The following is a 131,818-nucleotide window of genomic DNA, read 5'->3' on the forward strand; positions in this document are numbered from 1 at the left end:
GTGCGGTTTGCGGCATTGTGTTCTGCTAAAAATGACCTTTAACTTGATGTATATTTCGACCAATGCTCTAATTTTAGAACTTTTTTGATTCCTTGTGAGCTGTCATATTCATGAGATAAAAATCCGAGAATCGCATACAAAATTGGATTTGTATAGCTAATATTGATAGTAAGTCTCATTCCTTTACAAGAAATAGTTAAATATCATTAAACCGTTCCGGAAATTTCTTCTATAATTAATTGCAGACTATTATTGCTCGTCGGTAATACTACTAGACTCAAGTAATGACAGATGATGATCATTACACGCTAAACTGAGTGACGGAGGTCAACGTAGCGTAGGTTGCTGTGTAAGAAGGTCTACTCACGGTCCATCGCCTTGACTTGGCCCAGGCACAACCTCACCTCCACAGTCAGGGTCTGGCTGTGGTCTGTTCGGCCTGCCTCGTAACACGATCTTGTACGGTTAATTGTTTTATTCAAAGTCGTCTCCACTTCACCTCTCGTCAGTGAATTAATGTTATTTCGTGTTTAACATCACACCGAGATATATCGTGTCACTTGATAACCTATGCTTGTACAGTAAATTAGTAACAATTATTAGTCAGTGAATTAGTAACATTTACGTTTTCGCCTTCGTTATTTTTATTTCGTTATTTCGGTTATTTCGTGCTACGTGTTAAAACACTTTCGCCTAGTTTCATAGGAACAGAAACATAATCTTAGAACCGTACAGTTTATGGCCTTTTCCATCACAATTAGGCGAGTGTCAAAATGCCATAGTATATAATTTTTTAGTATGATACATAGTAGAAAATGTGAATTTTTTTAGTATTTTGTAATAATATTTTAATATGTTTACCGGTTATTTATTGATTTTATGCATTAACCATCACACGCCTATATTTGGCGAATGAACCGTAGAGAGTGTAATGTAAATCTAACAGAACATAGATCACTTTTGAGTATTTGATTTCTTTTATAAAAAAAAAATATCCTGGAGTTTTCCAGACATTTCACATACCCTGTATACGTCTATATATGAAAATTAATGTTTGTCGGTATGTCCTATATAGACTCAGAAATTATGACCGTTTATTATGAAAATTTGTATGTATATGTATTTTTCCACATAGAAGATTTATATGCCAAGCCCATTGGTGTAACTCACCACCAGGCGGCGCTGCAAAATATAAAAGTTACCAAAGCGCCTGCACATTATAAACTGCAATTACGAGACAGTTACACATAATTAATAGCCAAACACTATTTGAAGGCGCTAAGTTTTGATGTACATTTGTCTTTAAAAAAAACTTAAAGCTTGAGTGTTGGATGTAAACGTACACTTTCGACCAATTTTCTTGATCGTGCCAACAAGGTAAACTCTACATCGGCGTTGGAAATATAATTCATTTGAACCAGAAGTGCTCATACACGGGCAAAGGTTACGAAAGAGTGCGGTGCTGCGGGAAACAGCTAGTATGTTTATATATTCTAGTTTTATATAAGTGCACACTTGGTAGTTTTATCACGTCCCAGCTTTTACCGAATCGCACACGACAAGAGAGGTAATGGGGAGTAACAGGAGCGTATAATGAAAATCTATAAGCCGAGTGAAGCCCGTGCAGTATGAGGCGATATTGACAGTAGGCGTCGATCCCCTGTGCTAGCCTCGGGCCACTGAGGCGACTTGTCACGGCAAAGCAGCCCTCTGCCCTGAGGCCCTGTCATCCCTTCACTGTAGCGGCATTCCGGCCCAGGCAATATCATAGCTAAACACATTTTCCTTGTATGCTTCCAATAGAGCATCTCATTTGGTATATCAATAAAATTTCATCCACTCAGTTGCACAATAAAGCTCAAGATCTTTATACACACAGCGGAAACGTATTCATATGAGTTTCCATATATAGTCCTGAACTGCAGATTGACTAATAACACCAACTACGTACCTTCGTGAAACAATTCAAACTGTAGTCACACACTACTATAGTTTTGACTTTTAATAAGCCATATTCTGCTGTCAGTGTAAACAAATATTGAAGCGAGGATTATCCATCTGGAGTCGTCATAGTTTAAAATTCACGAACACAGTACAGACACGACGAATAGATAGTACGAGAAACACAACATTTGATAGGCCTATCACACGCGAATATTAAACATAATAGAATATCATGGCCGGCAGAATACAAGACAACTCAGTCTGATAATGTTGTTATTCATATGAGATAATCAACCGAAATGCCTTTGTCTGCCTATGAAAAGGCTACTACTTTAAGACAGTTAACCAAATTATTTGTTACCAAATATGATTATTTGGTAAGAAATAATTCATTATTATATTTGGTAATAAATATTCCAGACCACTTGAACCCCCTCGCTAGGTTACGTCCTTGATTAGTGCTAAAATAGTAAGTAATACAAATCATCAGCAATTATTTTCTTGAGTAGGCTACTAAAAAGAATATTTTTTATCACTCTCCTGAATATTAAAAACCGTTATTCCTTCGTACACCAGTATGGCGCCAGGATACTACGTATGGACTAGTGACAGAAAACCCATTTCCTTAATGATTGTACAAGGCAGAGTATCGGAGTAAGTTGTTCTCCCTATGACGCGCTAGGGCCGGAGACGCCTGGGCAGGATGCCTTGTAGTTGGACACATAAGTGGGCGGCCGGAGATGACCGCGAGATGGCCTGCATACATAATGAGCAACCACGCACACCCCCTAGCCTGCTACCAGCTAGCGGTGATAGCGATCTGGGATGACCCCTGGTAACCGGTACCAGGGGCGTATCCAGTATTTGTGTTGGGGGGGAGGGGGCAAACTGCAAACTCGACCGGAAGTTAGATTGAAACTTGACTTCTTTATATATTATTAGAGTATATATAAAAATACAAATGATTTGGAAAATATGGAACAAAAACAGGGACGTAAGACAGTTTAATGCCCAGAAATTCCACAAGTTTTTCAACTATATTGTATGCCATCTTCATATACTGAATAATATGAATGAAGCTATATTCTTTCTACTATTTTGAGTTAAAACACATTTCTGTACCTTATTACACTGTGATTTAACCTAATCCGTCCTAGAATCATGAACACGTAAATTAACTGTTTAGAACGATAAAAACGTTATGGATATATGTTAACTGTTGCCGTTCCTTTTTTCTCCTTCAGATATTTGCTATTCCTTTATTTTAAACCCCACTTCCTATTGGAATCTATTTTTAACTGCCTTCATCAAAGGCTTTCTGTTATTTTATTTTTGATTAAATAATTAATGATTACTACCAAGTAATCATTGTAATTTTCAATATTGTAGCTTCGTGGTAACTAATTATTTCAGTTGGATATTTAATAAGTAATTAATCAGTTTGTAGGCTACCATAATGTAATATTATAATCAAAACTCTGAACAAATTAAGAGCGAGACTCACCAAAATAAGCAATGTCCCCAAAACATCTTACTTACATTTTGTCTCTCTGTGTAGTTTTATGTTTTTCTCAATTTAAAATAGTTAAAAAGACCTATAGCATATCCACGATTCTGTGTTTGGTTTACTACATTCCCTAGTTTTACTTAAAAGTGTATGTTTCAGTACACTATAAGTTTTTATCATTCATTTCTATGTTAAATGCCAAAAAATGTATAGACCAATAAAAGAACATGGAAAAAGATATTTTTATGTTGTGCTCTATAAAAGGGTCGGGTGGAAAGGGATCGTAATTGAGGTAGGCTCCTAATGCATTACTGATTTGAGGGATAGAGTAGACTACAAGATAAATTACTTCAAATACTTAAAATTCGTGTTTTGTGAAGAATGAAACAGTTTTTCAAAATAAATATCGCGGTTTTCATTAGTAAGTCTTTCCACTTCTTTATTTTATCCTTCCCCATATTCTACTACCATTTTTTTCATATCTTTAATATAGGTTTTCGTTAAACTGTCAGAGTATTTGTTTCTATTACCACTACAATAATGGAAGTTGCAGGACAATTTATGGCGTCATTTGAAATTCATTTGGTATATTAGTAATAGCAACATAGAAATGTTATGCTGTTTGGTTTATTATATTTTGGTGGTTTCCTCCGTACTCTATCATACATTGTCTAGCAAGTGATGTAACTTTAGTTATGTAAACTACCGCTACTAAAGAGGAAAACAATGCAAATCACTCCACACGTAACCGTCCTGTCTTGTCATGTTCGTAACATCTCCAGCGCGTGCTTGACAGATGTGCCGTAATTGTTGCCTCTCTCTAAATGCAAATACCGGGCGAGTATTGAGTGGGCAGGCACGGAGCTGGTCATATCGGTCCATTTATCACTGCAAGCTTATCAGCCTCGCAGGAGCCTACCTGATGAGGGGTGAGTAGGGGGAGGGGAGGGTGCATTTCACAGATACCGTATCGCAGTAGTTCCGGTTCGGTCTAATCGCTGTGCGTCACGATAACTCAAACGTCCGCCAACAGCGCGTTCAACTGCGTTGTAATCGCAACACTACTTCTGCTATAATTGCGCGTTTCATTAAACTTTGTGTTGTCATTTTAATTATCTGTGAACCGCTAGTGAATCGCTGTCTTTATACAGGTGCAGAATGTTTTAAAGAAATATACCGATTAAAAGTTTCCACGCTTTTCACACATAGAAAATAGAAAGTATGTGGTTTACGTACCTGTGAACACCAAAACCAACTGTTTACCCTTCTAATTTCACAATGTTTTGGCAAGGTCACACCTCACAGTATAGAGAACTTTTATACTTCATGTAGCTTAAACACAATCAGTGCCATCAAGCTTTATAAACTTTAGGCGTACTTAATATACTGGAGGTCACGGCTACAAAGTGCAATGTTAACGAAATACCGTATATTGACAATATTGATCTAAGAGGCAACTATGAACAATACTAGTAAAAACCCAAAATAAAAACTGATTTTCACATATCATCTTGCTTGCAGTTTTTCTATTTGTACGTATGTTTATTTTAGCTAAAACTGTGGATTATAACTAGATGTTAGGCTAAAAATCGTGTATTGTCATTGACAATTTTATTTTCAACGTTGTTGAGAGACTGTGTAAATTGCGCCATATTCGTCACCATGGTTACCAGTGTCCTACCCAATTCGATCGCGGTACTGTATGAACTGCAATGTGTTGTTTCAACATGATCACTGTTTGATCAAAACCAATGTGTTAGGTAGAAAATTGCACACTGGATGAAGAGTCTAAGAAAATACAAAAGCGTAATAGCTATTTACTAGTATGAGCTCATATAAGTAAATTAAACACACTAAAGTTGGGTAAGCAAAATACAGTACAAATGCATTTTCCAGTCGTTTTTAACTTATATTAATCAAATAACTCATTTTTCGTTTGTTGAGTTAGTAAATTATAAATCTAACAACTTTTTATAACGTTTTGAAAATTTTACAATGTTTCCAATATTTAAAAACTTATTGAATATATTTAGGGTATGGCCAAAGAACTTTCTATCTTCACTTTTTGGATACACATACACATATAGTTAGGTCTGTCTAGAAGTTTTGAACATCTTGTAATAACCTATATTCTAATTGAAAAAAAAAAATTAATCGATAAGTACTACTTATTATTAGTCTCATAAATATTGGTAAAAAGTTTCGTGGTGAAAACTTACAACGTGTATTACAATATTTTTTAGTACGATGAAGTAATCGTCATGAACGCTTCTTTTTTACGTGACTGAGTTTAACACTCACTTCCGGTATGAGTGTGGCAATATCCGTTAAACTAAATTGGCATGCCCCAGCAACGGTCCAATTCCCGAGAGCTGTGTCCGTAAGTATTAATTTTGCGTTATATAGTCTACTTGTCATCAAGCCGAGAACTTCTTGTAAATATTTAATGTATTTTACAGTAAGTGTTAAATTAATTGAGTTCTTACATTTTTGTTTTCGATGATTAAAGCCAGTAATGAAATGTCTAACCCCTGGTGTAGCAGATTATTTTTATGTTTCGGTTTAAAGCTAATTAGTTTGTGCTTGTTTTAGGCCCGTTCGTGGTCTAGAATTTCGTGGTTAAGGCGTTCAAGGCAGCCTTTTTCGTGGTCAACATTAATTTTTAATTAATCATCCTTATTTCGTGGAGCCGAGATTCATGGTCGTCTATTTGAAGGGATCTATTTTTACCAAGAACATTACTTAGGAACTTTATGACGTCTTGAAGGGTGTTTAGAGCTTAGGACTATACTTTTAAAAGGTCATGAAAGTACGTAAATACAATGAGCTATATTCATCCTAGACAAAATGTCACACATCACAGAGTGTTAAAATAAATTAGTAATATTGGCACTGAAGGCTAAGATTTATTTGTATTTTTTGTACAACCCCCTGTATTTCGGTATAAACTACTATTTTGATGTTTAAAATACATTTTCAAAATCTCAAATCAGGAAAACTTTTACTTTATACTATTTTTAAATCTCGTTGAAAGGTTGTCTCGTAACTATTTTTAGGCTTAAGTTAAAGCCTGAACGCCGAGCTGAAATGCCAATGCTGAGATGGCTGCACCTGATGGTCGGAGTTCAGTCAATGTCCATTTCACGACCCAAAGGCAGGATGTCGCGACAAAGACGCTATTCCTGGGCCAATCTGTTACGGAATGTCGCCAATCAAGGGCTGGATGTTGCAGAGGGCGCAGGGTGCAGGGTGCCCTTTGAACCCTACAATAGGGTCCCCAAATGGAGACTTTTGATCTGTTCCCGAGCACCGGCTTTGATGCCCTCCGCCCTTTGCGAGAGTTGCCACTATTTGTTGCGGTTTCACTATGTTGATATTGGTATAAGCTGTGGCCATTTATTGTCTAATTTAAGGCCTGCAGGAGATACCGAGACCTTAGTTAGAACGGAGAGAAAGTTCAAGTTTCATCTTATAATTCATATTAAGCATTCAAAAATTCTAAAAGATGTGTTGAACAATTTGTAAAACAATTTAAACATACTTGCCAGGAGTTTACAAAATTGTTGGGATGAAATTGGAGAATCATAAACGAAAAAGTAAAATACAATATTATAAAAAAGATATATGTAGGAATTTTTGTGTTTATAAGCAAGCAACATTCTTTACAGCGGAGAAGATGTTCAAGAGATAAAATAAGAAAACTCTGAAGGAGCGAATTCTATGCGACGTCGTCGTAGGATTTTAGTAATGATAATAATACATTCTGTATTGCCACAAATACAATGAACAATGTACATTGTATAACAAACGTCTGAAACAATACAAATTACTTTATACATGAGTTAGTAACAAAAGTTTACGATACAATGGCATTTGTAAAAACGTAATTAGTACACATATAAAAATAATGAGCCAGGGGCAAGTCTCGTGCAGTTAATCACGTGACTGGTGATCCATGAACTCGTCCACGGAGTAAAACCACTCCCGGATAATGAAGTTTCTAAGGTGAACCTTGAAATGTTTTTCATTATTTTCGTTTTTAATACTTCCAGAGTTTAGAAACTTGTTTAGAAACTTGACACCCGTTTTCTAAGGCAAGTTTTCTACCACCCTGGTCCTACCATGTGTTGCCTTGTGCAAATTGCTTCTCCAGGTGTTGTAGCCATGCACATTACTGGCTTGTGTGGATGATCATTTAAATCTACAGAAAATGATTGTTTTCTAGAATGGTAAGCTGGCCAGAGTCAGCAAGTTTAACTCCCTGAAAGTATTTTTACAAGTCTGCTCACGATCCTAACAGTTTTTTTTTTCTAAAAAGTCTCACGAAATAATTTTTTGTACAAGAGCCCCACAGTATGATTCCATAAGTTACTTTCATCTTCAACATGCATCCAGAGATTCTTGGACCCAGGGTCGAATCAGACGCTCATTTTCGACCTCCTTCTTCACTGTTACGGTCCTCAGTTTGGTATCTTAGAGGTAATGCTCTGCTACTATACCAGAGCCGTCTCGCAGTCTCTAATACACGCTGAACCCACTGTGTACACTTCTGTACGAGTTCAACACACTGTACACAGACCTCAGACTCACCCCACCTACACCACATATGTCAGACTCACAACGGAACTGTTTACGCCTGCCAATATATTAGTCATTGTTCAACAATCGGGTAATTGCTTCCGGCATCTGTCAGCTGTGATGTGGTAGTTGTGAGAGGGGAGAGTGGTGGGGGGGAACAAATAACCACCTCTTTCAACATCAGAATAAACACAATCACGCAACGTAGCACTGTAGCTTCTGCAATTGTTCCCAGCTGTTTTATTAAATGATCGCACAAAGATTGGTACGAGTATTTTTTAGTTTCTCTTTGCGTTTTACATAGTATGGTCTGGCTTTGCACACCCGTGTCTGGAAATGCTCTTTTGCAACTGAGAGAAATTACACTCTCGTCATACTGTCCCGCCACATTATCGTTTAAAATAATCTTGATTACGGGTTTTGAATGCAGTGGAATTTTCGGTGCAACATCCAATGCACTTATGTAGTTTCATAGAAGTTTCAAAAATGCTTTAGTTGGTGTATAGAGGGTATCCTTTGAAACCGTTATAAATTGCTAATCTTTCCAGAAATTCTTTGACTTTTCGTCTACACTAAGACAAATGTTAATTTCATATTTGAACTTTTATATACTCCAGAAGTGGGAACATTAGTTGCAAACTATGAATGCTTCGATTGAAAGCCTTTTATAATTATAAAATTAACATTACTGTTCGGTTTTATTATTTAAGATTTTTGCCAAAAATATATATTTTATTCTATCAACTATAAGGGCAGTAATATTTATACTCCTTATGAATGAATGTCGGCATTATAACATTATATTCATTACTCATACACACTGTATTCGTTATTTTAGCAATTACAGGTTTAATAAATAACTTCAGGACGATTTGTTTGAAGACGGTAATAAAGAATTAAAACTTGTCAGTAGAAATTTTCAAAATACACGAGCTAGCGATATTGGTCTGTAGTTGCCATGTGTAGCTGTGTGCATTACCCTGTTGTTAGGAGCGTATCGTAATAGAGTTACAATGCGTGTGGTTAGATCATTATTTCTAACCAAACACTGTGTACAAAAGTATTTTCAGTGGATTCAAGACAAATTTTTTCGACAATTGAGCCGAAGAGACTGTGTAATTTGTGCTTCCAGAAACAAATTGCAATTTGATTTTTCAATATGTCTGGATCTAACGACCAACGAGGGGCCTAATCGGGAGTAGTACGACGATATGTCATCGCAGATGAAACTCTAAAGCAATGCGAGACAATGAGACAACACGAGATGATAACTCGGCGACATGTCTCAACGTGACAAACGGTGTTGTCTGTGCGGGGCAACACGACAATTTCACGGCTTGCACACAGACAAACAGACGGACGGTTGGACTCGGCTTCTCAAATGAGACGCAAAATGAAGAAGGGAAATCCCGTAGTGATTGGGCTGGCTGGCTGGGTGTGCTGGACCATTACCCTTCTACCATACCTCTAGATTGCGTCGTTTGGGAGTTGTATTCAACGATATTTATTTTTTTATGAATTGCATTAGAGTCGAGATTTGAAATAAAAAGTTCCTTTGTCTTCAAGGGTGGACACCTAATTATTCCATAATAGATTCCACACTTAAATATATATTTTAGGTATTGCTCCCTATTGCTTGTTGTTATAAATGTTAATTTTATTGGTGTTCGTCATCAGTCCATTAATGTAAAGATTTTGATAAAATAATGTTGTTAAGAAATCTATAATCTCCAATTTCTATTTTAGTTTTATTTTGATAGGCTATGTAGATAATGATGTTTATCTCGGTTAGATTTTATGGAAAATTAGATGTCTACTGATTTCTTGTAAGATCTTGAGTGCTGTATATTCATGCGTAAACAGTACACAGGGATCCTACTTGAATGTGAACGGAAGAACTCAATGTTGTATTCGAGTGCGTGAATAGGATCACGTGAATAGGATCGCCCACCGTGAAAGATAAGTGGCCGAGCGACCGCGCCTACCATTGAAAACTCGAGAAGTGCGGCCACGTACTGACGTACAGGATGTTGTACAAGACAACTGACAACACAGACAATCTATAACTTAAGTATTCTTATCGTACACTGGGTTGTCATTTTTGAAACTTTATCATTATTGAAACTATTTCACCACTGTTATCGTTATATTCATTTCAATATCGTTGTATTAGTGTCCTGGTATTCATAAAGTTCATTCAATTATAAACAAAAATTTATAAACAATTATAAACAAAATTATTTCAAAATATACAAAATGTATATCTTACATATATTAAATTCTCTAAGCTTGTTTTAAACATTAAACTAAAAAAAAATATGGAGTTTGGAAAATGTTAAATAAATTATTATTTAGAGTAGAGTAAAATTATAAATAAATTGTGTACTGTATTTAATAGTGCTTATTTATATATTAAACTACTCAAAATATATACTCTTTACATATAAAACATTTGTTAGCATAATAATCACATATTCCAAATAACACATCTCCTAAAGTTTTTTGATTAAACAAAGGTTTTACAAGTGTTTGAGGTTTAATATGGGGTAAAACTCAAAGTCTTTTCACTACAGCCACAAACAAAAAAGGGAAAGAAAATTTTACTTACCTATGGAAATGAACAATTAAATATCACAGTCTCAATGACTCCAATTGAAATTTCTAGACGTTTGCTACACATGTTACCATGTTTTTGCAATAAACAATTTGACTTGACTTTGACTTGGACCTGAAGTAGCTGAGAGTCGAGAATATATATTTCAAACATCATCTGTGTATAAAGTGAATATGCTGTAATTCGCACTTGAGTTCACATTTGTACTATGATCTTAGTGTTATACTCAAGAGGGGTTTAAGAATTCTAAGCAAAATAGATTGGATTAAAAGATGTCGTTCTGTTGTTTGGAAGAAAAATACTTTCGGTTCCTTAAGTACTTTCCATGTCTGTGTTAAATCAAGCTTAAAGTAATACAAAGTCTGATAAAGCTTGTAGCCCTTTAAAAGCATTATATTAAGTAACATATATCTCACCAGATTGTTAGTTTTATCTCTGAAAGTTATTATTTGCTGGAGTCTGAAGCTAAACAGTCTCCATGGGGAGGACCCTCTCCCATTCCTCTCCCCCTTCCCCACTTGGATTGATCCCCTGCTGGTGAACTGGAAGTTTTCTGACACTTTGACATTAAATAAATGCTCAACAAAAAATTTGTTCTCTTTGAGATCAGAAATATAGCCTACATTAATTTCTTTAAGAAGATGAGCATTTGTTGTTTTAAATCTTAGACTACTTCAATAAATACTGAACAAATAATGGGGATGCTGTAATTAATATTTTGTTATAGGATATATCCATTGTAGATATATACTAAGTATATATTTTATAGTCTACAATAATGCAGAAATACTTGAATTTTATGATTGATATGAAATGGAATCAACTTATAATAATAATATTTTAATTAAATTACGATTTAAAAAATAATAATCGTTTAGGTCGTTTTTTAAACTTGTATCTGAAATTAGTTGACATTGTTAGTAATTTTCTTAGTTTTAACACTTAGTGCAACCATGATTGCTACATATATAGCAATCTATATCTATGTTAACACAGTTATACACTATGCAATGTTCATACGATTTCTCTGAGTACACTTACATCTTTCTCTCCTTTTGCGTACTGGTGGAGGGAAAGAATCACTTTCTTGTTGGGTTCCATCCCTAGGTTGCGAGTCAGACATGGAAAGGACTTATGCTTAAGAAACTTTCCATGATGTACAGTTTTTCTTAAATTTTTTACGAGAATTGGAAGGGATAGTAAAATGTGCTTTTAGTTCCATTCTAGTAATATCTAATAATTGTAAGAGTTATGACTTAATGTTATTGCTTAGTATCCCATAGTTGGGAAAATTAAATGGGGGTCAGATAACAATAAGAACACAGAGCACTATATCCACAATAAATAGAATGGAAGAGGACTCTGAGGTGCATTTTGTTCTTATGCAATCGCATTGTTCCATGATTTTTCTGTTTTTCATGTTGGATTTTAGGTGAAGGTTATTAAACATAACATTTTTGTTGTGTGTTCAACACTTTGACAGTTTCTTGTCAACTTTAATGATGTGTGCTAACTTTAAGTTTTGGGGATATGTATACTTGAAAAGAAACAGGGCTATATTCATCTTTGTTGGGACCCCAGAAAAGATATTTGACCGGGCATTGTCATATGTCCCACTACTGCGCCTTACGTCGACATGGTCCCTTCAAAAAGACGTGGTTAAGGCCCAGCTCAGGCCCTGGTAAAATTGTCCGAAAAACCCAGTTTGAGAATGGATCTGAAGAACTTTCTGAACACTAGAACTCTTAACATTTTATTTCAATTATTTTCTGACACTTAACAGTTGCAAATATTCAAACCTGTGGTACTTTCAGAGTATCCATGGCCAACCAAGATCTTTGCCATTTCAGTTAGTTCACTCCAACAAGGGTCGGAGACAGAGTCACTGTCCACCACAGTCATCAAGCAGCACACAGAGACCAGGCTCTAAACAGAGTATAGTTTGTTGTTATTAGTACAGCAGAGGAGATGCGTTTCTGGAGCCGTACATGCAGGGGCTGGGGACAGAGCTGAGTCACAGTCACCATCAGTCACTGTCCACCACAGTCATCAAGCAGCACACAGAGACCAGGCTCTAAACAGAGTATAATGTTTGTTGTTATGGTTGCAGAGGAGATGCGTTTCTGGAGCCGTACATGCAGGGGCTGGGGACAGAGCTGAGTCACAGTCACCATCAGTCACTGTCCACCACAGTCATCAAGCAGCACACAGAGACCACGGAGCAGACGGACAATGACAACCAGAGGATTGCAGACAACCTGTCAGCACAGTTCCGCATCATCGACATTGCTACCAGTCGCGCCAGTCTCACACAGGTCAGTGGAACCTAGTCACCTACTTTGGAACTGATAGGCTAAGGCGGCTTACAAGATATTTGCAGAGTTATCAGCAATGTGTAATATTTACAAATATTAATATCATTCCTTGATTTAACACCTTTACCATAGCTCCATGGCACCGACTCGTGTCTATCTGATTCTGTGCTGTGGGACGTGCTAACGTTTTAATTTTAAGTTCACATTTTTGTTTATTGTTTATGTAATATATTTATCTTACGTGTTCCAACAGTTAAATTTTATTTTCATGAAAAAGAGCTTGAAACAGCCTTATTTGCAGTAGGTTAGAAACAGAAATTAACATTTTGCACTTAGTTTTTCTCTAGGTTCATAAATACCAGAGTGGTGAATTTTTCAAAAGTTTAAATGGAGCCATACTGAAAGGAAATGGCATACCAAGTTAGCCAAGAAACTTAGCTGAATCATTATTGTAAGATCAATTTTTGTACCAAGTTACAACCTGTTTGGGCTTTTTTGTGAAAGCTGTTGTTTCTACGAGCCGTATTTTATACACTTTGTCATTTAATGTTTATTGAAATTTAATTAGGCTATTGCCATTTATACAAATTTAAATGAAAGGAGGGTGGTTTTGGATCTGGAGTTCATGTTCATTGAAGTTATGTCAATATTTTCATAATTACTAACATGAGAGCAGTTGCAATGCACTGATTTTGTATATAAAATCCACCTAAAATTTATTATTTTAATTTACGAATAGGAAAGACTCCAATTTTTTAAAGAACACGCTTTACTTTATTTTACAAAGATAGATGTACATAAAGGAGATTTTAACTAGAGGGCATGATTTATAAAGTCATAGTACTCTTCATTAGGAACTTTGTTAAATTTACATTAGTTAATAATGAATATCTGCTGAGAGTAAAATTGCCCCTCCCGTAATTGTTATAAGTCTCTTGAAGGAGCGCCTCGTAATGCTCTTATGTTCTGTTAATTGAAGCTCTTGCTCGAGCGAAACTTTGCTCTCAAGTCCCGCTCGGTGCCCCTGTGCCTTGCACTTATCGGTGTATTGTATTGACATTAGTGACGGTGGGTGGTTCTTAAAGGTGCGGCACTTTGTCTGCCCGATACTTTGACTTCACGCGATAATTGCTTCCGAAACACAGCAATGTCTAAAAGTTGTTAAAAAGTTTTAAACTTCTTATCGCCCTGCTGCTGTGAAGAAATTTCAATCATATTCAGTAAACTTTTACTTGTTAAAACTTTCCTGAAAAGCATTTCTTTATGATTTTTAGTAATCTTTACGATGAGGTGTTGAAGTATTTGTCGAAAAATGCTTTGCAACAATATATGATTGTGTTATTTTTGTATTAAATTCAAGATGTTTGTTTTCCCCTGAAATAAATAAACTTGCATTTAATATTTTACATAATTTTAATATTATTAAATTGATCTTCATGTACCAACTGTAATTTCCAAAGTCTTGGCAGCAGCCGATATATAACGCAGTCGCTAATTGGTCATCATTTCTAGTTTTTTGCTGATTAATAGTGTTTTGATATAATCATCTTAACACAGCTCAGCTCATTAAACAGTTTTTATGTGAATTTTAATAAAGTTATTTCTATTAAACATAATGTATTCAACAATAAAGGAATATAATTTTATGGCCAGATGCAAATTGTTTATAGAAGATTTACTAAAAAATTCCAAAATTAGTACGAGGGGTATTAGAAAAATAAGGTTCCCTATGCCGCCGAGACAGAATGCGATATGTTGGGAGAAAATCTGGAAACACTGTCTTACTCATTAGCTGTCCCTCTCTCTATCCATACCACTCGCGCCTCGCTAAGTCCAACAGTGCCGGCCTAGCCGCCTTCGAAGATGGAGCTCCCTTTCGTTGTTACCGCCAGATGCGAAATTCGTGCTGTGATACGTTTTTTAAATGCAAAACAGATTTTACCTATTGAAATTCATCGTTAGTTAATCGAAGTTTATGGGGAAACATTAAGAAAACTGAGACGCGCGATCCAGAACCGCCGGTGAGGAAGATTGTCCAGTGGTATGAGGCTTCTCCATGACAACGCTTGACCTCATGTCTCACGTCAAACTCAAGAGCTGCTGACAAATTTTCGGCTGGACTATTGTGCTCCATCCCCCCTATAGCATAGAACTCCAGACCTAGCCCCAAGTGATTATCACTTATTCCCAAAATTAAAGGAATACTTGTGTGGCCTTCAGTACCGATGATGAAGTCAAGGAAGATGTTACTCGATTCCTCAAAGGATTGGCGGCAGAATTCTACAATATGGGGATAGAAAAGTTGGACCATCGTCTACAAAAGTGTTTGGACAGAAACGGTGATTATGTGGAAAAAATAGCTTAACTTTTAAGTTTTAAATTGATGTATAACACTAAGTAGAAATATAGAGCTGTCTATTTGAAAAAATCATGGGAACCTTATTTTTCTAATACCCCTCGTATTATAGATTGACACTCTTGCCATATTATATAAAGAAAATTTGATTATTTTCAGGTTGAACTTGTAAAAATGTCTAGCACGTAAAGAGTTAAAATTGTCATTTCATTCAGTAAACTGACGGTTTTAGAAATAAAATCATTCAGTAGGTTTTTATTATTTCAAAATGGTTATACAGGTTTAAAATGAATTTCAATGAAGGTTTTAATGAAGAGTATGAGGATTTTAACAGTTGACGTTACTAACCTATGTCAATAAAACAAATGGTTGCAGAGAACTATGAGTAATTATTTGTAAACTTGTAAACTTAAATCTAAAATATGTTAAACAGTAAATTATATAAATAAAGTAATAATATAAACTTATCTTTGGTAACTTATCAAACCAGCTTCCAATTATCTATTCAGACTAAGATTCATCAGTAAACTCCCATGAATGGTTATGGTCAGGATAGGAAGGGTGGGGTAGAGGGTTGTCTGGCAAAGAGAAAGCAACTTGGCTCCACTCCAAGTTATTGACCCCTTCACCCTCTTTGCCATTTCATGTACAGCTTGTCTCTAGATGAGAGTTTTTTCAATTTGGGCCAGCTGTTCAGTAGACTCCTACTTCGATTATAAGTTTAGATTCGACTATAAGTTTAGATTCATTAAAGATTTTGCATACATACATACATATATACATATTCAATAATAGCATTTGGAGTTTACCATCTATGGATCGAATAGTAATAAAAATCCTTAAAATACCTGTAGTAAAAAAAAAAGAGCTCAATTTGAAGTGGAGAGAGACAGTAAAACCATATGATTAAAACTTTTGAATAATGCCTGTGATTATGCTATCACAATTATACTACGATGTTTACCCTGTGTTAAAATTAGTGGAAATACTATCAAAGTATTAGGATAGAATCATATGTGTAATATTAATTTAGAAATAAAGTTGCCATATATTTACAGCATTTAGAAATTTTTAAATGAAAACCAGTTACATAGTTACTAAATTTTTACAACCATTTCTGTTAAAAATATATAAAAAGTTGCTGAATCAAAAACTTTTAGACAAAAATTAAAACAAATCTTTGCTGATTAGACAATGGTGTAATTGTGATGAACCTGACCAAGTACATGAGAAATATTATCATCTCATTTTATGCTATGTTGTAATGAGGTTATGCAACTTAGGCAGATGTATAAATCATATTAGTATTTTGACCATTATTGTAACTTGCTAAATACAAGAAGACATATCACTGCAAGTATAGCTGTTTTGTTTTATTATATCTTAATAATGTAAAGAGATCTTAACCCAGGCTTGTGATGACATGTCCCACACTATAGATGAGTAAAAATGATTGAAGTGAAATAAGAATCAAAGAATCTGGACCAATATCTTTCATAGGTGCTAAGGTTAACCATTATCAGATAAAAATAAAATTGCAGATCCAGTAGCATAATTTTTATTTTTCACCTGTAACAGAGTCTGTTTTGAATAAGAAAACACTGAATGGCCACAACACAATACAATAGACCAGTTGATCATTTAGTTTTACAGAATTAATTGAACAAAATGATGTAGGTACTCTTTCTTCAGATATGTTCGTGAACAACCACCATATGAAAATTTAAATATTAAAGCTTTGAGAACAGAAGAGGCTTTCACCAGTGATAATTACCTTTATATAAACGTAGCATATTATACCAAATATTTTAGAATTTCCAACAGGGATCCCCACAATGTTAGACTAAACTGCAGGATCTCACAGCTATGGCCTAGCAATAAACATGGACCATTAACAAATTAGTGGAAAGTATCCATGTAGACCCATAAAATCTATTTTACAGGATGATTAGCCTCACGTGATGTTTTGTGAAGGTAAATACAAGGTATCCTAGCTGTGATGGTCATGGGTTAGTGATGCCTCTTAGCTAATGAGGAAGTAATAGCATATAATATAAATAAATTTAAGAACCACCAAGTAATTATACAAATATTTCATTGAATACACCAAGGATATGAGTTTATGTGTTTTGTAAAACAAACTTATCTGTTCCAAGTTAAATCCATTTCTTCAATACACAGACTCAATCAATTGTTCCACTGATGTTACAGAATAAAGCTATTCTTGTTTTTGTCAGTAATTGTTTTCATGATTTTGCTTTTATTTTGGTGAAAAACCTTTAAAATCACAGACTGTGTCTGATAACTAGGTTCCTTCAGTCAGGAACGAAGGAGAACTTAATGGGACAGAAATTCAAGTTTGTACTTTAGACTAAGCCGGAGTGGAAAGTTTGACTTCTTGCGAGAGTTTTAATCAGATGGAACGCAAAATAACACAAGACTGTCAGGATTCAGAAAGTCTTGTAACATTCTGCGAAACTGATTCCAAAGTTTAACATAGTTGAAATGTTACACACAAGTTTTTGTTTTGAAGAGTAAATTCAATGGACATTAGTCTTAGACATTATCTGTGGTTGAACATTTCTCTTTCACATTCACACAATTATAGTGTAATTGTTTTTCCAAACAACAAACAGTTAATTAAAAACTTTTGAAAATGAGGTATCTTGTCAGACTAACAACAAAATTAAATAATTTCTTACTTTTGGCAGTAATTCTAACTTTTATCCCTAATCTGTTTGTAATGTGCCAGTTATTAGTTTAATTCAAATCATTTCGTAAATAATAATAAGCAATTTATTGAAGTTGTAGCCGCCAACAAACATGTAAAGCCTATTGCCTAAATAACATTAATTTTAATAAATACAATTTTTCTTAAACGAAACTTCCCATATTATATTCTTATACAAAGTGTGATAGACCTATAATATTAGATTGCAAGATTCCTTACCGTTTGTATGTATCCAATACATAGAATGAAATTTTTTGAGAGTTATAAGTATTTTTTCAAGTACAACTGATTAAATCTTTAATTAAATTCCTTTAATATTAAGAAATATATGTATATATGCATAGAAGGAGAACCATTTAATAAATATAAAGACTCCAAATGTAAATTAAAAACAGAATGCTTTACTGATCCTCATATTTTTATGTTCTTAAGATGTAAAGCCAAGCTCCAACCGTCAAGACGTAATATTAAAACTTTTCTCAGAAAATTATTTAAAGTTTCCACATTTACGTCATACGTTATGAATATACCCTCTAGACTGGTGGGGAGGAGGGCTTAGTGAAAAGTACAATAATTTAAAAAGTGTGCGGGAGGATTATGTAAAACTGACACAGAGCGGTGAGAAAATGTGGGGGAAGCATAAATCTGGGTGTAATAAGGAAGATGATCTCGGAACGCTTGGAACGCCTGACATCGGGCTGTAATATTTGGACACAAGCTGCCACTGCCATATTGTGACAGAAGGGGAGCCATGTGATACACTGTATTATGTGACACACAAACCTTCACAGTTCCTTTTATACAATATCACTTAATATCACCTAAATAAAGTACGTAGCATGAAGTATTTAAATACTACTACGTTACTAGTCATTAAGTTGGTCTTTTTACATAAATAGGATAGGATCCATATATTTGTATTAATGTTGCACTCATATTATTGATTAATGAGAAGATAGTCATGAATATCAAAAATCAATATAATTAAAAAAACATAAACAGTAAAGTTATGAGCCCTCTGGTCAGTAGCGTACACAATTAAAAATTATTTAGGAATTAATTCCATGAGTAGCATGTTTTAGTTAAAACTGCTTTGGATTTCCAAATATCATTTACTTTATTATTGTGAGAAAGTGGTGATTCTTTTGGTATTCTTGTTTTTTTATTTTTGTTGTAAAGCTAAATTGCATACAAAATGGTAGCCTGACCCAGTCTGTAGCTATTTCTTTGTTACATCTGTGAACGCCACTGCGTTGTTTATGTATAGGAGCTGAAAGATTGTTCTGATGCAGTATAGAACGGATTAGTAATGATTGTGATACATATAAGTAAATTTTGATTACATTTCATCCTATTTTAAATACAAATTATCTCTAGATTAACAGAATTGAACATTTTTCCCAAAAATTTATTCTATGAGAAATAATAGGTGTTTTTTGTAAGTGTTTTGAACAATAATTATGAAAGTTTTTATCAAACATAAATTGGTAAAGAAACTTATAAAAACATTTGATCCAAGTGAATATTTTCAGTTGAACCTCTCGCAAGTTATATATTCCAAGGGGTTATATTATTAGCTGTGGCTATTTCTTTTAACAATAAAATAGATGTGTTATGTCTTTTGTTGAACATGCTCTTTACTGAAAAATATAAAATTAGATGTAAATAATCAGTCAATAATGATTTTCTTGTATTAGTATATGTTAGGCCTATATTATTTACTTTTTGTACCATCTGCTGTTTCACTTTAAATCTGAATTTGTAACACTATTTGTCTTTTATTGTCTTGAAATTAAATGGACAATCTCAATGGCCTGCCTTATTATGCAAACAAAAGAAAACATATACATATTAAATATTCGCTTTAGCTAAATGTGGAATTTTTTATTTAATTTTTAATCCTACACTTGTAGACTTTATTTGCATCAGTTAAATTAAACCAAAATCAGAACCTAGTTCTAGAATTTGTTGTGTAACATTTGAAGTAGTAACATCGATAAGAACATCAGTAGTCAACGATAAGGACCTCATCTTTCTGTTGTCCGATCTTCCTCTGTTTTAGATAATTTGTGGAGGTGTTTGCTGATTTTTTATTGCTAAAAATGTGTTTAACCATAGAAAGAAAGAATTAGTTTTCTAAATTAGTATGAAGTGTGTACCTACAAGTATGTGATTGTTCCAGGAATCCTGTGGTGAATCCAGTGGGGAGTCTAGTGGCGGTAGCGGAGAAGATGCTCCCTGTGACATCGGGTTGCTGGAGAGACTCATCCGCAGCCATCCTGTGTGGTTCCTGCCAGGCATCCAGCGAGCAGGAGCCTTCCATCTGCTGCAAGGCAAGGAGGATGGGGTCAGTACACTCTGAGCTGAGTCATCTCAATTTCTTTTTATAAAAAGGAGAAGCCGATCCCTTTTGTGGCTTATTCTGCTCGTCCTCATGGGCCACTGGTATGTGCGAGGATCTTATAAAACAGAATAAGGAGGAGGAAAGTTTATACAGTAACGATGGTACTGGTAAAAAGTTCTAGGGTCACAGACAAGATTCAAACCTGCACTATCTCTAACTCAGACTCAAAGTTCAACGTTTTAGACCGCTCGAGCGGGACTCCCAAAGGTCAAAGTAGTGATGAAGGGAGATGTTTAGAAAGGAGATTTTAAAGGTGGATAATATTTAAAAAATATTCACACTGTATTGCTGTACTGTGTTTGATCGTTAAAGATGGCAGAAATTCTTGAGAATTTGATAGAGAGGTTGTCTGGTACCTTGATAATTAATACAATTATTGGCAGGTGATTAATTGGGAAATTGATTTTAAAGTCAGTCCAATCCTTGCTTGAATAATTCTAACCATGATGAACTTTAAAAAATGTGGCTTTAATGTCGGAACAAAGGGTGAAAATTAGGAGTAGAACGGATGTGATATATGAAAAGAGCAATGTTCTAGCTATTCTGTTACTTTTGGACTGAGTTTCTGAATGTGAAACAGTTGGGTTTACATCTAATTTCATTTTGTACTCACAACTCTGGTAAGTAGCTGCTTGTTTAAAATTAATTAAGAACTTTGTTTAGTTTGTTTTTGGCATTGGAAGGAATGTGAAGGAAACACAATTTTTTCAGACATTTGCCATCGTTCTGTAATACACCTGCAAGAACCTATTACTATTTTGAGACAAAAAAATGTGTCATGATTTGCAAAATACCAATGTTGCTCCAACTGTAGCCTTGATCTTGTTGAGCTATTTATAACTTTTCTATGAACTTTGTATTAAAATAGAACCAACTCCTTGCTGGGATACTACATTCTATCATGCCATTACTTAAGTTCGTAATAATCTCTCGATAAAGAATAAATAATTAATAAAGTAGTCAATAACACTGATACTTTTTCTCAAGAACGTTATTACCTGTTGCTGTTAGTATTTTACAGTGTTTTTCCTCTTTCACGTGCTCTTGTGTAACCATGTACTACAGATTGGTGCAATTGCTTGTGTAATTGTACTTGCGCTACCGTATCTGTAATTGGTTTCCAATTCTAATCTCACAGTTATTGATTCTCTGCAGTGTAATAATGGGTGGTGTCGACCTCTGGGATTCAAACTTTATTATCTTGTACTTATGGAGTGAGTTGTGTGAGGTGAAGTGAAAGGCAGGAGTTATCTTCCTAACACACAAGGTTAGGAAAACTACACTGGTTTACAAAGAGTAGCTCAGGTATATATATATAGTAGGCAACAGTTAAAGATTTTAATACGTTTGTTGTTTACTGTAAATCTTTGATGGGTTTTTCCTTAATATTTATTTCAAAGGCATTTTGCTATGTATTTGGTACTCTAAGAGATTACTTGAACCATTTTGAACAGCCTCCATTATTTACAGCCATTATTAATTAATTGTTATATAGAATGAATGTAAATCATAAACATCTCTGCAGTTCTCTATGTAATTTTGAAATTATTGGTAACTTATTATTGATGATTGGAGATCACAATTTGAAATATTGCAGAATTAATGATTGAACAATAAAACTTTCGCTCATCGCTTGTTTATAAATCCACAGATGACAACTAAGTGAAAGTATAAGTATGATCAAAATGATGAATATCTAAACACAACAAAACTAATCTTAGTGTAACAGGTTGATTGTGTATAGGTCTTACAAGGGTGGCAAATAATGTTTAGTTCACTCAGAGTTTTCTACAGAAAAGGAGATTAAATATGCAAACTCTTAGAAAAATTTGAAAATCTAGATCAGAATATAATAATTGTTGTGGTTTATAAGAATGCTGCCAAAAAAAATAAAAACACTCTTCTTGCATTATGTTTTAGGCACTACTACAGATACAGAAGAATATGGTGGAGTCCATAATTCCCTAAGTTATCAGTGCTATGCAAGTGTGATATGCAAACAAATGTAATAATTAACTGTAATGACATTTTGGTTCACTTTTACATACTTGGTTTAGAGCCTACTTGTTTTCTTTACACATAACGTAGCTATGGTAAGAAAGGTTGATTCAATTGAATTTTGAGTTTAGCTCTAGTTCACCTTCCTTTTATTGCAGTGTCTGGTATTTTAGTTTACCTTTGGAGTCCGCTCAATTGTGTACTTGATTCGACAATGAGACTAACAATTCATCTATTTATAAGTGTCTGTGATGTCGAAACGATGTAAATGTTTTGTTTTGAGCTTTTTCGTCGTCGACTTTCTTTGGATCTCTTCAGACGAACATGACTCCAGATTCCAGAAGTCTAGTCTGAGACAGCGTCAGATACCAGAGGCTGCAATAAAAGGAGGGTAAACTCAAGCTAAACTCAAAATTCAACTTGTTTTTTTTCATAGTGCAGTTAAATATTGTTGTTCTCCGAGTCATAAACGTTTATACTTTTTTTTAACTTTTTCATGTAGTGCAATTAAATATTGTTGTTCTTGGAGTGATCAATTTTATACTTGTTTCTTTAGCTTTTTCATGTATTGCAGTTAAATATTGTTGTTCTTTGAGTGATGAACGCTTTATATACAAAAATAATTTGCGTTTGGATTAATTAGCAGATTACCATATTTAGATTTTCCAACTTAAGCTATTTTATAAGGTGCGTACTGACAAGTTCAGTGTGACTTGATTTTAAGTGTTGTATTCAGTAACAAGCCGGACTGTACTTCTCTGTTATTGGTGTCTGATTAAGTGGCGATTGTTGCAGAACTTTGTGGTGCGCCAGTCGAGCCAGACCTGCACCATGGCCATCTCCGTGCGGCTGCCGGCCGGTAAGGGCCCGTACATCGAGCACTACCTCATACAGGCGGCAGACGACGGCCAGCTCAGTCTCGAGAGCAGCGACAACAAGTTTGAGAGCATCCCGGCGCTGATAGCGCACTACGCGCAGTGCTGGTCAGTACCTCTCATCGTTTGACACTTCTTGATTGTGTAAAAAGGAAGGTTGATTTATTGATAACTCTCCCACAAGAGTAAGTCAGACTTGATTAGATTTTTGTTTTCATTGTAGGTGTACTGATCGAAGCAGTCTCAGTGATTATTTGTTGAGAGGATGGACATAGTTTTGTACTAACTACATGTACTACTCACTGGACATAGTTTTGTACTAACTACATGTGCTACTCTCTGGACATAGTTTTGTACTAACCTACATGTACTACTCACTGGACATAGTTTTGTACTAACCACATGTACTACTCACTGGACATAGTTTTGTACTAACTACATGTACTACTCACTGGACATAGTTTTGTACTAACCACATGTGCTACTCTCTGGACATAGTTTTTGTACTAACTACATGTACTACTCACTGGACATAGTTTTGTACTAACTACATGTGCTACTGGACATAGTTTTGTACTAACTACATGTACTACTCACTGGACATAGTTTTGTACTAACCACATGTACTACTCACCTGGACATAGTTTTGTACTACTACATGTACTACTCACTGGACATAGTTTTTTACTAACTACATGTACTACTCACTGGACTTTACGACTACGTACTAACACTGGTTATAGTTTTGACTACATGTACTACTCACTGATATAGTAGTTTTGTACTTACATATACTACTCACTGGACATAGTTTTTAAACTAACTACATGTACTACTCACTAGTAAACTGCCTTCACTGAGCCAGAGATTACCCATGTAGTAACTGTGTAGTAGCACAGTGTTTTAAATATTTTACAAACCAAACCCATTGATGTCCTAACAGACTGACTAGACTGTTACTCAGATCTGCAATTGAGCTAATTTTGTAGATCGGGGACAAAATGCAAATCCAGAAAGTAGAGACCCAATATCAAGTTTAACTAATTCCAATCAGTGGCGGATCCAGTAAAAAGGGGAGACTTTGAAAAAGGACATTTCTACGAGAATAAAACTCTATTTCTCTTGTAATGTAACCGTAAACAATAAAATTACCCCACTTTATGAACTAAACATTGAGTAGGTAATTTTTTCCAAATATTTTAATTTTTTGTTGTATTTAATTGTAAAATTACCTGTTATATCATATCAATGATAATGGTAAACTAAAACTCAGGTGGTCCCACCAAAAATGAGGACTAGATCCACCCTTTGTTCCAATAGGTGTAATACTCTTTAGTTTCCTACATAACTTGGCATTGACAATTGATGCTGGTGAAATAGACTTTAGCGAATAATAATGGGTTCCATAATCGTAAAGCACCTGGTTTCTGAAAATATGGTGTGGAATATTCTTAATTTGTATGCTAAGAGGTAACAGGCAAGGAGAAATTTATAAAGGCACAACTCAATATATATCAAAAGAAGAGAATTTAAACCTTTTTATTGAACAGTAATTTCCAAACAAATATTTTTATTCTGTAGGTTCCATCCTCCAAAATAATGAAAATGGTTTCAATTAGTTGTAAATTTTGTATTTCTTAAAAGAGCCTGACTTTGATACGCTATGATTGTAGGGTAACCTCTGTTTCGTGGTAAAATGCTAAATAAAATGTGTCATGAAGATAGGACTGTATCTATCCTTCTCCACTTTCTTCACCTACAAAATTTATCTGTGACTGTGGAATACACACTCATACTGCGTAGCTGAAAATTCACTTTTAAATATAACTGATCTCCATACGAAATCGTAAATTGATATTGATAAAGTTGGAACTTGAAGTACTGTACTTAATCCGTTTAAATTTATAGAAAGTAAAGAAAACTATATAGAATTCAATTGCAATTAAGAATGTTTAGTCAAATTAGGCCAATTACATCATTTGTGTAACTAAATCATTATGGTTTTCCACAAACATTTTCAGGTTGTTTGGATTTGGTACATATTATCTTAATGAATATTTTCAATGTTTGAGTCACTAAAATCAGCACCACATTCTGTATTTGAGTACTGAAAGTCAGTTCAAGTCAAAGCATGTGCAGTTTACTTTTGATTTTGTATAGTTATCTTTATGTTATTTGTAGTAATGGCTTTATATTGTGTGAACTTCACAATAATATATAACTTAATAAGTTATTTAATATAAAATTCTATTATGATTGTGTATGGAATTGATAACGAAACTTAATTTTGTGATTAAGCCATCACAGAACTATTTTTTGGTAATGTACAATTTTATTATGTTTTGTTGCGTTGAGGATTGTTTAAAGTTACTAGCCTGCATAAACAAGACTGCAAAGTTATGCTTACAAAAAAGGTAGATTTTAATTTTGCTTCAACTAATATGTTTTGAACAGTGGTGACAATTTATTTAACTATGTTTCTCTTTTAATTAGCAAACAATTTTGTTAAATACAATTTCCACCTCCAACCAATTGAGCAGAAATTAATGAATTAGCAAAGTGTTTTTCCACGTTCAAACATATAACAGTTTATTACTTTAAATGAATAGCATTAATTAAAACCATTTTACAGTACAAAAGCTCCACACGGCCTCATTAAGCACACATGGTACACAATTGTTGTCAATATGCGACACCTGGTACAAATGGGGACATCATCTGTGAGCACACTGTGCGTGTATTGCGTATTGTACACGTACGGGAATGTTGGTGTTGTTTGTGCATATATTGTGTTGGTAAACGCCAGCTGCAAGTATCCATTGCAATTGCACATTAGTTAACGCTTCTGTATATACACCTCTGTGTGTGTTGATTTTACAATTCACTGGTCTTTCAATATTAGGAGAGATAATTAATTTTGTATGAAATGATATAAAAAACGTATTAGTTCAAATTAGATTGTGTTTTCTTGAATAGTTCTGGATGATTTACATTGGCAATGAATTGAGGAATGTACTTTAACTTTTTTGAAGGATTTTCAGCATTTGTACTTGGGCTCAGCTCACAGAAAAGTGGTAAATTTGATTTTGATAGTTTATCAAATAATACAATTAAAAATAAAGTAATAATTATTAATGCTTTTTATTGTTTGTTACATATCTCAGGTCTCAAGCATTAAAAATTTGTGTAAATTTAAAATCTACAAACTGTAAACACTGTAATTCTGAAGTTTATGTTTTCTTTTTATTAATACAATGTTATTGAAAGCTCACTTTTACCTTATCTGTCATTCAATAAAATTTTCCTCCAAAATTCAGGAATATTTTACAAATTTTACGAATCTGTGTTAGTACTATACATATACATTCTCGGACTCAAGGTATGAGTGCTATACCTACACGCACTATATAAAACGGTAAAGGTAAAAAATGTCTTATTTCACCAAGCGAAGTTATGGCCAAAAAGCCCTCTCTGACACTCAACCTGGATACTATCCAACATTCTACATATACTTTACACTATAACTGTAATCCAACGGATGTCTGGGATATACTTTCATAAGATCTAACCCAACAGAGTGTCTCGAAGTCAAAGACTACCACCAATTTAATTTAATAACGGAATGCAATGCAATTCCATAGGAGTGGCAATATTGTTTACGTTTGTCATAATTACATGCAATTAATTAATTACATGAGTTTGTTGTGTCCTCATCGTACTAAGCTATCCACAAGGATACATGCTTAATTTTGATAACTGTAAAATAAAATGCATCATGCATATCAAGGACGGTCAACGGAATTGCTGTTGTCACTCTCTATTTATTGATACCTCCATAACATTCAGAGAGGGAGAGTGGGATGTGTCCATAGGTGTATCTAGGTCAGATAGTGGCAGATTGTAAACATGAGATAAGTCAGCTGTGCTCAGTGTGTTCCTGTGTGTTCCAGTGACGAGTTGCCAGTCCAGCTGACGTTGCCCAGGGCTATCCGAGAGGCTAGGAACAGGCAGCAGCTCTCATCCCTCGCTCTTCTTGGTCAAGGTATACTTTTAGCTAGTACATAATCTACTTTTTGCTAGTACATAATCTAACTTTAGCTAGTACATAATCTACCTTTAGCTAGTACATAATCTACTTTTTGCTAGTACATAATCTAACTTTAGCTAGTACATAATCTAACTTTAGCTAGTACATAATCTAACTTTAGCTAGTACATAATCTACCTTTAGCTAGTACATAATCTACCTTTAGCTAGTACACTACCCTTAGCCAGTACATATATACACTTAGCTAGTACACAATCAACCTTTAACTAGTAGTACATAATCTATATGTACATAATCTACCTTTATCTAGTACATAATCAGAAATACCAGTGTGAAAACATGGATCATTGATAAATGGTTCTACTCCTCGTGGATTTGCAATGTTTTAGCAGTAGAACAATTATTATTATTTCCAATGAACTATTCTAATTGGTCATATAAAGATTGACCCATTGACACATTTTTATTGTTGCGTTTTCTTCTGCAAATCCACGCTGAATATGCCTCAGGTTCACGAAACAACTTTAGATATTTCAAAGGCGCTTGAGAGTGTGAGTACATTTATCACAGTTACTGTTTTGGCAGAGTAATTACTTAATAGACTTCATACAATACTGTTATTCCATTAAAATAAATTCAACCGAACTTGTTCATTTAACAACAACAACACTCTCCTAGAAATTAAGTAATATATTTCATCATGATGGTCTTACTGAAGTTGCACAGCAAACTCCTTGTCACTCTTAAACAGGGGGAAATTGATATAATGACCACTTAGGGTCCAGTGACAATGCAATCCCTCCGACCCTAAGCGGGGCTCATCGGCTACGAACAACCAAAGTGGAAGAAGATTGGCTATCAAGCCCAATAAGTGGGAGTGGAGCAGATGAAATGAGTCGTGAAATGCGGAAATGAGTCATGAAATGCACTCTGCTGGACTCGTTTAATGATGGCCACTGAAGACTGACTATAAAGGGGAAGACCAGTGTCAGTGTGTAAGCATCAGTACCCTCTCTGCTCCACTTGTGTCTACTAAGTGATTGCATTTTTATGAAGTGTAATAAAATCGATGAACCGATTTCTGCAATAAAAATATATGGCTGTAATTTATTAATTGTAATTATACTTTATAGATTATGCTTATCAACACATTCACTGCAACTCTGTAATGAGTGAGACCAAGTACTCTTAATCTGGTTCTGCGCTCTAAGGTGTCTGCCACAGTCAACATCCTAAAGCAAAAATGATTATTACATTATTTTTAGCAATGGATTCCTTATGTATTTACAATAACACATTGACTTCCAGAGCTTACACATGCTGACTTCTTATATCTTATAGAAATTACCTCATTTATATGTATTACATTTAAAATGTTGAGTATTTTTTATTATTGTCAGAGTTTACTCAGTTTTACTTATGTAGTTTTCAATAGTATATTTATAATTCCTGTTTCTTTTGTTTGCCGCCCGATAGAGTCACAACGTTCCGTGTTAACAGCATTGGATGCATTATCTTGTCATAGGCTGATACATAATCAAATCTTTTGTGTTAAACACCTTTCCTATAGGGAGCCAAAGTGTTAAAATATATTTCCCTATTAATACAAGAAATTAAAATGTTGTTGGCCACAAATTAACAGTAAAATATTGGTATTGTAGTGTACTTACTATTGTTGTAGTAGCCGTAACCATCCAAAATTAAGATTTTTTAAATTTAATTGATATTTTAATGAATTGGAATTGCACTAAAATTTTCAATCAAAGCATTTCATGTCCAATATTAACCTCAATTACTTTTAAGCCTTTATTTTTGGTTGCAAAATTATGGAAGATGTCTTATTTCAAAGATATAATATGCTATCAAACATTTTTTTTGGCTTTTCTCGTTAAAGTGTATATTTTTTTTGATTATTCAACAAATAAAGTTGGAAAACTTTTTCTGAATTACCAATAAAAATATTAAAAAATCTAAACAGCGCTTGTCCCAACTCTTAACACCAAGAATAAGGGTGTAAAAGTGTGAGGTTTAACACGTTTTTTATGGCGTCAGGTTGCTACTCTTAGGTTCAGCTGACTCTTTAGTTTCATTGGGAATTACAATCACAAAAATTGTGTTATTGAAATTTGACTATGTAATATTATTAATGCAAGTTTTATGTCCAAATTTAAGTGCTTTGTGCCTTGAAATAATTAATTTTTTGCAATATGTCATAACTGTTTTAAGTAAAAATAACCATTTAAAACGTTACGTGAATGAAATATGTTTCAATAGGCGAGTTCTCAAATCTTTTTCACAAGGCAAGCCCTCGAAGAAATCTCTTAAAAAAATCAAAAGGACAATAATCTCATATTTTAATTTTGTATAGCCTACTAAATTATATCGTAACAGTACAGTATCTTATCTTGTGTGCAGAGTTCTGGAGGTACCCAATGGCTAATCCCCGTGCCGGTACGGAGCCTGCCCCTGAGCCACAGCCTCCTCCTGGCCCTGGGGAGGGTCTACAAAGCTCTCTACCTAGCAGTGCTACCAATAGCCAGGCCAGCAGCCTCAGCAGCTTCGGCAGCGGTCAGTAATAATGCTCTTTCCTTTAGTATAAACATGTCTGTGGTGTTGTGTGGTGTTGAGTGTCTAGACTCGTCAAATAAGATATAAATAATGAGTATAAGTACTGTAGGTAATATATGTTATATGAAGATTGATTCTTAGAAAGGTTAATTAGTGAACTAAAAAATATGTAGTATAATGTGGACTGTCAAATATTATGTATTGTTCTGATTGTATGGAATCGTGGCACAGGGTCAAATGACATTCTTGAGTTGACAAGTGTATCCAACTTCTCTGAAAACTGTACTTTGAAAAAACCAAAATCAGGATACACATTGTCAAACGCTCTGCAACCTCCAAATGGTAGCAAATTAGCTAAAATGCAGCTGAATACCAACGGATCTGGTTGTTATATGACTGTGTTGTGTTTTAAAAACTGAAAATTGTACATTAACGTGCATTATATTTAACAAATTTCTACTGTTTAGTTTCAAACCTTTGAAACATGAGTTAACCCATTGGCCTTGTATCACGGAACAGTTCCGTGACAGTTAGTCTGGGCTCAAAATTTTTTATCACGGAACCGTTCCGTGACCAGTACAGCGTCATCTAAATAATTTTTTTTAAACTCCTTTTTCAACCAAATGTTAGTATAAATTAGACTAATATTGTTGTAACACATAAGAAAAACTGCAATACTACAATTAATTGAAATTTAAATGAATAATAAGTTACTATAAGAATATTAGTGTATTACAAGAGAAAAAATCAATATTCTTGGAATTTTCAGTATTTAGAAAAAAACATTTATTCTGACAAACTATGCATATATATATATATATATATATATATATATATATATATATATATATATATACATACATACACATATTCTAGTATTGCTAGGTAGAGAAATACATCTCAAATAAAATAAAAGCAACAATGGGGTATTTTAATTTTATATTATTTGAGTAAAAGAAAAAAATTTTTAATTTAAAAATTTCCAAAACTTTTTTAGTTTGCACAGCATTATTATTTTTAAATTATGACCAAATATATCACTATCTATTTATTATTAAAGCCCATTTCATGTTAATCCAAAAAGATATAAAATATAACCAAATAACTTGAAAAATAAATTTATTTGAAATATTTTATTTGAAAAAATAAATTTTATAAACATATAACAAAACTCTTACGTTTTTAGCATTTTTAATAGGATAACTCCAGTTGAGCTTATAGTAAAAATATGTATAAGCCAATGGGTTAAGATCCACCAAGAAAGAATGTTTGAAAAATAGTATATTTTGTACAATTCACATATTTTTTATTTCAAATTATTTGACTACAGTTAAACTTATTGTAAGTTTATTCCACTTTCCTCTTGTAATGGAATAGTTCTGATGAATGTTTGTCCAAGTGACTACTGACTGCTTTTTATCGTAAAATTTAGTTTACTTACCAAATTAATTACTTTGGAATTACTAATAAGTTACTACGCATTATTTGTGTTATTTGTTGTTGCATTGGAATAAATACATTAAATGTGATATTCTGTCATAGTAATCTACATTAAACATAATATTGTTATGAATTCCGGAATTAGTAATGTTATGTCAATAAAAACTATGTTTCACAAATACAATTTTTCAAAAATGTTGTCTGAGGCAATAGTAATAATTGTACTGATAAATAAATAATATATATTTTTATCAGTACATCATTCTGGTTCTTGTGTGTATGTGTATTTTAAAATATCTACTTCAACCTCTATGATATGACATGCCAATATACAAATTTGTTTTATTTTTAATAAACCCCTTACCAGCCTGTAAAAGTTACTAAAATCAACTATACTGTTATATTATTACTTTTTGATGTTTTGTGAAAACAGTATGAATTAAAATATAGTATTGACTATTAAATACTATAATATATACTATATAAATAGTAAAAGGATATATCCTTTTACTATTTATTAGTGAGTAATTATTGGTGCGTATTTAACAATAGTAACCAAACATATGCCAGTACTGAGAAAGTGACCACCATTTCAGATTGAAAACAGTATTGAAACATTTTGTACTAAACGAAATGGTGATTGTGAAGAATTAATGTGGTGTTCCTGGCCAGTTTTGTTGAATCTTAGGTTAACTGATGTTAAGGGAAGTTTCTTATTTGTCTAGTGACAAACAACTAAGCAATCAATATTTTTATGTGGAATATAAAATTATTTATGACAATTACAATGTGAAAAAGTATGTAAGATTTGCCATTTCAAAAAAATATTCCCCAACGATTAAGTATATGCCATGCAATAAGTTATACCTGTTTTATAAAATGTGTTTTTACGAAAATAATAACACACAAGATGGGATCACAAGATACCTGGGTGTTTCTATAAGCACAAGTTGTTATTTCAAGAATTACAAACAACAAAAAACGTACTCATAAAACAATCATAAGTAAATGTCAAAAACGTGTAGCAAAGCAAAGCTACACTTTAAGAAACTTGAATTATATATAAGTTGTGCTTTGTCATCGCCAGGCAGAACAGTAAGTGGAAGGTAATTGGGCTTTGTCTCCTTGTCTTGGTCTTTGGTCTTGGACTCAGTTTCGTTGATCATAAATTTGCAAATAGAATTGTATAAAAAGTAATGACATTAATATAAAAGTATACTAACATATAAAAGGCAGTAGTAAAATAAACGTTTTTGAATTTAAATTGGTGCCTGAAATTTGAGTTCTTATACAATTTTCCAGCAAAGCATTTTATATTTTTAAAATTGTTAAATCTTTGTCAGTAAATTTTCCCAACTATTCTTTTCAGCACAATTTCTTCATACATCTTGAGTTATAAATTGATTTCATAATTAGACATAATCAATTCACTCATTATTCCCTCCCGAAAATTGCTTGGTAGTTTATTGGAATTAATTTCAATCAGAAATTGTATTAGTTTGTAACTCTTCTAATACTTGCAAATGAAGACAGTTCGTTCTGAAATAATTTTCCGTCCCCAGTAAAGCTCCAATTAGCAAACTGTGAAGATGCAAATCACATTCACAACAAAGTTAACTCCATTTTTGTTTAGCTAAACAACTTCTTTGCCAGTCAAATGTACTTAATCCAATTTTAAGTCTTAATTAAGTCCTCCGGTCCGCCACTTCCCCACCCAGTGTCCCAATGTAATTCCGTCTGAAACGTTTGCAGAACGCTTTCTGAGAGTTTTTGCTGTTAACAATTACAGTTTTCCCTCTCAGTTTTCTTAGTTAGATTAAACCTTTTTTTTAAATAATACTTTAATACTATTAATAAGAAATAGATTTCTTATAAATAGATTTTTAAATCTAAAATCAAACATTACTGTAGTATTTCAAGAAAATGTTATTTTTGTAGTTGCAATTAAGGATATTAAGTCATATAACATCATCATTGCCTTTAAATGAAACAATTTCTATGCAACAAGATTTTTTTTAAGAGTGTAAAATTAAGTTTCCTAGGTTTGAAGAACATAATACTACCAAATTAATCTGGATACAGCAATTTAAGCTCATATTTTTACACTTTGAAACTACAGGTTGTTGAATTATCACTAGTTTTTCCAGTGGGAATTTAAAAAATCAACAAAATAGTTGCTTTAACTTCTTTATAATATGTAGATAAAAATTGCTAGAACTACGTGATAAAAGTATTACATAAATACAGTGAAACAATCGGATTTATTAATGTGGAAACATTTTATTAAAATCTACCATCATATGTAAACCTTTTCGTTTAAATCTCATCATTGAATATTTGAAAATATAAAATATTTTGGTTTTTTATCATTGTTATAAATACATACATAACGATGCCGATGTTAAAAGTCCTGCTATGTGCAACTCGCTCTGAGGAGCGAGCACATCACATCTTAGGTGAGTCTCATTTAGCAGGACAAGGGAAGGCATCCAGGTGGACAGTATTTTTTGTAAATTGGTTGAGGAGCTTGAGCAATCTGGGGCCAAAATGGGATTAGTTGAGAGGGGAGCGTAATCAGAGGAGGGCAACTTTTGGCGCAGCTACTTGATTAGAACTCTGTGCCTCATCAGATGTACTTACAGAGTGTGCACCTCATTGTCGACATTTTCCCGATCAGTAATTTTACTATTTTATAATACTCAGTATAAAATTAAATTGTACTTCCATATAATTTTGAGTCGAATTTATTGCTGGTTCTTAACATACTATTGTTCAGTCTTGTTGTTCAGACATTTATTTATTTATTTATAATTTTATGGCCTACTTTGGACCACTTTAGTCACTTTATATTTTCTAGTCTTTCTTCTTTTATCCACCCAATATTTCTTCATCCTTTCCGAGCGTAATTTCCTTTCCTCCTCCGGAACCACTCTTCCTATTCGTTGTTTGTTTCTTTTCAGCTGTAGTGTAGAGTGTTTGTCATTCAATATCTTCAATGTGTTTGTCTTGTGTTTTAAATCCTCTACTGTAATTTGTAACTGTCCATATCTTCTTTTAATTCTGTGATCCAATTTAATGTCACTTTTACTATAAAACAGTTTTTCTACTATTTTCCTGCTAATTCTATTTTCAGGTGTTCTTTACAAATGCCCCAGGAATGATATTTCTGAGCTAATTATACTTGTAAATGATTCTATATTTTTGTAGACTGTTTTTGGAAGCTAGTCTCCTGAACTCCGTCTACTTGATTAAGCAAGTTAGGTTTTTTTTAGCAAGATTAAGCAAGATTAAGGTTTTTGTTTAAGCAAGTTCTGACTATTCTTCTCTCCATCTTAAGAACCTTATCTATTGCAATAGTATTTGTTGTTTTAAATATTGTTTCCCACTTGCGTATGTAATTTGTGGCAGAGCAAACTGTTTTGTAGTGTCTTAATTTTGTATTTATTGAAAGACATCTTTTATTATACGTATTCTTAGTAGCATGTTTAATCTTAGTTAGTTTGTCTATTTTACTTTGCCAAGATGGTTTTCATTCAGGTTATAAGTGATTACTTCTCCTAAGTATTTAAATTTCTGCACAATTTTTATATTGTGGTTGTCCAACCTTATTTTATTTGCAAGTGGAGGCTGCGTTAATAAAACTTCTGTTTTTTCAAACGATATCTTTAAACCAATTTTCTGAGCTATATCTTGTAAAGATTTAATTTGCTGTTTTGTTTCCTGAATGTCATTGGCCAAAAGAGCTAAGTCATCAGCAAACCCCAGACAGTTCAGATTAATGTTGTCCCTTTGATATCCAATCTTTATGTTTTTTTGGTTATTTCTTTCCCATTCCCTCATGACGTACTCTAATGCACAGTTAAAAAGAAGCGGTGATAATCCATCACCTTGTCTTAAGCCAGTCTTTATCTGAAATGGTTCTGAAAGTTCTCCTCTAAACTTTATTTTAGACTTTGTATTAGTTAATGTTAGTTCTATTAATTTAATTAATTTGGGATGAAGTCCAAAATGTCTCAGTATTTTTAATAGTGATATTCTATGAATGGACTATGAATCAGACATTTATTCTTGTTTTCTATATTTTATTTAAAAAAAAGATTTATATTTATACCTAGATCTAGTCACTGAAAAGCAAAATATTTCAACCATAATGTGTTTAAAAATTAAAATTCAGATACAAATTTTCCTTTGTGAGCATTCAAGAAAATTTAAGATTTTATGGTGTGTATGACAGAAGAGAAAATGTAATAGTCCCAATATTTTTGAATGGAATCGAGGAACAATTCAAATTACACTTATTATGATTAAGTTTTTACTTTCCAAAAATATATTAAAAATTATCACATAAAATAGCTAAAATTTAAGGATGAAACACAATTTTTTTATCATTTAGAAATGTATATTGAATATTTTAATTGTAGAACTCCAAAATGCAGACTATGAGCAAAACATGAATAATGGCAAAAATGTAATGTACTAAAAATCCAACACAAATCTAATTAATCTCAATACTGCTACAAACCATGCAAACAGTAATAGGTATTAAAAATTAATAAATTAATAGATAAAAATTGAGGTTTTCTTTATCGTAACAACATCCAAAACACGTTTTAAATTTTGACAATATCCAGTACATGATATTAAAAGCAGACAAATTTTAGAAATTTTAATTCAGTCATGTACCTTAGGTAATAAATTTGGCTATTGTTGTACTTCTGTCTAGATTGAAAACTTTGAGTTTTGGTACGTTAACTCCAGTTATTATACAATTAATACCTTCTAAAATGTTGCAATTTATTAATTAAAATAAACTAATAAGCAAACTTATCTTTTACCAGCCAAACTCCTAATTCTTATAAATAAAGTTGGATGTCCACATAACAATAACTTATAAGATAACATTTTTTATTTGGAAGGAAACAGATGTAACTTTAACTGTTGGAGTTGCCAATGGTGGTAGAGAAAGATGAGTGGTCAGGTCCAGGTGGCGATGCTTCCTGCGGATTAGTGGAACTGATTGGGTGATCGGGGCCAGAATAAGATTAGTGTGGGTCGGGAGCTTAATCAGAGGCAACTTTTGGCACAACTTGAGCACTTGGAACGAGTCCAGACAAGACTTTGTTCCACCAGACTTCTTTTCAATTCAACCTATTTTGTCTGCGGACATTGTAATCTCAACTTGTACGATTACGGGAGGGGGGAAGTGGACAGGAGTGGGGTGGGGAGGGTTGAGATGAGTTTGTAATACACTTAAAACTCCTTAAACAAACAAAATTAAAGGGGACAATCTCCGGACGGGTTTCTCGGAAGAGATTCAATTTAGGCTACTACCGAACCAAGGGGGACCCTCTCGGGTTCAATTTTACATTTTTACAAGCTATTCCCAACCCTCATTCTGTGTAATAGAATGGAGTCGTAACCAAATTTTTGTAGGGGTGTTACATTTTATAACATCATCATACATGTTTTGATATAAATCTACAAAATACCCTTATACTCATGTCAGTTTTGTTATAAAAATAATCTATGTTTATTAAACTATTTTATAAATAGTTTTTTTCAAGTTTAACTTTATTTATTTTTCAAATCTATACTATCATAAAAAATCCTTTTGCCATTCATTTTTCAATATGTTCATTCCAAATACAAGCTTAATTAGTTATGTGTGTCTTAAATAATTAAATATTTCAGAACTACAAATGATAATGAAAATTCTTTGGTGATGATAAGCATTACTGAAAATAAATAGGGTATCAAAATATTTTCCAAGTTAAGTACAAAATTATTTTGGGAATATATTTGTGTCTGTACTACTATCTGTAATTATATCATAATAGTTAATATGTTTCTCTGTAAGTAGAAACCAAAGTCTACATAAGAAAGTAACCCTGGAAAACATAATGAAATTCATTTAACAGATTTTGGGATAATGCTAACTTAATAAATACATTATAAATTTTAAGTGTTCCAAAATCCATTTGATATTACTTTTTTCTATCCTTAATTTAAATAATTACATTGAAAAGTTTTTGTTTAAACACACTGTGGTAGACATACGAGCTGAGCATATTCTAGCAGTTTAAAACTAAATGTCGATGAACGAAATTGCTATTAGTAACGCAGATGTTCACTTAGTTCTTTAGGAATGTAACAAATCATGCTTGAGTGTTCTCTGGCAGGTATTTGAGAGCTAAAACAAACAGCTGAAATTTGTCTTACATATTGGCTAACATGCTTTTAGCCATTTTAATTGTTTGTCTGCCCATGATGTTTGTTTACGTTTATGTGTTGCTTCCAAGTGACCTCGTTTTGTGAGAGGTTTATGTTGTAACAGAGCGAGAAAACTTTTGGTTACTGAAGTGGAACTGTAACTAAATGCCATTCACCTTTTAGCTTATACAAATCATGCTCAACTACTGACACAGTACATTTCTCAAATTCTATATTGTAGTATTAGTTCGATTAATGTATGTGATACAAACATTTTTGCAACCCCCTCAACATACATTTTCAAGAACCACATTAACAAAAAATAGAACAGATGGAAAAAATATAACCAAGGTAAATTTTGTTAAATATTATTTATATTGTTATAAAAACTAATTTTTTAGGATTTAAATTAATGAATAAGAATAAGATTTCATCCAAACGCTTGCATATTTAACGATTTTTGATAGTTGACACTGGGCATTTTTGAGGCTAAAATAACTGCTTCCTCAATAGATTAAAGATATGTTTATGTAGTTGTTAATTTGGAAACCTTACATTTTTATGGTTAACTTGCAAATCTAGGTATGAAATAATACAGCCAACTTTAAACCCCTTGTTTAATTTATGAAAAAACACTCCAATAATTAAGAAATGTTGTTTTTGTATTTTTTATTTCATTTTTTATTATTACAAAAATAAAATTTGTTAATTATTGGAGTGTTTGTTCATAAATTAAGCATTTGATTCCAATAAGAAAAAGCTGGTAGAATGTATTTAATCTCCTTATCTTTAAAGTTTATTACCGTTCAAAATAAATGCTATCTACCAAACATTAAGTGTGTTATGATCGTTGCAATGCCATAGGCGTGGAACATAGGCATATTAAGAGGGGGACGCAGGGATCTCAAGCCTCCCAAAATTTTGAAAGATAGCCATTAAAATTGCACTCAGTAGTTTTTTTTAGGCTAGAACACTTGTATAACGTCTAAAGCACTACAATTTTTCGGAGAAAAATTCCTGAGCCTCTATTTTTGGAGAGTATTTTATACCTCCTTAAACACCCAGCATATCAGTCCCCCCCACCTTCCCCCTCCCATGAAATAATTATATATATATATACTCCACTAGCGTGTGGAAACAAACAAACATAGCAAGTCAGACATTATATTATTAATATTGTAAAAAATCTATTGCTACTTTATTAAAAACATGTATCTAAATGCAAAGTGATTGTGCGGATGGATGCAGAGGCAGAAGTGTTTAGAGGAACAAATGACATGTGGTAACCTGAAGTGCCGTATTCTTGGAGGGAGGGAGGGTTTTGTGGTGGAGGAGTTGTTTCAAATTGAATCACTGAGCACACAATGGCAGCAGTGAACTGCTACTACCGCTCCCTCCTCACTTTCTTCTGTGATTCATGCAAATTGGCTTCACATCCAAATAAAGCTTCCTTTAGCCTTTGTTGTCGTTGTAAATATAATAAGCCTGATTCCTGTCCCTTTATTGCCGATCGTTGTCCAAGGAATTGTTAATTGTCTTATTATATTTTCCTTTCGTATATGTATTGACGTAATGTTTTAATAATACTCGTAGAACAGTTTATTCACTGTATTTGCTATAGATTGACTGCTTCTTGGAAGCAAACTTATAAAACTATTGACTATTGAAAAGAGATTTTTAATTCCAAACTCAAATGTATAATATATTCAATATTTTTATATTTATAGGTGTAGGTCATCTACGAGGTAAGTGTGTGACTTTCAGCTAATCTGGTAAAATCCCTCTTTTCAAATATAAATTAATATCAGTCTTAAGTGTGTTTCAGCAATACTGTTTATTGCTGGTTTTAAATATTATTGGCCACCTAAAATACGATTAAATTGTCTCAATAACTCAGCTTCTAAACAAACCTAAGACTTGTTCACTGTAAAGTTATTGATTTAAATTCAAAATTGCCTATGGCCACCAAGCTTTGTATCAACATCTCGTAAGGGATAGGAATTTTGTGCTGTATGTCAACCAAAGTAATTATGCAAAAAGTAATTAGCATCCTGTGAAAAATTACAAATTTTTACTGCCATTTTATTATTATTTTTACCAATATCCTGAGGGACCAAGTACTAAACATAGTAGATTTTGGTTACAACAAAAAGGGCTACATTCATATCACTAAAAGCGAAGTCGTTCAAGCTTTTGTCACAAATCATGGGGCACTGCGGACTGCAGCTGAAGTAGGCAACGTAATGTTTTCTGGTCTCAGGCTGCATTCAATATATTATGATCTCTGTATCTTTAGCAGTTGTACATACAAAAAACTGAGTTGCAAGTTATTTTGTAAGACCGAGTTTGATTGTACATCTAATGTGATAATATTTACACATTAATTGTACAATCAAGTGTATGTGAATTTTTAAAGGATAAATATATTGATGATGAAATTTAACGCATGTTTTATAGCTAGTGAAGTCTTATATAATCCTTTCAGTATCGTAAATGTTAAAAATGTAACCCTAGAATCGATTTTACTCTTCTGGTTATAGCTTTAGAATTTTTTAAGTTGTCTCATTTCAGAAATTGCACCTGTTTATATTTATTTTCAGTTGTTTGTATTTCATGAAAAATCCAAATGAAAATTGCATTTTCATGGAAAATATTTTGAGATGTTTTTGTTGAATAACCAATAGTGGACAAACACTGGAGCTTTAAAAATTGGAAGATACTTGGGTGTGTATGAATTATATCTTTAAAGTAAGACTGTGACAAAAATTAGGAAGTTAGTAGTGTAAGATGAATTGTCAAAAATAGATATCAATACAGCTGGCACTTGAATCAAAAATCGTAAGCAATGCAACTGGCTTTACCTGTGACTCAGACCAAGGGTGATTCCAATAGAACCTGTTCTGTTACGCAATGATGTGGGGTGTTGCAGGCAACAACAACTGCCCTGCAGGAAGTCCAACTCTAGAACCTGAGTTGCGTAATGATTCCATCGTGCTCAATCTGGCACCCCTGTATCCTGAGCATAGCCAGCCTCCCAGTCTCATGAGCACCTTCAAGGGCAACCCCTCCCCCGCCTCCAGTGAACACATCGGTGAGTACCCTGACCTACATACAGACCTGCCTTCAATTGTAATAAAATCTTGTTCGTTCCTAAGGTTAATTACGTACTCTACATTTAATCAATTTTGTCATACAGATAGGCTTAAACGTACACAAAACACAAATATACAAATATATTTTGAACTCGAGTTATCTCAATATTATATAGCTTTTGTAGCAAGATTACCACGAAACAATTAAAATATTGTTAGCAAATGTCAAAAGTATTTAGTCTAATAATTGTTCTACTATCCGAATCACAATGCAAAGAACTCTTATTGAAGTTGATGCTGACCGAAATGGTCCTTATCCTTTATCTGACGAATCACTGTAAACCTCTCATGGGTTAATACTGTAATAATTAAGAAATTCCAGATTGAAAAGATAAGAGATTAATATGTTTGAATTAGTAGGGCTAAAAGTCAAGGATTATTACTAATGGAAAGGAGAATCAGGTTTACCTTGAAAACTTCCTTATAGTCTCCATTGATTTGAAATAAACACACAAAACACACATCTATAAATTTTATATTGGACTGTAACCTTTCTTAACCAGTAGAGAGCTTGCCAGTTGTCTGTTCAAACTGGAGTTTTCAAGGTAAGCGTGTTGCTTCTCTTTTACATTAGTAATAATTATTGAATATTATGTTTATATTGAAAATCAAATTGGCCAGGGCGATTATATTGAACATTGAGTACAATTTATATAACATGTCTTCAATGTATTATCATATTTCATTAAGTAAAAGAAGAAAATCCAAATCTATTTTTGTCTCTAAGTTGGGTACAGAAGTGCCAGTTACAATTGAGGCATTATCAGACAAATGCGGAAGCTGTGGTCAGGTTGTGGTCTCTGCAGAGGAAATCATTTGTATGAATTTTATTTATCCTGAGTCTAGTTCACCATTGCAAAGCTGATGAATGAAACTGGGTTTAGAATGTGGGTTTTGTTATATACCATTTTACTAAATTCTGCTTACGATTTGTGTGGAAACTGTTTGTGAAACTTACTGTTTATAACTGGTAAGTGTAAGTTTACATGGTGTGAACTGAAACTAACTATAATTTCTAACTGTGATTTGTATAGTGTGTAGTGAGTTATTCACTCTGAATGTATGTAATGTAAATAGTAGAACTCGCCAAATAGTTTAATTAGTTGGTAATGCATATTACTCTACAAGGTAATATGTATTATTTACAGCTATTTAAACCTAATAGATATTCCTTTTAATCTATTAGGCTTATTAACAACAACATTGCTATGACACACAGTAAAAAAGCTAAACAATGTTGTTCTTATAGATAAAAACACACCTTACTTTTAAATGGCACCTTATAATAATAAAAATTAGTATTGTAGTGTACAATGTAAAACATTATTTCCATGTATTCGATTTTGTAATTTATCAAGAATTGGTACATATTTCCTACTTAGGAGTAATGGTTCTTTTTGTAAAAATAAAACACTGGTACAATGAAGACATATGGTATGCATTGTACTAGTATTTTATTTTAATTTTAAAATTATATAATTAAAAATTATAATTTTTTTTAAAACAAAGTTTATGATTAAAGACTTACTTGAGAACTAATAAGTCATTTGAAGTTTGAAGAACAACATCAAATATTAAAAACGTTCATATACAAGGGTCGTTTGGAAATTATGTTGCTTTAATAAATAAAATGTTAAGCTAACTTTTAAACCCTTTCCAGTTAAACTATTTTTCAACATAGTCACCATTGTGACATATAAGCTCTTATCATATCCTAGGACATGTTCTCATTAATTGTTGAATGAAATTCTGCCGCCTGTGCACATAACCAAATGATGAAAATGGTGATTTTTACAGAGCGAATTGCGACCCACTCCATTGATTGTCTTTTTTATCAAAATCGACAGAAGAAACCCATGTTACGTTACCAATGACTGAAATTCGTCACCATCTTCATGGTACTCTTTGTTTTGAGTTAATCAGTCAAGAGTTTAGGTACCCATCAGGCTTAAAATATACAATGTCCAAGTTTTTCAGTCACAGTTTTATACATTAGAGTTCTTGATTACTGGAAAATGCTGTAAAAAATTGTGAACCTTTGTGTTATTCCTAACCTTATGATGGATTTGTTTGACAAGATCATCGATAACCACTGAAAAATGGCAGTTTCCCTTTTCATCGTAAACATTAGTTCACCTGTCAGAAAATAATTTAAACTGCAATATACCTCTTTATGTTTTTTCCATACACAGAACACAAACACAGTAAATTACTGCCGGTTGCATTTTACTTACACTTTTGGGATTGTCGATTGTGGTGGCCATTTTGAATACTAATGTAGAGTGCTCAGAATGACGTAGTGACCTTCGTAATAACCAGAAGCGCAATAATCATAGCTACACAACGCCCCTCAGATTGCTCCGCTACCCCTACCTATTCGGCAAGAAGATGCCTCAGTAGCTTACTTGCCAAAAAAACCATCGCATTTTGCTTGTTTTATCTTAAAAGTAGCAGCAGTCAGTTCACTGCTAATTATTGACAGCCTGTTTTAAGTTGTATGATAAAATCTTAAGAAAAAATAAGTAACTGCAATTATAATGGTGTACATGTTACTTTATCAGAAACAATAAAGAATAGTACCTAATCTGATCAAATTATTTGGCTGCATTATAATAGTTGTAATAAAAAACCATCATGTACACATAAATTACTGAAATATTGTTTACATATATTGAGCGGAATTAAACTTTGAAAATCTTCCTCTTTTCAGAATTTCACAACAGTTATACTAATAATATTGAATGGAATAAAAAGTATAAACTGTGTTACATCAAAGATGTCTAATGTGTATTAAGACTTAAGTTTTTAAACAGTTGGTGAATACGAATTATTTCATTTATGGCTCACACATAGTGCAAAATTACTACTAAAAATATGCTTCTGCATAAGGCTCATGCTTCCTTATAAGTACTTTAACACGTTCTCATCGACAATCGAAATTTTATATGGTTTTTTTTAAAACAATATGTATTTTGCACTAAATATGTCAAAAAACTGTAAAAAGCATAAAAAACCATTCCAAAATGCCATATGATATATTTGATAGGTTTAATTGGAAATATGGCTGGGTTAAACTCAGCATAAAAAGCATACGAAACATGGGGTTCTAGAGCCCCATGTGGGGCTGAGGTAGTGATAAGGCATAGGTCTCTAGATCCCCATGCCGGGTTTTAAGAAAGAGTGAGTAGATTCCCGCATTGGCTTGAGCGTGTTACAGAAACACTAATTCCAAACAAGAAAATTAAGCTGAAAGTCAATGGTTGGCAAAACTTTGTATTTGAAACTAGAACTTTTCCTTGTTATAATTGTCTACTTAACTCCCTAAAAGCCCTTCTACTAATATTAAATCAATGTGATATCTACCATAACTGAAAAAAAATGGTTTACTTCTCCATTGTTATGTGTTAATATGTACAGTAGTAAATATGTTAAATATAACTGTTTACCTGGATTACTTCAGTTTTTATTTCACATCCAGTTTTAAGCGGCCATGAAAAAACGCAGACCTTGATGGGTCTAGCAAATTCAACATTGCTAATCTTCCGATGGAAAATTGTGGTGTTTTGAAATATCTACAATGGCGTAGAGAAACTGAAGTAGAGATGTATTTTCAGGTAGTCCTACCTCCCCCACGTGTAGTTCCCCCACCACTAACAGCGTCAGTTACCTCTCACGGGCCACACGGCCTACTCCTCCCAACACTCTCAACCTCATCTGTTCCAACATCACAGGTAACACACACTCACCCTGCATGGATACTGTACTAACCCTCTCTGTGCCTGTTCTGCTTCTGCTCCTGGTTGACTCGTTTTGTCGATGTTGCATGGTCTTGTTAACCCTAAACAATTTCTTATCCAAATTAATTATCATTTTAATTAAATGCCAAATTAGTTGCTCAAATTTTGAATTACAGGTTACTTTTGAGCTTCAATTACAACTGTGAATATTCTATTTTACAAGCTCCATATTTTTTTATAAATGTCTTATTCTTGTTAAAAACATTCAAAAATCTAATTTTGATCTTTTCTGAATCAAACACCAAATTTTAATTATACACATTTATGACATTTTGAAAGCTGTGTACCAAAACACACTTAATTAAATAAATTTAAATTAATAAATTAATTATTAATTAATTATAAATAAATATATATATAAATAAATAAATATTATAAATAAATAATTAATTAAATAAATAAAAATAAATAAAAAAAATTAATATAAATTTCCTTCTATAGTAATCATAATTAGTTGAATTCAAATGAACAACCAATACCTCACTTGCAGGTCTAGACATGAATCTGGTTTCACTTGGTACTGACTGTATAAACTTCGGCAGTACACTGAGTTTCGTGGTCTTATTCTCAGAAACACGATTCTCTCTTGTCACAAATGCCTTGATAATACAAGTTGATCCCCTTCAGGCTCTGCACTACACAAATTTTAGTATTTTTGAAGCAGGACTTTTGTAGCCAAGACTTATTTTCTCCTTGTAGATCTACCGATAATGTGTTTCTACTCGGAATTGTGTTTTCCATTTTCAATGTATTTAATTTTAAATTTCTTGCTCGAATATTGAAAAAAGGAAAGTGCTGACCTTAATTTTACGTCTAATTGAATGTGCATGCTTGCTGTTTATATTAATTTATTCTGAATTTTCCTTCTTGTTTTGTAACTGAATTGTTTTTATTTTGCTCAGTTTTTATTTCATCATAATTATGTGATGTACTTCTTCTGATGTTATGCCCTAAAATGAATATTCCTTTTACCATTTTATGATGTGTTCAGAATGTTTTTTATTTTGTTTCTCATGTTCTATAAGGACTTCAAATAGGCTTTTGCCAGAAACCTCCTCTCACTGTTGTATTTTAGTTTTGTGACTAGATTTAAATAGATTGTTTCGAAGTTTTAAAACTTGAATGAGAATGATTTCTGTACAATTAAGTTGTGAAGGCCGTATGACTCACGTGAGCCAGACAGTGTTGCTGCTAGAGGAAAGTTTGGTGGGGAACTGTGGTAATTGGAAAGTGCTAATTAGACTATTGTTTTGGAAATGTTCTCTCACTATTTTCCTCTCGAGTAACTCTTCCCTGCTGGAGTTAGCAAGCATTACCTCCCAGTCAGACTTAACTGCATGTTTTGTTTTTAATCGTGGACAATTTCAAGGTAGGTTAACTCTCTCAAAGCACTGTACATTTTAATTTGTTAAGTCTTCACAATGTCTCCATATATACTTTCTATCCTAGTTGTGTTGTCAGTGTGGTTCTAATTATTTTTGGAGTTAAATAAAAGAAAATTTTGAGTTATGTCTAATACTAGTAATTACAATTTATGCACTAGTTATTTTTTGAATGCATTGAAATCCATATTTAAAACCTCAGAGTAGAATTCACCTATCTGAGCAATCTGAACAGCATTGACCGACTTCGATGTGAACTTTACCCGTTTTTATATGTGGTATAGTATGTGATACAATACGGGCACCTCGATTCATATACCAATTAAATCAGATAGAGAGAGTATTTTTTTTTATTTTTTTAATCAATCAAAAGCTTTTTATTAATTAAAAGTACATATACAATATAATGGCACCAACAGTTTTAAAATTACGCTAAATAGCCCAGAAAAGCATATTCAAAATTATATACATCAAACAGGTAATTAAACTAAATAAATTGGTAACAGATATGTAAAAAATGTTATGATCAGTTGAAAATTACTCAGCCATCTTTATCACAATTAGGTGTTTTGTTTCAATCGTAGAATTAATTATTTTACAAAAGATATTTCTCTACTTTACAGTGGCTTTATTTTATGTATTATATTACGTTACAGTGTTTTAATAATAAGTTTATATGATTTATGAAGAAAAATCTATGTGTTTAGTAAGCGTATCTTGTTAATGCTATAGTGCAGTGTTGTAATTAGTTTAACTCATTCTAGATAATGATAATAAACATACTTTTAATAGTGCATACCATAATATTTTCTACACAAGTTTATATTGTGTATTGCATATAACAAACAAAACACATTAAATTCTTTGTAACTACATAATTTTGGTTAACTTATATTTTGGCCATTTTTATTACATAATAGTTTTTTATGGACAATAATGATTTACAAGTTCTTGTGAGAAAATAGTGTATAATAAATGGGGCTTATAGTGGATATGTATTTTTTAAATATATGTACAAAATACCAAAAGAAATTACCTACTATTTAAGGAACTTTCAACTGCCAAAACAGTGTTTAAAGCGTATAATTTCTACCAAAAAAAGAAATGTAAGTGAAAATAATGAACCAGTTTATTTTAAGAAAAAGGGTTTGCTATAAATACTGGATCATAAAATTTGGAATGATTTCAAATTTTTTTAAATAAATTTTAAATAATTAGGAATGAATTATTGTAATATACCCCAATCAAATCACATTTTTATTGCCGGAACATTTTATAACAAATGGCAAAAGTCAAATTTTTACTCACTAAAATTGTTTGGTCATACACAAACCACAAGAAATCTCATTCAAACATACTATTTACATGAAGTACACTGTACCATTAATATAATAGTCCAGTGATTTCATTTGTCAAGTTCTGTAATAATATTATATGCTACTATTATAATTTTATGAGAGTAATACAAATGCCTCTTAATGGCTTATTAAACTCAATATTATTTCTCACTCAGTATTAGATAGCACTTTTGAAGTTTGTTAACACAAGTGTAAACAACTAGGTGTCGCTTTAGGTTCGCTATCAGATTTAAAAATAGAAGGAAAGAATGCAGATCTAATTGTTTTACAAGCTTGGTGACTTGCTAGCTTGTTTATCAGTACCGTATATCAGTTATCAGCAACATGTTTACTCTGATATTGCTGATGTTATTGCTAGTTCCCAGGCAGTTATATAAAGTAACCTGATGGATGTACACGTTGCAGCATGCTAGTTCTTGAGATTTACAGTGGATTTTATTATGTTTGGCTGTTTGTTGGAGTATAAATGGTCCTGTTATGATAATTTTGATATTTTAAGGTAATTATAAAACATAGAGATAAAATTTGACTTGAGTTTTGTGAAATGTTAATTGTTAATTTGACTAATAAGGAGTTATGGTATGTTACACAGGTCATACGGAGAGGCGGTCAAGCAGCAACTCACCATTACAACAGTTGGTAGCTCTGTCCAGCAAGACTCCACCCCCTCCCCCACCACGGTGGGCCAAGCCCTCTTCACATCAACAGAATTTCACGGTGACGACCACTGTCACTTTCTCAATGAGCCAAGAAACAACGCCTCCACCTCACGTTGAAGTGTCGTGCGTTCAGGTGAGTCAGAGTTCTCAATCTCCATTAGCACCCGAAAACTGAATCTTTGAAATTCAGTAGAAAAGTATTATTAAATTGTTACAATCTGTTTTGCTTCTAATAATTCATTAGTGCATGCAAACAGTTAAATGATTTTTCATACACATTTTCTGCTTAGGTTACGCCAAAGATAATGAGCTTGGAGCCAGAGAGTTTTCCGTCACTAAGTAGCTGCTCTACGCTCGAGGCTCCAGAGCCTGCGCCTAGGTCACAGTTGACCTCCCCTCCCGTGTTGTCCCCGCCATCATCAGTGACTTCCCCTACTCAGTCCGAGCCCGCCACACACTCCCGCCCACCCCACCGCCGCAGCAAGCGACACAAGGAGTCCAGGCATTACCAGGAATCTGATATCCTCGAGTCACCCACCGTCTACTACAGGAGTTCTGTCGCAGATAAGGTAACAATAACAACTGCTCTGAAAGGTTCATACAATCACTGAATTTACTGGCAACACTCACCTATTGTCTTCCATAACAGAATAAAGAAATTATTAGAATTATTAAATGAAAGATAGTGTAGTTCATGAAATACACATTAAGTTTTTACTTTGTATGTTTAGTGGCAATCGGAAGTATTTTGTATTCTCAAGGGAGTGTACGAGTTAGATGTTGGTAGCCATATGTTGACGCACTTGACTAGACACTCAAGTGGACTGTGTGAATGTCATTAAAAAAGTATTTCTTTATTTTTATTTAAATTTTTGTAATTGGAGTTGAACTGTGTGTAATTGTATAAAATCATGCACGTAAATACACACATTTAGTCAATGAATTTCAGAAAGTTTGTTCACTGAGTCATATCGAAGTGGTCTGGGTATGAAGCACTTTTATAAACAAATTTATGAACTTAATATCAGTATCAAAATAATGTACTATTTATAAATACAATAGATATGCGAGTATCCAAACCCGATGAGATCAGGTCTATTTCAGATAAGGCAGACTGCCATTAAACACTAATCTGCAGTAAGGGTTGGCATAATAAATGTAATAAATTTCAAATGGAAATAAGGCAAGTACATTAGTATGAACCACAAACTCAACTTTGTTTTGTTAAAAGTCTTATAACACACATTTATTTTGTTAAAATGTAGTAGTATTGCTCAGATACATCGCTTTGGCCAACATAGAATATAGCCTCTAAAAGCTGAGCACTCATTCACAAAAGACATTTTCTATTGATATTTAGTACTATATTAATGTACATAAAAGTTCATATAAAGTTCTAGTTGAGTTATCTTTCTGTTTTAAAACGGATTCATACCATAAATAACTGAATTATGACCAAATTTAATTCTTATAATGTACTTTGGATAATCCGAAACTTTGTATAGACACATTCCAGATAATCGCCTTAATTGATTCTATGTAAAGTGGACAATGTTACCAATTAAAAAAGTACATACAGACCTTACTACTTATAAATTCAGTCTGTTGCAAATTCTACATGGTACAAGTTGTTAAGTTTTAGGACCATATACCAGAATGAATGTAATTTAAAAGCTTTGTTATACTAATGAACTACTTTCACTGTCACAAGGTGAGTGACTACGAGGACATCTGGGGACCCGAGTCAATGAGCACGTTCAAACCTGTCCGATCTCCGTTCTCTTCCCCGGACGAGAGTAGAGCCCCGGTCCCTGACATATTGGAGCGAGTACCCACCACTACCCCTGCCAGCACTCCTGCCACCACCCCTGCCCCTACTCCTACACCAGCCACTGCCTCCACCCCCTCCACTGCACCCCTTCCTCGTAACCGACTGGGTCTCAGTGTCAATACCGCATCCCCCATCTCCCCAACAGTCACATCTTCCAACGAACTGAAGACACCTGTGGACTCACAGCCTTCTGTAAGTTTTGTTCATTATACTGGCTCTAATATTGATTGTAAATATTTATGATACATTTAGTCTGAGAATTTGTAACGGAATAACAGGAATTAAGAGGCTGTTTTAGATATTGCTTTGGAATTTCATTCTTGAGAAGATTCATTAACAAACCTCAGATCTTTGTGAGTCAAAATCGACGATACAAGAAGTAAAGTATAGGCATTGGTCTGGTAAAAGAATTTTGACTTGTTTTTCCACAACCCAAGTCGTTTTCTTTTTTTTTTTTTTTTTTTTCATTTACAAAGCGCAGATAAGATTTAAATATCCAACGGTCTTTTTCTTCCTTGCTTCTTACAGAACCGCTTAAAGTATTCAAACACTTAATTACGAGTCAAACAGTCATTACCATTCTTTTTTTTAATATGGTGGATTTTCCAAGTTTCACGTTAAATTCATTACTTTTTGAAAATACTAAGCATTTTTCTGATGGGAAACTGATAACGCAAACAGAGTCCATTGCCCAACCTATGATCAGCTGGTAGTAATGAAGAGGAGAAATGTCACGTGATTGCAGTGTAGTGTTTGCCCTTGAGGCCTACACTATTATTTAGTTATTAGGAAAATCAGTCTAAATATTTTATTAACCAGACCTTATACCACTGTACACTTAATGGGATCTCTACTAAAATGTTCAATGGTGAACAAATTTTATGTCTTGAACTATGTGTTGAGAAGTTCAAAAATCTGTAAGCTAGTACATGACCTAAAAAATCTTGAAAAGGCATATCAGTAAGAAAATAGTGAGGATTTTCTAGTATTATTTGATTATCTTTCTATAATTATTTTATAATAACATTATATTTTTACAGTAATTGTAATTGTTGTAGATAGTTTATAATGAATATTTGTATTTTTCAGAGCAATGGAAAGCAAGGGAGTCCGTTTTACGCAGAGCCGGCTGATGCTATCAGACAGGCGGCACTACTCAAGGTGCAGCGACGCCAGGGCAGGGTCCACACTGCCAAGACCCACCGCCACTCAGACCCTGCAACCTTGATACAGTGGCCCACCCCTACCCCCACCTCGGGCCTCCAGAGGATAGACTCTAAGGTGGGTGAACCTATCAGTGTGTTATAATGTTAGACTTTATTATTTGATTACAATGTGTCGTAAAAAGGAGTAGATTTCTGGCCAATTAATTAAATTTACAAGTCTAAATTAAAATCATTCTAATGTTGCAATAAACACAACAAATTTCCTCTGTACAATGTTTCTTAATATTACCGCAAAATGTTAGAGATTAACTGTAGCTATTTAGTTGCGTTTTATCCTCTACAGGGCAGTTAACATCGAGTACTTAATTAAACTATGAAAAAATTTTCTAAGGTATTACATTTTTATTGTTTGTAATTAAAAACTTAATATTACATTTATGAAATAAAAAATGTTTGCTTCTTTGCTTAGTGCTAAAAATTGTATTGATCATTATAGTAAATTTTGATAAAATCCTTTATTTTATCTCATTCTGATGGCAGTGTGATAATTCCCAGTTACGTGTAGCCACATTGAAATAATAAGGTGTCATATAGATAGTTTTGCTGCTTAAAAATTAAGTAGTGGATTTAAACATTTTGAATAATAAGTTAAAAACCTGAAGATTATGGTACAATTGTCTCTTAGAAGAAAATTTCTATACTGATATTTTATATATATATATATACAGGGTGTAAATAAGTTCTGATACACCTGGATATATTCAAAACAGATTGATATATTGATGTAAAATCTTCACCTTAGTTATTAAAAGACCTTTTTTAACAAAAAGTGTCAAAAAGTGTGTCCCCACTCCCCTTTTGAAGTATCTTTAAGTTTTCAAATTGCAGCCCCTATCTTGTGACATGTCGTTTTAAAGGTATATTCAATAAAAACACAATGACATGAATAAAGCATCTCTACAGCGTTTCTAGCAAAAGTTATGGGCAAATAACCTACAATAAGCCTACAGTAAGCATAAGCCTAGGAATTATGTGCTTTGTAGTCTGTAGGTTTATTGTATTTTTACAGACAAAGGTACACCTTTGACACTGTCAATACATTGTATATGTGGGATGACAATAAACATCTTGATTCTTGAAATAGTCTATACGTAATCTCATACATTTTTTGATAATTTTAATATGTTTTGACAAATTCCTACATCGTCTGACTGCCATGTTGTAGGAGGAGCTGTGCACCAGTGGCAACGGTCTGTCCTCGTCAGTGGACAACCTAGCTCACCTCCGCCACTCCCGACACAAGGGCAGAGCCAAGCCCGTGCAGCCGCCTAGGGTGGGCTTCCGAGCAGCAGGCAAGTCTTTCCATGACACTTCCTGGACTGTGGATTCCAGCTGGGAGTTCATTGGTAGGTCGTCCCTCAACATTGTGTATTTCATACTGAATATCGCTTTCAATTTTTTTTATCACTTTGACTAAGACACTGTACTGAAACAACCTCGATATTTGCTCCATAAAAATCAAAGTTCTATGACCAAAAATAAAGGAGTAGTCTATAATTTAACATTGGTTCTAATTGGAAAACTCAAGGTTGCACCAATACAGTTAGCTCTTTAATTCTTTGTTTGAAGTTTGTTATTGACAATGGAAGGTTTGACAGCATAATAGGATTTCAGACATTTGCCATTGTTATGTGTATAGCACAAGGTTTCGAGAATTGAAATCTATCCTCTTCATCAGGTGAGAAAATAATTAGTACAGCATAAGTCACGAGCACAAGAATTCAAGAGCACCATCACATGTCACACAAGTGCAGGTGAAAGTGAAATTTGTGCTTGTAACCTGCATCCTGTAACACTGAGGTTCATTTGACTCCCGTTTTGACTCCAAGTAGGTTTCGGGTACGTTTGACCCACTTTCATTGTCTTCTTTTTCTTTCTTTTTTAAACGTAATTATTTTCTCACTTGATGAAGAGATTAATTTCAAGAGCTATTAGCACTTTAAGTTGAATTTTGTGCTCTAACAAAAATAAGCTGATTTTAAGACTAAATATTTTAAAGCTTTTAATACATTCATTATAATTGAAAGCTCTATTTTAAATTTTCCTGAAAACTATTGTACATACTAACACAACAAAATGAACGTTGCTTGTTAAGTTCTGACTCTTATTTCTGAAACACCATTAAATTTGTATTATTGTATGCACCAATTCAGTCAAATTATGGAGACGTACAGTGACACACTATGGAGAAGGCATAGTTTATGTATAAAATATTGTATATTCACTATGGTACTAAAAGGATGGTTACTACCTTAATTACGATGAATGTAAGTGTGGTATTTAAGGTTCTCCATGTTGTGTTGCAGGAAATGAAGACGAGGCAGGATCTGATCAGGAAAGTGTTGAGGAAGGGTTTATCATGGAGAGGAGGTTTCCCTCTCTTGAACAACAGGCTGAGGACTCCGAGTCCAACAGTCCTGGCTACCGAGGCATCACGATCCAGGAGATCATTTCCCAGAGGTAAGCTGATGAGTTGGTGCGATCTTTGTGTCTTTTAATACTTAAGAGGGGGGTCAACAATTTAGTCAATCTTAAACAAGGTATTAGACCAACTGACAACCACAAGTCTTCTGGTGTGTCAAATTTTAAGTCGACTGATTTTTCTAGAAATTCCTTTGGAGTCCTAAACCTCGAAGTATCTGATAAGCAGATAGATAGCCTGTATCATTAAGGAGAAGTAGAACCTTTGATTGTATTGGTTACACAAGAGGTAAATCATTCATACAGACGAAGTGTGCTGAGGTCCAACACTAGTTCAGTTATTTCTGAGGTTTAACGATAGGACTAACTGTAGTTTGATTAGAAATAGTAAATAATGATTTCATTATTGCTTTTAATGTGTGATCATTACACGAAAGTTCCTGCTGGATGTGGCACAGACTAATTCAGTTCTGGTTGAAATAATCAGTTAATATGTCAAATACATTCATTTTTTTCTAAATACACTGAATACATTTTGGCATTTAAATTAATAGGCATGGGGAATCAGAAAAGAGTGTCAGTCAAATGGACAGCCTGTTTGTTGCAAATTCTAAACAAATGACTTTGTTACTATTTGCTGTTTTTGCATTTAAATCAATTAGTATTCATCACTATTGGTATACCTAAGAAGATTTCAGTGTAAGTCCATGTGTGCCTTAAATCTTCTAAACTCATTGTTCCTTTTGTCCTGATTAGTAGTTTAGCTGGTGCCATTTCTTTAAAAAATAATTAATTACCTAATTTTAAATTAGCTGTCGTAAGTAATCAGTCTATAGTGTCAAAAAACTGGAAATGTAGTAGGTGTAACTCAAATTAAGTTTATCTGATGTTAACAGGTTTCCAGAATTGCGACTGTCACCTAACCTTTCTCACAGTCACAAAGGAGGCGACCCAAACAGTAGCTCTGACTCCAACAACGGCTCCAGGGTTTCAGCTTATGACAATGTTGTCAACAACAACAACCACAAGCCCGTGAGCATCTGTCTGAACGGATCGGGCAACTCTGACAACGATGATGCACTGGTGAGTTTAACTACTACTACTACTGTAAATAGTTTTTGTTCAAAGAGTTATCGTTGAAAGGCATAACTAGGAATATTTTTATTATTTTTAATAGATAATTAATAAAAAAAAGTTAAATAAAATATGATTTCTTTGGGTTTGGTTTAAAAATTTAGTTGACAGATTTGAGTGGTCTCACCTGTTTCTAATACAATAGAAAACATTTGTATCAAATTACCATCTATTTTAAGTTTTGTTTGTGAATTTTATAGTTAGGTAAACATTTACCAACTAGCCAATGAATTCTTTGTTCATTAACAATTTTACTCAATGCTCTCTTAATTTGGCAAACTGTTTGGTACCATGTTTTAGTTTAATTGATATTTTTTTAGTGTTGATTGTTTTATTAATATTACATTTATTAACGCTCAACACTTTGCCTGTAAGTGGTTTAGTGTTTGATATTAGGAGTATCACATCCCTTCACTAATATTAAAACATGTAAATATGTTCAATTTCAAGACACTTCAGTGTATTATTTTTTAATCTAGCAGAGATGATTTTGGCATTATGCTTACAGTTAGCATGATTTTAATTTGCTTGTAGTGCGGGACACAGTTAAATTAAACAAAATCAAACATTTTCAAACCCTGATTATTTTCTTAAGTATAGTATAACCTTGTATTATTAATTTAACCAATGAATCAAACAACATTGAAATATGTTTTAATAAAATACATTAGTAGTGGAGAGATAAGAAAATATTTAAACAGAATTTAGCATATTATTGTAGTGCGTAACAGTACAAAATATGTGTGTGTGTTAAATGTTGTTATCAAAATTATAGTGGACTAAACATTCTGAGTCATTACCACGTCCTACACATTGTACAACACATAGAGGATATTTACAATAAAAGAACTAATCTACTATTGGTTTTATGATTAGTGAAGTTCAAGCCCGTGGGAAAAGCCTCTCCCATACAAATAACTTCTTTGTAGTTGATAACATGTGTTGGCTTTTTACACTGGTTGGATATGGTTATTTTTAGATATAGTTGTAACATCAATTCCTTGAGATCAGTACCAGATTTACCATTAGGCCGACTGGGCTCAGCCTAGGGCTGCAGTCTGAGAGTGGCCGCACGAGGTGTGGTGTTTATTTATACAAGGTGTTTGAAAAGTTTGGGTACGGCTTAATATTTTACAAACCATAGCAGATAACATCTATAAACTTTGCACAGTGTCATATGGCCTTGTAAACTATTTTTCCTTGCTATTACCATGACATGCCAACCATGGGGGGACGGCCCACAGAGGAAAACATGGAAATCTTAAATTAAAGCATGGGTCGAGTGATACCTCATTTTAAAGAGCTCTTTTAGTAGAGTTGAATGCCGCAAACCGCATCTCAAAAGGTTTATCCAATCAGAAATGGCGGGTTGTTTTAGGTACACATTGTGAAGTACATTATGCGCTGCCATTTCTGACTGGATCGTCGTATTCTGATGCGGTTGGCGGCGTTTCACTCTACTAACCGATGTGTTTTCACTGACTTTTTTTTAATTAGCAAATTATGTCATAAATTTATAACACAATAAACAAAACTAAAATAAGTTTGTCGTATTTATGTTTATGAATTAACTTAGTTACACACTAGCAATGCATTTTATTCACTAAGTGATAATACATTAGAAAGTGACATCATCCATGAATGGAAACTTTTACAATAGTAAACATCCAAGTTCCTCTTAACCCTCCGACTGATGACCGACGGCACAGCCGTCTATTTATACCGCTTGTGAACTGATAAAGACGGCACAGCCGTCGGTCAACTTTCCAAAGGTTATACAAAAGTAATTTACACCAGTTGATTTTCTATGCTCATATTTAACAATTCATTTTATATAGTTTACGTTCGTATTATTACTCGTTGTCAGCTGTTTTCAAACCATAGGCCGCTTGGCACGCGGCGGCTGACCGGCAACGCAACTGGTGACTCATCGCGGGCGTGGCGCACTGTTCGGCATTTCGGTATTTGATTCATATATATTATACCACAGAAATACTGATTCTCCTATGTCTAGAGAAGACTTTGTAGACAGCATAATATCAAATTTAACTAGCCAGGAAGATGCAACACTCAATCCAAATGAAATGGGGGATGGAAGCCATTTACTTGCGCATTTACCTGGTAAAAATGAAAGAATTTGTGTTGTTTGCGCTGATGATCCCGGTGTAAAAAGGAAGAAGAAAAGTGTTTTCTGGAGTCCCAGTTGTAACTGTGGTATTCACCCTACGTGTTACCATAAGTTGGAGCACTTCACTAGGCCTACACATTCAGGGAGGAGGAAGAGGACCTACTCTAGTGAAGATGACTAAAAAAAGCAGTTGTGCATTTTTTTCAGTTTTTGAAAGAAAACATGTTTTGTGTTGTAAATATGTGTATATATGTCATAAAGATTTTCATTATAATATGGTGTATAATTCTTACATTTGGAGTGTCTTGATATATTTATAAGTAACAAAGCTACAAAGCTTGAAACTTTGAAAAAATATTTCTTTTAATTAACATTTTTAGTTTTATGTGTAAATAAAAAAAAATATGCTAAAGTAAGTGAATACTTTTATTACTGTAGATTATTCTATGGTTAATAACAAAAAAATGATATATAACACTTATACCTTTTAATTTATTAAATATTTTTAGTAAATTTCTTAAAAATATGCTACACAAGGGCTAATTCTAGCTTATCGTTCTGGGAGTTTCTTATTATCAGCCGGAGGGTTGAATAAATTAGTTTAACATTTAAAAATGTTAAAGAGGATAATATCAATACTTAAGTTCTACCATTGTTCTTTGTTGGTGAAATAGTTAACTTACCACTTAATTTGAATAACATTTTTTTTGTTATTTTTTATAAATACTAATCAGTGAAACCATAGGTTAGTAGAGTGAAACGCCGCCTACAGCATCAGAATACAACGATCCAGTCAGAAATGGCAGCGCATAATGTACTTCACAATGTGTACCTAAAACAACCCGCCATTTCTGATTGCATAAACCATTTAAGATGCAGTTTGCGGCATTCAACTCTACTAAGTGATCTCTTTAAAATGAGGTATCACTCGACCCATGCTTTAATTTAAGATTTCCATGTTTTCCTCTGTGGGCCGTCCCCCCATGGTTGGCATGTCATGGTAATAGCAAGGAAAAATACTGTACAAGGCCATATGACACTGTGCAAAGTTTATAGATGTTATCTGCTATGGTTTATAAAATATTAAGCCGTACCCAGACTTTTCAATCACCTTGTATATGGAATTAAAATATCATTGCCTACCAAGTGGCGATAAAGTAGTTCTTTCACCTCTGTTTTCATGTAATATGGCTTTATAATCCCTAACGAGAAATATTAGACAGTGAAAATTCAATGGTCTGTAGTTCAAGTATAACAGGATTCCACCAGAAATTGAGAGATGTGGACTCAAACCTCATCAAGCACCAAATTTTTTCATCTTTAGATAAATTTCTGTAACTTATTTTTGCTTAAATTCTCAAATAAAAGAATATCAAAAGATGTTTATCTATATAAATGTCAATCATTGTTAAATAACGGTCTCGAATCACCCAAGGAATTAGAATATCATTGACTTACTACACAGCGACAGTGCTTTTTCCCTGCCAACACCTCCATGGCAATTCTGGTTGTATGCGTGTTCAAACAAGTAGATGACAACTACAGGAAATTAACAAAACCTGATCAGTTAAATCTGTAAAATTAAATGTTTTAAATAGTGGTTTACAAAATACATGGCTGAAATATTGGCTTTTAGAGCTCGTAACCTGATCAATGCAAAATTATTTTTGTAAAGTAAATTTTTTATTCTATGCCGCCCGGTTAAGAACAAAAATTAAGATGATAATGTAATAACAAATTTTTTAATATCATTTGAAAATTCTAAAATGGCATACTCACAAACAGTACACTTGTGTCTATCTTTTATTAAAATATTGCCTTAGTGGCATAGCAAGTTTTCAAATTGTAAATTTTGAAAATTGCAGCTAAAAACCAAACCTTTTTACCTATTTTTGACATAAATATTGGAAGTTAGTGCCTGTAAATTATTTGTCTTATTATATCAAAACGTAGAAATAAACAAGCTAAATTTTAATGTAACTCTTGTTTCTGTAGCTCTACTGGTTAGTTTGTGGTTAACTTCCAAACTCATGTATCTAAACTTTTTGATACAAGAGTAGTTATTCAATTACATTAAAATATGTATAAATATACATATATCAATATACATCAATATACATATATATTTCCAAGAATAATATGTTTTTTGTGGATTTGACTTAAGAGTGGTATAATGTAGTAAAAGAATTTTAGCTTGGTCATATCATCACTCCATTCAAAGGATACACTGACAATTTGTTGGTTTTACATGCCAAGTTAAACAAGGTTTTGAGTTATAAGGGTGTAAGCAACACATATACATATAAAAAAGACATTAAAACTCTATCATTCTCAAAAAATGAATTATAGTGTAGTGTTTTTTTTTAACTCAAAAGGTTCTACATGGGATTCTTTGTTATATTTATTGTTATAGAATGATTAATGTTTAATTTATGACTACTGTTTAATAAATAGGTAGTTCTATCTAAGTATTTAATAAAGTTAAAACATTACTCAGAACTAATGTATAAAATTTCAAACTTTAAAATCCAAATATCAAAAAAACTTCAAAAAAGGCACATACAACCAATTTTCAGCTAGCAATATAATCTCTATAAATATATAGGAGCTATATATTTATATTTTAGGTTGAAATTATGTTTCAAAGAGCTTTAACAAAATTGTGTTTTTATTATATAAGTCATTTTAAGGTAATCTAATAACCTGTCATCAGAAGTAAATTATATATTTTGATAATTATAATTTTAAATTCACATATCACAAAGGGGAGATGGGTTGCACAAAAATCTTGGCCTATGCCTCAAGATCTGTAAATGCAACACTGTTTGAGATACTCATCTTCATACACTTAGCCTCTAGAAGGGATTGTTTGTGTTCCAGACGGTGTTCTCGGAGCCGTGGGACAGCTCACGGTGGGAGCACCTGTTGAGGGGCAGAGATCGGGAGAGTGAAGTAGAGCACAAGTCCACCACCCCCGCCCCCGCTCCAGCTCCTGCCCAGACACCCACAGTTACCCGCACCAAGAGTTTCAAAGAACGACTCGACCCACTACTCTGTAAGTGCTCTTATTATTATGTTTTGGTAGGGTTTAATTTTACTTTACTTTACTTACTTAAAAAGATAACAGTAATAATGTTATTAGTAGTGCCAGTCGCAGTTCTGTAGCTAATCTATAAGTATCACTGTGCTTACTTAACATGTTTAAGATTATTGAATGTGCCACTGCCTGTGAAATTCAGTCAGTAACATGGTGCCTTTTCATTTGTTGGCGGAGCTTGCTTATAAAGGCATTGACTGTTGTTTCTTCTGGCATGAACTCCACCAGCAAAACACCATGCCTATCCAAAAAAAATTGGCATGATCCTTTGCGGTGACAGCGTTTGTTTTGGGCTTGACTTTCACAGGAGAGGAAGTGTGTTGCTAATCCATGGATAAGAATAAATTGGAAATTCTATGAAAAGATTGATTATTGTGAATTACACGTTCTCATGAATTTTCGTGCCGTCACCAATTCTCTTCTGAGAACGTGGATGGTCAATCTGAACATTCTTCAATTACGCCAACTACAAGACTATAAAGAGAAACTGCCTTTCCTTTAAAAACGTCCCTTGTATTATATCCCAAAAATATCTGAAAGGCAACAATACGGTAATACTAATTAATACACTAATTTATAAAACGGATTTTAAAGCTGTTTAAAGTAAACAAATATTTTGTAATATTTTGGTTCTTATATATATCAATATCAATGAGGACTATTATCTTTTGATTAGACAATTGTTTAGTTTTGTATCTAAAACAAACAATCAGTGGTTTCGTTTCGTCCTGTGACCGCAAATGGTTACATGTGTTGTATATAGCCAAGCTAGTCAGTTACCTGGACTTGGTGAGGAATTAACGTAAGCATTTTCCAAACCTTGTAAATGACATAGCTTAAACAGTTTGGAGTAGGTTAATGTACCATTTTGCCGAATTTATTAAGACAATGACATACTAGCCTTTGTATATTTCGCAGCAAAGGATTATTAGTTTCCTAAAGCAGACACGATTTCAAATTAGATTTACATATTAAAAAAGATATAGGTTAACCACATGTGGTAAACAAATAACTGTTTTAAGTCAACCACATGGCGACCACGAGGATGAGCAGGAACTTGGGTTTGACCCACAAAGTCCTTGGTAGCCAACAATACTAACCAAAAGAAAACATGGAAATCTATGGTGGGGGCTTCAGGCCCTAGGCGGTGCCATCCGGAGTATATAAGCTCCGAAGAGCCCAAAAACTCCCTATCTCTCAGCTGTCTCACCATCTCTCTCTCTCTCTCCCTCTCCAGAATTTTGTAGAGTACTTAGCGTATATCTGTTTTTATCCCTCAATGTGTTAACTTACATAACAGTTTCGGACTTAGAGACAATAATTGGTCTCAATTTCCCCATAATGTTAGGCATCACTGTACTGTACTGGACGGTAAGTCATATCTGCTGACTAACATAAAATTCACTGTCTCACTTTACCTTATAAAAGTAATGCAAAATTGTAAAGTAAATTAAAGTACAATAAAAGATGTTTGATATATGTTTGTAATTTTATAACGGAGTAAGTAATGTCCACAAAGAAGTTTGCTCACCAATTAATAATTTTTGTTTTTATTTTGGTTTTTATTATGCATTAATCGTAATGGCTAAAGCGGACGAAGTCACTGATAAACCAATCAATCAATTTCTTTATTAGTCATGTCATAGAGAAATACAAAGGGGTCAAACAGTTTACAGAATGTAAAATTACAATGCTGTTAACTTCAGAAAGTTACATGGTATAATAAAATAGGTTATCTTGATATACATTGAAATCAGTTTTCATTGTAGAACTCAGCTAGGCTGTTGTAGGGTCCTTCTGTCAATCATTTGCTGAGCTCTCTTAAGTTCTTGTCCTCTAATTCTTCTCAGTTGTTGTAGGAGATGATTATGTAGTCTGCAGCCAATGAGCCAGAGTGAGTGAGGCGTTGTTGAGGTGTAGCATAGGATGAAGCATGTCTGGTGTGATAGTTGTGAATGTTGTTGTGTGGTGGATTTTTATTGTCAGCATAAGTGATTACCTCTTGAATGTAGAGGTTGACCACTGTTATGATTCCTAGTTCCTTAAAAGATGCACAGCAAGTCTCTAGAGGTTTTAAATATGCAAGTACCCTTATAACTCGTTCCATGTTTGCTAAGTGAAGTTCCACCCCAAATAATAAGGCCATATCTAATATGTAATTCACACAGTCCAAAATATGCTGTTTTTGCAGTTTTAATGTCAGCTATTTGTTTAAGTCTTTTCATAGCATATAGACCAGAGGAAACTATTTTGCACAAGTTATCGATGTGAGGTGTCCAAGTGTAACGATCAAGGTGTGGTGAGGATGAGTCATACATGCTTGGGGATCATTTTAGGGCGCTAGAATCTGGTAGGTTTATAGACATGGGGCCAGCTAATTTAATTTTTAACCCTTTTCAGTGCCAAAGTCCGGGTAACAGGACATTTTAAAAACAAGCTTAAATTGCCGCCAGTTTTAACCAGACTTTTTTAGGAAATATGTTCGAAATATAATACCTTATATTTTTACACATTTCAATTCGTATGAAAAATAAACATACTTTCTGTTAAGCATGTTATATGATGCACAAACACAGCTGATGAATCAGTAACAATGACGAAAGTTTACGATCAAGTTGTTGGCCCGTCGTCAATGATGTCGTAGCCAAGACGCTTGGTTTTCATAGTTGTCAGTCCAATGTTTCGGTGTTAGGAATGTTGTGGTTATGTTTATAATAATAATATAGCCAAATAATGTGTGTGTAATTTAGGCGTGTAGTGACGTATTATGAATGTTTCAAGGTCCCCATTGAATGAAAATACTCTTAGATGAGTAGTGGAGAGAGAGTACCTAAATCTCAACTTTGTAACTGATATTTCTTTTGTCATGCAAATATTTAAATATTTGTAAATAACCAAAATCATGTTAGGCCTATTCTTTTTTGTTCTATCCTACAGTGTTATATAATTATTATTTTAACTATCACTCATAAGAAAAGTAGTAAAATCAGTAAAGGAAATGGACATTTGCTAATCAAGATATGTATTTTAGTTGCTCATAAAAAAAGTGAGCAGCATTTAAAAAATGTTATAATATTTTTATTTTGGGTGATCGTTTTATAAAAATTAGTGGATATGTTTAAAAATAAAGTGATCTTTTGGTGTGATTGACTCTATTGCGTGTGAGAATTGTTTTGGATGATTATTGAGTGTCAAAGTAAAAATTAAAAAAGATTTTTTAGATTTTATTGTTGTCATTTCTTGTGTTTCTGGTAGTATAAGTAGTTTCTGGGTATATTTAGTGTTAATATACACATTCTTTTACAAAAAAAAAACAAAATTATAAAAATTTGCAAATAAATAACAAAATTATGACATTTTATAGTAACCATATCCAAATTGCTAAAAAGAGCATGGAACTTTTGGATAACACCTGCAAAAATACCTTTGGCATTATTGACTGACATTCCAAAAAATATGTCTGGCACTGAAAGGGTTAAAGGGGATAGTACTTGCCCTACAGTGAGGTAATTTTTCGTGCAAATTGATCAAGCAGCTTTGTTGGGTTGCTGGAGTGCAAAAGACAAAGCAGCTGTACTTAAGTTGAAAGTCGAGGGCCAGTGAAAGTGTTGTTCACATTATTTGCCATCTTAACATCAGAAAGAGGAGTTAAAATAAGTTAAGTTTCCAGGCTTTTCAGCCACCCACCCCCCTAATATATAAACATATGTATCCTTGATCTTCTTTTTGTGTTCATATAAATGCTTCTTTTAAAATAAAGAATGTGAATTTTAGAAGCAGATGTGCAGTTTGACTATAGTATAAATAAACATAATTCAACTTGTGCGTCATTTTCAGTTATTCCATTTACATGGTTCTTGGCAATTACCCATGTTCTTAGCATTCTCTGCATACTAAATTACTACTACACTAGGCATTTAAAACAATATCCAAGAAACAACACTAATGAGTTGTGTGAATTCAAATACTTTATTTTGTGCATTTATTTCAGTAACACATGGTTTTTTGACAATCCTTGGAAAAATGATTCAGTCTCAAAATTTTATTACTAAACAAAGGGTAATATTTACTCAGGTTATTTATATCTATCCATTTAACTATGCTGATAACAGCAATAGTCAAAATGCTATCAGAAATATTATGAATTATGTGTGTATGTATATATATATATATATATATATATATATATATATATATATATATATAAATTTATAACACACACATAAATTAATACATTTATTTTGTATATATGTTATATTATATTTATCAGAATATTATAAATGTGCTTTAAATATGTAACTCTGAATAAATCATGCTCCCTATGATAGATTCTTTGTGTTAATTATCGTTGGTTAGTGTTTGATTTAAAGCAAAAGAAAGCAATACAATAAATTCTACTTATTAATCAATTATAAGTGGTGAATGGATACATAACAGTTTAGTTACAAGAACATCTATGAGAAGTGTTTTACAACATTAAAAATATGTGACACATTAAAGTTCATGAACATTGTTCTAAATTCACTGATCCACAACAAATTTTTCATTACATTTCCTGCAACATAAATAAGAAAAATATAAGGAAAAAGGATAGGACTGATTGTGAGAGTGGTGACTCCAATATCAGGTCATTCGTCTGTGAGACTCTACATGGATTCTGTGGCTTGTGTACTCAAGAAGTGTAGAATATAATCTGTTGAACACTAGTGAGCATGTGAGATCTAAGTCTCTTAGTAAAAAATAAAGAATGCAAGTACGAGTGGTCACATGGGAACAAAGTCCAGTGCTGTGTAGATGGGGGCAGAGGCATGCTATGGTCATATCACTGAATGACAGGCAATATCACAGCCCTCTATCCATTGTGTGTGCTTCAAGGCTCTTTTGGCTCATACGCATTATTTTTTCCTGTAACACGTATACATCAAGGAAAAGTAGACGTAAAAGCTGTAAACTTTGTACTTTTTCTATTTTCTTACTTAAATTGATAGTTAATTAGGATTACAATGGTATTTTATGGTTACTAAGGGCACCTGTGTTGTGCTACAGTCTCTTAATCAGCTTGTTGGTATCTGTTAATATGAGCACCTCTGATGTGTAGCTGTCTCTGAATCAGCTTGTTGGTATCTGTTAATATAAGCACCTCTATTGTGCTGCTGTCTCTGAATCAGCTTGTTGGTATCTGTTAATATAAGCACCTCTATTGTGCTGCAGTCTCTTAATCAGTGTGTTGGCATCTGTTAATACGAGCACCTCTGCTGTGCTGCAGTCTCTTAATCAGCTTGTTGGTATCTTTTAATACGAGCACCTGTATTGTGCTGCAGTCTCTTAATCAGTGTGTTGGCATCTGTTAATACGAGCACCTCTGTTGTGCTGCAGTCTCTTAATCAGTGTGTTGGCATCTGTTAATATGAGCACCTCTGCTGTGCTGCAGTCTCTTAATCAGTGTGTTGGCATCTGTTAATATGAGCACCTCTGCTGTGCTGCAGTCTCTTAATCAGTGTGTTGGCATCTGTTAATATGAGCACCTCTGCTTTGCTACAGTCTCTTAATCAGTGTGTTGGTATATGTTAATATGAGCACCTCTGTTGTGCTGCAGTCTCTTAATCAGTGTGTTGGCATCTTTTAATATGAGCACCTCTGTTGTGCTGCAGTCTCTTAATCAGTGTGTTGGCATCTGTTAATATGAGCACCTCTGCTGTGCTGCAGTCTCTTAATCAGCTTGTTGGTATCTTTTAATACGAGCACCTGTATTGTGCTGCAGTCTCTTAATCAGTGTGTTGGCATCTGTTAATACGAGCACCTCTGTTGTGCTGCAGTCTCTTAATCAGTGTGTTGGCATCTGTTAATATGAGCAACTCTGTTGTGCTGCAGTCTCTTAATCAGTGTGTTGGCATCTGTTAATATGAGCACCTCTGCTGTGCTGCAGTCTCTTAATCAGTGTGTTGGCATCTGTTAATATGAGCACCTCTGTTGTGCTGCAGTCTCTTAATCAGTGTGTTGGTATATGTTAATATGAGCACCTCTGCTGTGCTGCAGTCTCTTAATCAGTGTGTTGGTATATGTTAATATGAGCACCTCTGCTGTGCTGCAGTCTCTTAATCAGTGTGTTGGCATCTGTTAATATGAGCACCTCTGCTGTGCTGCAGTCTCTTAATCAGTGTGTTGGCATCTGTTAATATGAGCACCTCTGCTGTGCTGCAGTCTCTTAATCAGTGTGTTGGCATCTGTTAATATGAGCACCTGTGTAGTCCTGCAGTCTTTACAACAGCTTGTTGGGCATGCTGAATATGCAGATAACTGTTGTCTTGAGAAATATTTTAATTTTGTTATAATCATTAAAATAAAATTACATGAGTTTATTCCATTTATAACAGAACAAAACACCAAATACATAAAGTCCATTAATACTAATTAGACATGCAGGGGTTATGCAAAATAATGCTATGCTAGGCTACAACAAAATAATGCTATGCTAGGCTACAACAAAATAATGCTATGCTAGGCTACAACAAAAAGATATGACATTCCTGTACGTCCTTGTCATTTCAGAGAAAATGTTCAGTTATAAATGCCCTACACGCTACATACATTGTACTTTAGGACCAAGCAATCCTTCCCAAGTTTGGAGCACTTGCTTGGCTGGAAACTCACCCAGTATTATAGTCCTTGTCCAGAGTAAGAGCAAAGAGTATGTTATTAGTATATTTCATACTAGATATTCTTTGTTTACTAAAATACGCGATCTGTCCAAAGATATTCAATTTCTTATGTTCATTTACTTGCTTGTCATGGAGATTTCAGCATTACGAATTTTTTTTTAATACTTATTGAATTTAAATTAATTTATTATTCTTTTAGAGGAGAAGGGAACAAATTTATTCCTCAACAGTCGTTTATTGTGCTTTTTCAAATTCTAGTGACAATTTTATATTGGTACAATATTCTATAAATAATTTTTAAATGTACAGCTTCGGTCAAACTTCTTTTGTAAGCCACAAATTGTAAAGAACTGGGAGTGGAGAGAAGAGAAACAGAAGGATCTGGACGTTTTCAGAATGGGTTAATATTACGAAGAGCTTAAGCTTTAAGGATGTTCTACAGTATAGTTATGTATACTGTACACTATACACTTTATCTCATTGTAAGAACATCCACTACATTCAGCAATAAACCGTCATGGTATACTGTACTGTAACAATCCAATTAAATTAATTTTGCGTTAAATCTCTATAAATTGGTACTGACGAGGCTATAATATTTAGCTATAACTGTTCTCCTAGTCATCCATATAAATTTTATTATCTTTTACTGATACACTCTCAGTTATTCTAATATATGACTATCACGATTGGTCAGATATGTGGTTTGTATTAGATTGACGTCATATACTGCGTAACATTTACGTACGCAAAATGTTACTTATCACTGTTATCTCATTCTCGAGGCTTAGTTAGATATATGATCACACCACTCAATCAAATATTTAATAAATTAATACAAATAACTTAAATGACATCATACACGTGGTTTCATTAATTAATTAATACTAAATTAGTACCTGTTATAGCTGGTTCAGATCAGATGTTTACATGTTTTATCAGATTACTAATCCTACTTCTTGTAGTGTTCACCCAATTTAATTAATTTCATAGATTCACTTTTACTATTGATGACTAATTGTATAAACAGACGTGTGCATTGTGCCATTCATTATTCTTGTTTCAGTCTTAAAGTTAAATGTACTACTTAAAAACATACTAAATATCAAATTTGTTTGAATGTATTTGTGAAATTTTATTTAGGAGCAAGTCTGTAGTATGTTAGTGTGAGTGATTAAGAAATAAACATCCCAAAAGATTGTTATATTTTGTAGAGTCATTTTTAATACTGAGACTCACATAAATTAAAATTAATTAAAATTTAACTCTAGGTATTCAAATAAATACTATTTGTGTAAAACTGAATCATAATTTTCAAAGGTCTATTGGCAGTGGTAATAAATTAATAAAGGTTTTTAAAATGGAACCTGATAAACTCTTTAAGGCTAAATCAAAATTGCTTATCTCTATAAAACACTAAGGTAATATTATAGAGTCTTTTGTAAAGATATACTGGTAGTTAAATTTAGTGTTAACAGGATAAAAATATGCCTCCATCTAAAAATATCGAATGTGCCAAAGTTTTGGAATGGTTTATAATTGCTTTGAGTCGCAATGGCAGTGTGGGAATGTGCTAAAGTGAGGCATTTGTGACAAATGCTTCCTTCTTAAAAAAAAAAAAAAAAAAACAAGTTATTGGAATTTCTATTGTGTTTATGCAAAATATACACATCTGTGTGAAAAATAAAAGAAATGAACAATTTTGTAGTTAGTTTTTAAAAAAGAAAGACAGTATGATAATTGTATATTTATTTGAAGTCCAAGCAAAACTTACAGTAATAATTTTTTCAATTCCATTTTATTTTTTATTTTGAAATAGCCTACAGAAAAGGCAATTGTCTTATTAGAACAGCTTTATTTAACTTGTTTTTGTGTAAAGGACAGAATTGAGACAAGAGAGGCCAGACAAGGTACTTTTTATTTCCTTAAACAACATATAAAATGTGGCAATGGAATCATAAAAAATAAACTGCTACTAATATATTAGTGTTGTCAGGATTCTATGTTAAAATAAACTAAACAAAGAAATAAGTTTTAAATTATGCCCAGTAATACATTTTCCCCTACAATAGAAATACGAAGAAAAGAGTTTCTATTGTAATACATAATGTCAAATGTCCAAAATCCAGTAATCTTTTCAAATCATTCTTTGTTGTTTTTTGGTAAATATTTAATTATTTTTGGGTAAATATTAACATGAACAAGTATTTTATATTTAATGCAAATTGTATTGAATTGAAGAGAAACATGTTTGGTTTCTTGTATGGTACTTACTTATAGGCTATATGTCACAAGTAAATTTAAAAAGTTGTTTTCTCCAAAATCACTAACTTTAATAAATTGAATAGTTTTGAAGTCATTATTATTGTAAAAATACAATTTTTCAACACTTCAAAAATTTGTAGAAAATTAGCATAAACCTCGTCAATATTAAAAACAATTTCCGGGGAAGAATATTCAATCCATGTATAAGCCGATCGGCAAGGAAAACTAGGAGGAAGTGACAGTGTGTTATTCGCACACTAAGCCAGCTCTATCTCGTCTGATTGATGAGGGACGTGATGAATGGGATAAATTTGTTTCAGACGAGTTTAGCAGCAACATTAATTTTTCCTTGTGTTCTTGAATAATTAATTTTATGCGTTATCTGTTTTTTCGAATTTGACGTGATAAATTAGAAAAAAGAATCCGCGAAAATACAGTTATCTGTTTTATAAACTCTGAAGACTTGTGATAATTTTAAATAATTTTATTCGGTGCCGAATATAATTATAATTGATTCTAATAGAAAATTCCCCCAATCGATGGAATCCAAAATGTCATACTTTTCCTTACATTGAACGGATGCCACACTTGTTAATGTTTTTCGTGAGCTTTGAACCAATTGACCCTCTCAACCTAAACTGCGACGGAGTAACATACCGTGTGACCGTGACCTTGAACTTTGTGCCTACTACGTAGTGGTGACACATACAGTAGTTGTATACATACATACACTCCCACAACTCTGGCACGGTGACAACATTGACACAGGCTATCGGCGACCTCCCCTCGCTCGACCCATGTGCTAGGGAAGGAACACGCCCTGGGGGCAGCAACGTGCGGTGGAAAAGTTCCGGCGCATCGCGGCCCGTGACCTGCCGCAGGAACGCGTGGAATGCCTCTCCCACTGCTGATAACAACCGCGCGTCTATTTACAGACACCGGAACGGTACATGACTGATAACTGTTCCATGATTCACCTAATAAAATGACTTCAGCGTCATCTATCATTGTATATATATATATATATATATATTTATATTATTTTTTCATTTTAATTTAACTCTGAGTACCATAATGGTTATTTAAATAGTACTTACCAATTTATATTCGCCACTTCCCAAAAGTTCTATTGAAACAAATTTTGAGTAAAGAACACAGAAATTGATTCACTACGAAAGAAATTTCTTTACAAGATCGTTTAGTTAATTCAATTAAACACACTCCTACTTCCACCAAATTATTTGTCGGGATTTCCATTTTTGGCACATAATTATTTGCCAAAATGCTTTATTTGAGTCCGTTTCGTCGTATAAACGCGATGTATGAAATTATAACATCTATTTCATACTATTCAATGTTCAGAATGTTTAATCTAATTTTATCAGGATTGCCCCCCCCCCCAATATGGAGCGGCCCTGTAAGGAATTAAAGAATTTCCGTCGAGTAAGGTAATTGAGAAGTAGCGTATTTTATCTGAATTTCGTTTTCAAAGTAATTAAAATTTGCATATCTAAACATTTTTCTAAACAGCTCCAGTACTTTCAGAATGTCGTTGTTCGTCATAATTTTCGCATAAAGACTAATATACTGTATATTATAAATATTTTTACGTGTATAAGTGTTAAACTTTAAACCGTGATTGTGTTATTTCTGAAGTAGCCAATACCTGAATTTAATTTACTGGAGATTCAATAAGAGTACTGAATGAGTGACGTGTTAAATGGGTATGGACAATCTCCAACGTGGGTTCATAAGACATTTTCATTGAAAAGATATTTACAAACCCATTTTATCATAGCCCACATAGCCTACGAGAACCAACGTCTGCTTTGCAGAAGTCGGGAGACTATAACGTACGAGGTTCATTGGAACATCCTGTGTCTCGCTAAGGTGTTTACATTTTTGACCAGCCACTTGTTGAGTACGCTACAGCCAGTTTAAAAAGCAATTTTGTATAAACTTTGGAACCATATTCAATAGCTCACATTAAAATTGTTACACTGATATCTCCAGTAGATACAAAATGGCGGTTGCAAAAACCAATTGCTATTTGAAAGGCAGCAATATAATGACGTTTCATTCTGTTGAGATTTAAATAATCATTGTTTCTGTTCGATAGTGTTCCATAACACGAAAATAACAATAACTGTTAAATCTTTTGTGTTATTTTAGTTGGTTTTTACTGCCGTTGAAACCCATGCATTGTTTTAGCCGCTATTTTTACTATTGCAGATAACAACATCCAAATTTTGAAGTACGGTAAATTTTTGTATACATTTCCAAAGTTGATGGAATCATTTGGCTGACGTATAAGCAATACTCATCCGATGGCAGTTGGAAATGTCAACACCTTGTGGGACTCCTAATTCAAACGATCTTTACTCAATGACGTTGAAGGCAATAACAATGGTGTGTGAAACATACCGTAATGATGAATGTTAATTATTCATAGATTGAAATCAGCTCATCAATCAGTTAAAATGGTTTGTTAGCTTGACCTAACCTAATTACAATGTACCACAACCTCACATGCAAACTTGAGTAATTCACATTTGACTTGAAGTTCGGGTAGTAAAATTATGTATCCTTGATCTAAACCCATACACTAAACCAGTGGAACTAGAAATCTATTGTAGGATACAAGTTCTAAAATCATTGCTCTAGATTACATATTACAGTAGCATTGACAACTGTTTGCCAACTCCACGTGTAATTAGCATCGTAATACCGGTCTATGCGTTATGAAACTCTGCCGGGTGCCATGTCCAAGACAGTCGTCACTGTATCTTATTAAGGTAGGATGTAGGACTCGGTATGTTTCATTCCCCAGATATCTGCCTATGGGAAATGTCGTTACCTCGGTGTGAACGTCAAGGTCGAGTTGGGATCGAGATAGGTATGTAAAGTCATTCGCTTGTATCGTAATCCTTTCAGAGCACAGCAGCGCTTTAAAACTTTCGCCTATTCTCATGTAACGGGTGTGTTCTCGGTAATGCGGGTAATGCGAGTTTGGAAATCGAGTGGTCTCTGCCAAAACCATGTCTAGTCCTGCCCTAGACAATGTACAGAACAGTTATACACAGTCAGGCCCGGCCTTGTAGTGGTGACTGCAGGTACTCCGGACAAGTACTCCGGACGTTCCTTAATGTCCGTAACAGTGTGAGGCAAGTTATACACAGTCAGCCCCGGCTCTTTATTGATGACCGCAGGTACTCCGGACAAGTACTCCTGAGGATCCTTAATGTCCGTAACAGTGTGAGACAAGTTATAAACAGTCAGGCCCGGCCCTTTATTGGTAACCACAGGTACTCCGGACAAGTACTCCTGAGGTTCCTTAATGTACGTAACAGTGTGAGACAAGTTATACACAGTCAGGCCCGGCCCTTTATTGATGACCGCAGGTACTCCGGACAAGTACTCCTGAGGTTCCTTAATGTCCGTAACAGTGTGAGACAAGTTATACACAGTCAGGCCCGGCCCTTTATTGGTGACCGCAGGTACTCCGGACAAGTACTCCTGAGGTTCCTTAATGTCCGTAACAGTGTGAGACAAGTTATAAACAGTCAGGCCCGGCCCTTTATTGGTAACCACAGGTACTCCGGACAAGTACTCCTGAGGTTCCTTAATGTCCGTAACAGTGTGAGACAAGTTATACACAGTCAGGCCCGGCCCTTTATTGGTGACCGCAGGTACTCCGGACAAGTACTCCTGAGGTTCCTTTATGTCCGTAACAGTGTGAGACAAATTATACACAGTCGGGCCCGGCCCTTTATTGGTAACCACAGGTACTCCGGACAAGTACTCCTGAGGTTCCTTAATGTCCGTAACAGTGTGAGGCAAGTTATACACGGTCAGGCCCGGTCCATTATTGGTGACCGCAGGTCACGACCTTTCCTCTAATTATTACTGCTTCCATTATACGCCAATTAATGGGTTATCTCGGGGCCAAACACTTAGACGTGCCCGGTTATCTCGTTGACAAAATTCTTTGTACACATTGTTTTCAATTTAGATCAGGCCATTCGAGGGAATAAAAAAAAATAGTTAATTGTTCTCATTAACTGGTTCTCATCAATGGTGTCTTACACAACGGTTTTGTAAAAAAATAAAGATAAAGAATCTCCTTTTTTACATTTATTATTTATTTACACTAGTAGTTCAGTACCGTTATATCGATTACGAAGTATTTATTCTCATATACTTTGTATATAAGATAAATGGCTTTTTTAAATCGTTCCGCACAGTGAATTCATTTCATTGTTTCAATTTAATTTTCATTAAAATCCAAATTAAATATTTTATGATTACTTTTTAAACTACAATTCTGCAAATGCAGTAAGTACCTGGTTGATAAACGACTTTTGTTGGCATTTTGTAGAATATAAAATTTGAATGTTTGTAAAGTAAAACCTATTGATTAGCTAAAATAGCATCTAATAAAAGTGAAACAAGTTAGTTAGAGAAATTATGTTTTTAAACATGAATAGGCATGTATCAAATTTGGTCAAATTTCAAAGATTCGTAACACAGTTGACAGGTAAATGAATCAGATGAATAAGTTAAATATAAATTTCGTTGTATATCTGTTTTTGACATTTTGTCGTTAAGATGACGCAGTATACTCCTCGACGATTGTGAGATCAGTCCCATATATACAATGTTAATTTCGCCCGGTCTTTTCTGACGTACCTGAAAAACATAATTTGACGAAACAAAACGGATTTTGAAGCTTATGTACATAAAAGGGGAATTTTGTGATTAAAATGTAGATGTTAAAATTACATAATTGTGAATTTCATTGCGTTTAATAAACTTCGTGTTTTTTTTTAAGTAATCATATTCTTTGTTTAAAGTTTGTTTTGACGATGGAAGGATTATGAAGGAAACAGGATTTTTCCGGACATTTACCATCGTTCAGTGATATAAAAAAAATCAGTAGCACTAGATGGTAAAAGTCCGGGAAAAAATCCTGTTTCCTTCAAGTTATCATATATTCACATGATAGCGAGTGATGTAAGGGGCGTCCGGGGTCCATTTTGGGCCAAAATTTCAATTTTTATTTTTTGACATTTTTGTATTCTTTGGAATCTTACGAGTAATTTGACATATCATACATACAATTTGGACGAGTGCAACCTTATGTAATTAATTTATTTGTAATGGTCTGCACTGTGTTTTTCGCTGGCAGGGGCGTCAGGGCGAGGGACGTATGTTTATACATACTACAGTTGTAATAATATAAGCTACACATACTTGTTGTGTTGGTAACACTGTTTGTTCTTTACTGTCATATGGTTCTTTCTAATTTGTTGTCATCTGTTATAAAAAAGTTTCTGTGTTATTTGCTTTGTGATTTGTGTTGTTTTCACTTCCTGATGATAAAACTATTGGGGGGAAAGGTAGTTTGACTCTTGAGGCTATAAATGAAATTTAATTATACTATGGGCTGGCCATTAGAAGAAATTTTGACAGTCTGGAAAATATGAAGAGGGCTGTTTGGGCGGAGTATTTCCATCTCATTTCAACAAATAAAGAACCAGCGCTTAGTTTGTGTCCGAAAACTGTTGATACGTGGTGCAAATACCAACATGCTATCCAAAAGAAAGCAGCCTATATGACCACAATGGACACTTCCACATTGCCCCTGTAGTAATGGTACAGGTTAAACAAATTTTCAAGGACTTAGCTAACTCCACGCTGCTGGCGAAATGTCTTCATGGACAGACCCAAATTCCGGGCGAGTCGCTAAACAGTGTGGTGTGGTCGCGTATTCCAAAATCGACTTTAGTTATGAAAAAGACCCTTGAGTTTGGTGTTTATGAAGCCATTGCCTGTTTCAACAAAGGAAACATTGATACATGTGAAGTACTCAAGAAAGTAGGTATAATGCCAGGCAAAAACTGTGTTGATGTTATGAAGCGATTTGACAGGATGCGCATAAGTAAGGCGCAAAAGGCGGTGGAAGAGATTGAAAAGAAGTGTCGCCAGAAGCGGGAGGCAGCTAAAAGACGTCTGTAGGATATATATGAGCAGCAGGAGGATCCATATAACCCAGCCTATGCAGCAGGAATGCACTGAGATACATAAGTCACTATTGTTTAGGTTATTGCCTAGAAAAAATGAAATTCCCGAAAAACTTGTTTTTTTACACTTCGGTACCCATATCTTCCAAACTACTCGAGATATAAGTATAGTTTTTGTTTTGTTTTGTTAAAAATTTCATGGTTTTTATTTACAGCACAGGAAATTTCGTTTTAAAACCTAAAACCAATTCTACATGGTTGCAAAGTCACAATTTTCAAATAAAAAAAGTAAATTTTAGAAAAATTTGTTAAAATACCTGAATAAAGTTATTTCAGAAATTCCTGTGCCATAAATACTCTAAAAGACATACATAACAAAGTAAAAAAAATTATAGTAGGTTACGTCGTAAGGTTTTAGAGATATGTGTACCTTAAAATGGCTAATTTAACATGCGCAGCATATGGCCCCCGGACGCCCCTAAGTAGTAAAAATGTATAAAAATCGTACGTACTCGAAGATCAGGACGACATTTTTAAATTAACATTGGATATATTGGACTGAACTCACGGTAGTCGAGGCTTAATGTCTACGTTTGTGAGTGGTGTACGCTGTTCAATGGTAGACACCCTAGACACCCGTTCGTACAACTCTCGTCGGACTTTAGTCGTAACTGTGTACGACGTAGGTCCAGGTGATTCATTCATTCAGTGTTTGGATTGTGATGAAGTGTCGTAAGGCAGTGTCCCAATGCCAGTGTTTGCCCGACACAAACACGGTTGCGCCGATCTTTGTCCCGACTCGGCGGCCACGCAGCGGTCACTTGGACGTTTGTTTGTAAACAGTACCCGTGGTGCCGGTGTCGCCGTGGTGGGGCACTGCACATCTAAATCAGCTGAGATGGGAGCGACGATATCAGATCGTCTTCAGCTCTCTGCCAGAGTGCTTGTGTTGTAGTTGACACGCCTGTGTCTGCATTCAACGTCGTCAATGATTGAAGGCTTCTATCCAGTGACAAACAGTACTTTTGGATTTTTGACGCCGCTTACTATTGTTACGGATATTTGGGACATGGTGACAACCCCGACTCGGTAAAGCCAAGTTGAACCGTGAACGCTGCACTGTCTGAGCGCGGTGTTGACTAGTTAACGAACGCGACCCTGGCCGCAAAGGCGACGCTGTCAAGTCCGTGTACGGGTGTACAACCCCCGGTCACATTCTACCGACATCATGGGACCAAGGGCTGTCCATGTTACCCGCAGGATCGCCAGATGGGTGGTCAACGCATCCAGCAAGGTCGTCCGCCTGTTCACCTGTTGCTTCCGACGTAAGTGGTATTCTGTTCTTTTGTGAAGGTGGAGTGCCATGTGAAGTTGGAGTGCCATGTAAAGGTGGAGTTTCATGCTAAGGAGTCCGAGCACTCAGTTTTCAGTTTAAGACTTTGTTGTTTCCATTGTGCATTGAATTAGTTAAGAGACTTATTGAAACTTGTCAAGATCCACTAATGATTCTTGAGGACATCTGTCCGAATGCCATGTTCTATGTCAATGTTATCAACAAGAGTACGAACTAAACAATTGGTCTAATGTTTTATCCAACAATTTTAACATTTGAAACTAAATTGTTTGTTTTTAGAAGACTCTTGGAGCAATTGGAGCATTTTTAAAATAGTACTAAATGTTTTTTTTGAATTTGCATATTTACAATATACGGTATTTTAATATTAATTGGAGTACAAATAATGTAAATATTTGTTTTTGGAGTCGCCTGATGCTGAAACCCTTGGTTTCGAAACGCCTCGTTAAAAAACCATTTAGAAAAGTGTTGTTTTATTAACATTTAGTACTATTGTTTCTTTCTAGTTTCTTAATGTTAACAATGTTATTCAAACTCTTATTTTTAAGATGACTATTAGTATGTAAACATTTTATAAATATAAAATAACTAAATCTATACATGACGTAATTCCAACATTGAATTATAACAATTCGTACTAACGTAACGCGCTAAAATGTTTTTGAGTTACTAGAATTAATTGTTTTTTAAGATGTGGTGACCTCATTGAGGGATTAATACTGGGGGATTTTAGGTAGCGTTATCCTCATGTTTGGCTCAAGGGTGTGCTGATATGGTAATGAATGATAAAAGTACTTTATGCAGCGTGTGACGTATCCACAAACTATTACAACACAATTTACACCTTAGCTGTGGAAATAGGTCAATATTGTAATAGACTTTTACACAGTGTTAGTGTTTTTGTGGATATTTTTACTGTCCAATGTAGATATTTTCTCTTACAATTGTTGTCCACTGCTTGTATTGAATTTAATGAGTAAAGTCACGAGTTCATATTTGTAGTAACGTATTTCTTACGTTATTACGTATAAAAGTAATATCATTACTAGGGCCTTGCTAATGATGGAATAATTAACGTAATTAAAACGTACTTATTTCCTGTTACAAACACGTTTTCCCACACGTTTATGAGCTGATAAAAGAGCAATATCCAAGGCCACTTCACTAAATCGCTCGTTTCATCTGTAGTAACACACCCAAATAATCAGTCACGTTTAAACCCCAGTATCGTAAAGATATGCTGATCACCTTGAACTTTGTTACCTGAACCGTTTTAAATGCAACACGTCTAGATGACGTTAAAAGCTCACTTATAAAAAGTATTATTTTCACGGTGTAATTATCTTACAATTGTATTTTTATTTTATGGATACGTAATTAATTTATTGCTATTAAAATACATTTCATAATCGACTACCCTGTTAAAATTAAATTTAATATACTGTAAATTTAATCTTGAAGAAAAATAGTCTATGAAAGCATTCACAGACTATTTATTTATTGCATTGTCAGTGTGTATTAAAATATACAAAATATATTTCAAAAAATATGTTCAATGCAATTTATTTGTTTTTAGCCAGTTATTAGCATACATTTTTACATTTGCATAATGTTAAACTGTATCATATTCACCAAATGTAGTTTCTTGAATTTGAATCGTTTTAAAACGTAGACTGTGTAATAAACATATCAAACAAATAACAATGTTTCGACATTGTATTCAACTTATCGAACCTGAATGCTGCTTTTCAGAAGCTTATTCACACAGAAAGAAGCATACATTATCGATCATATTCGATCTTTTTAATAATAACTACCGTACTATGAAGGTGTATAAAAATTCAGGATATTTGAAATTAAGATTGGAAAATGCTTTTTTAGTTACGTCAGGAACGTGAGTGCATGAGATAAGAGCTGTGTGTTGACTCCCGTGAACCGCGCGTGATCGGACACGTCGGTTGGAAGGAGAAGCACACGTGAGCTGATATGTGTAAGAATGGACAATGTGTTGACCGTGTTGTCTGTTGCAGCACCGCCTCGCCTGCAAGCCCTGCAGAGGACTCGCGAAGCCGGCGGGAGTGGAGCCTCGATACGCGCGTACGCTCTGCACCTGGCAGCGGACAAGAGCACCACGTTCGCGCAGAACATCGACAACTTCATCGCCTGCACCAAGGAGTCCCGCGAGGTGCGGCCCCAGGTGGTGATGCGCAACATGCGCCAGTTCATGAGCGGCATGAAGAACTACCTGGTCAAGCACGGTGAGCGCGAGTTCGAGAAGGAAGTGGAACGGGAGCGTGGCAAGGTCAGTTATACCTCCAAACATATCAATTATTTGTATAGATTATGTGATTCTGTTTGTACCTCTAGATAATAAAAGTGCTCTTAACATTGTTTGTTACATACAAAAACGTTGTTTAATTTCGCAATCTTGATATACAGTATTTGTTTAATACAATTCAAAATTAAAGCATCAATTCATAAACAATTTTTGTCTTTAGATTTAAGATTATATTTTTAATTTAGTTACAAAATTGTACCTATAAATAGATTTTTAAAGTATTTTTATTAGAAGAGATGTTTAACAATAACAAAACAAGATATTTTGATACACCCATTCTTCTTAAAAATACATTTTTGAACAGTGTAAAACTATTTTGTAAACCTTTAATTATTGTTATGAAGTCAAATCAAATCAAATCCTTTTTATTGCAGTGACAAATATGTACATTGTGGGGCAAACTTCATGGGTTTTTTTAAATTTCTGACATTCATACAACAATACACACTCACACATACAATTTTACAATTACGCCTCTTTCATTCATCGCCAATGCAACCCACTTAGTACAGCGGAGTCAGTCTTCTAATTGGGCGGTCTGCCAGTCCGAATGCTAAAAACTCACCTCATTATAAGAATGCTTATGACACCAAGAAGCATTTTAGGCGAGTCTTTAACGCCTCAGGTGTGGAGCATCTTTAATTGAATGAGGCAGTTATGTTGTTATAGTAATTATTGTTATTGTTATGAGCGTGGTTACTGATTTTGACCCAATGTTCCAGTTGAAAGCAAACGAGTTTCTGAATCTGGATGCAATCCTCGAGGGTGTGATGCACAAGCTGGTGGTGCGACCACTACGAGAACACCTGTACTACCTGTTCGTGGAGGAGTATAGCAACAACGGTGCGATATCACTGCTGGTGGACAACATCATTCTGGCCAGGACCAAACCTCTGCACGAGCTGGGCATTAGGGTGAGTTGGTCACCCCAAGAATTCACAACAGAACCCCAAATCCTTATTTACTGAAAGAAAGAGAGATAAATACAGAAGTATACTCGTATTAAACCTGGGGTTATGATGGTGCAAGTGAAATTCCATTAACACAAAACCCTATACTAAGACTGTTATTTTGTATTTGAGAACAGTTAATATTGTACTGTCCTATTTAATTGTACTGTCTGAAATTTAATTGATTAGAGAAAACAATTTTGAAATAAGACTTGTCCTTTGTATTTTTAAATAAAAACGTTCATGTTCATTAATTAAATAGGAAACAAATAATTCAGACTTTGGTTAAAAGTAGAGTTTTAATTAATAATATTTAATTTGTTTTATAAGTTTGAGTTTTAGTAAATTTTAGCTTTTTGAGAGATCCAAAACGATATAGATTTATTTCTCAACTGATCGAAAATCTAATAAAACCATAATATTATTGTAACTGGGACAAATACATGAATGTGTAGTTCAAACAAAATATTTAAAATACGAAACTTTCAGAAAATAGTTGATTTATTTTAAATTGTAAATATTCTTACAGAAAAACATAATACCACCGTCGGAAGAGTCCCTGGCCACTATTTGCCACTACCTGCACCGACTACAAGAGGTGGACTCTCCACTTGAGAAACTGGAAAATCTGCTGACTGCGATCTCTGCCATTTTCAATTCCGTGAGTATTCTGTGTGGGAGTAAACACCTCCATTAAACTCATTCATTGGTGTCTTTTTCATCATGGATGGGATTAAGTTTTTCATGTGGGTAGGAGAGTAGGATCTCTTCTATAGAATCTGAGGACAAGGAATACCCTTCAGCCTTGTGCTGAACTAGTGTCAATTCTTGTATAAGTTTTGAGTATGTGGAGTATCTGTACACGTGATCAATAGTCATGATCTCGTTTCTCTAGAATAATAATATACACTCTCAAAAGTAATACTGGTGAGAATAGAATCAAATAAATTTATATGCTTAAATTTTCTTCAAAGTAAATTCGGAAATATAAACAGTAGTTTTCAAGTAATGGTTTAATTTTATTCCAACATTTTGTGTCCTCTTCTGTTCCCAAAATATTTGAAGGCAACTTCCTACTCCTGCACTCCTAAACATCACCCTCACATATGTCCTTAATTAATACATAATTGCTGTTATGAAAACCTCTTAAATTGAAATATATTTAGGATTCACAACTAGTGGAATATTATGTTAGTACTTAATAAAATGGTTATCTGTTAAGACTCTTAAAAATGTATTACTGAGTAATTAATGATTATTGAATTGTTCTAATGTCCTTTATTTTGTTGGCTCGTGCAGGTGAAGGTGACCAACAGTTCGGGAAGCAAAGGGATGATGCTGGGCGCAGACGACTTCCTACCGTTGTTTGTGTGGGTCCTGGTGCAGAGTGGCATGATCGCAGCGGAGATAGAGGCAGAGTACATGTGGGGACTGTTGCATCCCTCGCTGCTGTCGGGCGAGGGCGGCTACTACCTCACCACGCTGTCCTCAGCAGTCCATGTCCTCAAGAACTTCCGGGCATGCACCAATTCGGAGCCGAACCTTGATGTAAGTCCCGTACCACATCCGCTTGACTTTTACAGTGATCTCAGTGATGCCGACACTTCACACGATAATCTACCTCTGGAGGACATCGACAGCGACGATGCTACACTTTGCGAGAATGAGATCATGGTAGATAGCGGACCCAAAACACCCAGCGTTGCTAGACGACGACGTGAAGATCGTAATAGTCAAGATACTGGGAGTTGTAGTCGTTATGATCAGCTAGTTTGTATCCATCAGGAGGACCAAGATAGTAGTGAGAAGGATGATTAAATATGAAGACATTGAGCACTTGTTATCGTACAAGTAAATTTTTTCAAAACAATATTACTAATTAAAAGTATTAATTTATTTCTAATGATTGATCTGGGAAAATTATTAACGTGTTTTCTTTAGGTGACAAAGACTGTGTAAATGATGTACATATTCTACTCATTTCGTTGTAGGGTATTTAAATTATTTATAACTTTGTAAATAGTTTGTATATTTTGTAATTTTTTTAATTTCATATTATTTATTATTTAGGTCTACACAATTCCTAGGTATTTAGGTTCATCACCTTTCCCATTCCTCTTCATTAAAATAATTTACTTTTAGCATAGACTACATTTTTGTCAGTAATGCTAGTAACAATAATTTTTCCTTATTATTAATTAATTCTTTTTAATGTTTCATCTATCTACCCCTAACACTTTTGAATAGTAAAAATATTAGTTTCTATTTGCCTAAACGAGAGAAAAGTTTCAGAAAACTTACATATAATGATATTTTAATGTTCAAAGTTTTTTTGTATTTGTTTTAGTATGTTCCTTGCTTTGATAACCTTACTTTTGAGTTCCTCTTCTTCATGTAAGTGGAAGCGAACTCACATTGGCCTTTCTGTCCTCGCTACTGGAAACAGTGGTTTTTTGAGTGACTCCTTGCAATATTTTTAACAGTTGTTGGATTTGGTTTTTCTCCCAAGTTTTTCTGATTTTCTCTTAGTTCACAGACAATTATTTGTTGCTGAAATCTCTTATAATACCAAACACCTCTAGTCAGCAATGTTGCCAACTGAGATTATATAAAGATTTTTACAAATAAAAGAGGGAGTTTGAAGTTGCTTACCCTAACTTCTCAGTATTGTGTAGCTATGTAGTTAGTGATCAGTGTGGCTGTGAACTAATTTTTTGTTCCTTTTAACTTAATTTATTGATTTTGTGTTGTTTTATTTAACGGCATAACTAATCTTTTTGTTTATATTTATTATTTAGTTTAGTATTTTATTTAGTAATAGATACTGTAGATACATAAAAGTTTTTATAGTTTCAAACCATTTGTAATTAATTACAAAGCTTATTTTAGATCAAATTTAATTTATAGATTCATACGAATATGTGATCAATCAATAAAGAATGCCGACATAATAAAAAATATGTATATTTTTTATTTGTTTATTAAACCCTTATGCATGTTTTATCAGTTTATAGCAATTAAAAGTTCTTGTTTAATTTATTAAGGAGAAAAAGAAATGTATGACTTTTACACTATAACATTCTAATTTTAAGAAACAAAATGAAGTTCTATATGGAAGGTGTTAAGAAGAATGAACAAAATTGGTAAACTAGTTCATATTGTATGTTGTGAATTTGTATTCAATTGCTCAAAACAATGTTATGATACTTTAAGTAGTTTGTTTAACATTTGCATATTTAGTAGTCACTTAGTGTAAGTAAACGTCACATACATGAATATATCTGTAAAAACTCTGTTAGACTATCTATACATGGAATAGAGACAGAAAAATTGGTATTTCCCTATTTAAGACTGAATTTGCCATAACTCATAACCTGTTTAGAAATTTCCTTATAAGTAGGAGTCAAAGTGTTTGAAATGAACTCTAAATATTTTTTATAATCATGAGAAAATGAACAATTCTTGGTGTCTAGTCCAGGATGTATAGTGACTGCTGGCAAATATCCCATTCTGGCCAAGTGTTGTCATGGAAAAACACAACACCGATGAACTACAGCTACTGTGTGGGTCAATATAACAACTGATTGGCTTTTCTCACTTTCCTCAAGGTGCACAAAAATTGAACTTATTTTCCAGACAATTTTCATACACCAATAAAAACACAACACTGGTGGACTGCAGCTAGTGTGGGTCAATATAACAACCCATCGACTCTTGCCACTATTTCTCAAACTACACAAAACTGGAACTTATTTTCCAGAGAATTCCCATAAACACCAATAAAAACAGCACTGAAGGATTGCAGCTACTGTGAGGGTCAATAAAACGACCGATCGACTCTTACAGTACATAACACTGGAACTTATTTTCCAGAGAATTCCCATAAACACAATAAAAACAACACTGATGGATTGCAGCAACTGTGAAGGTCATTATAACGACCGATCGATTCTTGCCACTATTCCTCAAACTACACAACACTGGAACTTATTTTTCAGAGAATTCCCATAAACACAATAAAAACAACAATGATGGACTGCAAGCAACTGTGATGGTCATTATAACGACCGATCGACTCTTGCCACTATTCTTCAAACTACACAACACTGGAACTTATTTTCCAGAGAATTCCCATAAACACAATAAAAACAACACTGATGGACTGCAGCTACTGTGAGGGTCAATATAACGACCGATCGACTCTTGCCACTATTCCTCAAACTACACAACAATGGAACTTATTTTCCAGAGAATTCCCATAAACACAATATAAACAACACTGATGAACTGCAGCAACTGTGAAGGTCTTTATAACGACCGACCGATCGACTCTTGCCACTATTCCTCAAACTACACAACACTGGAACTTATTTTCCAGAGAATTCCCATAAACACAATAAAAACAACACTGATGGATTGCAGCAACTGTGAAGGTCTTTATAACGACCGATCGACTCTTGCCACTATTCCTCAAACTACACAACACTGGAACTTATTTTCCAGAGAATTCCCATAAACACAATAAAAACAACACTGATGGACTGCAGCTACTGTGAGGGTCAATATAACGACCGATCAACTCTTGCCACCTTATCCTCAAGTTACACAAAACCGATTGACCTTTCCTCTATTCCTGAAGCAACACAAAACTGGAATTATTCATATTCGTACAGTAAAAAGTAATACTTTCTATTAAATTTACTCCAGATTGATTAAAGAATTTACTCCAATCAACAAAAGTAATTGTTGTGGGGGGACTCTAGAATCTATGAATAAGAATGGATAAAGAGCCTTTATATTTTTAACTTAAGGCGTACATTACTGCAATAAAATTTTAGTAATTAATCAATTAATATAAAAGTAAGTATTCATATCCAATAACTATTTTGTGAATCAATCATAAAATTTAAGAAACTTTCATGGGCATTTACCGTACTAATAAAACTAAAAAAATTAAAGTGCCATTTAAGTCATAAAGTAAAGGAGGCATAGATAATGAATATTGAGAAAGTAACATTAACTGTGCACTTTTTTCACTGAATTTTAAATAAATTCACCATTGGAAAGCTGGAAGTCAATCCAAATTTATCCAAGTTCCCAACTCAGATTTTGACTTGAGTTTCTAATTTGTATATTTTATATATATATATATATATATATATTAATTAAATTTGTATAAAGGGCAATAGCCGAATTTAATTTATTTCAATAAACATTGAATCGCAAAAAGTACTTGCTTTTTGCGATTCAATGTTTATTGAAATATATATATATATATATATATATATATATATATATATATATATATATATATATTGATATGTATATCAATTATATTATTATACATATTATATTAAACATTACTAACATTAGTGCTACCTTGTCTAATATCTATACTGTGATTAATTTGTTCAAAACAAAACATCATGATTACCTATCTCTGAATAATATACTAAAAAGAGTCAAAAAAACTTTTACCACACCTCCAATTTGAATGTTGATTTTATAATTATAGCTTAAAACTCTTGCCAGTGATAATCAGAGCATATTGGAAGATTTTCTTTTTTTAAATTTCAAAATCAAAGTTAAATAAATTTTTATTTCCTCTGAGCAAGAATGTGATCTTCAACAATTTAATTTAATAACAATAATCGGATGGTTTGTGTTGTTTGTATGCCAGCATACTAAAACATATTAAATATCAAATTTTGTTCTGTTTAGTTAGGCTAATACTAATCTCTACACTTGTTTGACTATCCCACTGAATTATGTCTCCCTACAAGTAGAACTCTCATAAATCAAAGTGTTTAAAACAATCCTGATGCTTAAGCAAGCTTCGCTTGAGAAAACTTACAGGGCTTTACTAAAAATATCTAATTATTTAATCTCTTTACAATGTGATTAAATCCAGTTATTGGGTTTCATATTCTAAAATAAGGAAAATAAAACAAGTCTCTCACACTGAAGGCACATCTGAAATTCTTTCTCGTGATTGATATTTATCTCTTTAGAAGAGCAAGTATACTCATAGTATGATGAGCTGAAAGAACAAGAAGTCTTTTACACATCTACTCCGTCTCAGAAACTTCAAGAGAATCCACAAAACAAGATTCGTCTGTACAGTCTTCATTACATCATCTGCTTAATCTTCTTTCTTGTTCCGTGTAATGCTGGCGTATTCTGTACGGCTTCAGACCTAGCATTTGAAAACATCAAAATGAAATATTTGTTTTTGAAAAGTCAGACAAGCAACATAACAAGACACAAGTCCACCTATACAGAATACCACTGCTTAAGTTTCAAATAAAATCAGTTTGGAAACTCTGTAAACTCCATGTTTTGTGTCACTGCAAAAAAATTGAAGAAATAGTTTTACAAGTAAAGAAAAACCTCCACCATTTTTCTTAGCTAATCTTACACCAGAATCAATCGCTGCTTGCTAAGCTAAGTGATTTACCATTTCAAAGATCGCTAGAGAGATCTCAATGCAATCAGCATAAAAATGGACATTACAGTTCAGGATAGATGTTGTCATCAGTATGAAGCTGGACATTACGTTTCTGGATATATGTTGTCATTAGCATAAAGCAGGATATTATATTTCAGGATAAATGTTGTCATCAGCATGAAGCTTGGACATCACAGTTCAGGATAGATGTTGCCATCAGTATGAAGCTGGACATCACAGTTCAGGATAAATGTTGTCACAGCATGAAGCTTGGACATCACAGTTCAGGATAGATGTTGCCATCAGTATGAAGCTGGACATCACAGTTCAGGATAGATGTTGCCATCAGTATGAAGCTGGACATCACAGTTCAGGATAAATGTTGTCACAGCATGAAGCTTGGACATCACAGTTCAGGATAGATGTTGCCATCAGTATGAAGCTGGACATCACAGTTGAGGATATACTGTATGTTGTCATTAGCATAAAGCAGGACATTACATTTCTGGGTATATGTTGTCATCAGCATAAAACAGGATATTATATTTCTGGGATATATGTTGTCATCAGCATGAAGCTTGGACATTACAGTTCAAGATAGATTATATGTCATCAGCAAGGAAGACAAGAAAGTCAAAGAACGCAAACTGGAGACATGAGTGTCACCTGAATGGGCAACATAACTGTTAGAATACACTATGTTTTTTTTTTTTTTTTTTCAAAAGATATGATTATTCATATCTAATATAAATATAGAATGAGAATACAATAAAAACCAAAAGTTGGAAGCTCTCCAAATAGGTATGAGTTGCTGTCTTTTACAAGTTAAATAGAAAAAAATCAAATGACCCCTCAAGGAGCCATGCTGTTGTGGAACGATATAACAAAATCGCTCATAAAAAATTTTCATGTGTACAAATTATCAATCTCACAACTACAGTAGAAATAGGTCTGATTTACAACTGCAGTAGAGAATTTGAAGAGTTTGGGTGTTCGATTTTTAGATTCAGCATGACTAATATAGTTAGTTATTCATAGTCATTCAATTAATTAAATTTGTAATTTATTTGAATTTATATATGCATCCTTTTAGTAACAGATAATTCTTTCTCTATATAAATTTAATATATAGTTTTTTTTTATTTTTTTGGATATTGTACATCTCTCAGCTTTAATTCATCAGTCAGTATGATAATTAGGTATTCTACATAACTGTTGAGCAGAATTGACTTTTTGGGAAGATCTTTACACACCAAAATTAAGTGGCTTAATAAGATTAACCTTGGTTGTGTAATTTGTATAAGATTTCATATAAGATTTGCATTACTGAGTAGGTCCTTGGCTATTATTTATTGTATAGAAAATTAAATAATTAATAAATAGCTTACAGATACTTAAGCTCAAAAGACATGTAAATCTTTTCTTTTGATTATTATATGAGATATAAAATGTGTGGTAAATTTTCTTATACATATTTAATATGTACTGATTGATGCCAATTATTTGTTACACATTTTTGTAATGCTTATATAGTATTCTCAAATCGCTCAATCAGCAAAATTAACTCGTACTCTGAACATTTGCTAACATTCAATTTCACATTACGTTAAATATCTGAAGATTGTCAATGTATTAGGTGTTTTGAAATGGTGTGAATTTGAAAACCTATAAAATAATTGTAACACTGCATACATAAGCTTAAGAACCAAGATTATTGTTCTAGAACTAACAAAATTCAAAACTAGCCAAAAATAAATTAAAAACTAATTTACTGATCCCAATTATGAATTAACTTTCAAATAACCTAAGTTCAGCCATGTTGATTGATTTCAGGAGTGTACAGTGATTTAGTATTAAGGTTTCGGTTACATTCAGAGAGCCAGCAAGTTAGTGCTGATTCTAAGATTAGCGTATTAATATGTTGTTCGGGTGATGTTCAATAACCAAACGTATTTGTTGCAGTGGGGGAGTGGACCTATGTCAGAGTTCCGCTCTGTGTTGAAGATCGTTGTTCCGGATGAAATGAACGGTTCAATAATAACCAAGACGCTACCAGTGCGACCCAACATGACCACTAGGGATGTCTGCAAGATCATCGCACACAAGGTGCGGATCACCAACCCCCAGGACTATGGCCTCTACAAGCTGGTCGACGGAGAAGGTTAGCAATCTGTTTTATCTTTATTAGTGGAATTGAAATAGACCGTTCAAAGGTCTTTGACAGTTTTGATCACCAGTTTCTTGTAAAGTATTAAAAGATATTGGGGTCACAGAGAGTGTATTGGATTCATGTCTTACTGAAAGATAATTTTTTGAAATTACTTGCTAATAACACTTTTTATCAAATGTAAATGTAAAAGAGAACAAAATAAATTTATTTCAATTCAATTCAAATTCTCTTTATTCATGAATATATAGTATATACAATTGAATGGCGTCATAGTTACATGATAGACTTCTTCTTTATGTACATTATTTGAGGAATATGGAAAGCAATAGACCGTGGAAGGTTCAAAAATCAAAAATATATAAAAAATCAATGTTGGTTGTAAAATAATTATATGAGAGCCATGTTAACTAATATCAGGAATGTATAGTGCCAGTGATTAAGTTGTTCAACATTTCAGAATCACATGATTTAAAAAAAAATTTCTTTTACTTATGACGAACTGTGATAAATGTTATTTTGGAAGGGGCAGGAAAGAAAGTGAAGATAGCACAAAAATAAGAATTACATTAAACTCTGTTGGTGTTTTCTTGCAGAGCTATGCACAGTGGATAGATTCTTATGTTAGAGCTGTCTCTAAAATCTAAACCTATAGAGAATCAATACACTGATTAATTGATCAAATATGAGTGTTTCTCTATCTTTGTCAAACAACTCTATATCATCAATAATTAAGATGAACAAAGAAATCCAAAGGAGTGAATAAGAAGCATATTGTAATTACTCATGAAAATAATTATGTGTATTCTTAAGTGTACAGGTTTTTAAAATTGTTAAACATCATTTCCCTTTTTAAAACTCATGTTTTTGCAGGTATGCATTTCTTTGTTTGTATTGTTGAATAATAATGGACTAATAATGTGCGTTTTGTTTGCAGAAACTCTCTTAGCAGAAACAGATTGCCCACAAGATATTAAAGGGACTGTCTCCACTATAGGCAAGCATTGTATGTTTGCGTACAAACGTATCGATGCCAAGATTGCGTGGCCGCGCACAACATCTCCCGAATAACTCCAGCATGCGCAACTGATCCTGTCTTCCACCATCTCAACACAGATTTCCCACATAGTCTTTGTTATGTTGGCATTACATATCGTGCTACCGTTGTTTAGTTTCTAGACGTCCTATTTTTGAAGAAACACTAAGATTTGCAGATATTCAAATCGATATTGTACAAAATACGAGTACCTATAGCAGTTAGCTGTTGTATAAATCCAGCTAAAGTCGATGCTTTTCATTCATTTTAAGAGTAAATCTAACAAAATCTATAAAAATAAAGCATAAATAATAAAAACAAGAACTAAAAAGCAATATTTGTGGTATATATATTTTTTATTAAGAGTCTTTATTTAATTTAGTTCCACTTTCAAAGTTGTTATTTTGTATTGTAATTTGTTTTTCGTAAAAAAAATAAAATTTGCTACAGCATTAAAAAGTAGTCCATAATGTGTTATCCAAAATAGAAACAAAATCCTTTACTAATAGATGTAGAACAATAAATGATCGATCAAAATCTAGAACAGACAAGATGGATTTCCAACTTTCAAGAAGAGGCCTTAAGAGTAGGGTAGTGTAGAATCGTAGAAATTTAGTTTCCCTTTCCAAAACAAACCAAGTGACTGAACCTAAAGTATATTTTCATACCTCGATCGCGACCACGCATTTCTGATGGAGGTGTATATTTTCTATTTTCTACTAACACTAATGCTAGTCAACATTTCCCAATTGGGCCTTGTAATTTTGTTCTCAATAATTTTAAGGTTTACAGTAAGGCATTACCGCTCAAGTGTAACGTAGTCGAGTATTACTTAATGTCTGTAATGTAACGTCATAATATTACGCCTTTGTCACAATATGAACAAGCTGGAAGTCTCGATGTGTCCGTTATTAATTACATAAACTTATTGTAGAAATTTAGTTATTAGCGAAGTTAAATCCAGTTCTTTAACCCCAAATTCGTAACTAAACCATTTAGATGACTTCCTTTTTCATTAGAAATTTATTGTATATATTAAGTTAATGTATTTTAACACATTTTTGTATATAGTGTAAATTAGAAGATATTTTAATTGTAAACTTACCCCGTTCATATTGTGGCCTGGAGGCCTTTTTGTAATGATATAATAAATGTTTATATTAGTTTAATATTTATCTTTTTCTATTATTTGTAAAAATGAAATCGTTTCCTGTACCACTGATGCCAAGTCAAAACCTGACATCACAATGTTCCGGTACCAGTCAATAACTGTGGCATTTCTTTCTTTAATAAACAAATTTTGAAAGCATGGATTGTTAATTTTTTCCCTATCACTTCACTTTAAGTGCTTCTCGTACAAGTACAATAACAAAATACCACTAGCAAACCATTGATTATGAATCACAAGAAATTGTCTTGCGATTTCATTTGTGATTTAATGGAGAAGTGGTTTAGTTTGAACATATTGAGAGAATGTCTGTGGTTAACGTAATAGAAGAGAAGGCTATAGTGCAAAAACCTTATAACAATTCATTATTCTGTGTTTTTGAAATAAGTAAGTAGACATCTTGGTTGCACAACTGAACATGGTGAAATTGCTCTCAATGGTTTGCAGAAAAGTGTTTGGTGACTATGTAGGTTTTTATTTTTTGTCTAAATTTCTTTATTTTAACTTTCAAATAATCAAAATCATTGAAAATATTTAAAAGAATTCAAATAACTCTTGTGGGTTCTAGACATGCAAGTGGTGACTTCTACACACTTTTACATAGCTGGTGCAAAGAAAGTTTCTGTTATTTAAACTAATATTATTAAATGTTTTCAAAAAACTACACACAATTAAAAGATACTTTTTTAGTTCATTACACAACAATTTTCTACTTCGTGATGAAAACTAGGTTTTCCGGCTCACTCATAAGAAGTAGGTAGATTATGTGACATCTGAAATATTAGTTTAATCTCATGTGATGTACATGTATTCAATATCTCAAAAACTATTTGAAATTTGTTCATTATAAAATGTTTTGGAAATGTCAAGAGCATTCCAGAACACTTTTTGGTTTTCCTTTAGGTTCATAAATAATAAAGTTGTGAATGTTTTTAAAGTTTGAATGGTCACCATATTGAAACAAGTCTGGTGAGTCAATAGTGAATTAAAGAAAATACCATGATTTTTAAGAATTTTAGATTATGTTTAACGTATTATAAAATGACTTATTGTACATTAATACATTTTTCAACATACGAGAATGTGGTTGCAATTAACATATGGGACAATAAACAAAAGCATGACTCTTAGCTTGAACAAAGCCAGAAAAACATTTTGGGGGTCAAGACAACTAATATTTTTCCCATAATGGATAGAAAGTAAGACCCCATTTTGTTCCTGAAAAAGTTTTTGACCTGTTTCTATGTTGAGAACGATCTTTCAGCAATACTGAATTATTTAAATAATAATAATCGTTTACTAAAAAAGTAATTGAAATATTAAAAAATTGGGGAGTCTGGACCCCTTGGGCGCCCTTGCTGGCTACGATGTTGGCTCTTAGTTAAGGAACATACAGGCTGAATAAAAATAGGAGGGCAATGGTTTCATGGTAACACTGTAAAATTACACCTAAGTTTAAATATTTTCACATGTTAACAATTTCATCTTGATATTTTAACAAACGTCACAAAGATACAAGTTGCTATATTTTTTTATAGTGTGAAATGCAGGTACACATGTTCATGGTACACACTCCTACAGTATTTATGGTAATAATAACTTGCATTTCAATTAAGAACACTAAAAACTTGTTTAGTTTTAAAAATAAATTTTGAAAATCGTGCAAAATTAAAAAATTCTAGAAATTATTACCATGTTGTTACATGCCTCTGCAGTAAAGCTGGACTGATTCTAGTTAATATTTTCTTTTTTCGGGGATTAAGCAGAGGTCTCTGATTTTGAGGAAAACCCGTCTGCGGCTATCATTGGTCTGGTGCCGATCATTAAACATCTTGATAATGGGCATGTAATGGTGGACTTTGGTTGTTTTTTACTGATGTGAGAAATTTGGTAACTATTAGTAATTAGTTTGCGTGTTATAGTGGCAGAAGAATAAATGAGCAGCAAATTGCTAACACTGCGTGTTGTCTCAGTATAGCACGAAACATTTACATTTGCAATGTTGAACGATATGCATTTATTTTTTAAGTAAGAAAAATTATTTATATGTAAAAACCCATATGTGTTAAAGACAGTGAACTAACAGAGAAGCTTGTTCACATATTGGGAAATTTACTTAATTTTTATCGTTTGTATAATTTGTGAGTAGATTGCTGCAGCATGTGTACTCATGCACAAACAGTGAGCCATGTAGTGATGTGTTAAAAAATTTAATATATTACGTAGTGACCAAACTCTATTAAAAAGAAAAGTGACTGCAGTCAGAGGCTGTTACTTATGGATAAGCTTCGGAATGGGTTACTGCAGAAAATCAAGAAATGAAGTAAAAATAATTTATTTCAAACAAGAAAAATCATGTGTTTTAACCAGGAAACCCAGTTTTCAGGAGGACTGATCCCTTGCATATAAATGGATGGTTGTTGATTTTATAAACAATGTGTCTATGTAATACACACATGTACATCATTTTTATTAAGTAAATCAATCTTCATTTTAAGTCTTCATTGTTTCAGCTGATTTGTTTTGATATGTTTTTGATGGATTGCATAAAATCAGTTATTAATTTTAGTACGGTAGGCCTATTTTATTTGAACTACTGGGAACATGTAATAATGTCAAGATTGGTTAACATAAAAATTTATTTTAAAAATCTTACTTTATAGTGTTGAAATGAAATAGTGCCTAAAAGTTTAAATTTCTAAAGTGTATTTCATAAACAGTTTATTACAAAGTTGAAATTTATTATAACTACACATTTACACAAACCTGTCACAGGGGATTGATTTAAGTTTTTCAAAGAATTTTCAATGCCTCCAGTGTGCATAATTTGAACTCTGTAAAATACTTTAAATAGTTGAAACCAAATTGTACCTCAGATAGGAGTAATGCCTTGTGACTGATGTATATAAATTAATCACAACCGGCCAAATGTATACATCAACAACACAAAACTTTTGACGATTTTCACATTTCTCGTGTTGAAAATTTAATTAAAAAACAGTAGGAATAATATAGACCCCGTTGAGTTTGGTTTGGGACTGGCACTTCCAGTCTTTGAGCAGAACACACACAACCGGATTGTCTTTTTACTTCAGTAAAATGCTTATTTAAAGCAATTTAATAATTACATTTTTCAGCCTTTTCCTATGTTCTCTTGATGTGTTCAAAATTTCACACCTATATACAACCCAAGATGGGTTTTCCAATATAACTTTAAAGATTTTCTCATCATAAACAATTTTTTTTTAATAAAAAGGATAAATTATCAGACCTAACCTCTATATTTACTGGAGCTCAATATTTATTGTTAACTATTTATTAAATAAATACTATAACAGAGTAGGTCTAATCATCTCAAGAAGTATATGAATTTATTACTAAAATCTTGTTCACTGCAATAATCTTAAGTATAAGGCATTTCTTCATGCAAACCTTCCAATTCCATAGCATAACTCCACACGATCAGTGCAAAGTAACTTAAGAGTACAAAAGTAAAAACAGAGAGAGGAATTGTTGGAGCATGCATTATTTGAACAGACCTGAACACACCTGTAAGTAGAGCAGTGACTGCTAGCAGTATTAATATGAAAGCTGAACATTTGAACAATTTTGGGATTTGAGTACAATATCCAGTTACAACCATAACACCCACGATTATTTGCAGCAAACAACTCCCCATACTGTTGTACATCCAGATCTTCTCTTTCATCTCAATTCTTGATCCTTGTCTTACTAATTGTTCTAATAGTTTAACATTGTCCTGTAACCGCATCATAGCTTCTAGTACTAAAAAAACTCCAATAATAATGCAGCCATGTTGGAGCGGAATACAAAAACAACAAACCCTAACACCATAACAAGGCATTTTGCTATCACTACAAAATGATTTGGAAGTTCTAAACGATATTGTACTGCTAAAACTAGTTCCTTGAATTTATGAATACACAGCCTTCATACATTGATATTTACATTTAGTCAGCTGTATTTTTTATATTGTACCACCTGATAAAAGAATAATAAAAGATTAGTTAAAAGTGTAATTAATCTTCTCCTGCATTAAGGTGGTATGAAAGAAGTTCATTGAGCTTTTAGGCAAATGGCAGAGAAGCACTTGGAAGCTATACCAAACAGTTGGTGAATATTGTCAAAATATATATTGTTAATAATCTAGCCTCATATTATTCATACATACATTCAATAAGTATGAACAATGACAATGCCTTATAGATTAAAAGACCTGAATGCTCAACTTTTCCCTTAGCTAATTATACTGAAAGTGACATTCTGGTCATGTTTTTTTTTTTATTTTAGGGTGATGTAATCAAATTTGTAATTAGAATATATTTTTTAAGTTAAATTTATTGCTATTCAAGATAATTAAGTATTGCTATAGGACAGTTAGTCAATTTTTTAAACAGGCCCAAATAAAAACGACTGAAGATAAATGTGAAAGATTTACAGTATTTAGATGAGTTGTAGCTTTAGGGAGAGACAATTTTTTATTTATTTATTATTTAATGAAATTATACTTTTAATTCAGTACTGTTTCAAACACGTTTTAAAATATTTTTAATGACGAAATTAAGATTTTTATAAATAAAACATAAGTTAATCCCTGAAGCTATAACTTATCTACATGCTGACGAATTTGTTATTAGGCCCAAATAAAAGCAAATGCAGATAAAATCTTTAAACTTTCACAGTATATACATGCCTTATAGATATAAGGAGGAACATGTTTTTTTTTTAATTTTATTAAGAAAAACATTAAACGATATAATGTATACAAAATATATCAGTCCCTGAAACATAATTCATGTACATAATGTAAAAACATCTCTATACTTGATGGTTTTTATTTTTGCCTGATATCAAAATTTCCTGAAATAATTATAATACAGAGTAGTCAAAGAATTTGTTCCACTTGATCTATATTCAAGAAAATAATCTTAGAGCCACAAATTTAATAAAACAAGAAAATATTTTCCAATAATTGCACATCAAGACCTTGTATCCATGTAATAATGATTATGTGGGCGGCAGACATTTCATGTGGTTTAAGTTGGTTCTTTTTCCCGATTTGCAGATAACATTACAATGCTAAACCTTTTGTTTAGACCTTTAATACATTATAATCTTCTATTAATGGTAAAGCTTTTATCAATAAAATTTTAATGGTTTAATATATTTAATTGTTATCAGAATTTACTCAATACATATTTAATACGTTTAACTTATCTTCGTACACCATCACTATTATTTTCTTTTGCCACCAGATAGCACGGATGTAACCACAACGTTTAAACGGCAACAGACTGTTTTTAGGATTTGATGCAATATCTTATGGACTGATACATAATCAATGTCAATCCGTGTTTGGTGATTTTGAAGTTACCGATATTGGTAAATTTCAGATCTACATTTATGCTACTAAACGTGCTATAATAACATAATGATTTTTTTACTTAAGATAAGTTAAAAGATAATAAAACAAATTTTCTAGTAACAAAGATTTCACAACTCATTTAAAATACACATCGATTAAATCGTTAATAGTATTCTTAAATAGTAGCTTGATAATAAAAAGTTTAATATTAAATGTATCTTCTGTCACCCCGGTTTCAAAAATATTTTTAAATACGTCTGATATTGTTTTCGGTAGACAGAATATACAAAGTATTTATTACTGTATTTGTGGTTTACATATGAGAACGAATGGTCGTCCAAATATGGAAAGAATTAGCGTCCAAGTACGGGAAGAACAGTCCTTGTAATGTTTATGTTTGAAATTACAACTCCCAGTGTCCTAATCAATCATTTGTACTTTGATGGGTTTTTATTTTCTATCCTGAGTCATGTTTTTCGCAGCAAAATATTATTGAATTTAGTGCATGGTTTTAAACATTGAAAGAATAATGTCCCCCATATTTGAATAATTATTCTTCCCAAATTTACCAAACGAAAACTATAATTCCAAACTGAACAACACGGTTCTTAAAATTGTCAACAATTCGATTAAAATGAAATATTTTTATAATTACGAGTGATTTAATTCGGTAGAGATGTGCATCAATGACGATGAAACTACTACTACTATTGCTACCATGCACTAAATTCAATAATATTTTGCTGCGAAAAACATGACTCAGGATAGAAAATAAAAACACCTCAAAGTACAAATGATTGATTAGGACACTGGGAGTTGTAATTTCAAACATAAACATTACAAGGACTGTTCTTCCCGTACATATAATTGAAAACAGTTTCTACGCATTCTACATACACAGTGAACACATTTTTAATACTTCTATACAGAAAGCGCTTTTAAAATAAATATTTTGTGGGGTGTTAAACATGTATTCACTAATAAAACCTTACCAATTGCATCAAGAATACAACGCAAAAAAGGAATTATATTTCAAGCATTTTGTTTAGTGTGCCTGATAAAAATAATATTACCGTTGGGTATGCAAGATATACTTTTAGGAACATAAGTTTAATAACTTTAAACACCTCACTAATTGAACATTTAATGACAATAAAGCAACCGTTAATAGGCAAAACGTCTAAAAGACTTCATGTAATATGAGTATGACTTTGTAACCGTACAAGCAAACTCAAAATCATCTGGTTCTCTAAAAATCGTAGTTTTATATTAAAACATATTTTCGATTATATGTATTTAATTTTCTTATTCGATTCCTACTATCAGCTTGCAACATCTATCCATGAATATCTCATGGCGCAAAAATGAATTACATACTTAAATTGAATCACTTTGAGTTGAAATTTTGCATACAAACTCAAACTCCTTGACTTGTTATTTAAAAACATTTAGAACGATTACATTACCCGTCCTCCCCCCTACTGACCTCTGGAGTCAATGAAATGTATTGATGGATAAATACGAGTAGTAAACTTTGCATTGCTACAATGGTTGTATTAATTCTCTGTTGTTATGCTGGTTATGAACAAACACTAATTTAAACATTGTGTATATTATTGTTTATTGATTATATGGTTCTCTTTAAAATATATAGAACATGAGGAGAGTTTGAAAATGAAACAGAAGAGAAGTGTTTCCGCTTAAATATGTTAGTGATACATAACAACACAGTCACAAGAAACTCTACTTTAACAAAGTTGAAATTGATACAAACAAAATTCATACTATCTGTTTTTTAACCCACACCTTGGTCTATCTTTAAAAATCCCTCTAACTTCCAACTAGGAATAAATGCAAGATATTTTTCTACTTATTTTGAAGATCAAGTTTTACATTTTATGTTACTGTATTACAACGTTGTTTATATTATTCTTATGTCAACAATAAAAATAAAAATATCTTAATCTCTTTAAGTACAATAGTGAATGATGTAAAATGACCAGTTTTATTTCAACACCTAATCCAGAATAATCGTATTTGTCATGAACAAGAATCTCTCAGAAGTTAAGTTTTTCACCCTTTTAAGACCTAACCTGAGTTCAACATTTTAACTTCATAGTCCATTGTGTATTATGCAGGGTGTAAAAAAGTCCCGTACTGGCTTGATAACTCTCGAACGATTACAGGTAAAGCAAGAAAACTTGGTACATCATTACAGTACCTATAAATCTACTTTTTAAAGTAACTACCATTTTTTGTCATGTGAAGGTGACGGCACGCAATGAATCAGAAGAAAATCTTAAATGAGAACTTAGGTCGAGTAGTAGGTACTCGTACATCAAATTAAAAGCCTTTATTAGTAGAATACAATGCCGTAAATCCAACCTCAAAAGGTTCACTCTTTACGCTGGTTTAAAGTTTGAAACATTGACAACTGTCTTGGCTCAAGTTGTGAAAGTTAAACTTTGTAAATGAATACTTGACTTAAGAAATAGTTTTTAAGGTAGTAGACATCCAATGGAGAATGATCTAGAATGAGTTTTTTACCGTAAGCTTATCTCAAGATGTACATCATTATAAAGGGGAGATGAATGCTAAAGGGAAAAACCTGGTTTTCAGTTATTACAATAGAAAATTCTTATTTTTCAGGTTGGACATTAGACTTTACTAGATGTACATCTTACATTACACTTTAAAACCATGTACATCTTGACTATGATTACGTTTAGTTTTTTTGCTGAACTCCTTGTAGACCAGCCTCCATTGGATCTGAAGAGTCACTAATGTACGGTTCTGTAACTAAAAATTGTGCAACCTTTCTTTTACTTGAGCTCATGACTCCAACTAAAACAAGCCAATGGCATAACCACTAGGCTTATGGTTTAGAATATTAACTGTTAAAAAAAATATTAATTAAGTAAAATATTAATGTGATAATTTAGCGTTATTTACACGGACAAAGAAGTTTTACAAGTACTAGTACTAGAAATGTAACACTGTTTTTGTTGCCTATGTAATAATTGCAGGTATATTTTGCAAAATCGCTCAGGCATTTTCGAAGTGGAAAATGATGAAAGAAAAAGCAAAAAAAAAAAAAAAAAAAAAAAAAAAAATGATTTTGATTTTGATGATTTTTTGGTGTGGAAATGATTTTGAAGTGATGGTCAGAAAGATATAAAACTCTGACTCAATAACAATTCATGATTAATTTTGGTTAATTTACTACAATGTACCTGTATTCCCCCGCCTACAACGCAATTCGTTGGTGCCTCCATTTATAGCGGTCAAATTCATAGTATTAGCTTGTATTACAATCTTGCTATAAACATAGAAACCCTTATCCCGGCTGATGAAAATGTGTGTTTCAATGCTACAATGAAACTGGAAAATGAAGTTGGCGGTGGGCCTATGTGCCATTCACGGTTGTAAATGAGGCTAGACAATAGAGTTAGCGGCAAAGATGGTGTGTTTCACGATTACAAGTAAAGCTGAAAAAAGGATTCATGGAAGAAGTCAGTGTTTTAAATGGAATCTAGAAGGGTTGGTAGTGCAATCCGTACAAAACCCAAGTATAGAAGTTGCTGAGCTTTCAAGGTTACAGTGAAGCTGGAAAATGTAATTGATAGCGAGTAAATTTTTTAAAATTTAGCAATGAAACTGGAAAAGAGAATATACGGGAATTTGATGTTTTTAAGTTATTAATGAAGCTGGAAACTAGATTTGGCAGCAAAGGCGATGTTTTTAAAGTCTCAATGAAACTGGAAAATAAATTTGTCGGCTAGTCGGTGCCAAATTCACGACGACGTGTACCCCTTGGGGTGGTGCGCGCGATTTTTAACAACTGCCGTCTTGTACCCGGTACACACCGTGCTTTCGTTAAGCACGTCGTGTGCCCGATCGGGTACACGTTGCTATTCGTTTCCTTAATGCATTTTTTATTGTTTGCCTGTCTTGGTGGTTTGTTAAATTTGGCCCCACGCTTAAATAAATTCCTCAGACTATCGTGTACCCCGTTGGGCGCACGATCGCTTAATTTATAAGATAAATTAATGTGTTTGGTACTCCTTGGGGTACACTGAGAAATATTGAACAAAACATATTGAAATACTTTTATTGTGCAAAATTACGAAGCCTGCATACTGTTCTTGTCATATTTAGACGTTTAACGTTAAAAAAAACGATTACAGTTTTTTTGCCATTATTCGATGACAAATGAAACAGTCTGGAAATAAGTCGTCGTCGTAAACGTGTTTTAAATGAATCTGGGGATAGAGTTTACGATGAGTTGGGGTTTTTTAAGGTTACAATGAAGCCAAAAAGTATGTTTGTTTTAATTTAAACTAACACCTTTGTATAGTTTATATCAAAGAAAGGAATGTTTTTTTAGAATCAGTTACAGTCCAAGTAAAAATTATTATCTGATCATTTACTGTTAATTTATCTGTTAATATAGTCTGATCTTGTGATATTGCTTGTTTAAGCTATGTTCCATAAATTTAATTGTTATTTGTTCATTTAACTTGTATCAGTTTTATTTTCTATGTTTAGGTACGTGTGAGTGATGCGAGTTAACTTATCTACTTACTATAAACGATACAGATGGGTGGTCTCGACCACAAGTGATACTGATCGATTCGTTTCCATCACCGCTTTCGGCAGCATTTCATGGGAAAATCTGTAACGATTCGTGGACAATGTACAGACACAGCTCTCGCTCTCGCTGTCGATCGCTTATAGTTATTGTGTCACACTCTCAGCGGAAGTCGTCACAACACTTCCGATTTCCCATCGGAGGATGCATTTTATCCCTGCAGGAACTGAATCTGTTCTGGGGTTTAAAGAAAGTAAGCCGGGAGGGGGCACTGAGGCGTGCCTCCTTCTTGAATTAAAATATGGCGGAACATTTTCCTAACAAATACCATTCTAATGCTTCACATTACTATTACTATATGCCCATGATAAAATCGACACAGATCAAATCTTCATAGTCTGACGTGCATTATATTAAGCGTAGGTTAACCACATAATTTGAGTGCCGCGTAACTTTTATAGTACACATTATTTAGGCAATTCCTTAGTAAGAGTCAAGACATTAAATCAGCTTTCAGTTTTGTTATAGCAGTGCAAATAATACTAATAATTAAGGACTTCTTTTTTGACAAATCTTAAATCAGGGCCCTGGAAATCTATTGATATTGTTTATGAATTATGCCAATTATTAAATTAATAAAGAACTAAACAACACAGATACAAGTTTCATAGTCTGACGTGCATTATATTATGCGTAGGTTACCACCAAATTTGATTGCCGATTAACCTTTAAAGTACGCAATATTTCGATAATTCCTTAGTAAGTAACAATAGATTAAATCAAAATTCATTATTTGTCGTGGTAGTGCAGATAATACAATAATTAAGGACTTTAAAAAAAATCTAAATTAAGGGTCCTGGAAATCTATTGATATCCTTTATGAATTATGACAATTATTAAATTTATAAAGAACTACACATGTTTACCATAAATGACAGAGTTTTAAAATTGAATTGTTAAAGCGAGATTTAATTGGAATATTTGTCTTTCTTTTAAGATTCTTTTAGTATCATAAATTGGTATTAAAAATAGACAACTTATTATTGCATCGCCTGTTTACGTATCATCATTCTCTGAAGGGACTAAATATAAATGATCTATGGTGAAAGTTCAGTTGGTTTATAGCAGTAATATTCTGGAATTGGAGAGTAAGTATTTAGACTACAATACAGAAAATACTAAATATTCAGAACTAACAAAATATTAAATAGAATGGAATTGATTTAGGATCCTTGTAATCAAAAGTTGATAATTTAAAATTTTTGCTCTTGATTCGTCAGTTATGTACATTACATGAAGAACTCATAACACATTAAATTCTAGGTAGAGGTCTAGTACACAGTCTGTCTCCTTTTATTAATCGTAAACTGTGTAAAGATCGTTCTAAACAGATTCTCAGCACAAATATTCCTTAATTAAATACGAATTTTAAGTTTAGCTCCATTTTAACTTACACTTAGCGCAGCGTCTGAAGTTTAACACTGACATATTTAACTCCTGGAATCTGGAGTCAACATCCGTCTGAAGAGGTCCAAAACAGTCGGCGTTGAAGAAGCTCAAAACAAACTCTCTACATACATCAGAGACACCTAGACTACAATCATATGTAATCTATGTAATCTAGATGAAGTGGTGTCCTCATTGTCACATCGCAATTGAGGTGCGCATTCATCAAGGTTACATTTGTTTGTAGTTAGGTGTCTCTGATGTCGAAACGATGTATAGAGTTCGTTTTGAGCTTCTTCTGTTTTGGATCTCTTTGGATGGATGTTGATTCTAGTTTCCAGAAGTTAAATCTGTCACACAGTGTTCCAAGTAGACTTTAGACACTGCACTAAGTAGAAGATGAAATTGAGCTAACTTAACATTCGTATTAAATCAACCCTTCCCACCATTGCTGTACGTTATGTGCAGAAAATCTCTTAACTGTCTCCAAGAGATAATTGATATAAAAAAATCGAGTAGGCCAAAATGAGAAGGAAATTAGAATTTTCAGACTGGACGAGTGATAGCTACGGTCCCATTCTACCGTACAGTATCGCTTTGGGCTATTCCCTCAGTTTATTTGTTTACTTTATAATTCTTCAACAGGGCAACAGTTGAAAAATTAAACAGTACAAATAAATTAACACATTCAAAATCATTTGGTAATTGTCGAACAGTTACCTTATTGTAAAGAAGCTTGAGATTGGATATACAAGGTCGGTTTAAACGTGCAATAAATCAGTTATTTGTTATCTGGTTTAAAGTGTCATTGAATTTGTTGATGCATTTTCTACAAAATCTAATTTTGTCACTTTCTTGTAAAATTAGTAGTTTTTAAAGATAATTTGGATTAAATATTAGAAACGTCCACCATTTTGAAATTTAATATTTAATATCAATTTAAAATATTTATTAACGTTTGTTTGAAGTTAGTTGATTAGTTTATCAAATTCTTTTAAATAACTAAGACATACAGACAGACGGTAAACGAAAAGAGTTAGTATTTGTTACAATTTGTTGTATTTGATCGTTCGCTTTATTTCACCCTAGGAACAATTTCATAATATTGTGTAGAGTGTTTTTGCACCTTGTATACTGTAGTAATATTCATATAGTCGTGTCTGTATCAAAATAAAATGTTAGTTTCTTATATTCAGGGCCAAGCGGCCAAGTATCTTTCCACAGAGTAAATGGTTAAATAGTTAATAAATTACATATTCATTGGATTTAAATAGTTAAAAGTAAAGTAAAAAATACAATAATTGTTTTAAACAGTATGAGCAAATAAATTTACTTCCAACTTTTTTCGGGGTGTATCCTGAGACCATTATGCGAATCCTCTTAGGTATTCCACTTTCCATACCTCCAGTATGGGATAGTATAGACAACTACCTACTAGACTTTACGAATCGTTCTTGGCATTATTTTGACGTATCGTTATCAAACTCTTTTTAAGGGGGTTTTGAATGCGTCGAACAATAAAATATTAACAAGTAACATAAACAAACTTCATAATTATTCACTCCCTAAATAAGATACTAAATTGGGTTTTGAGGTAAAGAGAAATTCATTCCAAGCATTATATTGGATCCTAGACAACATGAATTTACAGCAACAATAAGGGGTACAGATAAGATCCTTGTAGGACGCCCACCTCCTGAGAGTACAGCATGGTGGGCAAATGTAGTGAATACTGTTCACATTATTATTGCTGCCTACCCAGGACGAGTGGTAGCAGGATTATAAACTGTTAGCTTTACGTCCCAGTGACCGCAAGGACCAGCCGGGGTCAAGGGGCAAGTACTGGGGACTGACTACGCTTTCTCGACGTGGTGCAATTAGTACATTTCCCTTTCTCCGGTGACAGAAGATTCACAAAAGAGACAGACGCTGCGCTATCTGGTCATGAACAATGTGTGGACATTTTGCGACATGTTATAAGTACATGCCCACTACCGGGTATGTGACTTAGTCGTCTTCGGCATGGCACTGGCGTTGGTGAGTGACGTTTGTTTGTTTGGTTATAATTTCATGTTGTAATCGAGATGAATCTCTTTTGAACAGGAGGTCTATGCATGTTTTAAATGCAATCTGTTAAAAAGCATACCCATGCAATTGTGGAGCATTTGTAGATAAAAAAAATAAGGTTTGGAAAGTTTCTAAGTCAACGATATTCACTTCTTGATGTACGAGTATTAACATTTTGGAGCATCCTTCCAAAAGTTATGTTTAAAATTGTGCTCACAATTATGCGTAATAGTTATGTATTTTTTTTTTTTTTTTTTTTAAATAAAGTTTTATGTGGAATATCTAGAAAAGCAATATAGATCAAATATCTCCATTTATTGGTTGATGCGGCCACTTTTCCTTTTTATAACTATTTGCTTAGAAAAGTTTGATTTGGGGCTGTCACATCTCTTTTCGCCAGACATCCTTTCAAATTGCTGAATACCCAATAAGTAAATTTCGTTAACTTAGAAAAATTTTAAAAACTTTCCTTTTATACTTGGTTATCCACTGCATGTACCAAACGTAACTATCACGGAAAGGGAGTTTACTCTTAGGTCACTTGAGATTAACTTAGAACAGAACAGAAACATATAAATAAATAATTAATTTACCTGAGTATAATCCACTTATTCTTAGTTTGGAACTAAATATTATTATAAACTAATATTTATTTTTTATTCAGATATTGTAAACAATGTTAAAAAACTGCAATGTAAAGCACTAGCTTTGGAAAACGTCCAAATTTAGTTAAGTTTTTTATGATGTATGTATGTATGTATTAGTTATTTAATTGAAGTCGACCAAAGTAAAAAAATCATAAATTGAACAAAAATTTAAAAAACTATTGATGAAGTTCAACTTACTAATTGGCTGCCAGCAGAAAAATGGGCTGGTAGCCCTCCATTCGAATCTGCTAATAGTCTAGACGTATCAGTTCCTGACGGTATTACTTTTGAGTAATAAATCTTGCTAAATGACAATAATAAAGCTTTATAGAAACCTTGAAGATATAAAATTGTTGAAGAATTTCTACGTGTTTTATGATTTTCCTTTCAGACAATCATTCTTAAACTACAAAGCCGTAAAATAGGTTTTATTTTTTACTTGATACTTCAACAAATTTTGTACTTGCCTTGTGTGCAAGATCATCTTAATATATATAGATACACCGTGATCAAAATATTTTTCTTCCACGTATTTTGATCACAGTTTACGTGTATGTATTAAGATGGATCTTGCACAAAACGTGAGCACAACATTTGTTTGTAGCTGTTGTAAATTATTTTTTATAACATTTGTTTATTTAATAAGTGTTAAGTGTTATATATTAATGAAAATAAAACTATCTGAAAAATTAAAAAATAATAAAAATGTACTGTCTTTAAATAGTTTAACTTAGTAACAAATAAATAAGTTGGTGTTAGCATAATCATTACAATCCAAACAAACAATCTCGGTCAAACCTTACTCACAAATTGGGATTTAATTCTCTTACAAATATAATATAATTTATTTTAATTTAATGAATGTTAGATTCGTGTATCTCAAATGAGGCTATATTAAATTTCAAAATAACTCAAGTTGGGTGAGGTTGCCACAATTAACTACCTATTATAGTGAATAGTTTCTTAACTACAGTTATTCAAGAAATCAGAAATTTTAATTTTAAAAACTAGTGCAATCATTTAAATATGTCTATGAGTGATATTCTCTTTTAACCAAATAACAGTGTTTATTTTGCATTAAACACGATTAATCATAATTTTACGAAAACGGATAGTACAGTGAGGGATACAATTAAATACGGTTATCTTTTATTATAACTAAAAGTATTATTAGTTTATATACTTGCAATATACTAAATTAAAAAATAAAAATAAAAATCATTAAATCACCTACCTGTACTCAGTTGCCCTGTTCAGTGAAGGTGGTAATTATTCAGGTGACAGGATGCAGCCTGATGGTCAGTATCGTCATTGTCTCTGCGGGACTCGATGTTCAATCAAGGAACATCACCGGAGCCAACACCACCCTTGAGGATAACCGTCAAGAGGCAGCCCCACCTGCTCATTCCATGCATCGGCTTAATCCTTCTGTCCTGGATAATTCCTTTCCTCCAGGCAACTCCTCTTCATTCTCCCCCGGCAACATCACAGACACCGCCCCCTTCCTCCCTTCAGTCATTGAACCGCCACACAGAAGCTCTCACCAACTCGTGGAACATTCCAATCTGTCAAAAACTCACCGCGATCGCGATTTCACCCCGAGTTATTTTATAGGCGAAGTAATCCCCGAGCCATATGTTCCTGAGAGGTTTCAAAACTCAAAAACGAACCAAGTGAACCGAAATTCCTCCAATACGAGTAGGTCTTATCAAAGTATCGAGCCATCCCAAACGATCATGGCCGCCAAGAAGGTTCTCCCTTTTATCGAGAAAATGAAGTTGGCTGCAGCGCTTCACTCTTCCATGCAGAATTTTGCGAGTGGTCACGGTTATTTTCCAGAATACGTTCCTCCAGTCCACGAGCCTTCGGTGGAAGACGGAGATTGCACCACTCCCAAGTACGAGACGCAATACATAGATGACGATCAACACTCGGACAGACCCAACCATTTACCGTATCAGTATTACAGAGGACAACAAAACGCCCTGCCGACCAAACCTATTACCTTTGATGATAACGCAGATGAGCACGATCCTCACTCTCATACCCAAGACTACGCTCATCACCACCAGTTCGGAAGCGGTGCGGGAGATCACTACGGCCAAAGCGAGTCTTATGGTGGACTGAGGAATCACTACGATGATCAATCGAACCCGTACAAAGGCTATCAGTTCCACGGTGGTTTGCCGGATAATTCTGAAAACAATGCACACCAAATTTATAATTCACACCAAAGTCCTCATCACGAAACTGACTTAGTCCTCCCTTCTCCCTTCTACCCTCCAGAGCCTGCACACCCCGTGAGTCATCACAAGGGGGTCGTATATAAAGTATACCAACAGTAAGTAAAGTTTCAATTTTTTTAAGTGGTGTATAGTTTTATGTGTCTAGTAATAAACGATAGCGTACTACAGTGTTAATCGATAAACATCTCTTTCGAATTAAACTGAATCCTGTCATTTCAATAGGTTATAATTTGTCTGGCTGCAAGTTGAGTGAAGAAACGGAAGATGTACGTGAGAAGGGAGATATCTGTGCTTGAGAGAGGTGTTCTCTTGCTGAACTCTCCAAGAACAATAATTAACGTTTAACTAAATATTAAGTTAGAAAGGAATGTTCGAATGCCGTACTTGTAGCAGTTAATAGCTTTTCTTTACTTCAAATTGTAACGATTCTGACATTGTGGAATGTAACTTTCACCAAGAGCTTTAGTATCTACTGCGGATCCACTATCATCTAAAAGGGAATGTTTTAGAGAGGTTTTTATAGGTTATACTAACAAATGGGTATTCCCCCCAGGAGGGTTCACTTCTAGCTGGTTTATACGTTTATACCTTCCAGTTAAACCCACAGTGGGTACAACAAAAACTGATGTGTCACTTAAATCACTAACCGCAAATATCGAGATTCTGGGGTGCAAGGGTAATTCAATAGTTCTAGTCTACTGCGTGAGATGACTGTTGGAGTTGGTGGGTTTGTTCATTAAGAGCCAAAGGTTCTTGCCAGCTTAGACATAAGGGTCTGCCTGCCACCCCCTGCCTGCGTTGACTGGAGAGGCTAGTTCAAATCTGGTTTCGATTTCTTCCGAGGGAACACGACTTGAGATTAGTGCCCTAAACGTTTCCTCATGAATCTCGACAGGAGACGGCCCCTACTCCCAATCTTACCCATCCTGAATATCCTGTCACTCCGGAATCAGCGCAAAGGTCCTTATAGGACTAGGTGCAATTTTGTTAGCTTCCTGTACTAAGAGAACAACAAAATATAAGGATTGAGGAACTAGATGTTTTCGGCAGCTATGAACACCGGCTCTTTTATACTTCTCCATAAGTTTTTTTTACACACCTCATGTTCAGTATGATTAGTATTTGATTAATGTAGTACTCATATGCAATGGATTTATAAATTTAATATTTAAATAATTACCACAATTCAGTATGTAACATTAAACTACGAGGGTCAGTCAATAAATAATAAATAAAAATGCCTTTTATTACTATACCCAACGTCCAGGTTGTAGCAGGTAGCCATGTTGCAGTAGTGATAGGGGGCAGCCAGGGGGAGGGGGAAAGCTGCAACAATGCGTGCTACTTTCTAGTGCCTAAGAGTAAATACAAGAAGTCTGAACACGAGGTTGTACCTGCAGTTGCGCAACGAATTATTTTTAACTTTTCTTGACAAACGAAGGTGTTAAACCAAGTGAAATTTTTGTTAGACTGTACAACTCAGTTTGGGGATAAGACTTTATCACGTTCTTCAAGTGTACGATTGGGTTAAAAAGTTCAAAGGCGGACGTGCTGCGCATGAAACCTCGTCACAATAGGCGTCCAAGAATCAGTTTGACTAATGTATAATTTGTGCTGTTCGTGAACTTCTTGAAAATACAGCACGCTTAATCCTGCATACGGTCGCCATTGGGGCAAATTGCCAGTGCGGTAAGCTGTCACATGGTCATATTTTTTCCTCGTCACAGAGCATCTGGGTTTTCGGAAAATTTGTGCTACCGCAGTCTTGGAGATACTATTTCCGTATGCAGGATCAAAAACAAACCCAGAGAGACATTTGCCAAAGGCTTTTGAATGGCGGCTTGAGAGAGAGAGGAATGGTTGAATTGTAAATCCCCTAATCTGTCCAGTGCTCGTTGACAAGTAAATGTGACATGGTCAAAATGGTCAGATTGCGAAGGAAGTAGTTATCTTGAAACTCGCTCCTCATCTGAAAGCCAAACCCACACGGTTGTACAACTGCTGGGAAAGTGTATGTGCCACCATCTTTTTTGACTGCAAAGGCGTTTTTTATTGACTTTTTACACGAACGTCGTACTGTGTTAACGCTGCTTATTCCTGTCAACTTCTTGAGCAAGCAGCTGACAGTCAGCGTATAGATGGACTTTACAGTGTTGAAGATAATTGGGGAGGTCAGCTGTATAAAAATTGCTAGGCCTCACACAGTTGCCTTGACCCAAGAGATCCGAATTACGCCAAATTCATTGTGACATGCTTTCTTCCTGTGAAACATTGACTTCATCCTCCCTACAGCCCAGATTTGTCTCCATGTGACTTTCACCTCTTTGGTCCTCTCAAAGAAGCACAATTGGTGGAAACCGTTTTGAAAGTGATGAGGAAGTGCAGTGCATGTGCTATAGTTTTGTGCAATTGGTTCAAGACACAACCTCAAATCTTGCTTATGAAGAAGGTATCCATAAGCTAGTTTTGACGCTGGGAAAAGTGTGTGAGAGTTGAGGGAGACTACTTTTAGAAAAGTAACATGTAATCATTGTATTGTTTAGCTTTAATAAAAGTATAAGTTAGCATAAAGTCTTGTATATCATTATTTGACTGACCTTCGTAGTACACTGCAATATTTACAATATTGTAATTTTATACAATATCCTAACTTGTGATAATTATTATACAAGTTTTACGACTGATAGTTTTATTATTGTTAAGGTGCCGCTAGTAATGCTGTAATACAGCCATTTAGAGGGAGGAATTTGGAGGATTCGAGTCAACGGGTTTCGATTACAACATTCTCTCGATGTCCATGCGATGTCCTCGATCACGATCGACACTAAAAGAGGAATCTCGTATTTTCAGGTTGACGGTTCAAGTGGCGGAGATTGGATCTCGGTTAAAGTGAGAATTGAGTGTCGGTTTTGTCAGCCAGTCAATACTTATATGGTTCGGAATCCTGGAGGAGTGCTTTTTACCACCCACAACACATTCATTTCACCAAAGAAAGTCGAATTCAAATTGAAAAATTAGTTTGTTTACATTCGACTGTTATGATAAGAACGAAACGTAATAACGTTTCATAATTCAAATTAAACTGGCAGTAAAAAGAAGTTGACAGCTATAATTCGACAAACTTTCACCCCAAAACAAACTGTGTGTTGGTAGTAGTGTCATCTGTTTACATTGCTACTGAAAATAAAAAGATAATGGCGGGCGACTTATTATGCCAAAACACCGGGAGTGAATTTAAAAGACCAGAACAGACCCATATTGACCGCAGCAACTTTTTAGTTGTACGATACACTTTCGTCATTGGGATAAAAAGGCTAACTCTTATTGTTACTGAAGCCATCAAAGAACTTCAATAAATTATCATGGAATGTGGGAGGGAAATACTAATCTTATAAAAACTGTTTCAATTTACGACTTCAGGATCCCAAACCTCTGTTCTTTAAACTTAAATCTAAATTGGATCAGGAGATTGGAATAGCTTTGAGTGACTATCGATTATCTCTAGACTGTTTATTATGTCATAGAAAAAGAATACATAGATATATTGTCCAGTTTTTCAACAGAAAATTGCGTGCGAAGCCGCGGGTAACTGCTAGTTTAAGATAATTTCCTGAAGATATGATTAATAAAAGTTGTTTGATGATTCCGCAAGGAATTTTAGGTATATAAAGTAGTAATTCGAATCATCTTGAAATCAGGCTGGCGGAAAAAACGATTAACAATCATTATGATTATTTGTAGAATGAATGTGAAATTTGACATAACGATATCATTTCCTTTCAGTAATTAAAATCACTCAGTAAAAATCGTTCAGTAATTTTTTTTCAGTTTTTAAATCCCTTAAATTATAATTCAAATACAAGTTTTCACTGTTGAACATTCACATCCTTACCTTCTGCAGTTGTTTTATTGAACTTGGTTAAGAAACTACCCAAAATTACTATAATTCTTCGTATAGTGATTCAATATTTCATATTTCTCGTATTAGTTCTTAATGTGGAAATTTATCTTAAGAGGCTTATGAAGTTAAAAGGAATATAAAGATTCGACGGAACTACCTACATGTTTGACTAAAAAAATGGTCTTTGATATAAAACACAATCATTCAACGTTAACAATTAAAGAACAAGTGTGCATTCCAAATATTTATTTTATTTTATTTTGATCTACTGAACTGAAATTTGTTAAAATAAAAAAAAGTGAAATGATCATGAAGAAACTCACATCTTCCTGGTCTACACCAAGGCCAAGAGAGTAGTAAGTTTAGACCGCTTGAGAGCATGATTGACATCATCAATGCGCGCATGCTAGACAGACGTTCCATTAGTGGAGCGCGGAAATAATGGCTCCATCCCATTGAACGTTATGATTCTTTGTAATGGATACTAACGGCTCTAATCGATGAGCGCGTGGGTTTAATAGAATCCGGCGGTTGTAATTTCCATATACTTTTGCCAATTTTAATGAGATTTGTTGAATAATTTAATTCACAATGAAATGAATATGTTCTCTTTCAGTATGGTACTGCTCAAAATTCAAATTGTTGAGTAAATAATAAATGAAAGAATACAGTTTTTATTCTATCAAGAGAAATTAATGAATAACAGAATTCACCATTCACTTAAGCATTAATATCTCTTTCAAAAAGCCAAGCATAATAACAAAAATTGAAGGCCTAAAAGTAACTGAGATTTTGAATACTATGGCGAACATAATATTATAATATACATAACATATATACATATATTATATAACAAAACATAATATACATAGGAAAATAATGTTCTATTACTTCTCGTATTAGACTTCTCATTGTGCAGTGTTTTCAGCATTTACTAACTACCTTATTTTAATTTTAGAGTAGAGGCTGCAAATTATACATGATGATGGTTTATTACTGCTGATTGCTTATCGCGATACATCATATTTTTAATTATTGTTATGCTACATATAATACAGAAAGGGCATGTTGCAGTAAACCCAAGAGCCCTCTGAAGGGACTGCTACACCTGGCTGCTACACTAATCCCTTTAGGACTCTTTGTGGCCGCCCTGCAGCCCAGCATCATCCACGTCAACACTACGCAGTAAGTGGACATCACCTCTAAATGTTTTTCCTGCTTGTCAAAAAGTTCTCAAACAAGTGTAATATTGTTATGCAGTTTGGTCGTCAATCACTCCAATGATTCTTGTGTAGTATGTGGAGTTCCGACTTATATTTGTAGTTTTCAAAATCATCTTAGATGTGAGGTCCAAAAAATCCTACAGTTTAGGACTTCCAGAAGACACGCCTTCAGATGATCATGAATAATAATTCTCCAAATATAATGTTATTCTATATTGTTAGCAAATTTTAAAATGTGTAATTTGTTTTATTTGTTAATTTCTGAAAACTATATTAAATTACGCTTATTAAATATAAGTATTAGAAATGATTCTCACAGACGCTATTGAGAGTTAGGTTTCCCAGCCAGAATATTTCAATTTTCTCCAGAGTGGTAGCAATTTTTACAAATTTTTATTATGGACACACAGACACACACACATGCGCGCGCATTAAGTGTTAAGAAAATTCTGTTATATTTTCGGGATTTGTTCTTCAGACCAAGGTAAACAAAAATTGTATATATACACTGGTCAGAAATGCTTAGTTTATCGTCTGTCTGTATGTATTTTTAGATCTTCTTCTTTCAGAAACAAGTAAAGATGAAAAATTAAATTTGGCGAGATTATTTTTCTTGTAGTCTAAAATTAAGAGAAAGTTACATTAGCTTATCATGTTACGTTTCAATATGGCGGACGGTTGAATGTTTAAAGCTTGATAACGTAAAACCCAATAAGACTATGGGAATTTATAAAGAGAAATAAAAGTTTCTAAATTTACAAATTTACAAACACGTTCACGCCTAGATCATAAAAAGAGTAAATAATCTAATGTACGCTTGTTAGTGCACGCCATCATTTACGTGGTAAAAGTTGTGGGACTTTCAGCATAAATATAATTTATTCTTAGAATTATTGAGATTACTAGCAAGAGATGAGACAAACTATAAAACTGTGAATGCCAGGTGTGTACGTGTTATATGTCCGAAGTTTTTTTGTGAGGTCTCTGGTCAGAAATACAGGAGTACGAAACCCCTCAGAATGACCAGCAGAATCTAAAATTGGATGAAATTTTAAAATAGCTCGGTGTTTAATGCCGTAAGACGGCTCTGATGAAAGAATAAGAAAATTGAATGGGGTCCGACTCGGTCAACCGGTTCGACCCTTAAGTTGTAGGAATGCAGTTCATGTACAGTTCGTGTGCGGTTCATGTTACAGCAAATGTTATTCATGTTGGATTCTCCTTTCCTTCAAAATATTTTTACAAACGTACCATCAAATTGAATCACAAATATGATTATAAACGAATACCAAAACGAAAAAGAACAATAGGAATGATTCAATGGGTTATGGGTGCATAGAGAGTGTATCTAACAATACCACAGTCACTCTCAGGATACTCAGGACACTACCGTCAGAGAGACCGCACAAGGATGAGAGGAGAGGGGCGGTAACCTTGGCCTACTCGGTTGATTTATCCAGAGTCCAGCTGTAAAACGAAAGCCTGGAGATGCTTTCTCGGTGCGGTGGATCAGGTGGTCCTCAGTGAAACCGACAGCGCAGCGCCAGCACCGGCTACACGACCATCTTCTACCACAGCTGGGCAGTACTGTGGGCAATGACAGTGTAGTCATCACCTCTCTGTAGGTTCCTGCTTACTGTTTCAATGTAAAATTGTTTAGACTTCTATACCATCCAATTGTGTTGATAAAAAAATTCAATATGGATTTGTAGGTATTTAATACAAGGTATGAGTGCTTTATACCACTGCTTCACTGAGGTTGCAAAATTTCAAATCTACAGCTCATTTCATTCTTGAGATGTCCGAAGTCTACAGCGCATTTCATTCTTGAGATGTCCGAAGTCTACAGCTTATTTCATTCTTGAGATGTCCGAAGTCTACAGAGCTTATTTCATTCTTGAGATGTCCGAAGTCTACAGCGCATTTCATTCTTGAGATGTCCGAAGTCTACAGCGCATTTCATTCTTGAGATGTCCGAAGTCTACAGCTTATTTCATTCTTGAGATGTCCGAAGTCTACAGCTTATTTCATTCTTGAGATGTCCGAAGTCTACAGCGCATTTCATTCTTGAGATGTCCGAAGTCTACAGCACATTTCATTCTTGAGATGTCCGAAGTCTACAGCTTATTTCATTCTTGAGATGTCCGAAATCTACAGCGCATTTCATTCTTGAGATGTCCGAAGTCTACAGCTTATTTCATTCTTGAGATGTCCTGTGGTACACAGAGAATCATATAGAAAAATTTTACAACCTCAATAGACAAAAGATAAATTGTACCAGACTATTGAGTGATTGGCTTCACTGTCTCATTCCAAAGTTCATTGTTGCGGAATCCTTGTGCACCATCATGAAAACATTCTTGTCTGTGTATAAATAGTTTCATGGCAAATTTACAAATGAGATCTTTCTCGAAGCATCTCTACAGATGTTAAAATGTCATGTGATTGTATTCAGTTTGTTTTAAAATGTATTCAGCAATTTTCTCGTTGCCACCGTCATTACTTATAAATCCAATGTAAAAATGCTAATTAAAGCTCAGCAAAATCCCATGGAGTGACATGCATATCATGTAACTCGATGTTGCCTATATAGAAATGATGCTTCGTGCCAAATTTACAATCTTTAGGTCGGTTTTAGTACTCGAGATATAGAGATATTGTGAAGAGACACAGACATGAAAATTCTCAAACGCTTCGCTAACGCTCAACCAATTGCTACAGTGATAATTGAATCATACGAAGCTCAAGGGGTTTAATTCAAAATTCGAATTATCTAAGATTTCGAATTATGCTGAATTTTTTGTTATTGTATAGAAGCACCAAAGGACCGAGAGAAAAATATAAATCATACCAAATTTCTAATTAAAATGTATTTTATCAAGTTTGATTATACATGAAATTGTTGGATCAGTTATGCTGAAATATAGATCAATTCAATTATCAGAATAAGGAAGTTCAAGTATATAGAAAGGATATGACCTGGGATACTTAACATCAAAGTGTCATAACAGATGAACCAAATTTGTATTGCTATATGTACTCAACATAATTTCTACCATGTATAAAGTACAGTGACGGCCCTCTAGATGCCAAATTATTTTAAACAATGTTCTTTCTTACACTATCAATGACTTTGGCAGATCGATGCCCGGGAAGCAGAGGTCGCTGGAGGGAAACTCTCCCGCACTGCCCGGGTTGGCAGCTCTGGAGCGACTGGGGCTGGAGCGTCTGGAGAGGACCGACTGTGAGAAGAGAGCCTTCTGTGAGTTGGTCGTCCTAGGAAGTCAGCCTCGGGCTAGCGGGGCGCAGCAGGGACTGTGGAAGTTAGCCAATAGGTAATATCTGACTTGTGGTAATATCTAACTGTATTGTTATAACGGTTATTTAAAACCCAAGGAAGTGAAATTCAAGTATGTATATCGCTTTGGAATAAAACGTGGCATCCGCAACAATGATACATTTAATGTCTTGGGAATCGCCAAAACCTTATTCAAGTGGCCTAAAGAACACTCAAGGATAAGGTGCTCTACCACCTTAAAGTTTTCACACATTACGTTTTAACTATAACAGTATAATCTATTTATTATAACATCTATTATTTGATAAACAAACAATCCGTCTTACAATTTGAAATCTGAAAGTAGCTTGTCGACAACATCTATCTAAAAAATCATAACATTTGTATTGAGGAATCAAGATTCTGAAACAATACCTTCAGTGTTTGTGGATGATGTTCCTCTTCAGGACACCCATCTATACCTTCTAGTTGAACTTACCTCTGGATGCAGCAAAAACCGATGTGTCACTTAAATCTGGGCATCCTTATGGGTGTCCAGGAGCGGCACATCACTAACCGCAAATGTCGAGATTCTGGGGCGAAAGGGTAATTCGATAGGTCTATTCTACTGCAGGAGATGACTATTGGTGTTGGTGGAGTTCGTTACCTAAGTGTCAGAGTTTCTTGCTAGCCTCAACAAGAGTGCGCCACACCCTGCCTGCTTTAACTGGAGAGGCTGGTTCAGAGCTGGCCTCCCCTTCTTCCGAGGATGCATGCATTTGAGATTAGTGCCCTATTCTTCCTCATGGATCTCGATAGGAGGCGGCCCCTACCGCCTAACCTTTTCCATCCTGAATATCCTGTCACTCCGGAAGCAGCGCTAAGGTTCATATAGGACTAAGTGCAATTTATAAGCTTCTTGTCCTAAGAGAACAAAGAAAGTTCAAGTCGACACATGTCAATTAAGTGAATATTATGTTAAGTTTTACAACAACATACAACTTTATATTGGACTAAATAGTTACTTAACTTAAAATTTATGTAACATTCACTCGGAAAAAATAAGTCGCATCTTGTGTCTTTCTTTCAAATGTTGTTGGAATTAATTAACACACTTTCTCTAATTGTAAAAGAATAATAACCCAAACTAGCGCGATATTCCTTAACAATCTACCGGATCTAAACGATCAGAGCGCATTCAGCAACGTTACTACTTTCACCACAATTTATATTTCTCGGTGCACCGCCGAGCGAGTGACATGTGGTGGAGTAAAAATTAATTCCTGAAGTAATAACAGTAATAGAAACAACGGGAAATTAAATTTCACAATAATTAGACCTTTCCGAGATGTCAGCCAGAAGCCGATCGGTGCGGCTTTGTTACACGAACCATTTACAGCGGAGTCGCACCGTAGATCAAACTAGCCGAGGACAATTCAGTAAGCATTTCTCGATCATACAGAGTAATTAATATAGTGAAACCGGAGTGTAGCAGTAGGCCATACATCTCTAGCGGGTATGTGGTAGTATGTGGGGCTGTCACGTGACCGGGTCAGCAGGGTGCAGCGTGTCGACTGCTTGTCTTCTCCTGTCGGCAAGATGCAGAATAATTGGCTTCAGCAGCAGACCGACGACCGTTCCTGGCACATCGAGTATTCTGCCTCACCGCAGAGAATGTTCTCAGAGCATTCGGTATCATACGAGCTGACGATCATACATCCGGCTCCGATCGGGACCAATTTCTCGAGTGAGATCTCGTAACGGATGTCACAAAAGCAAGATAAATCAATGTTTGCTCCTACAGTTTACCATACTCAATGTTATTCATGGATTCATCCTATTTCCAATCCAATCGAAAACGGTGATCCGCCTCTCCGCCTTGTGTCAGTTCGTTCTGTTTGTAGTCCAATCCTGCTTCCTCATTGCATCTTTAGTCGTCTTTAATGGTGGCAAGATGTTGGAAATTTTTGTTGAACATTAGAATACCTTCTTGCTGCGCAAAAAGTGTACAAACTACAATTCCATATTGTTTGATGGTAAGTATTCCACCAATTTAACACTAGCTGCTCGTTTCTACATTTTCTGAAGCTGCATTTGGACACAAAGTGAATAGCTGTTGTAGACGTAATTTTCTCTTGGGTTTCTGACTTCCATGAAAATTCTTTCTATTGTTTGGAGTTAAGAATATTTTATTTTTAAAAGTTCCGTTTCTATTCAGTCAGCCGACACTCTACCTGGTTGGGCACGCCCTTAATATCAGCATCTTCAGAAAGCGAAAGCACTCGATTTGCTGCAGCGTTATTTTGACGGTATATGTGCTGAAAATGGCTTTGCTTAAGTGTTGTTTTGTCAGATGCGATACAATATTACGTCAACGTTACGTTACAGCATTAGACGCTGCAAAAGCATTTGCTATTGTGGCCTTTGCCATCCTTAAGGATAGGATCTCTGTGGCAGAATTAAAGGTGCTGGATGGACTTCTAGTGTACGTGAGACATCTCTAATATTTTGGTTGTTTTTGACAAAAAAAAGAAGACGAAGGTAAATACACCTTTCACATTGATCTTAGGGTAATGTGAGTTTATTTCCCGATGTTTGATTTTATGAAATTACTTTACGTCAGTATCGACTTTAAGATCGAGAGGAACCAAAGAACATAAGTGGGAAAAGTTATTTGTATCTTGACCGGATAACTGGGGCTCTTTGAAGTCTTGGAAGAACTTGAAAATATTGTGATCCTTCTTCGTCTTTATGACAGAATTGTGCTTGGCGGAGCCAGGCTGGAAAGATTGAGATCATTCTGTTTGAGCTTCTGCTTGGCGATGGCGGCGACTATCCAAACATGTGGCTCAGAAGCCACCAGATTCAGTGATCTTTACCACGCTGGTTTGCGTGACAGCGACTGGGTGTCTCTACTTTTGCTTTCACCATGAATGGATTAATGGCTTGGCAGCTTGCAAAGCTTTCGCGAGTATTTATTCAGCTGTTTCTTTTTCGAATGGATTGATAAGTGAATCGTTTGGGGTCGAAATACTCGGGACGCTGGAGAACAACAGTTGAAGGACGTTTTAAAACCCTTAGCTTTCCTAGAAAGAATAACGTCACTTACTCCACAGCCTAGGTGTTCTCTTCTTTTCCTATAATCGCGGGTTTGGACTGTGTCCGGTTTGTCCACATTCAACTGACTACATCAAGAATGTGAACTACAATGGAAAAACATCATTTATATGCCCAAGGCCGTGTCGGTTGCTGTGTACCGGAGATACTGCTCACTTATACACAAAGTTGGTACATAACGTATGGTTATAGCATCGAGCGACATGAATCTGTATGCGACACGGCGACAGCGACTTCCAGTGTCGGCTGGACTGTGCCTCAACAGCACTAGTTTAAAACTGATGAGGTAGTCGGGAACCCGATATGGTTTACAAAAGAAGCGACGACACATTGTTATTGACATTTTACGTGGAGAGTGTTTGTGCGCTGAGTGATTTGCACCATGATGGCGAAGTATTGGTAATACCAGTCGTTGACGCTCGTTCTGTCTGGAAAGTTGGCCTACAACATGATCACTTGACGTGTTGTTAGGGCCCTTTAAGTGCAGAATGTTTTATATGTTTAGGTCCACGTCGCTTAAGGAACTCACCACTAGGGAGACAACTATACCATTTTTCTAGATACAATAAGATGGATTATTCCTTCCCCAGTTTTCCTTTTTTTCGCTTATGTTGATGGTAACGTAGAAGTACCATCAAAGCAGTCAACAGGTTCACGAGTTTTAATGCTAGCTTGCATATCTCTCTAAACTGTAGACCTCTAGAAACTTTCAGTTCAGCCATTGAAAAAAACTGTTTTAAAGATAATTTTAAGCTGCAACAGTTTCAATACAGCATATTTTAACAAAGGGGGTTCTCCACAGCGACCCCAAAATGTCTCAAGATTTTAAAGGTATTACAAATTTTTTCTACGCGGTATACCTTAGAGATGATGATAGTCATGACACTGACCGCGTAAACCCAAGAATTTTATTGCGGCAACAAACTTTCTATTAGTATATGCAGTAACCTAATATGCAGTAACTGTGACAAATTATCCATGACCTTCTTGTCTTAGTTAGTCTTCCATTCGCTGTCTTCAAAATGTGATAATCTTATTAGGACATAACTTCCAACTGAGCAATGACTCTAAATGGTGTAGAGAAGTGAACAAGACGATTGAAAATGTTTTATAAAGTACTGTATAAATATCACTACAAGTGATATTTGATAATCATAATCACGTTCCACTGTTCCAGTATCCCAGACCAGTACGCCGCCTCACTGGGACTGACGGAAATGCTGAAAGCTGTCAAATCAAGTTCATGTTCTGCTCTCAAGTGCGGAAGTTCTAACCAGACCGAAGATGCAACTCCTTCCAAGGCATGACATCTTTTTACCTAGTCTTCAAATTTCCTAATATTAGGGTTACTGTTATTGTTACTAATTATTGATATAGAAAATAACTGATTGTTTATATAAAATTGTTACAGGATTTGTCTTAGTTTTTTATTTCCACAGTCCTATCTATCAGGTACTAAATTTATCCTACGATGTGCCAAAATACCTGCGAATGACATATACTATTAACTATTGTTGTAAAAATACAATTCATATTGATGTACCTTTTCAGACAGTAACCTAGAAGAGAGTTTAAAGTCATTGTTTATGTTGTATGTATATATATAAAATTATCTGAAAAATAACATGATTTAATAATAATAAGTTTAGAACTGCAAATAACTTTTTCTAACAGAATGTTTGTTTCTAAATAAATAATTGATAGTAGAATCCTAACAGTATTATAAATTCGAAATTGCCTTTGTTAGTTTATTTTGCTTTCACGCATAAACTATTCAACCGATTGCACTGAAGTTTTACATGAGTATAGGTCCATTCTTATTTCGAAAATCCCTCCAGTCTACCTTCTCCCCGGTCTTTAAAGCAGCGAAAATCCCATCTTGGTCTATAAAGTTGTGTAATATTAATTGAGAGCCTGTAAAATGTAATAAACTGTTCTGTGTAAACATTCTTTACGTCAGCACAACTAAATTATTGATTAATTTTACTACTATTTGAAATTTGTTTACATTTATAGTGTGTAAATTCTAAATACTAAGGATACTAGAAAAAATACTTAACATCAGAGTAACTTACATTGTATAAGCCATAAATACACACTTTTAAAACCATTTCTTTTATTGTGCCAATAAGGTAAACTCAACATTGGCCTCAAAAATATAATTCACTCGCATTAAAAGTGCTCATACGTGTGCAAAACCTACAAATTTACGTTCGAAGCCGCGGGTAACTGCTGGTTGATGAAAATTACCTCATTTCACATAAAATAGTAAATACACAATAAACAAACTTCCAGAACAATTGGAATCGATAAAAAGTATTGATGACGTAGAGCCGAACAATAAATAGTGACTAAACCATTCATAATCCCAGATCGATGCCGCTTTTCAATTGATAATCCTCCCAGTATATTACGCCTCATCAGTAGCATTGTAATTGAAGGATGAATATTGATCGACTCATATTCTAAGAAGCCCATAAACGTAAGTACCACTAATTTAAGACAATGACTAGACAAAACCACCTGCGTTCATCGTTCAAGACACTTCATCTTTTCTCTGTGCATGTAAGTTATGAATACAGCAAATTACGTCAATTTCCTATTTGGTACAGAAATTGTTCCGTCACTCGCGGAAGTCACGTAGGATTGGCTCGTTGCGTCCGGTCCTGCGCAGTTCTGACCAATTACAGGACCAGGTGCGCACTGCAGTGAGGTGACGAGCTCCTCCCGTTTGTGTTCAACGGGGTGATCGTGACAGGCGGAGAGAAAGAGTGGGGGCAGAGCCGAGCAGTACTGATAAATCCCCGAACATTCCTGACAAACCCTGTACATGCGGCTGATAGCGACCTCAGTTCGGAACGGTTCTGATTTCTATTATCTTACGAATTAATGAGTCGTTTTATATCCGAATTAATGAGTCGTTTTATATCCGAACATATCTGCAAAAACAATAGAAATTATATCGAATTAATTATATTAATATTGAACTTTCTTTATAACTCCAAAGATACTTTACAAAATGTGAGATGGTGCACAACGAAATAAAATGTCATAATCAAGAAATAGAATAGAAAATTATTTATTTTCTTTGAAAAATATGTACAATAGTAAAATTATATAAACATCATTTATACCTTAAGCACAAACACAAACATTGCTCCTTAGTTGTAGACACAATTGACATGAGAATAAAAATAAAACAATGTTACTTTTTATTAAAGAAATATGAACATGTCTTTTTTTATTTTAATACAGCTAGGGTACATCAATAAACAAAATTCAAGAAAACATAATAGGAACCTCAAAAGGCAAGGAACTGCCTGTGTAGAGGCTCCAACTTTCTTAGAAAAACAAAAGAAAACAACACTCAAGCAAATGAAATTAACAAATAAATTCAAATACGATAAATCTACCCATTTAAACTAAGCTTTAATAAAACAAATTTGAATAAAAAAACACATTATATAATTTTCAAAGTCTAAAGCTAATTCAGTATACATAAAATGCCCATAAATATAAATTATAACCATATCCAGTTATCTTTTTGTGATATTGGAATATATTCAAATTAATAGGACAAAAGCAACATATTATAATGTGGAGTCCTTAATTTGTAGTAAATAAATTAATAATTACTTAACCAAAAACATAATTATAGAAATATGACAAAATCAATGACAACTACCTGACTTAAATACCTAACATAGCACGTGACATAATTAATAAATACAAAATTATCCTAATTATATTATATTAGACCTACTGTACAGATTTATGATACAATTATACAAATTTATACAATTTATTGAAGGTCACTTCAAATTATTTAGTTTAAATATATATATATATATATATATATATATATATATATATGATAAACTAGTGATAAGTCAAGCCAGCGTTTCTACGCCAGGTGCAGGGTTGCAGTATTGGTTGGACTCATATCTCCTTTCTGTGGCATGTCCTTTGATATCTTATCGTATTTTCTTTTGAGAACTTTAGTATTTGAAACACTTTGTTAAGTATTCATATTTTAATAACCTCAAATTATTACGATCAAGTTTTAACTTATAGCAATAGCAATATATTTCTCTGTCTGTTTGTTGGATATATAGAGAATGAGAAATAAGCTATAGACTTGAAATTGTGCATGCAACTTCGACCAAGCCTGATAAGTGTCATTTTGTGTCGTCTGGCGTACGCGATTATAATGCTGATCTGATCTATAGTACATGGAAATTATCGAATAATTTCTAACTAATAGTAATGTAAGACCCTACAAATTATATTTATTTGATTAAGGCAGTTGGAAAATGCAATGAACCAAATATAATGTTACGAAAACAATTTTATTGGTTTACATTTTAATACGAAAGATGCAATTAAAAAACTCAACATAATTGTTGATTTTGTGTTTGGAGACCCTGAAGATAAATTCTTTAACTACTATGCTAAGTAGGGCTCTTTTTAATCCTCCTGGATGTTTAATCCACCCTCGAATGTTTTATTAGCTACGCCACTGAATGTAACGAAGTTACTTTGTTACATTAGACTTCCTTACGTCTTTTTTGGTATTTCGATACTCCGTTGTATTGGTTTATTTGTATGTAGACAAGAGTAATTTGCTTGTGCCAATTTAATTACGTTGTTAAAATCACGGTTCAATGAAATAAATTGGGAATTGCGCTGCATCCTGCAGCATCCAGCTTTTGGATAAATGTAATATATATACTCATTACCATTTAATACATTTTATACATCGACAATTATACATATTACACCACCAGGCTCTATTAAATTCAGGAGGAGTACAGAGCGAGAACGCGCGGACCTGCTATATTCCCACTATTTCTAATACGCGGGCTATCTCTAGTTGGCCAGAAGCGAGGCCCCTCCATCCCCACTTTTTCTCTCGCGCCTGTTCACGATCACAACCCATGAAACATGAACGATCAAACGGGAGGAGCCTCGTCAGTGGAGGTGCCACTGCGGACTGCGCCGGTCATCAAACAGAGGAAAAGTGAAACGACAGACAGGGACCGGCCCGGGACCCTTGACTAAGCTTAGCTTATCCCACGCTACAATACTGAATCTGGTCCTGGTCCCCGAGGTACAATGACCCCCCCCACCCCCCCCCCCCCCCACCCCCCCCCCCCCCCACCCCCCCCCCCCCCCACCCCCCCCCCCCCCCACCCCCCCCCCCCCCCACCCCCCCCCCCCAGTTTTGCTCTTTGCCACATGTCTTGATCAAATCATAAACATACGTAGATGTGATTTAAAGAATAATTTTATATTTTTTAATGTTATTTTAAAACAAGACCAAAATGAAATATTTAATATTTTACAAATTTTTTAAATCGTATACTCACGATCACACTAAAACTAGCCCTTTTGAAAATAATTTATCTTTCATTAGACTCAGGATATTTCGTAGATGTTTTGTAGCCGTATCCTGTTCCTAATCCATAGAATCTAAAGTACTCTAAAGTACTTTCATTCTCTTGATGTTCTCAGGATTAAATTATAGGATTTAAAATTCCATCGGTTGGATCACGTCCCAGTTCGTTCACGACGTCCTCCTCGTCAACCAGCACGAGAAAGTGGCAGGTTAAGGCACTAATCCAATTTGAATAAATCTTCATATCCGTTTACCTAATTAGTCAAAATTCTGAAAATATATTAGATTGAATCAGTTAACAATTAAATTTACACTGTATGAGTTTAAGACTTCAAAATTTAAATAATTTAAATCTATATTACATAATCAAATCTGATTGCGAGCTTTTGAATTCATTATGTATTTTACAAAACTACATGGACTGTACTAAACTTATATCCTCAAAATCTGAAGGAACTTTACATCATTTCATGTCAGTAAAACAGGTTCTAAGTGTTTTATAATTTAATTTACTCTCAACGAAAGGGTTTAAAGGATAGATCTTGAAATTAATCATTTGTTTCGTTAGCGTCGTTGTTTACTAAGACTCTGCAATAGAAAACTGTAAATCATAACCTAATGCGAGTGAATAAGTGTGGTTCCATGTAAAACACTGTAAAGAGTTGTTAATGAAAAAGAAAAATGGAACGAAGATTGATCCCTGAGGAACTCCGTGTATTGTTTTGTCATTTGATCAAATCTAAGCGTATGCACCACTGGTTTCTGTGGTCATTATGGCTAAGATGGAGGTCATGCATATTTGTAAAGCTCATTATTTGAGCAGCAAGATACGATGTGCAGCAGTTATCAGCTGAGATAAGTAGAGCGACTCAGCTGCACTCCAGTACGACACAGAAAACTGTACATCATAGGTTAATGCAAGTGAATAAGTGTGGTTACATGTAAAACACTGAACGATTTGTTAATGAAAAAGAAAAACGGAACGAAAATTGATCCCTGGGGAATCCGTATATTGATTTGATACAGTAGTAGTCGTTTCATCAAATCTAAGCGTGCGCTATGGTTTCTGAGGTGCATCACGATTACGATGGAGGCCATGCATTTTTTGTAAAGCTCATTATTTGAGCAGCAAGGTGCGATGTGCAGCAGTTATCAGCTGAGATAAGTAGAGCGACTCACTGCACGCCAGTACTTCTGTTACATCAGTCACCACAGCTGAGAGCCGGCCTTCTACACCGAGTTTCACTGTGAATAAATGGAGCGACTCATTAGACACTGTTCCCACTATCAGCTGTTCTGCGCTATAAACACAATAATGAGCGATACAGAAGTAGAACTCTAGTATTTTTAGTCAAATCATGTCCGAATGAAATGTGTTTTACCTATAAGAATAATGTCACTCTTCAAAATCTGTTAATTGCTTAATTTGATATGCAATTAATTAAGCTATAACGGGGTTTATGATCTTTATAATTTATGGACATTTTAAAAATAAAATAAAAACAAGTTTGGATTTTCTAAAATTCCAATAACAATAATTAAAAATAATTAAATATTTTGGATTAATTTTAACGCCATCTTTAAAATGAGACAAATCACATAATTCGTCAACAAAAAACAAGGGGCAAGAGTGTTCTTACGAGACTAAAGCGAAGTTATCAACCTCTACAGGTTCCTCCTAACAGTAAACAAGTACGAGTATAAACGTATGAATTAAATCAATGTAGTAAAACCATTCTCAAAATATTAACACCGTAATTTTGTATGTTAAATTCTACATGACACACTAATTCGATCAATGTTATTGACTGCTTCTGCATTTGGACAATATATGGAGTAGATGACATCTTAATAATGGCCAAATTTAAGGGTTTTTTGTCAGTCATTTCGCCCTCATACAAATAGAAAATAGAAATGAAATCATACAAAAACTATTTTTGATGGGATAGATTTTTTTGAATTTCAATCCAGAGGATCGGTAGTAATCTGTATAAATACGTCTTATTTAAAAAAAGTGCAATTTAGATACAAATTGGAAACATATCAGATTATTTTCTTTAAAATCTGTCTATTGGCTTTTAGAACAATTTATAATTTAAAATTGCACTTAAGAAGATAAAATAAATCTCTTGGGCGAAAGAACAAGAAAAAGCAAATATGTAATGAACAATTTGAACATTTTAAACTGAAAGTTTAAAACCATAAAACCCTAGCGAAAGGAATAGTATTCACAACACTCAAAGGCTTGAAGCCTGAGATTATACAACATAACGTATTTTGTGGTTACTATGAAGGTTGACTTTAGCTCTAGTTCACCTTCCTCTTAATCTGGAATATGATTATGATGCTGTTACAAATTTGACTCCTGGAATCTAGAGCCATGTTCGTCTAAAGAGATCGAACAAACTCGACGACCAAGAAGCTCAAAATGAAAAAACTTACATTGTTTTGATAACAGAGACAACTTACTATATTACAAAATATAAAATATAGTGTAATCCAGGTGAATTGGCATTCTCAGCAATGAGAACTTAGTCGTCGACTTTTTTTCAACCTCTTCAGACAAATATGGCTCCAGATTCCAGGAATCAAGTCTGTAACAGCATCATATTCCAGAAGTTGTATTAAGAGGAAGGTAAACTGGAGCTAAACTCGACATTCATATTAAATAAACCCTTTCAACCATTACTACTTTGGGTGTCGGTTACAGTTTAAGGTAACCTTTTTCTTATTATACTGCAATTACAAATATATTTACAACCAACAGATCAAGAGACGTAAAGGAATTCTGAAGTTGTTTATGGGACATTTACATAATAGTAATCACTATTCTAATACATCTCAATAATTAGTACTTCGCCATTAGCTGTGTGTTTTCCTTATGTATAGATTTTTATCAGGTTGAGAAAGTCTTTCATTGAGGAATGATAGAGAATTAGCATTAAGATTTGGGATTTTCTCGTTCCTCGGTAGCATCAATGTAAAAAATTATCTCAAAAGCTCAGCCAAATCCCATGGTGTCAGGCACCACCATTGAACTCGATATTGCTTATATGAACTTACTCTGTGCATAACTTCAATTTTTTAGATCAACTCGTTCTCTAGATATCTTACGGAAGACAGACAGACAGGCAGAAGAGACAATTTGTCAGACCCTCTGAGTGATAAGCTTCGCTAACGCTCAGCCAATAATAATTATAACTACTCATAATGTAAAGTTAAGTAACTTTTAGGAACATGCAAAACTCCAATCGATTATCAGCGTAGTTCATGTGTTCGATGAATGTTTACTGTTAATGTGATATTACTGTCGAAATTTGAATTCACTGATTTTCGAAATATATGCAATTAATTTTTAAATGAAAGAAAGCTACCACTGCGCTGACGACAATATTACAACAGCTGTTGACCTCTTATCCGAAGGAGATGTTACTATCCAAGGCATGATTGGGTGAGTGGCGCATGGAGGAAGTCTTGTGAAGCACCGCTTCCTGGTCATTCTTCTTAGCAATGGCCTAGGAATACTGATGCCTTTGCATCAGCATTACGACGCTCGTGTTACCGTTACCTTCGCAAATCCCTGTAAATACAAATGACTCAATCATACAAAGGCAGAAATCATTCACCTACGGACGCGGGTGGTCTGCCCGTGTAACGCTACAATATTACGCCCCAGGGAACACAACAGTCCACAATATAAAGCGTAGCGTATCTACACATCTGCATATCTCTGCAGGTCGGGCGGCCTAGATCGTGCCGGCACCGGAACAAGAGACTTTGCCTCACCGGATCTGACTCAACACTTGTTAATTACTGTCTTCTGGTTCATGTCACATTTAGAATATAGGTCTGCACTGTCACTGTCTTTTTATAAATACACCTCTTGAAGTAGAAGCTCTGTTTGAGCGCGACACTTTTTGTTCTGAGTCAGCCAGTTTTGATCACATTTTTATATTTTACCATAACATTGACTCTAGTAGAAAGTGAAAAGATTGCGTATTTTCGGAAACAAAGGTAAATATTAAGATCTTATAATTTCCATATTATACAGCCCTGAAGGGCGGATTGACTAATAACAATAACTACGTACCTTCGTCAAACAGTTCAAACTGTAGTCATACACTACTGTAGTTTCGACTTTAAATAAGTCATCTTCTGGTTCGGTGTCAATAAACTACTCCAGATGGATAATCCTCGCTTTTTATATTTATTGACACCGACACCAGAATATGACTTATTTAAAGTCGAAACTACAGTAGTGTATGACAGTTTGAACTGTTTGACGAAGGTACGTAGATATTGTTATTAGACAATCCTATAAGTTGTTGGGATAATTGGTGAGTAAGAACAATGACCAACGGTTGGGATTGGTTGACATAACAATCTTGACTTATCTCACAGTTATGTCTTATAGCATTAGTCTAGAAGACAAAAAGAATTTGAACTTTACACACACACAACACAGTTTTACTTGAAATCGTGTAGAGAAATATCACCCAAGAAAGAAGTCAATAGTCAGCCACACTGATTTTGGTGGAGGTCCAAATTACCAATAGGGTTAAAAATATCAAAAGGTTTATGGATTGGCAGTATCAAAACCCAAAAGTATCAAAAACCCCTTTCCGTTTTTTGGTACTTAAAACCAACAGTCACACGAAGTAAAACATGAAGAATAGTGTTATTACCGTCAAGATTTAGACAAGGAGACAAAGTTGCCACTTTCAGCCAAATAGCCATTCTGGTTGTCTGAAATTGATACAAGCGTCATTCCAAGGTTTCATATGTCTAACCATTTTGGTACATTACCATTTAGACCTCCGCCAAAAATAGTGCGGTAGACGATAGTTGTCTTTACTTCAGTTAAATCTTAGACTATGTATATTGATTTAAACGTTAAATTCTTTAAATGATAAACGATATAAAGGTTTTCTTCTGAAAGCTACTGTTAACCGTACTACAACCGCTGAAGCAGGAACTTTACTAAAAAGTGCATCAAATGAAAAGTACTTTACAACTCACGAAGTACCAGCAGACTGTTCGCGTGATGTGGGAAGAGAGGATGCAAGGAGGAGGGGGGGGGGTGTTTGAAGGTAAGCAACAATCCTTGCCAACAAACACGCACATACACAACCCTTCACCAAACTACAGCCTTTGTTTCCGCTTACTTAATTTATAGTAGCTCGCCATACAAGGCTAGTTGTTCACAACGTAACGTATGTACGTTGCTTTTAGAAGCAGGATCACGTGCTATTCGTTAGTAGCCTTAAACACCTGCTATTTACTTGTTAATTCATTATGGTGTCACAAAAGAATAGAATAGAATAGAAACAGTATTTATTTCCAAAAACATATACACCAAGATATTAGATTTATTTACAGTCGATAAATTGTATATTACCCTTTTACTATACTTACTAAGCGGCGAAAAAAACAGTTTAATTTTAAGTACAGTAGTTGGATAAATATTATTTATATAATTTAATTATGAGTTATTAAACTATATATTACTGATTAACATATAGTCTACAATGGAAATTAGCCTACATGGGCGAGCAGCCTGTGTGTAGGCTAGAGTCGTACTAAATAGTTTAATTTTATCTAGATGTCGAAAAAAGTTTTACTGTTACGTGTCGGTTTGTTTTAAGGAATACAATGTAGAAATATTTAGTTGTGTGATGAAGGAGATAAGAGATAATACTGTCGTATTAGACAAAACCATCGGTAGAAGTAAGACCACATACACAAGACAGTGATGTGACGAGCACGGGGGTGAGGGAGAGGGGTCAAAGTCAGGTTGGTCCCCAGTCTGAGTGAACATCTTTGTGAAAACTTCCTCTCACATTATGGTATTTTAATGTTTTTAATTCTTCTTTATCAGAATCTCAGCAACAATTTTCTAGTATAATTTTTACTCTAATATTAAGTTTGACCTGCCCATACTCGTTTTATTTTAACATTTTATTTGCTTAAAATTCAGGCTTCATTGCAGAGCAGTTTTCTGTGATTGCTCAAGTGGGTGGGCCATAAGTCAGTTGTCAAAAATGCATTTGGTGCAATAATATACACCAAACAAGCGAAAATACAAATACATTTATTTTACTATGTAGTACAAATACAATTTATTAATACAGGAAAACATGTAGTATTCAATGAACCTACAAAAGATGCTCAAAGTGGTCTCCATGCTGTTCTAAGCAAAGATTGCATCTTTTTAACACAGATTTACAAATTTTGTCGCAAATGTTCCTGGACTGTAAGTTTTCAAATTCTGATTGGATTCGTTCCTTCAAATGCTCAACATTACGAATCTTGACTGAATAAACATCATTTTTTAGTATACCCCAGACTGAAAAATCCATCGGTGTTATATCTGGGGACCGTGGAGGCCATTCAATAGTACCCCGTCTGCCAATCCATTCATTAAAGTTATTATTTAGAAAGTCTCTCACAATAAGTCCATAATGGGGGGGGGGGGTGCTCATCTTGTTGCTATCAACTTTTCCTTAACCGGCCGCAGGAAAAGTTGTGTTTGACTTAGTCAAGTTCACAACTACTACGCTAGGAAAAACAAAGTCTAAGGATTGCTAGTGACAACTGACTTATGGCCCCACCTCGTCTATCGAATCAAAAATCTATAAGCGCAGCGTTGAGATAACCTGTTGTATCGCTTTTTGTATTTGTTTATTTCTTAAGAGCGCCAGGCGCAATAGACTAGGAGCTGAAAGACTATTTGCAATGAATGTACACACTACCTTTTTCGGAATGGATGAAGAGGAATTTTTCTTAATGAATAAATTGATTTTCAGCCACGCTAGGTTTGGTAGAGGTCGATATGGAAAGTCATTGAAAGAGTTAAATAAGTGAAACATCAATTCATTTTCACAGGTTTTGTTTTTTAACTTAATACTCTTAAAACCGACCATCAGGCACGTAAATAATAATCATATTACCTTCAAACAACTAGATAACTAGAATAATAATTAAGGGTCCACTTTAAGAGTCCTTATACAGGTTGATTCAGATCACCCGGCTGCAATATTCTGCGGTTGAATCATTTGAAATGTAGCGAAGCAATGCCTCTAATAAATTGGATATAGGAAATGTAGCAAACTTCTTTTTTCACATTTACAATAGAGAATGTAGCCGAAAATTTGGGTAAAAGGTTGGAAACTCAACAATAACAAATGGCAAGATAGGTCATGTGGCACATCTTGTTTAAGGTTTTAAGGAACGCTGAACAGTTTTGTAAAAAAATGTTTGCAAACATCTTCCCTTATCTATAAGGAGATTTTCTTCTTTTTCTTTTTTTCCTATCGTTTTTCTGTACTTAAATTTGCGAGTGTCATTTTTTTATTGGAAAAAAACACAACATTACCTTTCAAAGGATTCGATTTCTTACTTTACTTCTTTCTATTTTTTCTTCGAGCACATTCCTCTACCGACTTTTAGGAAGACCAGTTTGTGTGCCTATACTTTGAAAATTGGCTCTCAGCTCCTGGATCACGTTATGAATCATTGTGAGACGATTGAGATACTCGGTGTAGTTTTCTTACTACATTAATTCATATAATGCTTAGTATGACTAATTAATTAAAATCACTGTCAGCAGACAAACTAAAGAGTCGACAGATTAACGAGGATGTCATTTCTTACGTTGGCCGATGATTGATTAACGTCCTCTAACGTTCTGTCAGATTGCTCCAGTAGTATTTACGTTCTTGGGATCAATGTAGATGACGCGTGGTTGTGAGAATTTGGAAATATAAAAATAGTCAGTGGGATTATTGGTATATTGTAACAGTCTATATTGAATTCGACTTTTTGAAAACTGTGAAGGCATTGCAAAACATTATTTAAACATCTCAACATAAAATTCTGTTAACAAAAAGTATCATGGTGTGTACAAGGTGGAAATAAAAATATTCTAATCCCCATAACTCTTTTACCCTATAATGTCCACTGTTCGTGGATATTAAAAAATGTATACGGCCATATTAAATTTGGTGCTCTTAATATTATATTTCGCTCTGTAAGACATACAAAGAGTTACAATTTCAAGCATCTAAATCATTTAGACCACCTTGATTTTGGATACCCGTAGTCCCCGTAACGTTACATCTACAACAATTTGCACATGTCATGTCCCTTAGGGGAGCTCTGAGGCACATGGCGTGATCGCGTGCAACACGTGCAAATCTTTCGTGTCCGGTAATGATCATTTGGTGATCTACTCTATCATTTGGTGCAAAACCTTCATGTCTGACCTGAATTCATTTACGCTAAGTCATGTATTTTCACCGTCAAGAAAATTGATGGCACTGTGCTTTTTAAATGGAGGC

General features: G+C 34.0%; 1 protein-coding gene across 2 annotated transcripts; it reads left to right on the forward strand.

Moving 5' to 3' along the window:
* Positions 1–12,732: 12,732 nt before the first annotated feature.
* LOC124356757 (protein sprint) lies at positions 12,733–90,321 on the forward strand. Of its 2 annotated transcripts, XM_046807942.1 has the most exons (21): positions 12,733–12,958; positions 20,228–20,392; positions 23,243–23,430; positions 27,273–27,364; positions 29,785–29,937; positions 40,517–40,678; positions 44,354–44,470; positions 47,869–48,068; positions 48,226–48,504; positions 49,647–49,958; positions 50,856–51,047; positions 52,158–52,338; positions 53,299–53,452; positions 54,310–54,496; positions 59,556–59,730; positions 78,104–78,375; positions 79,134–79,325; positions 79,891–80,022; positions 80,661–80,909; positions 87,772–87,970; positions 88,914–90,321. In XM_046807942.1, exons 1-21 carry the CDS (start codon positions 12,779–12,781, stop codon positions 89,045–89,047), a joined length of 3,915 nt encoding a protein of 1,304 aa, XP_046663898.1. In that variant the 5' UTR covers positions 12,733–12,778; the 3' UTR covers positions 89,048–90,321. The 2 variants fall into 2 exon arrangements, with proteins under 2 accessions (XP_046663898.1, XP_046663899.1); XM_046807943.1 differs by lacking the exon at positions 44,354–44,470.
* Positions 90,322–131,818: the final 41,497 nt, after the last annotated feature.

The sequence above is a fragment of the Homalodisca vitripennis genome, chromosome 3 (assembly GCF_021130785.1).
Source record: "Homalodisca vitripennis isolate AUS2020 chromosome 3, UT_GWSS_2.1, whole genome shotgun sequence".
Lineage (NCBI taxonomy): Eukaryota > Metazoa > Arthropoda > Insecta > Hemiptera > Cicadellidae > Homalodisca > Homalodisca vitripennis.

Bases quoted from the DNA above. Each gene is read 5' to 3' on its own strand.
- LOC124356757 (XM_046807942.1), top strand. From the start codon at position 12,779: ATGCAGGGGCTGGGGACAGAGCTGAGTCACAGTCACCATCAGTCACTG. The intron at 80,023-80,660 runs GTGAGTATTCTG...TGGCTCGTGCAG, and splicing joins TCTCTGCCATTTTCAATTCC to GTGAAGGTGACCAACAGTTC. The intron at 80,910-87,771 runs GTAAGTCCCGTA...TATTTGTTGCAG, and splicing joins ATTCGGAGCCGAACCTTGAT to TGGGGGAGTGGACCTATGTC.